This window comes from Mastigoproctus giganteus, chromosome 10 (assembly GCF_048544385.1).
Source record: "Mastigoproctus giganteus isolate SK-2022 chromosome 10, ASM4854438v1, whole genome shotgun sequence".
NCBI lineage: Eukaryota > Metazoa > Arthropoda > Arachnida > Uropygi > Thelyphonidae > Mastigoproctus > Mastigoproctus giganteus.
In genome coordinates this window covers 200,138,994-200,283,172 of record NC_143584.1, presented here as the reverse complement: position 1 = coordinate 200,283,172, position 144,179 = coordinate 200,138,994, and the positions used below count along the sequence as shown (strand labels likewise).

General features: G+C 37.3%; 3 protein-coding genes across 4 annotated transcripts in view; 1 reads left to right on the top strand and 2 right to left on the bottom strand.

The window, feature by feature from the left end:
- Positions 1-33,414: 33,414 nt before the first annotated feature.
- Positions 33,415-75,540, bottom strand: eIF2Bepsilon (eukaryotic translation initiation factor 2B subunit epsilon). The gene is made up of 15 exons (XM_090384169.1): positions 75,349-75,540; positions 71,355-71,479; positions 65,228-65,413; positions 62,669-62,843; positions 60,057-60,212; positions 57,436-57,521; positions 54,913-55,032; positions 53,153-53,253; positions 48,024-48,169; positions 46,790-46,907; positions 42,840-43,049; positions 40,137-40,227; positions 38,552-38,753; positions 37,006-37,167; positions 33,415-33,513 (listed from the first exon to the last, which is right to left on the bottom strand). The coding sequence occupies exons 1-15, from the start codon at positions 75,457-75,459 to the stop codon at positions 33,463-33,465; spliced, it is 2,040 nt and encodes a 679-aa protein (XP_090240295.1). The 5' UTR covers positions 75,460-75,540; the 3' UTR covers positions 33,415-33,462.
- Positions 75,541-86,277: 10,737 nt separating this feature from the next.
- On the bottom strand, positions 86,278-128,226 carry LOC150079771 (thiol S-methyltransferase TMT1A-like). Of its 2 annotated transcripts, none has more exons than XM_090383774.1 (2): positions 127,557-128,226; positions 86,278-86,619 (listed from the first exon to the last, which is right to left on the bottom strand). In XM_090383774.1, exons 1-2 carry the CDS (start codon positions 127,584-127,586, stop codon positions 86,386-86,388), a joined length of 264 nt encoding a protein of 87 aa, XP_090239900.1. In that variant the 5' UTR covers positions 127,587-128,226; the 3' UTR covers positions 86,278-86,385. The 2 variants fall into 2 exon arrangements, with proteins under 2 accessions (XP_090239900.1, XP_090239899.1); XM_090383773.1 differs by lacking the exon at positions 127,557-128,226 and adding an exon at positions 108,164-108,964.
- A 4,697-nt stretch (positions 128,227-132,923) lies between these two features.
- LOC150079770 (thiol S-methyltransferase TMT1B-like) overlaps positions 132,924-144,179 on the top strand; it is a 16,629-nt gene continuing 5,373 nt past the window's right edge. The window contains exon 1 of the mRNA XM_090383230.1: positions 132,924-133,442. Within this exon, the coding sequence (XP_090239356.1) occupies positions 132,924-133,442 (519 nt within the window). The remainder of the gene's footprint in view (positions 133,443-144,179) is intronic.

Genomic DNA, 144,179 nt, shown 5'->3' with positions numbered 1-144,179 from the left:
TTTAGGGCGATAGCTACTATATGGGGTAGTGGAACTGTGCTCGTATTGCATCGGGGTGCTTCAAGCGCCTGATCTGCTCTCTGTACTTTCGTATGAAGTATTTTAATAATATTTATGTTATAATAACAGTATTTCATCTCGATTATAACTCTATCTTTTTAAGTTTAAATAAAAATTTATAAAGTTTATTTATAAATGAAATCGGATGTTTGATTTATCGTCTATTCTGACACTTGGGGTACATTAGAATAGTTTACATTTGTTCGCCGGTTTCAGTAATTAATTGTGAACGGGGGTGCCAACTTCCTCCAAACCCTGCTAATTATTTCTGCCATTATCTCCATTCCAGGAATTTCATTTGTTATTATCACCTTCATCTTCTCTCTCTTTCTCTCTCGGAAAGTACTTGGACTTCATTAATCTTGGGTAATAAATCTTTCCGGCCACACACATCTCCAGAAAGAGTTTTCGAGTGACGTCTCAGATCATTTCTTAAGCTTTGTTAGCTCGAACAAAAATAGCGAGTCAACGTTCCCTCATTTATAATTCAGCTCTTTGTTACAGGTCATTAGCCTAGAAGGAGCCCCTGAACTTATGGCACGTGACACCGACCACATGAGTCCGTTTAGTGTACAGAGAATAGCGTTTAAGAGATGACAAAAATCAAGTATTGTCACAAAGTAACGAATTACAGGGTGTTTGGAGAAAACTCTTCTTGCGGAAGCAGCGTTCTTAGAAATACAGTCGAGAACTGCTATCAATAATCCGAGTGCACGTGCTCGCAACTATCTCCACCGAACAACTATCCAGCTATTTACCAAAGCTTACAGCGCGACGAATAACTATTATCAATTTTTGTATTAACTTGTATGTGGATATGTATAAATGTAGGTATGTTGTGGTTAAACTCCATGTATATGGACACGTTTCCTTTTTCGAGAATACACAGCGTGAGGTATGTTGAGCTCTAGATTCATTATCCTTCATAGAAAATGTTTTCTTCTGTGGGTGTGTTAAATTCAAATATTTCTTAACCTGAAGAATACCCAAGATGAACATCGCAGTTCGAAATCGGGGGGGAAGTTCTTTCAGGATTAGATAACATCGAACACATTACGTCTGCACGCAGATAATTGCGCTCCTTATTTCTAATTACCAGACGCTTCAAACTGTCCCGAGTCACACAAAACCACCCTCCTTGTCCTCCTCCTCCTCCTCCTCCCCACCCGAAATTAATTGACCTTGGAGCAGTATGTTTGATAAGGTTAACGAGAAAACTCATTAAGGGACTGATATAATTCTCGACAAAAACGATCCCGGCTAATCAGATAGCACCAATCGGAATGGCACAGAAAGACAATTAAAATAATTACACTCGTTCAGAGGTAACGTTTCCTTTTTTAAAAGAAAAAAAGTGTTCTTAATTATGCACATTATAAATTGCCTCATTTAGGACACTTCCGAGTTCGGAGGTCATTCTGATGATCGCGTAATACCGGGTATTAAAGGATTAATCAAATGGAAACTGGCAATAAGATCAATTTGACTTTCTTTCTGACATCAACACTGTTTTGAAAAGGCATGGAAATTTCATCGCTCATAATCTTGTGAACCATCTCTAAGCCTAATTGATATAATGTCATCTGGTCACCTAAACCAGAGTTTTCCAACCTTTTTTCTATTGATGGGCTGTTGGCAATTATCCTAAACTCGCTGCGAAAACTTACTCAAGTTCTATATAAACAGCGTGGAAACAAAATTCTCTTTACAGGATAATGAAATCAGCTTGGGACCTACATTTGTTTAATTTCTTTTGGGTGTCCATATACTTTTGAAAGGTTATATATTTTATTTAAAAAGCGAGAAACAAAGTATGCAAAAAAATTAATTGTAACAATGTGTCATTGGTTACTGGAATGGTAAATGACAGAAGGCAGCGAAGGGGCTACATGGTGCCTGTTATATGTTAATGATGCTGATGTAGGAATAACGGGTTTGATGTCCAAGCTGATGATACAAAGATGGGATGGATGGTAGGTCATAATAATCAAGGTACGTTGGTTCAACAAGACAATAAATTATCCAGTTATCCTGTCCACGTCACTCCAGGAATTGAGAAGAATACATTCAACTCCCTATTAGTTCTTGGTGTCCTAATAAAGTGGCCAGGCGGTGTATAAAGAATTATTCCTACATAGAACGTTTCAGATTTATGTGGTCCAATCGCGAGTACATTTGTGAGTGTGGAAGTTTTGATTGACGTTTTTAAGTCATTTAAGTAATGGGATACATTTTAGGTGCGTTAGAGTATATGCATAATGCGGCTGTTTTCTTCATTATGTACGTCTGTCCGTCCACATGTAACAACTCAATTCCCAGTGAACGGATTTTCATGAAATTTTATATATGGACTTTTTAAAAGGATCTGTACGGCCATTCCAAATTTCATTAATCTTAGATCAATAGAAATCCGAAAATTATTATTTAATATTATTATTTTCATACATATCAAGTACATGTTACGATGCGTTGATTGGAGGAATGGATGGGCAGTTTGCTAACGCGCCTGAAATATAACTGCTTATATTAATTTACTTGTTTTCCTTGTGCTGGATAAACTGTAGGGCATGCGTTTAGGTGGAACAGATACCCGCATGAAAACACCTGACCTTTTGTTGTTTTTTTAAGGCTGATAGTGAACAAACACGTTTTTATTACTACCATGTTTATCTACTGGGGTCTTCAGAGGTGGCTGGATTTTCACGGATCATTTATCAACTAACAATAAACGTCTTTTGATTAAATATTCTCTAGGTGCAGTTCAGGCACGTGCGTAGGAAGAAGGCGAGGGGTTACAATATACTCCTGCATAACACCTTCCTTGGTGGTGGCAAACTTCGATCCATAGAGGTATTATGAACGAGACAAAACCAGGATAAACTCTGCTTTACTGCAGACCATTTTTTTCAAGCAGAACCCAAAGGGGAGTAATTCCTAGGATTAAAGCTCCCTCTTTTCATAAAGAGTTTAATGTCTGCTTGGCAACTAAGTGTCTAACGCGTTTTCTTTAAGAAAAATCTTTAAACGTCTTTTCTTTCATGGAAATGGCAACCTCGTAAGTTTCATCTATGGTTGCCATGGTGAACACATTCTTTTTGGAAGTGAGTATAATTAAATCATCCCTATTATACCTCTCAAGTAGTCTTGTTCGCTCCGAAACGTTGCTTAACTAGTAATTAAGCAAAATATTTTCTTTGAGTATCCCTAGAAGAAAGCTTCACTCTATTCTGATAACTTTCTGAAAAGTTTTAAACTGGAGCGAAATAGACAGAAGAAACGAAGAACTTCTCGTGTAAACAAGGAAGTATTACAGAGAAGCTTGTTTTACATGGGCTGCATAATCCAAAAATCTACTATAATTTTTTTTTTTTAAATATTCTTTTCATTTTATATAAATAAATTAAATCCTAAAAATGTACCTCCTAAAATATAAATAGAATAAAAAATATTTTATTCATTCTTCTCAACCTATTAATAGTATTAAAAGCGGATATCCAACTTCCTATAGAAACTAAGATGTTATTAGAGGAGTGATGACGCCATCGGTAGTTATTTGAATTTCTCCAGTCTGTTCAAAAAGCAAGAAGTGTTGCCTATCACGGGTTTTAATTAACCAGCTGTTTGCATAATAACTGTCCTAATTAATTAATGGAAGCCAGTGTTGATCTTTTGCACGTGGTATTGGCCACGAAACTAATTGTTATTTTTCCCCACACGAAGAAACCAAAACAATATGGCAGCCAAGTAACTAATTACGTTTTTTCCTGTGTTTATATTGAGAGCTATGCTTTATTAACACACGGGAGGGTTGCTCCGCTTTCGCCACGCTAACGAACGGAAGAGCTGCGTCTCGTGTTTGTTGTTGAAATAGCGAACAGTAAAGTGACTACGAGAGCACCCCAGATGTTCGACAGTGTCCTTTATTGTTTCTCATCTTATTTATTGGTAATATTCACCATAAATTCTACACGATGCTCATTCCTATATATGGAACTTTGCATGGTTTATCGGATTATTGGAAACTCCTTTTTCTAACATAATTATAAATCTTTTCATGATTTTTTCTTGTTTTATTAAACTCAAGAGTGAGTGTACATCCTAAAAGTTTCGAATATCATCTGTAGATCTTTTGAAGCAGCTTTAGGGAAAAAAAATCACTAACAGAATTTGCTGTAGGCACTTATGGTGAGAGAGAGAAACGGTTTCTCGAGTCAATGAATAGCTGTGTTCGAGATTATTCCTCTTCTGTTTCACACGGTGACTGATATCGACGCGACAATCCAGAGAACCCAGTTCCTCTCTATTGAGTATTTTCCCCCCGAAGCATTGCTGATTAACACTCCACTGAACGTGTTTTTTTATTCAATATCAGAGTAAATATTAGTGTAAAGTAGATTTAGTTTCTTGGAGCAACTTACGGTAAACGCAGTTGCGAGATCTAATAATAGCAATCCGTGCCTTGTTATTGCCGTGAACACAGTTAAGTGGTTTTTTTTTCTCTCTCTGAATCCGAGAAATCCAATCTTATTTCACCCTGCAGGAGAACAGAACAATTTCAGTCTCTTTATTTTACAGACCCAAATATTCAATGGTTTCTTTGTGCCAAGTTTGTAGAAGGTGATCTCTGAGTTCTTTTGAGATACTTATGACACCACATGCGAGCTGTCCAGCCTTTTCATCCTGAAACACATAAATCAGCCTTTGAACACATAGTTTGCAGAGGACATTTGATGTCTTTTATAGCTTGAACTGCCTTGTTGCTCTTTCAAGGAAACTACTTGAAAGAGCAAACTTCTACTCATCTGAAAGCCATAATATATTAAAAATATTCTATTTTCCCACAGGAATATGAGATCTTAAATTTCAATCTAATTCGCAAAATCAATCGCCATAATTGTAATTACTTGGATAAAAAACAAGTTTTATTATACTCTAGATGAGTATTCTAAAGAAGTCCTGGAATTTTGTAAAGGCTCGGAGCTCATGCACCAAATTTATTACAATGTGTTTGTGTCGGGAGAGAGCTACATATTGGGGGAATTGGCCATAAAACCTCCCCAAGGACCAACAAGAAATACGTTGAAAATTTGGTGTCGATCCGACTTTTGCAATGCTCAATGTCCCACACCAGTGTAGGTTTTTGTGGGAAGGGGAACTTGGAGGAAGTGATACTGAAACATTTCTGTAGGCTAATAGAGCATATCCTGAAAATCGGGTATCTATGTGACTTTTCCATGCCCAAACATCCGAAAGATACTTCCATTTTTGAACATTCTACACAGATAACACGAAATTTTATGAAAAAAACTGTCGATTTTTTCTAGGTTATTCTGAACTACAAAATATATGCATTGGCCAAAAAATTAGAAACCTTTATTCAAAATCTAGTGGGCCCACCTTTGCTTTACAGCCCATACATGTCGTGGCATGGATTCCACTAAGTGTCTGAGGGAATTTATTTCAGATTTCACCATTCTTTCACCAGGATATTTTTCATCTGCTGTGTTCTGGTCGGTAGAGAACTACGAAGCCGAACTGCCCTTTCCAACATGTCGCAGACATTCTCATTTTCACTCAGATCTGGAAAATTAGGCGACCAAAGTAGATGTTGGAAACCTTGGAATGCTGCTCGAACCATTCAGATACAATTTTTGAATAATTTAATTGTCATCTTGAAAGAATCCAATACAATCTCGGTGAAATTTAAGGCATTACGGATCATTGTGGTGCGTCTAAAGCATGGTACAATGTGTCAACGTGTGTCTAAAGCATTCAGATACAATTTTTGAATAGTTGCATTGTCATCTTGAAAGAATCCAATGCAATCCGGGTGAAATTGAAGGCATTACAGATCATTGTGGTGTGTCTAAAGCATGGTTGCTTTTGACACACCACTGATTTCCTTTGTTTTCTCAATTGTGGGTCCTACTAGGCTTACTCCAACAATAATACCTTTCCGAAAATCCGAAAGATCACCTGTTTTCCCAATGGCTAGATTGAGTCAGAAGCCCCAGGAAGGCGTACAGTATTTCTGACGCTAATTTCAAAAGGTTTCTAATTTTTTGGCCCATGAGCGTAGGTTATATTTTACTTTAGAATAAACGTCCAACATTCGCTTCTGATCGCTCCTTTTTGGCCTCATGTGAATGCATAAAGGGTGCTGTTAAGAGAAGGGTTGCAACTGGATATCTCTTTGTTATCAGCTGTTAGTTTTCAAAGAGGGGAGTCACGTGACACGAGCACTAATTATGGTAATAACGAATACGTAAGCATCGAGCAATTTCTACTAATAACACGTAGCTGACCGTTGTAAATAATCTATTAGAGAGAGAGACTTCGTGGAACTTGCAATGCCATCCTTATTAGAGTTCGCGTTTAGTTTTGCGTGTTTAATGAGACGTATTAACTTCGAGGCACTCGCTAAAAGCAGAGAAAAACGCAAAAAATAATGTTTGTCATTTTATTCTTTTTGCTTCTCCATTAAGAATTTTTTTTTAAATGGAAAAACGGAGGAAAATACAATTACTAGCAAGTTGTAAACAGATTATCTTCGAAAATGCGACTCAGATGTCGATTATAAGAGAAAATCATTTTAGTTTCAAGTCCTTGAAATTCCATTACACACTGCACTTAGTTCTAAGAATTATGTAAATTGGTTTGCATTGTCGGTAAAGAATTTCTTTATCAATGAGAGGGAGAGAAAAGCATTTTCCTAATGTGCCCGTTCCATTTTTTTTCATATTCCCATAAATTGTAGCAGATAAAAGCTTTTTTTTTATATATCTCTTCCACCATAAATGCCTTTTTTAAACTTCAGATAATGTCTGTTAATTTCAGACTAAGTATTATACGTTGTGCTTCTAATAATTTTGCAATCCAATATACATTTGTAATTCTATTACATTAAATGTTAACAGGTGATTTTACATATCCTAAAATTTACAAATGACCTTCACGATTAATTCTGATATTTATTGTTTTTTTATATATATAAAAAACAAACAAACAATAAATCTTGATTATTGCATGTATTTGGTGTTAATCGATGTTGCTGCCATCTATTAATCACAACAAGAAGTACATTTTAATTAAATCGCATTTTTCACATTGAATATTTATGAAGTTAAGTTTGTTTATGTGTAATTAAACACTGAACAAAGATTAACGAAGAAAGTGTTTTTAATTAGTTAATTGGCTGCATATTAATGAATGGCAGGGGAAAACTCCCCCTAAGAATATCGGACAAGCAACGTAATTAAATCTGTCACTCATATATACATGTACAATTATATGTTTCTGTAGTAGTGTGTCCATCACGGTCCCTTGATATTAATGGGAAGAGAGTCATCCTCATCGGATGAAGTCTTCATCAATGAATAACAGCGTTACAATTGTTAATTAAAGCGTTAATTTAAAACATTACATGATTAAGTTTACATAAAATCGAACTAAATCCCGATAATTCGAACGAATCGTTGTTCGAATTATCGGGATTCGTGAATTATCGGAGTTATCTTGAATGGGATTCTTCGACATGGCTGTCTTACTTCAAATAAGTTCCTGAATGTATTGGACGACCATCCCCAAAATAGTACATTGATGTTCCTTAATTTATGTGCTGTTTCATTATTCTGTGATTAAATATTCACGATAATGTCCATCACCTTACTTTTCAAACAGACCTCCCAGAAATGTTCTATGTGATTGTAAAGGTATGTGTTCCCCCTTGATAGGAATGTTGGATTTAATTAAGAATATAATTAGTAAATAAAACGCACAGGCAGTAGCAATATTGAATGTTAATAAAGCTATGTATTTGGCAATCATGAAGGTACAAATTTTAAGAGCTAGGTGGTTGACGTGGAAACGACGTGTCAGGAGGGCAGAATTTAGGATCGCTACTCGACCGTAGTGGCATTTTATGATACCTCTTGCTCAGGGCACAATTCAGATTCACTTCTAGCGCCGGCATTGCATACACTGACATAGGCAGAGAAAACTTCCCTTCTGCGAGCTGTCACTGCTTGCATCACATCCACGATCTAGTGGTATTCACAATTGATTAGAACACGGAATGCTCTCATTATGAAAAGGATGCCAATCCCTTCAAACTGCTCGTTTACTTCGTTTCGCTATTAATCACAGCCTACAGATATGCTACAGGTGACTAATGAGATAAGCAGACTCAAAAATGCGAACCTCCTTCGAAAATAATCACCTCTTCATCGTTTCTACTGCATTAAAGGACTGTAGTTTTGAACTATATAACTAATTAATTCACCGACGTTATCTTAATTGATACGGTTTGTTATTTATCGCTTTCTAGGTGTTCATTAAATGCATGCAAAAGAACTACAGATCAATTTATGGGTAGAAATCGAATAAGCCGGTGTCCATGGCCAAAACAGTAGTATTTTCTTTTTAATCTTCAATGTTCCAGGCCAGAACTACGTTAAATTCAGTATTTTTTTTTCTTTATTCTATAAAATAAATTACATTATTATTTCTATTCATTTACATCGCTTACAACTTCGAGTGTGATATTTGAAAATATAAATTTAAAAAACAACAAAATACAGTCCATATTTCAAACATTGAATGATTAGTTTCCAATTTTAAATTGTTTTTAGCTGCTAATGACAAGAAGCTGTTGCCTTAGTAACAGTGAAATACCACATACGTGAAGCGCAAGTTGCGCCACCTAAGCAGTTTAAATAAAATTTTAAATAATATTCGTTGTAACAGCAACTAATAAGGAATGGAAGTGCCATCGTAAAAATTTATTCTAAAACTATTTTTTAAAATATAAAAAAAAAGTTACAAAAATTCTGAAGTACTGATTTTACATCGAAATAACCTGCGTGCTGATATTTTGATATGTAACAATTGTTCAATAAATAAAATTACACGTTCTGATTAGATTGATTCACTTTGGTATTCAGTTGGATTTCAGAGCATTGAATGTTAAAAACATCGAGACAATGCAAGAAGTCCGTTGGAAATCGAAGATTCCCTACAGGGAACAGAGAGAATTTAGCGATCAAGAATAAAGTTTAAGGAGCGAGATTCTGGTTGCCGACTGTACACTGAGATCTTGACGATACATCAAACAGATTACATTCCACTGCTGTCTTTGAAAATCTTTTGATCTAGCCAACAGCAAGCTACCGCCGGAAGCTGTCCGAGAGAAGCCGCAGCTGGTGGAACAGTTTGTTCGCCAGATAGATGTATCAATATATTATCGATAGAGACTCGGCAGGCCTAATAAAAGTATAGAAGTTGTTCTGACGAAAGATGTCACTGTAGACAGAAATATTTGCCGATTACACGACTTTATGGTATTTTTCGTTTTATAGTGACAGAAACGAAGAATTACCGAAATACCAAAGCGAAACAACGTCCTAGGCATTGCTTATGTATAAGTTTTGGTTATTTTGTATTGTTTCATGTTTTATAAATAAATAAATACTTGTTTTGCTTATTTATTTAAACCCAGTGAATGAATGTATGTTTGTATACATATATACGTGAATCATTCCTCTGTGTACCGTCTGGTGGTTCTGCGAGAAATATTTCTTATTTAGAATAAATATAAACGTAAGAAAAAAAAATTAAAGCAAAATAGGTTTATTTTGTTTATTTAAAGAATGTGCTTAAAACTTGCAGACACTTTATCATTGTCATAATCAGTAATGGGGAAAAGAAACACCTTCGTGGGTAGAACATTTGTATCATCACAGTCCTCCCGACACTGGATGGAAAAGACCTGAGTTTGAATCCCGTCAAGGAAGCGGGGAATTTTTATTGGCCTTTTTCACAACGTTGCTGGGTTAGGTTAGTCCTCAGGAGAGGGTAGCATGGTTTTTCCTCCCGGAAACTCGAGTTTTTCGTCCAGCAACAGCAAATCGACCACAGACCACACGCAATTTACAGAAATATTATATACAGTACGGCGAATTATGGTGTAAGTTGCTGATGCGCTTAAAACCCTTCAACAACCAACCAAGGAAAAGAAACTGTTCGGTACTGTTCCTATGTTGTTGTTGTTCTACATAGTATGGTTTTTAGGAGCATCAGCGACTAAGGCCATGTCACTCCGTATGTATTGTCTGTAAATTGCATGTGTTCTGAGGTAAATTTTCTGTTTGCTGGTCGAAAAACCCGCGTTTCCGGGAGAAAAACCCATTGTATCCTTGCCTGAGACCAACTAACTCAGCTACGTTGTCAGAAGGCTTATAAAAATTCCTCCCGTCATCGACGGGATTCGAACTCAGGTCTTTTTCACCCGGTGTGAGGAGGACGACGGTCCTACTAAACTGTTCCCATGGGGGAAATGTGAGAGTTCAATATTTAGTATTTGGCTAAGTGTCACTTTGGCTAGTATAATGTCCTTGCTGTGTTTAGGCATTAAAGGACGAGGTTTTGAACATACCGAAAATTCAAGTTTCTTACCTCAATTCAGTGCCCATATTCAATGCTCTTATTCAGTTTCCGTTTTAGTGGTGTCTGTTGATAACAAGATTTTTTGCAACCTGTTAATTTTCAACCGAATTAAGACTAAACGAGCTACTCACTAACATTTATGTACTGATACTTCCTCAGTAAACTTTGGTTTTTTAATGTTTGGTTATTGACAAAAACCCCGAGTTTTCGGGAGAAAAACCATGCTTCCTCTCCTGAGACCAACTAACTCAACCACGTTGCGAAAAAAGACCCATAAAAATTCCTCGCGTCATTGGCTGGCTTCTAAATCGGGTCTTTTGCACTCGGTGTGGGGAGGATAGTGATTCTACTAACTGTGCTACATGCAAGGGCTTGTGAGTGGAAACGTTTCTAGAACTTGTTTGCTGATATCGATTTTAATGCCATCGGCGTGCGCTGCTGGAATTTAAAGGCTCAAATCATGTTCTCTCAGCTATTTTCTTTGATACTTAGGAAGAAAAAGAAATCAAATGGAGCCAAGTTGGAGAAACAGGAAAGATACAGTTAAAAAACAGGAAATCTGAACAATCCATTTTTCTGTCAAATGGAGCATCCTCCCTACTCTTCAAATATAGCTCCATCTGACTTAAGTCTATTCCAAAGTACTGAAACTTCTGAAAGGGGCACATTTTGGGTCTTTGGTGAGAGTCCAGTACATCGAGATAATTGATTAAGTTCAATTTTTACTGATAAAGTTATATCTGGAATATTCGAGTCACATCTTGCATTTCTTGTTAAACTCGATACAACTAAGTCTCTTATTGACTCGTAAGCATACTCTTCCTTAAGAAAATTGATAGAATTCCATCAAGTACACATTTTTCTTGTATTTTAGCTTTTATGATTTTAACTCAAGTTCTGTTTGGTATTGAATAGTTGTCTATCTGAAGAGTATGTTCTAGATAGCTGAAATTTTGCAATTAAGTGTACGTATGTATAATAGAATTATTCCGTTTCGAATGATCCACCCTTAAACTACAAAACTGCACTTCTCAGATTATGATTCGGTCGGTAAGGAAGTCCCCATTGTGTTGAAAGTGGAATTGATGCTGGTACCTTGATTTGGCACCTGTTAATGACAACGCGAGCACACACATACACATGCAAAGGTGATAGATGACGCTTATCAACCGGTGTAATACCATCACTTTCTTATTGGAGGCTTGAAGTGGTGAAACTCATGTTTAGTCGATAGAGCAGAGTTTCTAGAATCCCCTCCTCCCAATCTCCTTTAACTCATGCACCGTACTAAGTACTATAGGTTTTGATACCTTTCGTGTTTGGGGTTTTTATGATTTCCAAGGAAACATTTTAAAATATCGAAATACAAAGAAGTCGAATTGAGATGTTTGTTCTGTTTTCATTGATCTTACGCAAAAGCAGTAAAGAACTTAAAAAAAATAATAAGAAATCGATAACAAGAAAAATCGCGTTCAAAGAAAAAAATAAATAATTCACAGACAAATTGCAGAATTGTCCCGGAGAAGATGATTTAAACGCAACTTTAAACAATTGATTCGTAATTAAAGTCCCGCCTGTTTCTGATTGTTCATGGAGTATCAACCAATAGAATAAATAATAATCAGCATCTCGATTGCTTTTCTTAAAAAGTAATGGCTGTTGTCTTACTATTTTCTAAATCATGGACCAAATTCTAAATAAATAATGAGTATCTCAGAACTTATTTAAACAGAAAGACTCCGGCATATAAAAATAGAATTGGGGGGACTTGAAATCAGGAGGGATTATTCATTCTTTTAAATATATTCTAGATGGTGGAAGTGAAAAGCATCTTGCAAACGAAGGAAGGGAGGAAGGAAATGAATAATACACACTAAAAACAACAACTCCACTTTTTCAAAGTATCTGATGGATGGTGAAGCATGAAGCTTAAAATAGGCCTTTGACTATGCACTGTGCATGAAGTGCGACGGCGTATCAAAGGGATTACAACCTTCGCGGTGTCTACAAAAATCTTTTGATCTAACGAACACGGAGCCAGTGATCTTCTATAGTATCGTGTATTCTAAAGTATCTGTTCGCTGGAGCACAACGTCAATACATTATACTCAGGCAGGCACTGTAAGGAAATGCAAAATAATAGCCTCGGCATCCCTGAGGAATACCACACAAATAAATTTGAAAGAAAGGAGGACTTTGAAGTTGCCTACTTTTCTCAGTTTCGTAATACTGCTGCGTCTTTACACCACGTGATTCCTTGTTACCTATTATAGAAAGATGTAAATGGAGCCTAGCAGGCTTGTGAAAGCATAGTGCTTACAAAAGCGATTTGTGACTATTTGGAAAAGTTACTAGATGGCTGATTACCTCGAACTAAGCCACGTCAAACCAGTGATTAGTGTTCTTGTGAAACTATTACGTTTCAAAAGAATACTAATCATTCGAGCGTTAATAATTGTTAAAAGGACAAAATACACTCATTTGCCAGAACATTGTGACCACCTACCTAATAAGGTGCTGGGCCGCCTTTCGCCATGATAACTGCTTGAACCCGGCATGGCATCCACTCCAATAGACCGCGGAAGATGTCCTCAAGTATCCTTGATCGGTTGAACAGAACTAGGTCTCGGAGTTCGGCAACGGAGTGAGCCACTGTCATGGACTGGCGAATGCTGCGTCCTACCTCGTCCCACAAATGTTCGAAAGGATTGGTGTCGGAGGGTTCAGAATTTGGCGGCCAGGTGAGCACACGAATTGCTTTGACATGATTCTAGAACCATTCCTGCACAAATCGGGCCTTGTAGCACGGGGAGTCATCTTGCTGAAACAGTCCAGATCCATCTGGATAGACAGCTATCACAATTTAGGGCAAAACTTGGTCCGAAAAAATTCCAAAGTAGGATGTCGCAGTTAGGGTGTGTTCAATGGGGATGAGGGGACCCAGTGATGTCCATGAAAACATCCTTCAAACCATGATATCATCGTCCCCTGCCTGTTTTCGTCCAACCGTGCAGCCTGGTTGGAGCTGTTCGCCGCCGAATACGCACCTGTTCATCAGCATAATATAACTGGAACCTTGACTAATGAGACTAGGCATCTCCTTTTCAATCGTCCAGTGTGAGGTGTCGATGAGGTCAATCGCTGGCACATGAACAGGTCACCTATTCCGTAGGCCTGTCCACAAGAGCGTCTGCTGGATGCAGCGTTTCTCTGTTCGCCCTGGTTGTAGTCTGCCGTTAATTGATGGATCGTGAGCTGTCTGTTGGCCTTGGACAGTATGTGCCAACATCCATTCCCCTCTACTGTCAACGGGTGGTGGTCACTCTGTCCCGGCACCTTGGATGGTTGTATGTCCCGCTTCGAATCATTTCTCCACATCTTCACTATGGAATTCTCAAATAGCCGGCAATGCCTGCGGTTTCTTAGATCCTTCCTAGCGCCGCAGATCTGTTCCCGTTAAAACTCCATCAGGTCCTTTCCTTTTCCCATTTCACAGACTTCGTACTGACGAATTGACAGGCACTACCCATACCGTCACTATATATGCTGCGCCGGTCGGTGGCTTCACCCCCGTGTGTTGTGGGATGCGTCCACTCGTGGAGACAGGGCCGGTCATAATTTTTGGTAATGAGTGTATGTTTAAGTGCATCGTGGTTTGAATTTCTTTATCCTAAATGTACCACCAAAGGATCGGAAGTTTATTTGACAAACGAAGCGTTACTGAATCAAATAAACTACTTCAGTAGGCAATACAAAATATTTTTATTTAAGTTTTCTTAACGAATTGGACTTTTAGATTTATAAAGATGTTGTCACCATTGAAATTGCTAATTGAAGACGGAAAGAAGGATCATTTGACCAGAGAGGCGGGTCAAAAATGATTGTTCTGACACACGCGTTGTATGGATAAATCAGATAGCTACTTGTCCTGCGGTTTTCCTCACTTTTAGAGATTGCGTGTGCTAAAAATTTTGATTTCAAACCTAATTGTTCGTTAAAAGTATGTCCGAACAGAACTTCATATTTGATCCCACGACAGTGTAATTTTAAACCGACATTTTGATATATAACACTTTCTGTTCTTTTTTTTGTATTTCTGAGTGTTGAATATTCGTGTTATAGATTTAAACATCATTTTACCTGATAAAAATTGAGAACTGTGTTGATGACAGCATCATCCTGGGATAGGGCTTAATTTATGGTTCCCGTTCTTACTTTTTTTAAGACTACGAGACCTTGTATGATTTTCCAAAAGGTAATTTTGATCTTCCGTCTCGACATACAGTTGCATTCAGGGTGGCGGTCGACTCACCCATTTCCCTCATCCCTATGTCCTCTTCATAATTTAAATCAAAATAGTGTATGTGTTAAGCGATAAAGCAACTAAAACCATCAGGTGTCAGTATATTGTGTTAATGTGAATTGTGTGATCGATTTGCCTGTTTAGTGGACGAAGAACTCGAGTTTCAGGAAGTAAAAACCATGCCTGAGACCGACTAACTCAGTCACGTTGCGTAAAATAGTCCATGAAAATTCCTCACGTCGCTGACAGAATTCGAATTCGGGTATTTTCCATTCTGTGTGTGGGAGGACGGTGATTATATCTACTCTGCTACCCGCAAGACCAAACTGATGTAATTTTTTTTTTAATCTCGAAAAGTATTTATGTGGAATTTCAACCATTTCTCAAATGAGGAAACACTGGTCTTTCGTTTCTAGCAGATACTCTTCCCTCTTCCCGCTGGAGTTTTTGTCCTACATCACCACTTTAAACATGCTTTTTCAAACATTTTCTTTTAAGTAATCCATCATGTTTTACTAATTATCAAGTTTAGAAATAATTATAGACCGTGATCATGATTACGATACTTTCAAGGATACTGCCATGGTAGTATAATCCATTCTGTTTGCCTCCTTGCATATTTTTCAAAATTCTTACTATCATTTCCAAATTGCCTCAAAATTGGCAGCTCCTAATTCTCTTGCAAATTCTCCCGGGAATATTTCCCAGCTCAAGAATTCTTTTCCAAATTACTTTTTCTTTCCAATCCAGACGTAGATTTCATTCTTGTTTAGACCAATCACATTTGCTTTAATTTTATTCTGATAATATGATTGGATTAATTATTGCATTTTGTTAAATTCCAATTTACTTTCGCTGTTCTTAAATTATGTCCTTTTTTGTTATACCAAGTTTACAAAATAAAGTTCATATTAAGAAAAGCATTTTTTTTTCACTGCATTACTGATCTCTATGCATATTATTCCCAGCGAATTGTCTTGTTTATTTTATTAATTCAAATAAACAGCACTTTCCTATTAAATATCAGTATTATTGTCATCATTTGTAATGCTGGCACTAGAGCGATGCTTTGACATTATTACTACTTCTCATCAAAGGGTGCAAAGCTACAAGCGTGGCCTAACAAATGTGGTATAAAGCTGTATTATACGATATTCGAGATTATAATAACCATACATTTGTAAAGTTTTCACAGATGGAGGTGGATGCTGGTTAGGGTTCCTTGGCACACTGACGACTTTGGTGATAGTGTGCCAGTTCATGTGATTCGTGTTATTCTGAATAATTTACGGGAAAAGCCCTACTTCCTTTGCATAGGATTACCTAACTAGAGCCTTGGAGACCTTAAATGGGACCTCCAGTCTCCAATGACATTTGAACCATAGACTGTTGTTGTTTTAAGGTTTTAGGAGCACCAGCGAATAAGGTCATGTTGCTCCGTGCATATTGTCTGTAAATTGCTGTTGTTGTTTGGTTTTTAGGAGCATTAGCAACTAAGGCCATATTGCTCCGAGATATGCGGTGGTCATTCCCTGACCTTTCCGCATCCTCCGTATTTGGTGGTGACGGGCTCGAACCCCGGTCTAATCAAGAAGCGTGTGCTACGCACTGCTGCTCCTTCCCACCTGGCTACGGAGGCGCCTCTGTAAATTGCGTGTTCTGAGGTAGATTTTCTGTTTTCCCGACGAAAAACACGTGTTTCCGCGATAAAAAAACCATGCTACCCTTGACTGAGATCGAATAACTCGGCCAAGTTAAGAAAAGGTCCATAAAAATTCCTCGCGTCATTGATGGGATTCGAATTCTGGTCTCCTCCACTCGGAGAGTAGCGCTCCTACCAATTATACCCATGAGGGCAACCCTAGACTCCACAAATAGTAACACGTGATAAATCCATTTTACTGTAGCGGAAGGCTTTCAACGATAATAATAACACTAACCAACACGATTTTTACCTCCAAGAACTAAAATGCTGTTTTTAACCAATTTTTATGCGTAGATTTCGAAAATCACCATGATAGTTTCACATCAAGTCACAGTTATTAAATATAGATGGAGTTACATTTTACCAAAATATGCCAATTTCGCATAATCTAGCCAGTAATGTATGACCATCTGATTTATTTTAACAATATAAGCCAATTTTATTAATTTTAGCAATCGATTCTGGCGTTGGTTTTTTTGTGATAAACATAATCAGACTTCTACCTATGGTTCTTAGGTTCAAATTCCGATGCAACAATTTACAAATTGAAGAGAGCACACAGCGTTTTTTATGAGGATTTTTGTAGGCTGTGCCATGGTTTTTTCCAAATATTAACTCGTGGATAAGTCAGATGGATGCCGTTCATTCAGATGCCTCAAAATTAAGTTTCAAAGCAGTTTTGCTTCATAATGGCAACGAATTTCGATCAGTTCTTGTGTTTCATTTAGTTGGTCTTAAAGAAAGTTATGAAAGCATGTCTAAGGTTCTACATGCTATAAAATACCAGGATTATGGTTGGAACATATGAAGTGATCTTAAGGGTATTGGTTTGCAGGAGGGTTTCACAAAATGTTGTTTTTTGTGTTTGTGGGACAGCCGCGCGACTGAAGAACATTATGTTGTGGAACATTGAGACAAGCAGGACGAGTTCATACTAGGACAATGTAATGCAAAATACATTCCTTTGGTGCAGTCAAATTAGGTTCTTCTTCCACCCCTGCACATGATTGATGAAAATTTCTTAAAGGGACTAAATAAAGAAGTTAACGGATTTGCATACTTGAGAAGTGTGTTTCCTAATTTAACATATACCAAATTTAAGGAAGGAATTTTTGTAGGACCCCAAATTAGGAAACTCCTGAAAGACGATGTGTTTGAAAGGAGGTTGAATTGGCAGCTTGACGATCATTTAAGGTGGTAGTACATGGTTTTTTGAAGAAAACTATGAAATGTTGGTGACTAATTTATTCGAGTGCTCCAAAAACATGGGCTGTCGAATGTCGTTGAAAATTCATTTTCTTCATTCCCAGCTTGAATTTACCCCCGAAAATCTGGGAGATGTGAGTGATGAACAAGGGGAGAGGTTTCATCAAGATATTTCCACGATGAAAAAGCGGTACCAAGGTCGCTGGGATCCTGTAATGATGGGGGGATTACTGCTGGTTCCTTGTGAGGGAGAGTAAGCAGGAATGCAAGAAAAAAATCCTTTAATAGCAAACATTATATAATAATTTTAAGAAAGTGAGTGGCTGAATTTCATAGTGCAATATGAGAGAAAGTTATAGAAAAGGTGTAGCCTAACTTGTATTGGAAAGTCAGCTAAGATTCATAAATGTTTTAACATTTATGCTCAGAAGAATCTGAGGATAAATGTTAAAACATCTTTGTGAATGGCCAAGTACATGTGCTTATTTTTTTACAGATATTCTTATATATCGGCAACAGTGCATTAAAATATTGCATCGGATGATCCTCATATAAATCCACTGAAGTTTCTACAATCTATAAAAACGATGTTTATTATACGATATTCAATTTTTTTCCTTTGACGATAGATGGCTGGTTTACATCATTGCACCATTATTACAGGTAAGTGCCATTGGATAAAAATACACTTATTAAAAAATATTATCTCGTTATTTCTAGTATTTGATTCCAGAAGATGGCAGCACTGTACATGTAGCAAAACGTCCTGGCCTGATTCTTGAAATTTCTCAAATGATACTACACTTGCTGATCAAAAAATTAAAACCTTTTGCGTTTCGTATCAACGGATGATTAAATTTACCATTTGAAAATAAAAGTTGATCCAAAATTTCCTTGGTATCAACTAAATAATGTACAATTTCCTGGTGCTTCTTGGTCGATCCGCGCAAGGAGAAGATAGGTGATCTTTTTTATATTCGGAAAGGTTATTGCTTATTGTTAAAGCACGTTTAGCAAGACCTACAATTTCGAAAACCAACACAAAAAGCATTTATTTCTGTAAAAAAAAAATCGAAAGATTCGACTGGAGTGGTGTCACCAACGCTTGGACTGGACTGTGGAAAAAGACCATGTAGTCTGGTGAGTCTCGATTTGCACCAATGGTATGGTGAAAGAGTGGCGTTAACCTCTTAAAGCCATGCATTCAGACTTGCTCCTGTCACCACTTAAGCGGATGGAGGTGGTAGCATGGCATGGGGTACGTTCTATTGGTGCGGACTGGGTCCGCTCATATCGTTAGCAGGTCGTGTTACCTCCAATTCATATCTTTCTGTCGTATCGGACCAACTTCACACTGCACTGCTTCATTTTTACTCGGACTCTGATAGATTCTTTCAAGGCGACGACGCAACTATCCACCGTGCAAAAATGATATCTAAATAAATAAATTTTCTGTTTATACTCCAGGACGACCACTTGGTCAGACTTCACAAGATAGCGAGATTACAAGAAACAGCACGATATTTAGCAGGCATCGGCTTGAACCCCGGTCACTCAATGGAAGTGTATTTATATAAACACGTGCCTGACTACGCGGCTGCGATGGTCCGAGAAACATCTACCCTGACCGCCCAATTTTCTAGATCTGAATCCAATTGAGAATGTATGGGATATGTTAGAAATTGCAATTAGGCTTCGCAGTTCTCTACCGACTACAATATAGCATCTGACAAGTATCCCGATGGAAGAATCGTCAAATCCGGAATCCCGATGGAAGAATGGTCACTTCCTCAGACACTCAGTGGAATCCATGGCACGGTGTATTCAGCTGTTATTCGGACAACCCTACTAGATACTGAAATAAAGGTTTCTAATTTTTTTGACTGATGGGTATAGATCTTCTTTTAACAGGAATATTTGATATGGACTATTTCTTTGTTTCGTTTACTTTCAGTATGCCGGCATCTTTGCCTATCACTTGGTCATCAAAAGGACAAATCTTGTTGATGATTACAAATTGCAAAACCATCTCCAAACAAACTAGTAATACTTTTAAGCTACAGTTCCTACCTTTTCAAAATCTCTGAACTAGAGGCGATTGGGATGAAAGTTATGCTGGAAGTTTTTAGTATAATACATTTTTAGATTACTTTTTAACCCAAGTAAATTTAGGACAACGCCTCATTCTGTACATAGTGGTGAGAATTAGGTCTGCTACTTAGTGCATCAATCTCATATTGCGGAGGCACATCATCATCATGACAATTTGCCTTGATACTGCATTACTTTAAATAAAAGGCACTTCTCAAATGGAGAAATATATTACTGTTGATTTAATGTGTATACCCAGATTTCCGGTTTCAACTCTGCTCGAGTCTCATTGGTACGCAGATAGGCCCTGTGGATGATGTGCAACCCAGTGATGATATAGCCACAATTAGAGTAATAGTAATAGTAGAGGCATGTGATGCAAGGAAGCAAGCTTATGTAGCATCGGCAAAAAAAAAATTTCACGCATCCAGTCCCTCTAAACGTTTGTCCAGTTCTAACTTGAATATATTTGAGCTATCAATTTCCACAATGACAGATGGAAGTTTGTTCCAGCAATCAACTACCTGCTGGCTAAAGACAAATTTCTGCACACCTATCCTACATCTGTCTTTCTTCAATTTGAATTTATGCCCCTTCAGGTTCATAATCTGAGCAAGAGGAAGAATCCCATCGGAATTGGATCTGCTCAACCCATTCAAGGCTTTATACACCTCAATCAGATCACCTCGCAGGTGGCATCTCCAGACACTGCAATTTGCAGAACTTAAGCCTTTCTTAAGAGAATCGCTTCGTTCCCCTCACCAATCAGTAGTCCAATACAAAGGCAACTCGTAGCATAGTGCCTCCACAATATGAAATCGACATGCTAAATAGTAAATGTATTTTACTCATTTCTACATACAGAATGAGGCTATGTTCTACTAGTACAACTGAAATGACGAGTTAACTTCATAGTATTATGTACTGTAAATCAGAAAAAACATGCCCTTAATATTTTGTTGTTCCTCCTCGATCTGCAATTACAGCCTTGCAACGATCTGGCTTAGAGTTAATCAACTTCTGGCTATACGGTTGCCCAGTTTCGTGATATCACACCCTTACAATGCTTTCCTGCAGCTGAATCTTGCATGTTGGCTTTTCTGAGAAATTTTAGACGACATTATGTACCAGCAATTTTCAATAGGGTTCAAATCTGATTGTTGCTGGGCCAGTCTAACACTGTAATGCATTTCTGAGGTATGACTGCACCTTAAGGGAGAAAAACGAGGGAAAATATTGATGTATGTTTTAAGCCTTGACACAAGAAGACAAACTCGTCATTAAATCTAAATAGCATAAAACTTTCCAGTTTTGCTGTGTGGAAAGGTGCTGAGTCCTGTTAAAAATGCAGTTTTGGACGTCTGTGTGATGATTCCTAACAACGGGTTTCGGGCACTCCTCCACGGTAGCAGTGTAGGTTTCTGCATTCGCCGTTTCATTAATAAATTTAAATCGCTCCACCCTTTGCTTGTTATGCGTCCCCAGACCATCTGACAGGCTGGCGGGGAACTTTACAGTCGGCGTTATGCAGTCAGGATGGTATGCCTCTGATTTTCGTCTTCTGACATATCGCTTCCTCTCCGTGCCATGTAGGTTGAATTCCCCCTCTTCTGTACACCCTGTACTACCTCACTCTATCTAATCGCTGTGTTTTTTTTTTTTTTTTTTAATTAATTAATTATTTATTATTATTTTTTCTTTTAATTATTTTTTTTTTTTTTATTTATTTATTTTTTTTTTTATTTATTTATTTATTTTTTTTTTTTATTTATTTATTTATTTTTTTTTTTATTTTTTATTTTTTTTTTATTTTATTTATTTTTTTTTTATTTATTTATTTATTTTTATTTTTATTTTTATTTATTTTTTTTTTTTAACTTGGTCTCCGCTCAGGAAGCTGAGGCGACCCTGACGGAGACTAGCCAGAGAACTATGGGCAGCCTGGCTACCTCCTAGTGGTGTGTGCGGGCAACGTGGGGTTCCATCAGGGGCCCTGCGGCCAAATGCCAGGACATACAACAGAACCCAACACAAAACCACACATTCAACACACAACACTTTTTCTGGCATTTACAGTGTTCTGTATTTCTTCACAGTGTACATATGGCGCAGATGTGGGAAACCACAGGTGGCGCCCGACCCTAACACTATGCACACTATGCACACTATGTAGGTTGAATTTCGATTCGTCAGAAAAGATGACGGTGTCCCATTGCTCTTTTGTACATGAAACATGCGTTTTAGCCCAAGCAAGTCGCTTCTTCCTCATTTTTTGGGTCAACAAAAGCGTCTTCTTGGGCCGATAGGCATGCAGACCACATTCCGAAAGCCATCTTTGGATAGTTCGTGCACTTGTTTCAGCACCAGAGGCCATCTCAAAGTCGTTTTAGATCAGGAGCACTAGCATGGCGATTACGAAGGCATAGCCGTTTCAAATATCGATTTTGGGAAGGCGTAGTCACTCTCTTACGGCTTGATCCAGGTCTTCTTTCACATCACCGGTTTCACGCTTTAATTTCAGCACCCGAGACACTGTTGCTTGGTGGCAGCCTATTTTATCAGGCGCCTCCGTAGCCAGGTGGGAAGGGGCAGCAGTGCGTAGCACACGCTTCTTGATTAGACCGAGGTTCGAGCCCGTCACCACCAAATACGGAGGATGCGGAAAGGTCAGGAAATGACCACCGCATATCCCGGAGCAATATGGCCTTAGTTGCTAATGCTCCTAAAAAAAAAAAAAAAAAAACCAAAAAAAAAAAAAAGCCTATTTTATCAGTGATAGCATGTGTAGAAAGCCTTTCTTGGCACAGAGCAAAACAGCAATACTTTTTTTCTTGGTGTCAATTGACCATTTGGAGCCATGCTTACACCTCTGCAGAACAGGATATTAATGAGCGTGTATCACTCTTCCAATGCCATATTTATTGAAATAGCTGATGCAATACTTTGCAATTACTGCTTGGTGCAATAGAAGTGTTATCTGATGCAATACCTTTGCTTTGCAACAAACAAAATGACTGTAATCAAACAATAGGGGCTCACATCTGGTGAGTATGGGCTTGACACACCCAGGGTCCTGAGCTGGAAATCATCATTCTCTTTCTTAAGTGATTCTACTAAGTGATTCCTTTCTACTTCTCTCTCTCAGGGTGACTCGGAAATTTTTTTTGGCTGGCGCAGCATAAGCCTCAGACTTCCTTGCACCATATGGCTAATAATAATAACAATATCTTATATACGTTTTTCTACAAATGTTACTTTTTTTAAGGTGATGCAGTTTTTTGTCCACCACTATATGAGTGCACGAGTTTGTTCTCTCAGATAACCTAATATGACATAACCTTCAGTCATTGTCACTTCACTGCAGGATGAGGGCATCTTCAACAAGTTTTCCAGCAACTGGTCTTGTACTTTGTTGCCATTGTACACCAGCAAATATCACAAATTTATCGATCCAGGTCTTTTTCTTGGACGTTTAGCATCAAGCGGTATCCATTCCAAAATTCATTTGGGCCATCTATCATCAGTTCTTGATATGTAACTTGTCCATTTTTAATTTAGGTGCTTCGTTCTTTCAGTGTTATGAACTTTGGTTTGTTTCAAATCCTTCACGTTTTTCGGTCTCTTTTGGCTATGTTCAAAATTCAGTGCTCCATATTTCTCTGTGTGGCCTGTCTTTGTAAAGCTTTGACATTAAATGTCCATGTTTCACAAGCATGTTAGGACAGGGAGGATACATTGATCAAAAACTTTTTGTTTGTGACAAAGTGGAAAGTTTGTCTTGAAGACTAAATTAAGCAATCCAAATGCTTGCCATGTCAATTTTATACACCATTCAATTTCCATCATGATATTTTCATCTACTGAAATTTCTTGTCCAAGGCAAACATACCTTTCACCCCTTCTAGTTTTTGTCCATTGGCAATGATTTTCTTTGGTCTGGTAAATTTGTTGAATGTAACCTGTGTTTTCTTGATATTCATCTTTAAATCGAACATCTTGCTTTCATGCTGCAGTTCAGTGTTTTACTGCAGTTCTTTTGAATCATTGGCAGAGAATAAAATCATCTACAAATTGTGATTCAGGTAATCTCAATTTATCTTAAGTCCTTTATTATCACAATGTAGCTTGAAAAAAAATTTTTTAAGCAGGCAGAAAATAGTATTGAGAAGATTGTCTCCTTGTCAAATGTCTTTTTCTACATTGATCTCAGCTTCGTGTTGACTCATATTGATGCAGTCGCCTTTTCATATACTGATGTAAGCTGTCTACACTTTGACTGATAAGATAAGGGCGTTGATTATTTCTTGCTTTATTAATACATAGTGCCTTCTTACCGATTAGACTCCAGGATCAAAACTGGCAGTCTGGATAGAGGCATGTACTTCTCCATCAGAGAAATGCTTTTATAGTGGTACAATATCGAGCCAAATTGTACTATAGTAGTAGTGTAATATTCAGGTTTAGTGCTTTAGGGCCAATTCGTTATTTTTGAACTGGAAAAGATGCCTTGGCTTGGGTAGGGGGGAAATTGCTAAAGACAAATTTAGCATTTTGTTAGATGAATTTGAGTACTTGAAGAAAAGGGTCATTGCCTCAAAGGAATTAAATCAGGAGACTTGTCAAGCAATCAGCTTTTCTAATGTCACTTAACAATAAATTTTGGCTGTATAGTGTAATTCCATTAGCAGGATGGGCTTGTCCCATGGAGATAGTTATTCTTTGTGCTATTGTCAAGGAAGTAGGGAATATTTTATGCAATAAGGATAGGTGGGATAGGACCTGAATATGTCGGCCAGGGGCAAAAGTTGGTAATACCTTGTAGAACAATTATCTTTTAAGGGCACAAAAGGTGATATTGTTGTACATGTTGGTACTAATGATGCTAAGCTTAGGCCTTACTTAACAAGTATAAGGTGATGTTGAGAAAGACTCATGAGTTAGGGCTAAATTTGAAGTGTCTGGAATTTTGCCAAGAAATCTAGAAAGGTAAACTTTCCATAAAAAACTTAAGAGAGACAATTTCCATGAATGTTCTCAAAAAACAAAGAGTGTTGGCAAGTATGATTATATGAATTAGGCCTTGAATGGGTTGAGCACGCTGAATTCTGATGGGATCCTTCCACTTGTTCGTTTTACGAACCTAAGGGGGCATAAATTCAAATTAAGAAAAGACAGATGTAGTATAAATGTGCGGGAATTTTCCTTTAGCCAGCGGGTGGTTAATTGCTGGAACAAGCTTTCATCTGTCGTTGTGGAAGTTGATAGGTTGAATAAATTTAAGGAGGAACTGGACAGGTATTTGGAGGGAATGGTGTGATTTTTTTTTTTTTTGGCTGATGCTGCATGAGCTCATACACTTGCTTTCTTGCATCACATGCCACTACTACTACTACTACTATATAGCTATATCTCCTTGGCCAATTTTACAGCCTAAATAAATGAAGTTAGCATTATAGGTTGCAAGGAGGTAATTCAAGGTAGAAATTGAAATCAGATAAAATGTTTTAATATTTTATTTAAAGTTAATTTCTTCCAAAATTTTATTTCAAACTTCAAAATTTCTCCTTAACTTTTTTCTTCCAACAAGTGATTGTATATTACTTACTATTTTGTAGATCTTGTATAAATATATCTTATGTATAATGATTTTGTATAAGTTTGTAAAACTAGTGTGAATATCTTGAATAACAGAGTTTCCACATGGTAGAGTGAAACTTTGAACTCAACTGCTGCTGAAGAATTGATACCTGTATGTCTTGTCTGAACATTGAAGGAATATGTTGTTGTTATTGAGTTTTAAGAGCATTAGCAACTAAGGCTATATTGCTCCATGTATACTATCTGTAAATTGTGTATGTTCGATTTTCTGTTTTCTGGATGAAAAACCCGAATTTCCGAGAGAAAAACCATGCTACCCTCACCTGAGACTGACTAACTCAGCTGCATTGTGAAAAAGGCCTATAAAAATTCCTCTTGTCATCCATGTGACTAGAACCCAGGTCTTTTCCACCAGGTGTGGGGGAGGATGATGATCCTACCAACTGTGCAGGCAAAGAAGGGATAAATGCACATACATAGTGAATGACTGGTTTGGGTATGTTTGTTTACTAATTTTGTAGGACAAGCAAATATACATGTATGTTATCTTTGTTAAAGAAAGTTTTTTTGTACTGTATGTGCCAGATTGATGTAACAATTTGAACAATGTTCAATAATCATGTTATGTGGTGAGTTTGAAAAAAAATATATAAGTTTCTTACAAACTTTGACATTTCAGAACAATTGGATTCAACTACATAAAAATATTTTCGATTCAACTAATATTTGAGTTTTTAAAATTACGATTGGCTCTAATTTTTGATTTCCATAATATAATTACTCTGAATAAATACTATTTGTTTTTTTTTTTAATCTATTTACAAGGAACTTGATATTTGATTAAAAGTTTGAAATGTAAGTGTCTAAGTAGGCATACCAGGTGTTAATTACATCAGTACCCTATTTAATGGAGATTTCTTGAATTTTTAATATAGACATCATCATAAACCTTAGAAACTATTAGTATTGGATGCATACAGAAGCAATAGTTTTGTGAAACATAGTAAACTAGCACAACGTTGAAACTGTCCGCTATTTTTACATACTGTTTACACTGGTCAACAACTTACTGAGAAATTTTCTCCAATATAGAAGATTGAATAGCTTCACGTGCTTGTTTAATTATTTAATTTCATCCTTTAATTGTTGAAGTGTGGCTAGTTTTCTACTGTACACCACATCCTTCAGGTAGCCACACAAGCAGAGTTGAGTGGGGTTAAATTAGGTGAATGGGGGATACTAGACACTTCCTTACTGGCCTACTCATCCATCTACAAAATGATTATCAAAGCCCTGGCATCACAATGATACTGTGGGAATGGCGGTACATATCACCAGTAACTGTCCCTTCAAAAATACAATCCAACAGTTCCCCTGGATAACACAACACACCAAATTAACTGCTGGTAAATCCACTGCCTCAAATAACAATACACACAGTGTAGGGTTAACTGTACTAAGCTTGAATGTTTCCTGATCCAATCAAACAATCTTGTCCAAAAATCTTGCATCCTCATCCACTTTCACTTTAAATAATTCACAAAATTCACTTCAGTGACCAGGGTTGTCTTCCTTCATATCATATAACAATCTTGGCACATAAGATTTCTTTGTAGCCCTTTAGAGAATGTGGTGTATATTAGCTCTTCTGATTCCAGTCTAACAAGCATCTCGATTTACAGATATTTGCTATCTTGCAAATCACTGCAACACATCATAATTTTCTTTTCCTGTTGATGAGTAGGGTCTTCCAGGATTTTTTGCTTGCACAAGTTTTGACCTCAAGGGTAGTATAGTTGTTATAATCCCTGTCTTCCCCACACTAGGTGAAAAAGACATGTGTTTGAATCCCGTCAATGACATGAAGAATTTTTATAGATCTTTTTCATAATGTGGCTGATTTAGTCAGTTTCATGCGAGTGTAAAATGTTTTTTTTCCTTCTGGAAACTTGGGGTTTTTTTCAGAAAACAGAAAATCGACCACAGAATACATGCAATTTACAGAGATATTATATATGGCACATTACTGCCTAAGTCGCTGATGTGCCTAAAACCCTACAATTAACAACCACAACAGCACAAATCTTGTACAGTACTGTAAATCTAAAATGTATCACAAATTCTTGAAACTGTTCTTAGTAATGAAAAGAAACTGTTCTATAGTAACAAATTTACATCTCAACAGTTTATATTTTCATTAAGTTCTGGTACCAGTTTAAAATTGCTTTGTATTGTTCAAATATCAACTGTTAAACATGCCATGTTGTCTATGCTTTGCATTATGAGTATCATTTCGCTTCTGTAATAATAACTAACACAGTTTTTCAGCAAAACATACTAATCAAAAACAAAAAAAATCAATCAGAGTTCTACTAAAAATAAGTTATTAAACATTTAATAATATTTAATAGCATATTTTATAATAAATATTCTGCATTTTCTTTAATTTATCAATCTCAACAGTATTTTTTAATCTTTGCATGTTGTTCTTTCTACTTTTTAACACAATGTTTTAGTTTTATTTTGCACGTTTCATTCTGCAAGTGGGCCAGTTATAAAACTGGATTTCCTTTTTATACTACTAAAAGAATGATATATAACTAAATTATATTTCTTCTTCGCTAAGAATTTTTTCCCCTAAAGAATTTCACAAAAATTCGAAAGCTTAGAGCTTAGAATGAAAACTATTAATGGATTTCTCTATACACAGAGCTATACTCATAAAAGGATCTTGCTTGGATTCATGCCTCTTTTTATCATTCCTGACCATTGTTAATGAATATTTTCATAATTGCTTGGCATTAAAATAATTACCCCCTGAAATGATTTATAAATACTATGCATATTTTATTTGTTATTATACATTCTAATACATTTACTTCTTAATAAATCTTTACATTTTCTTGCATATTTTTCTGTTCTTTTCTCTCCAGCAGTTTGTGCTTTAGTTAATCTGTTGATTGTACTATACTACATGTATATGTTAATAATAATTAACAGCTGTCTTGATATTAGACAGCTGTTCAATGTACTCGCAGCTTGCCTGATCCTTCCCTGCATTCATTTTAAGCTAATAAACTGATGCTATTCAAGTTACTCCTTAAGAGTTTATCAGGAACTGATTGGCTCGCCTCCTCCAAAAAATGTAGAAAATTTTCTAGTTACATTTCAAGCCAAATCCACACTGAAACTACTTCTGCTTTGTAAACGATATTCAAATGAAAGAGAAACACCCACACATCTTTTTTTAAATGATAGCTAAATTTTAGGAGATCGTTAATTAGCTAAATTGGCTAATTTTGAATCAAAAATGCTATATGAACATGTATCCCATTCTCAAGCATTACAGAATTGTAAGCAATTAAAGTTACATGCATGGTCATTGCTGAGAGGTGGGAAAATGAAAAAGAAATCATAAGCATTTCCCAATTTTTTTGTTTAATGTTTTTTGGTAATAACAGGTCTCAGTAATATTTATTACACTGCATAATTAGAGTAATTTTAGATAAATAACAGTACCACAGTGATATCACATTTTAATAACATTATGTTAGATCAGTGTTTCCCAACCTTTTCGTTGTTGTGGCACATTTTTAAAGACACTTAAAATTTTGTAGCACACTTTAAAGACTCTAAAATTTTGAGGTACACTACAATACTTGTATATTCACAAACGGGAAGTTATTTCTGTTGGGTGTATTTAATAATACATTTATTACTTGTGAACAGATATAGTACTAGGAATCAAAATGTGACTGCCACATTGACCGCCGGAAGGCACTCAGATCAGTGCACTGTAAATGAATGAATTTTTTGTTTGAATTAATTTTTATTATAAAACTTGGATTTATTATTTATTTTTTTATTTGCATTTACTGCAGCATACAGGCTGAGAAACAATGTGTTAGATACTGTTCAAAATGGCTGTCACCTGTCCCTATGTATAACCTTGCATTTTTCCGAATAGACTTATTATTAATAGTATTAGTAGTAGCAAATAATGCAAGAAAGCAAGCTTAAACAGCATCAAACAAAAAAAAAAAAAAAAAAACTATCACCTCTCCACCCCTCCAATAGTTTGTCTAATTCTTACTACCCACTGGCTGAAAACAAATTTCTGTGCATCTAATATCCTCTCACGTGCATAATCTCAGCAAGAGAAATCCATCAGCATTGAGCTTACTCAATCAATTCAGTGCCCTTAAACACCTCAATCAGATCTCTTTGCAGGTGTCTAGTCTCCAGATGCTGCAATTTACAGAACTGAAGCCTTTCTTGGTAAGAGCACCCTTCTGTTCTCCTCACTAATCGTTTCTTTTCTCTGCACCTGCTCCAACAGATCCACATCCTTCTGCAAAGACTCCTAGACCTGCATGCAGTACTCAAGATGTGGCCTAACCATTGCCTTCTACAATGGGATAATCACCTCATTATCCCTCCTGGCAAAATTCTTGTATACCATTGACAACAACCCATGGGCAGCCTGTTTGCACTTATCAAAGAACTTCATATCTGCTGCACAATTATCCCTAAATATTTTTCATTCTCCACTAGCCTGAGTGTGCACATTTGGTATATTAATCTGGGATTACTACTAGCCATATGAAGTACCTTGCATTTGTCAATGTTAAACTTCAACTGCCACTTCTCAGTCCATCTGCATAATTGATCTATATGTTGTTGTTGCAGTAGAATACTCCTGATTACTGTTGTTAACCACCCTGCCAATCCTCGTATCATCTGCAAACTTAGATATCAGGCCTGATATGCTTTCATCAGTATCATTAATAAATACTGAAAACAGCAAGTCCGGTGCTGAACCCAGCACCTGTGATTCAGTGCAAAACATTTCCCTTGTCTGGAATTTTCATTTGTACATCAAGCCATGTGTACCCACAGGGAGGAATCAAGGGTATGAGATCCACTAACCTCAGCGGCTAAGCTAGTGGACCACCACTACCAGTCCAGTGATTACAGTAATGCTTATTCAGGTGTAGCTGTTTGTTAAACAAATTAGTTGGTGTCATCATGTTACAGCTACATTTTTAATATTTTTTGGAGTGGGATATCAGGTGGCAGTTCATTCTGTAAGAAACTGTTACAATGAATACAGATGTTTGTCATTGCCAATGTGTGATTTCCAACAAGGCTGCACTAAATGAATTTTACCAATAGTGTGGTATGGCAAAAATTGTACTGAACCTAGAAGAAGGAATTAAGCTTTTATCCATTCCAACTATATTAAACTGCACTTCAGAAAATAAAATGTACTCGCAAAGCAGATGAAAAAATTATCATGTTGAAGTGATATGGGATTGCATATGCCAAACCTATGTTGAGGTGGACCAATTTCATGGAAAATTGTTTAGATACCCAACCTTGGATTAGGTTCTATAATGCACAGCATGTTTTCTTATTCTCTTACATCTTACTGTAATGGACATTCTCTGGTAGATGTGTAGAAAGACCCCAATTTTTCATTTAGTGCAGTGGTCCCCAATCTTTTGTCACTCAAATCACGTTTGAAGTTAAAAGATGCATACTCATGGCACACCTAAATAGTGATTATCATTAAATTCAATGGAGTTTTCCCTCATCTCGTGCCATACTTGAAAAGGGTTTTGGCATACCAATGTGCCAGGTCATGCCAGCTGGTAACCACTGAGTTAGTACACTCTGCTAATGCACGCTTATTTAGCATCCTTTAGTTAGGAAACTACTGCTAATATTCTAAAAGTGGAGCCTTCATGTTTCCATTGCACAATTCATGAATGAAATCAATATCTGTTCATTTTGTTCTTGAAAGAGAAGTTGTTCCGCAGGAGGATTCCTGCGGAACAACTTCTGATACACTACACTCAAATACACTACACTCGTGTATTTGAGAGCCATGACTGTCCACTTGTATCACACAACTGATGCAAGACATGTTGCAGCATCATTACAAACATGGCTGTATGTCTTCAGGAACTTATTCATCAAATGGAAGACATTAATAACTGTGTAATAAAATAAGAATGTTTACCAAGAATCTGAGCAAGAAAATTCGTAACATCTGTAACAATGAGTACTTGAGTTTCTTAAGAAACATTTAAATACAGTCAGTCCTTGTATAACACGTGTTTACACTACACAAATTCGATCATACACGATTTATAAATAGGGGAACGATATCTTATATAACATGAACCAAATTCGCTTATGCATGATTCACCTTTGTGTTTACAAGAAATGGCAGTCGAATGCGGAATCACCCCGACTGAACGCAACACGATGGGAATGAAGAGAAGATTCTGAAAATGTATTTATGTTTTTTTTATATCAGTGAAGGGGAAACACATTTCACCATAATAAGGTAAAAACCCATAATTCCATCTATCGGTATTATCGCAAATGCAATTAGATCGAGTTTACTACCCATTTATAGCAGATTCCACTAGCAGAAATGCAACTGGAAATTGTTTGATGGTAGTAACCCCCAGAAATGTTCTTTCCCAGGAAAATTTGTAGTGGCCTCGTACTAGCGTTTATGGCCAAAATCACACCTCCGGCCCACCGGAGTTTCCCCGGTAAGATTTATGGCCAGTCCGCCTCTGTCGATAGAGAAAAAATATGAAATTGTGAAATGCTTTGAGTGAAATGAAAGACCATGTGATATTGCACGTGGTACAGGCCTAAATGAGGCAACGCCAAGAATTAGAAAGATGCATAAAAACAACTTTCATAGCAGGAACAATTCAAAGTGTAATTAAAATTCATTAGATCAAGACACAAAGAATTGGAAGAGATGGAACGGCTGTCATCTGTTTCGATAGAAAATCAAACAAAAAACAAGTTTGCTTACGATAGAAGCAAAGGCATTAGCAATATTTTATTACGTAATAATCGTAATAAAATACGGTAGTATTTTATTACGATTATTTATTGTGTTTGGTAATGTTTTGGTAACAAATGTGTGTTCAATCTTGGGTGGTCCGCACCTAACCCTATTTTTCCCATAGGGCCTGTTGTTTATATTGCACAATTTTGCATTGCACGAGAGTTTCTAGGAACACAACTATTGTGCTATACGAGGACTGACTGTATATCAAAATTTTGTGTGCCATCCTGCAATTTCATGTAGGTACAGATCCAGAAAGCCTTTAAATTTCCCCAACCATCAGCCCCAACTACCCAAGAAGGCAAATTGTTCTAATTATTAAAAACTTGCTAATTAAAGGAAAATTCTTACAGTCCAGCTGATAAATTCCCCTTGATTTGAAGTTATGACCCTGGTTCTAGCATCATTTAATACTGTGAACATTTCCTCATCAGTCATTTTACTATCCGCTCTCAGAGTCGTATAAACTTCAATCAGATCCTCGTTACTAAGGTACCTAGTTACTAAGCTTTGTAGTCCTGATATTTAAAATATCTCCTCTTATAGGCCCTTTGGCCAATTTCACCAAGCATGTTGTTCATCTTTGGATCTTTTGGAGAACCTCAGTGTCTTTTTTTTTTTTTAGGTTAGGCCTCCATACTTGGATATAGTATTCCAAGTGGAGTCTCAATGAACATATAGTGAGAAAGAAGGTTGCTGACAGAGTTTTTTGTAGTCACTCAGTAAACCTTTACTATCAAACCATTTAAAATTTATAACTGATTGTGTTACAGATAATGTGAAGACTATTTAAAAACAAAAATATTGAAGAACTGGCAATTCCATCACATTTAAGTATATCATTATAGAGAGGTCATTAATAAATAGAGGTCATAAAGGGGAAATAATTTTGAAACTTTCAAAAATAGTCAGTTTTCTGCAGTTGTGTATATTAAAAAGAATGGTAATATGCATATATATATATATATATATATAAAAAAAAAAATCTCATTTCACTCTAAATTTCGAATTCTGCATTCAGATATACCCCTACAACCCTATAGTAGTGTACCCTGAATGTGACCCAACTATAATGAGAATACAAAGTAATAGAAAGAAATTCTATGAAAAAAGATTATTCTTATTATTCCACATTTATACAAGTTCAGTTCTATGAAATAATTCTTAAAGTAAGGTTTAGGATGACTCTTCTTCTGCTTCTTGAAGCCAGCTGATGAAAGGTGACACCTAGATGTAAAAATAAAGTAGCTAAGTTAAAATAAGTTAAATTTTCATCTGTTTAAATGATACACAAGGCAAATGAACAAATTTATAAAGCAACTAAATGAAGAGCATTCAAAAGAAAATCTACAATGAAAAAAAAATCTAGTTGTTACAGTAGTGATTTTAATCAAAAAAAGTGTGAAACTTGGGGGTAATTCAGTGAAATTACCATTTTAACTTTGGCACTGTGCTGCAAGTCAAATACCAATTGATGCTCAGCCTTTGAGCTTTGTAGTATTATTTGTAGTATTATTCCTTGATTCAGATTATTTATTGCTCAAAATGGTGAACGATAGTCCTTACTGATTTTCCACAATCAGTAACGAGTATTATAATGGTATCACTTTTGATGTGAAAATATCTTTGGCAGCAACTACTAAATTTCGGACTGAAGTAAAACCAATTTGTTTGAAAAATGATTTTAATGCAGTCACTAATATTGATTCTTGATGTGAAAACATCTTTGGTGGCGCCTACTAAATTTCGGTTTGACAGTCAGTTTGTTTTTGTTATTTGGTTTTTAGGAGCATTGGCAACTAAGGCCATATTGCTCCGGGATATGTGGTCATTCCCTGACCTTTCCGCATCCTCCGTATTTGGTGGTGACGGGCTTGAACCCCGGTCTAATCAAGAAGCGTGTGCTACGCACTGCTGCTCCTTCCCACCTGGCTACGGAGGCGCCCTCGACAGTCAGTGTTCAGCCTGTTGGCAAAAATGTGAAAAAGAAATGATGCAAATTACATCACTTCCTAAATGATGCTAATGCAGTCGCTAATGCTGATTCGGTAGAATAAGTGGGCGTGAGCACAAAACATTACACTGTTCATAATCTCAGTTCTAGCTGTTCGATTTTAAAATGGTTCTGATTTTCATCAAAGATGTTTACACATAAAACATCTTTCGTGTGTGCAGGGTACACACTGTTTTTTTTGTTCTTGAGACATGGATTTCAGCTTCTGCTATACACAGTATTTAAAAACCACATGGAATAAATGCAGGAGCATATATTTTAAGTTGCTATAAACATGTCTCAAAAGTCCTTATTTCTGAAAATTAAATAATCATAAATTACAAGGGAAAAAAAAAAAAAAAAAAAAAAAAGGGAGAAAGAAACAAATTTCTAAAATATCTGTTCAAAGTGACCTCCAGTTTGTTCAATGGGGTATTAAGCATGACAAATTCACAATTCTCTGGAATGCCTTATCATTTCAGGAATATTTGTAATGGTTTTAGTAGCTTCAAAATGCAATTCCTCAGTTCATTTTCAGTGATAATAAACATAGAATAAACCATGGATTCTATTTGACCTCACAAAATGTGATCTAAGGGTGTGAGGTCAGGTGATCATGGCAGCTATTCTGACCAATCCATAGATTATTGTATTCTGTATTTTAAAAAAATCAGAAACATCAAGGGAAAAGTGGGCTGGCACACCATCACAAATAAACCATGTCCACTGCAAATTTTCAATGGGTATGTCTTCCAGTGGTTCTCGCAAACTGTTCCACAGAAAACAGAGGTATGCCTCAAACCCTTTATGGTAATAAAAAGGACCAATAAAATTGTTTCTAAGAACACCACACCAAACATTAAAGGAAAAAGGTATGCCGATAATGAGTACTGGCTATGTTGATAATGAGTACTGAATACATAGGTTTTCTTTGGTCCAGGCACAAGAGTTGAGAATTCTAATTCTTACAAAACATGATTTGTCTGTACAAGATAGCTAAGAAATTGAGGATCATGTTTATGTTGCAAAATGAGCCACTGACAAAAGACTGTGATAAAATGAAATTCCTCGGTTCATCTTCAGTGGTAATAAAAGTGGAATAAACCATAGATTTCATATCTTGTAGCAACAATCCTTGTACAGGTGTGCTGTAAAGTGAATACAACTGCTGTTTACTTAACATCCTCTATATGCTTGAAAATGAAACATTTACACAACCTGACAACTTTCTGGTATTTGTGATAGGAGATATTTTTACAGCACAAAATATTTGCTCTTCAACATTCAGCTCACTGAAATCTCTTCATTTACCCATAATGGTTTCAGCATACCTATCTTTCTAAGTCACCTGTCCACAACATCAAATTTTCACAATTTGGTACACATTGAGTTGGAATGTATCTGCAAACAACAGCTACAATTTAATTTATATGAACTTCACCATAAATTAAAATCATATCAGTTAACAAATTTGTAGTGTCTCTCATAACATAGTTTAACAAATGCTGTACTGTAAACAATAAGACAGCCATTGCAGAGCCTGAAACTCAAGTAACACACACATTGACATTGATAATATCTATTCCGCAACACTGATTACTCATAAATGTGTAATCAGTGTTGCAGAACAACACTATTCGTATTTAAAACCTGTTTTACACAGTCTTGAAATTTATGATTGATGTTTAATTTCTTGGAAATGAAGACTTTTGAGGATGTTTACAGAAACATTTTTCTTATTTTTAGCTATAGAAAAATGAGCTAACATTTGTTCCATCTACGAGGTGGTGATCATTTAATTCATGGACTGATGCAAGATTTTACGTTTACCACAAAAACTTTCCATAACGCTGCTGGAGGTGTTATCCCTGATCATTACTGAGCAAGCTCTGTTTGTGCATGCCAGTACTTATCAAGCTAGTGTTGAGTGAAGACAGTTTTTTTTAGCTGTGTGTCACTGACGATTGTTTTGAAGCAAGTTTCATGTCAGACATACAGATTTAACAGTGATATGTGATTTATTATTGTGTCAGACAGGGCTTAAATGCATTAGAAACAGTTAAAGAGATGAATGAAGCATATGGTAATGAGTGTCTTGGTAGGATGGCCATATTCCAGTGTGAGGTGGTTTCTCCATCAATACAATCCCAGGCCCCATTTGCTAATATTGTGCAGGCAGTGATCACTACCATAGGTGCAGAGGTTCTGCCACATCCTCCTTATTCATTGGACTTAATCCCATGTGATTTCTTCCTGTTTCTATATCTGAAAGACAAGCATTTCACATCCGGCACAATGATGCTCGCAGAGCCACAATGGAAGAACTTTGCAGTCTTTTGAAAAATGGCTTGCAAGAAGCATTTAATATGTGTCGGTACAACAGCGGAAAAAGTGTGTAAATTCCAAGGGAGAGTATTTTGAGAAGGAAAAATCCACAGAAGATTCAGATGATTACAATTAAGATAAGATCTTGCAACAGTCTGTAAATTAAATGATCACCTCTTGTAATTTTGAAACACCCTGTAGATAAGGATAATTTAGAAAGAGTGATTTTTATTTTATGAATGAAGAGGCAATTGAAATTAGTACAACAATTAAATTAAATAAAAAATATCAAATTTAGCAAACGTGTTTGTTAACACAATTAATTTAAGCCTTGAAAGTAATGTAATACACTTGTACATGTACACTCAATTTAAATCTTTGCAAATGCTTCATTATTTTACCTTCTTTCGTATAGCATTTTGCTGTAGAGGATCATTTTCACTGGGGAGAGGTGATTCATACCACTTTAATATAATTTCTTCTGCTAATATATCAGCTTCATAAAGATAGTGCAAGATTTTCAGAAGGGCTGGAGTGAGATGGGTATGATCAATAGTGAACTCCTGAAAAATGGAAACTATACTGATCATCAACTGGCAACATACAAGTAAATCTGCTATTTTAATATGTTTTATTTTTTATGTGATTTATTAAAAATGATAGCTAACAATTAATTGAAGGAATGCTGTAAGGAAAAATATTACGGAATAAATATTGTGAAATACAAGGATGGTTCAACAGAAACTGCCTGGCTGATTACATAATATCTATTGAACTCATCTGAAGCCACTGTTCACATTCACACATGCTACTGCATCACCAAGTGCAGATTACCTTTCTTGAAGAATTCTGAAGGCTGTTAATTTCACTTGAGCATGTGATTGAGTGTCCCTTGAATGGTACAAAGATGTGGAAGTTTCAGAGGGAAGACAAATCTGGACTGTACACTGGATGTGCTGCTCCCTCCCAATGCACAAGTTACAACTTAGTCTTGATGGTGTTTGCTATGTCAAGACATGCATTTTCATGCAGGAGGATGATTCTATGATTTAGATTCCTTAGATGTTTATTTTTAGTGGCTATACACTGGTATTCTTTGAAGTTCAATTTCAGTAGTAGAGGTTCTTGGTAATTAGACAAAAATGTCAGTATAACCCTGCCAGTAGATGCTTTATCTGTGAAATTTTTGCACATGGGTGCACAAAAAACAAGGATCAAGTATCTGCTAATATTTCCACTGCATGTGTGTGGTTCTTGGTTTGGTTTATAATGGCGATACCAGGTTTCATCATCAGCAGGAATCATGAAAAACACATGGACACAAATATAAATACCTACTATAACACCTTCAGTGAGGATCAAATATATAATAATTCCACTTCAAATTCTACATTATGCACTGCAGCTTCTGATAAAAGAGACACTCAAACAGGCATTTTTAAAGTTTTTCCACTTCTGAAATTTAATTTATTCTAGTCAGTCTTCTGTACTTTCTTCACATTTTTAATTTTTTATTTCCCAAATTTAGCATTTCTGTTGTTGATAAATTTTGTGCTGGCTGACAGAGGCAAACCATTTCAGTTATCTTCTTAAATTCCCATTTCTATGTATGGTTGGCATTTGCAAGAATTTACCATGCATAGAGATAGTGGCCCAACATTGTGTATGTTATTCGTAATAAATGGCTCAAGGAGAAATTCAAGATATAATCCTTAAAACAGGAGGAAAAATAGTAAAAAAAAAAAATAATGTTTAGTATCTTAAAGAGAGAAACAGTACCTAAATTAGAATAAATTCATGAAAAATGGAAATAAAGAGTTTCAGTGATTGGTATAAAATTACAGATTTGAGAATACTGATAAAAATTCCAGTAATTATAAATTTAGTTGTGTAAAGTCATATAATAATAATAAAACATTTTGCGAAAACTAATGCTATTTTCCTTACCTCTAATGCCACTAAACAGTCCATTTGTGACTCGTGACTTTTAATGTAATTTCTTATTAAAGGTGATAGGTGCTTTAAAATAGCTTTCAAGTTTGCAAAGTATTCTTGAGGTAATGTCTTTTGAGATTTATGATGAGGTAGCTCCATAATAGCCTTTATCACCAACATGTTTACTTCCTTCATGGTGACATTATATGCATATCTATAAAAATAAAATAATAATTATTTTCTACATGGTCATGATGTATGAAGAAGAGCAGTTACATCCACTGTATGCTGACTGGGAGGGCAAAACTGAGAAGGATGTAACAAACAAATTTAGATCTGGTTGAATGAAGTGGACACAAAGTAATGGAATGTTGTGTGACAGATGATTGCTGGTGAAACTTAAAGGCAGGTTTTATTGATTGATGGCAAGGTCAGCATATGATGCAGAGTAGGCATCAGCAACCCCAGGTGGCATGTGGGAAAATTTTCTGCAGCATCCTGGTGGTATGATACTTATTCGAAATTCTTATTTCTATGATCTTCATTTCTTTAATCTTCATATATGCTGCTTCAACAGATGTATGTTCATATTCTTGTCCAGTGGCATGCATGAAAATTTTTATAGTTGTAATTAACAAAAATAACATTCATACGAAAAAAGGTGACTTCTAATGTAGAGTACAGAGCAAAAAAAGACAGGACCAAAGGATATATATATATATATATATATATATATATATATATATATATAAAAAAAAGAAAAAAAAAAGAAAAAAAAAGAACAGAATATGAAATGAATATAATACTTTGAACAATGCAGGTAGAAAAACACCTGCAACGAAAATTACTGCAGCGGATGTGGAGATCAGAAAATTTTTGGTGTAGTGTTACAGAGATAATGGCAAGAATAAGGTTTCTTATTCTTGCCATTAACCATCATGTGTAATGATTAAGTTGCTTTAATGAAAATGTTACAAGTTAACTGAGTAAATCTCAACAGAAACACTTAAATGTTTAGAAATGTTTTGAGATTTCACTGTTTCTCATCAGCTGGCCCATTATAATTAGCCATTCTCAGCTATTTAATAACAAGAAATAAGGTTGCTTATTTCCAAATAGCTGAGAAGGTTTCGAGGATATAATTATTTAGAAATGTAAAATTTCAACAAATATCTTCAATATGAAACTAGGCCTGCAGCAAAATAACCATAATGGCAAGAACAAAATAAAACATAACAGAACAGAACAGAACTGAAGCGAAAAGAGTAACAGCAAAAGAGTAGAAAAAAGTAACAGCAAAATAACTATAATTTCAAGAACAGAACAGCAAATTAAAATGTAAATAATTAATTTTATTTTTGACTGTTGCAACTCCATAAACTAGAAAGAAGACAATCTTTTTTCAGCACACAAATGCAAACTTCTCTTCTTGGGATGACAATTTAAAGTAATTATGTACTCATCATTTTAAAAATACTGCATTAAATTTCCATAAAACTAATAAATGCTGGGAATTTTAAATGCGATAAAAGGTCTATTTGCGCAATAAATCCTTAGAATAAGATAACTGCTAATATCTAAGACATTTATAACTTACTTTGAGGAATTGATTTCCAAAATAAGATTTTCACATTTAACCTTTTCTTCTACGCCTCTTAGTAAGCTGTCCAACACTTCACTGTGAAACACTGTAAATTAAATGTTTTGCATTTAATAAGTAAAATAAATAAGAAACTTATGCATGAATAATATTTTCAATGTTGCCATGAGAAAATTAACAGTAACGTTATTTTACTCACATGACTGTTATTACTCACATAAAAAGTGTCAGAAACTGTATGAGAATAACATCATAAAAATACTGTATTTAATTCTAACGTTTCTCAATAAAAATAATTAACAACAACCGGGAAAATATTTATATATATAAAAAAACTAGTTTTTGATATTAATTAATTAATAATTAATTAAAATCAGTTTTTATTTATTTTATTTTATTTTTTTGTATGGGAATTTCAGATAAATACAGTTAACTGAATTTACTAAATTTTTTGTTATTTTTCAAAGCTACAAATACCCAATTGATGTTGGAAAGATCGATTACTTTCTCTCATGTCTAACTTAAAATCATATATGAAGTCAGTTGTCTTCAAGGATCATCACATGGTGCAACTGTAGTCATATGTTAAACAATGACAAAATCCAGAACATAAAGGACTGTCTTTGCACAAAAAAAAAAAAAAAAAGACAAAGATTTATTGCACACAGTGCTGGTATTATAATCTTCAGCTTAACAGGAAAAATTTTATTGCTTCCAGTTGTCTACCTCTTTAAAATCCAACATCCATTTTGAAAGAAACAGTTCTATATTAATTGATTTGTGTGTGCATTTTTCTGATGAAATGTAAGGTAACTGTTACACTCACACCTTTGAGTCCCACTTGTAGGTCAAGTGCATTGACTTTCAACAAAGTTTGGTTGTTCTGTGACAACCAAATCCTCTGCTTTCATGCTGGTGTGACTGTTAGTAACTCTAAGTACACCCAATCCCACGTTAGAGTTGCCACTTTTTTCAAAATTTCTAATCTGGAGATGATGAAGAAGATGGGGCAGGTATTGAAAGCAGCGAAATTTTTCACATAAAATACTCATTTTTTTAAAATTACTTTATGACCAAAAATTTAACTAAAAGGACCTAAACTATAACTACTTGTATAGGTTTTCTGATTTCCAGTTTAGGACATCATCAGCACCATGGTTTAAAATTGGGTTGTCGAATGGGTAATCACGGCACACAGAAATAAAAACACATATAATACAATTTTCTAAGAACACCCAATACCAGAAGTTTCATTAAATTTATTTATTTTTACTATTTAAAGCTAAATTCAAATTTTAACTTGTACCTTCTTACCCAATGTGTTTTTTATAATAAAAAAATATATAATTCTACAACTTAGTGTATTTTTTAAAAATTATTTCTGAAAATATACTTGTAAAAAATTGTGATGGTTGATCTCACACTCCTGTTTATTTTTAAAGTAGCTGCTACAGTGGGGAAAGGTTGTCAGCTCTTGACATCTAATTGCCCCTGGTTTAAAACATCATAACTATTAAATAGCTTTGCAAGATAAAGACATTCTAAAAAGGCACATAATAACATACATTAATATCATATTTGCCTCAAAATGCAATAGAAGGTTTATTTATTTTTTCCCTACCATTCTATGACTCGGAGAAATTATGGCAAAATCCAGAGCCTAAACATGCTTAAATCTGAAGCCTGCAGATTCGACCTGAAGAGATGGCAATTCTATCCAAGTGAAAGGTCTTAAAAATACCAGAATGATGGTGGTTGTCCAATGTAAGTGTGAAACAGGTTGGTGTCCATTCCATACAAAGAAATAGGTGACACTATGTCATACAGTGCTAGAAAGGCAGGCTTTTGCTGCACTAGTAGGTAAAAAAAAAGTTACAAAAATATTATACTATGTGGTTTCTTCCATTCCCATAACTACTGATCTAGCTGGCCTTTGAATTTCCTCAAACCATTAGCCTCAGCTAGCTACCAAGGTAACTTATTCCAATTATTAGCAACTCACTAGCAAAAGGAAAACTTCCTATAATCGTCAATAACTCTTCCACCTTAGTTTAAATATATATCTCCTAGTTCTTCTCAACTCCTTCATTTATTTTACTATCCCCTCTCACAGCCTCATATGAAATATGTCTCCGGATACTAAAATATAATGAATATATTTTAAAATATATTCATTATATTATATTAAATATAAACATTATATTTATTAAATTATTCTGCATTTCACTACTAACCAATATGTTGAACTGCCAGAAAATAAAAATAAAATAAATAAATAATCTCAGAACTTCAAACATGAACTGTAAGCATAAATTCTATCAAACATTATACCTCACAGCTGGTGGTAAAGCCTACAAAAACAAAATCACAGGGACAAAAGATGGCACTACTTACCTTCTTTAAGAAAAATTATCCTTCGTTATAGTATCATAATCACTGCATAGAAAATATTACACTCTGATAATAAATAACAGAAATATTAAACCTAGACTGAACACTATTATTCTATGAGACTATGCACTTTGGGTGCAAATGCCCTTTATGTTCTTTTGTTGACATGAAATCTAGGGTTCATTCTAAAAATTTGTCTAATTTTGATTTTCCAAAGACCTACTACAAAATTATTACTAAAAAAAGGCAAAACTACAATTTAAATTATATACAAAGTATAAATTTATCATCAACGCATTATAAATTTACATTTGGTGTCATCAACTGCAGGAGAGAGCCGTTCTTCAAGTTCTTCACTTGCCAGAGAACCGATACTGCTAAGTTCATCATCCTCTTCTTCGGATACTACTGAATGTCCCCAGATATCTTGTTGAATATCATCATCTTCTTCATCACTACCAGACTGAGTGGCACACAAATACCCATGACCTTCAGTACCAATTACCTGATGATCGCATGCTAATAATGTAAAAAAAAATTATGATTAATATCTATCAATAACAATTACAGCAAATTCCATATTTGCATTTTTCTGGTGACCACTGAAAAAATTCTTGGAAATTAAAACAAAGTTGATCTTTCACTGTAATACACTGAAAATAATCAGAGCTTAAAAACCTTTTTTAAAAAAGTTAAATCACTTATAACTGTGCATTACAACTGTACATTTTCAGATTTTAAAGTAAAATACAGAAAACAAAACTGCATGCAAAGTGTAATTAGTCTGCGAAAAAAAAAAAAAAAAATGCCGAGCACACACAGCTGAAGTTAAGTGAAACTTCTTTAGAATCTTTTGAAACATTTATTACTCGACTGCACACTGTAATTTCTTCCTGCTGTCGAAATAGCTTAGCTCTTTCCTTTGTACTCAATGGTTGCATTGCACATATACATACTCTATACACTTACAATGCTCACAATTAGTTATTGGCATGTTGAATTATACATTTTTTATGAAATATTCTAGAGAATAAAAGAAATATTTTGGTTTTTAAATTTTTAAAATTGGACTGCTAGAAGTTGAGATATAGTGATTTAAAATGTAAAACGTGACATGTGTGCGAGTTACACCGTGCCTGTGTGCTGTAAGAGTACTGATTGTGTCATGCATTGCTGCTATGTATAGTGCTCATGCCTGGTATGGAGTGGTACAATGGTGGGGGAGGTGATGAATCATTTTGTGTCGCATTTTCTTGATGATTTTTGTCAATCCATGAATGCAAGTTACTCCCATGTGAAAACTGCCTGGGGCATGCCTAAAGAAGTTTTACTTCTAAAAGGAAAATGTACACTTACTATACAAAGTTAGGAGGCCTAATATATCCTTTTTAAGTGTGGCCTGCACAGTTAATGCAATGGTCTTATCACTCACAAAAGAACAAAATTTGCCTTCACGAATTGCCCTGTATTGCACTAGCTGCAACAGATGACAATACAAAAAGATTACTCTGCTATTTACTTAAAACATTTGCTTGAAAGTAGTGCATTACCAGGACAACTCATTGTGAAGGCAGAGGTTGTCTGCCTATGTATGACTATTTTAGACAGTTAAATCCTGCTGGTCGCAAACACACACGAAAGGAGAAGTCAGTCTTTTTAGCTTCACGTAATAATAAGGTAAGAGATGTTTACAAGATGTAAGGTCAAAAAGTCCAAAGACAGACAGATAACAACCATATTTAGCAGTCTTGTGGCTTCAATCACAGTGAACTCAAATGCATGTACTAATGTACCCTCACATTTGTCCACTTGGGTTTAGCAGCCTTCGGCTATTTTATAATTTTGAAAAGCTTTAAAACACTTAATTTTCAATTGCGTTTTGCAAAGCAATAAAAGTACAGTAACACAAAACAACAGGTTCAACCTCCATACAGTTCAACTAACTTTTATTATACATGGATTATGGACAGTGGTTCCAAGATGATGAAACAAATATGCATGTGTACAAGGTTGCGAGAATGTCACTAGCTATTTCAGTTAACAAACGCAAGTATTACCCACTAGCAGAAATTTTAATACACACAAAATAAGCATAAACAGTGGGGAAACTTGATTTTTCAAAGGTTCATCTAAAAGGAAAATTACACAAAAACAAATAGGACCAAAATAAGTTTCCCAATCGTAAATATCGGTAAAATGTATATAGGGGGTTTCACTGTATTTCAAAATATGAATTATTAAATTTTTGTATAATCTGTAATATTTTGTAGTATTTAGCAAATACTGTAAATATTTAACAGTTATAATTTTACCTTCTGATTTAATGTGTCCATGAAATAACCATTATCAGAAAGGAGTTTATAAGCGCCAAAAAATGTCTATATATCAAGTAAGAGTGAGTGGATTTAAAGTGGCTTTACTACAGTTATTCTCCAAGAATGTGTTTCTATATGTTCTTGATCTTTTTTGAAATTTCCTTTTTCAAAATGGAAACACTGTTTTCTTCCTCAACTCTCCTTTTTTTTTTGTCTACAACGTATACTGTTTACTACTTGCAATACATCATTAATCCAAACATCTCATCCATATGGATAAAAACAAATTAATTAATTCATTCATATTCAGTAATTCAGTATTCAATAATATAATAGCGTAGCTTAATTTAATTTATTATAAATTAAATTAAGCTATGCTATTATATTGTGTCAGTTATAAATGGTACTTTAAGAGATCTACAATTTTCGAATTGTATTCAATAATTAATTTCATATTCATTTAGCTTTCAAATTAATAAGGCTAGTGAGAACCTCATGGTAACTGACAGTTGAATTATTAATTATATTGGAAATTGAAGTTTCTAACCTTAGCTACTTGCACATCAAGCAATAAATGCAAAACAAAATAACCATTCAATATATCTTAAGTTTCAGGAATGAGAGGCTGGGTTACTTACTCTACTACTCTACACTTCTGGAAACTACTCCCTTTCGAGTGAGCTAAAATTAGTAATTGGTCTATAATTCCTTTGCTGGTCTTAATAAGCTTAGTTTCCCTCTTCATTTGAGAATATGTTTTGTGTTTTTAATTTATGGTAACTATGACCTTTTATGCTATCCATGAGAGTCCTACATGAGGATTTGCAACCTTTCTCAGTTGTAAATCACTGCCCTATGTTTTAAGCATGCCCTGAAGGAGTTTTTCCCAACCCATTCCATGACAATTAAAATATTTCATTGTATCTGTTTTGTTTTGATTTTAACCAAACATACTGATCTCTGCCTGTTGGTCCAAATCAAGCTGAGTCCTGTTTTGGATGGAGGTCTTTGGTGTCGGGCAATGTCATGAGAGCAGAGTGCTGATCTATTATAACTGGTTGTTTGAGAGCAGTCTATTGGCACACCTCACCAGCCTTCCTGGATATATTCTGGGAAGTGTTGGGCTGATTAATGGGGAGGCTTGATTTCTAGCGAGCCCAGTTTTTGGATCCTTATTGAGATACCATAGACAGGTCATTCAGGGAAGAGAACTAATTCAGGGGTGAACTAAAACGCTGGAAAATTCCCACATAAACTAAATATACACATGCACAAATTTTAAATTTTGTATCTTTTACCATTATTATTACATTAGTGAAAAAATGCTGGTGAAAAAAGATATAAATTTATTATGTTTGTTCTTGATTTGGGAATTTTTTAACACATTGACTGTTTTGGTCATAGTGCTCTTTCATGTGGTTATCATGTATTATGTCTGTACAAATGGGTGTCACAGGCCAATTTACATGTTGTAGGAGGTTGAAAATTCCAAAGTTACTGTATTTGAACCTCATAAAGAACTCTACAAAGAAACTGGAAACATAGATAGTACCTTTGAGTCAAAGTTCTTGAAATTGATTTCTGCCTCCACTGCATCAAGCTCCTAGAGTCTATTTCCTCTGCATCTAGTCATCATCGGCAAATCATACCCTATCTTCCCTAGCATGTCACACCTCAAATATTGTCTTTTTTAGATTACTATTACATTAAGTTAATTACATTAGGAAATAGTTTGACACTGGAACACCACATCTTTCAGCAATTATGCACTTTATTTTTAGGAGTTCTCCACAATGTTATCTTTCAAAAATCCAGAAAGGGCTATATTCCAATTCTGCCAAATTTTTGAGGATCAATTATAATTTAATTTCTACTGCAGTTTTTAATATTACATAAAATTAGTATAAAATCTTTTAATATATAGTATAACATGTAATATTATACCTTTAACTTCTTTATTTTCAGTTACATCATCTTCAAAGCCATCATCATCATCCTCGCTTGGTGGGTCGGCTTGCAACCTTGTGTGCTCTTTAAGAGTGACATGTGGACCAACTATTACCTGTGATGAAATATAAATAAACATTTACTTTGCATGAGGTTTTAAAAATATAATATAGTGATTACAGTTTATTTAAACAAAAGTTATGTAATTAAATAAAAGTAACTTTTCTCAAAACATGTCATCTGCCTTTGTTCTTTTAAAATTTATTAGTTTGTATCTTGTTGCAGTATCGTGGCTTTACTTTATTTTTAATGGCAAGCAACATTTTTATTTTGAAATTAAGCATAAAATATGTTCCTTAAACATTGTGAGAAATATTGTCAGAATATACAAATTAATTCTATATAATATCGGTGTAGATACACCATGGTTTACCCATAAATTTAACTGATACATAGTGTAAAGCATCATTTAATTTTATCTCATATTGTGGCTGCCTTCACAATGAGATACTAGGTATTGCACTACTTCAAATAAATAATGCTCCTCTAGTAGAGGAGACTACTGTTATTTATTCTCAGTGGGCACCACTTTGACCTACTTGATTTTATTATTACTCCTTTGGCTAACAGGCACATTTTCAGTTCACAGGCATCTTCAATGATGACATTATCCTAAAGTAGTCTCCTCTACTAGAGGAGGATTATTTATTCAAAGTAGTGCAATACCTGGTATCTCATTGTGAAGGTAGCCACAATATGAGATAAAATTAAATGATGCTTTTACACTACGTATGTAGTTAAATTTATGGACAAACTATGGTGCATCTACACCAATATTATATAATTAATTTAAACTCATATCATATTATGCCTTGTGCATTTAATCTTCAAATTAATTCTATACATAGGAAGTAGAAATTACTGAGTAAAAGACATTTAACTCTATATAAGTTGTGAGCTTAAATTGTTAGTTCACATACTGAATAAACTAGCAATTTTAGTTCACAACTTAAGTGGAGTTCAGCATCTTTTACTAAGTAACTTTACTGAATTATAAAACATGTTTTGGTTATTAAAGCTGAGTTCTGGGCTTCAGTTGCTAAACAGCACAGTGAGCTGTAATCATTAATAGCAAGCCCCATTAATATAAATTACAAGGGAGAAAACATTTTAAAAATATTTATAAGAATAATAAAATTAAAAAAAAAAAGGATTTAAAGTAAGTTCTTACTCCAGAACCAAGCACACAACCTTGGCCCACTTTAACACCTGATTTTATTATTACTCCTTCAGCTAACAGGCACATTTTCAGTTCACAGGCATCTTCAATGATGACATTATCCCAAAGATAGGCTCCTTCAATATGAATATTACTACCTGAAAAGTAAAATAAACATTATTTACATAAAATAAATTTATCATGCATTAAAGTATATATTAACATTAATAATACAGTAGAATCTCATTAATACAAACTTCTTGCTTATACAAAGCACATAACGTTCCCCTGCTAAAGGATAGGCTTTTCTATACATATGTTCATTTGTTACAAAATTCATAAATGTGAGAAATAAATTACAATATTTTGTTTGGTTAATACAAAGTTGTATATCCTAAAAAGTTAGTTTAATTAATTGATATATCCTAAATAATTAGTTTAATTCATTGATTTGTTTGTTATTTGGTTTTTAGGAGCATTAGCAACTAAGGCCATATTGCTCCAGGGATATGCGGTGGTCATTCCCTGACCTTTCCCCATCCTCCATATATGGTGGTGATGGGCTCGAACCCCGGTCTAATCAAGAAGCGTGTGCTACGCACTGCTGCTCCTGCTCACCTGGCTATGGAGGCACTTAATTCATTGGTATATCCTAAATAATTAGTTTAATTCATTTACATATAAAATGCCTGATGTTTAAGGAGAGCCTTGCAATCATGGAAAATTAAGTAAACAATGAATCACCATTCAGATATACTGTAAAGCAGACAGCAGTACAAAGGTACATCCACTTGTGACTGGGAAATAAATTTTTTTAAAGCCAAGATATCTAAAAATAAATAACCAACTTCTGTATGATCAAAGGCAATGGAGGCACTTGATTATGGTCAAAATTTTTCAGTCTTGATTAATAAGAGGAAAAGGAACATTTTGATGATTTCAGATTGCTGCACAGCACATTCTGCTGAGAGATAAAGAGACACTTAAGATGAAGAACATACCTCTTGATATCACAGGTTTTAATTGGATAAGACATTATTTATAACCAAGAGCATATAAATCCTGCCTGATGAAATACTTGATTCATAACATATCTGATCAGGGAACAACTTGAAACTAAAATGGAATGTCTTGCATGCTATTCATAATGTTTTTACTGCTTGGGAGAGCATTTCATTAAGTGTAGTGCTCAACTGCTTCACAAATAGTGGTTTTGGCAAGAATATCATTGAAAATAAACATGGTTAAGCAAATAAATGTGAAAGCAAAATTGCAGAATGAGAGACTTTGAGAGAGCATATGGATTTTTATTTTATTAAAAAATTTGAAGAGTTTGAAGAGGATGATGATGTTGCTACTACAGCAATGCCAACACCAGAAAAGCTGTTGACCACCAAGCAAAATAAAGTTTCTACTTTCTGAGAAAGATCCCCAAAATGCATTGAGCATACCAGAGAATGAATATTGCAGTAATGTTGATAAAGAAACATCTGTTACATTAGATAATGTCTGTACTGTAGTTGCACAAAAGACAAACTATGCAAATGAAATTGGAACCTTTCTTTAAATCTGATTAATTTATTAAAGAGTTAAGTAGTTTCGTGTTTCCTTTAATATTAATACTGTGAATCTGCTTTTACTAGTTTGTGATACCGATTATATTTTTAATATCAATTATGTTGTTTATTTCCTCGTAGTTTATCATAGGTTTATGAATAAAAGAAAATCTAAACAAAATATTCTTATTATTCGTTAAACAAAGCTTAAGTTAAGTTATGTGTACCAAAGAAGACCGGCAAGTTTTTGGATCTTATTACAAAATTCAAAAATAAGTTCCCTGAACTTTGCATTAGCAAGGTTCTACTATAGTTTTAATTAATCTCTGAATAGTGTATGCAGAGTCATTGGAAAGTCCGTCTTTTATGGTTGCATATTTTTTCCTGTGCAAAAGATATGTGCACAGGATGGCAAGAAACTAAAACTTAACAGTTCAACATTTTACAAATTCTCTTTCATCATTATACAAATTTGTATGGATAATTTCATAAGATATAATAAACACTACTTATTGCGATCACTTCAGGGCACAGCTTAACTGATAATAATAACCGATGAAATAAGAATACAGCTGTTCAGCATTGTTTATTGATGCAGAGCTGAAATGTGCACAATAAAAGGTGGAATGGACAGAAAGTAAACATTACAATCAAGCAATATAAAATACTTTCATTTTACTCTCCACTGTTTCTTCAAGAAAGTCATAAATAAAAATTAAGCTGTTATAATGTTTCTGGAAATCCATACAAACCTTTGAAGTAAATAAAGAAAATATTAAAATTATGAATTAGAAAAGGTTAATGCTCTACTGTAAAAGAGTCAGATAGGAGTAGAGATACAGTCCCTTTTTTTAAATGGAGTAGCAACACTGACAACCATATGAACTGTACAAGGCAACAGCACTAAGATATGCGATCTATCAGAGTTTGAAAACAAATCGTGATGTTACATAATCACTTCTATTGCACATGCATAAACTACAGTAAGGCAAAAAAAAGTGATTACAATAAATGTCATTTTATCTATGTATCAGTACACATCTGATCAGGCTGGTTGGTTATTAGAAGTTTTATGGCAAATCAGCATCTTCATAAAAGTGATAACATTATGTGAATGATAGCATTATCCATGATCACAATGAGTGGCATACACTATATTAAATTTTAAGACACTTAAGTTCATTTTCAAAAAAAGTATGTCAATCACTTTAAAATGTTAAAATTTTAAATTTCTAAAACAAAATTATTGAAAAATTCAAAATATATTTAATCTGCAGCGTTCATTTTGTAAGAGCTGGAGTGGTAGAGCCATAAAAAATAAGTCAGCAACACTAGTCTCATGTTTGGCTTCAATTTTTTAGGGGTGCATCAAGCATGTTGCTCTTTTAGAATTGTTTATGTACTGCTTGTTTATATCACTAGACCTTGTCAACAGTTGCCAAATGAACAGTTTTTGGCTATATACAGAAGCACACCAAAGGAAAAACTAAAATATCTACTCCACTGACATCCACTTCTTGTTATGCTCTAACAAAGACAGGATGTGTTATTAACAATGGTTAATTTTTTGAAAACCACACTGGTGAAAAACCTTTTGGAATGTGCATTTGACCAGGTAGCAAAATTTCAAATGGAAGTTGCTTTGTTTCTAGTAACAAAGCAACCATATTAGTGCTAAATATTGTGGAATGTGTAAATAAAATTTGCATAACCATTTATATTAATGTTGCAATTTATGAGGGGAGTGCAACTGACCTTGTTATTGATCTTGGTGCACCCGCTTAAAGATTAATTAGGAATTAAAACAGATATCTATAGGATAGACTAAACATTGTCTATTTTTATACTTCACCTATCCAAAGGTTGCTATAGCTTGGAAACTAAAATACAACCACACTAATAATTTTGTATATCCTAAAATGGTCAGTGCATTTTCATATATTTAAAAATATTCCTTCAAGTTACTTTTTATGTTTAAATTGTTATTTTATCAGAATGACAATATACATGATTGTCTTCAAATAAAATTTGTACACTTCACCACATTATATTTTCAATCAAGGGATCATTCTGCTCTCATAAAGACCGAGACTAAATACTTAATGTTAAGGCTTTAGCTAAAAGACAAATACTGCTATCCACAGTTCCACCTAAGTTATTAACATCTTTTTAAGTTTTTATTTCATTTTCTTTTTTTTTGTTTTTTATTAAAGATGTTTTATTTGATTTCATCTACTGCTTTCATCTGATTTCAACCCCAGCAATCCTATAGTATTATATTTATATAAGAATAAGAGAAATTTAACTCAATATTGTCTGTAGAAACACTCTCCAAAATTTAAATGAATATAAAACTATATCAAATGAATTCTCACACCCAAAGAAACAATGATTCGACGCACTTGAAATTGATGATCAAGGCGCCCCAACCCGACCCCAAAATACATCAAACCACCAACAAGCAACTATGAGTGAAAGAAGACGTTATGTCCACTAATAAAATCAAGCAAAAAATTATTACAGCAATGATATAAAATAATTTAAAGTTTACTTTCCTTCCTTTTATTTCCTATTATTTTATATCATCACCATAATCATTTTTGCTTGATTTTATTAATGGACATAATGTCTTCTTTCACACACAGTTGCTTGTTGGTGGGTTGATGTATTTTGGGTGCCTTGGTCATCGATTCCAGGTGTGTCAAATCATTAATGTTTCTTTGGGTGTGAGAATTCGTTTGATATAGTTTTATATTCATTTAAATTTTGTAGAGTTGTATAGAAGTGTTCTACAGACAATACTGAGGTGAATTTTTCTTATTCTTATATAAATTGATATATAACATAGAACTTATTGAGCCCCATAGCTCTGCTTTTTACTAATTATAGTATTATACATAATTTATTTTAGCATCAGCATGGACATATTAAATGCTGTTTATGGCATATGTTATACAGGCAACTGCACTTGTAATTTTATTATAATCTAGAATGCTGCACATTCAGTGTATGCCACGAAGAGCTGAGAGATTCGGGTAATACTTTAAATGTATTTTAAAAATTTCAGTAATGTGAGAATAATCTATTGAGAGCATCACTGTTTGTTTGGTCACATTGTTTTAGTTCCTATACATCAATTCACATGGTCTTTATCATGTGTTATACCAATAACAGTATGTTCATGAGCCAACTGAGTCCAGAATAACCCAGAGAAAACCCAACTCCCTCTGCCTGAGATAGCTAATTTCAGCTCTGATTGTAAAGGTATTTAAGATTACCCAAAGTCTGTGATGGGAAATTATGCTCCGAACAGTTAGTGACCCCATTATACTGTCACAGCGGATATGTGCACTGCAATGAAAAAGAAGAGGTTGAGAGCCACTGGTCCAGAATAATAATTTAAACTTTTTTTTTTTGATTCATACATTGGAAAAAAAAAATTAGAACAGTTACTGTGGATTACAATCATATATAAAACATTCTTGTCCCATTAACAGAGCATTTAGGAAATACTCAAGAAAAACAGTTTAAATATGGGGGACTTCTACTAGAATACTGTATTTGAAGAGCAATATACGAACTTACCTATGCTACAGTTATTTCCTATAACAGAATTCTTAATATGAGTATCAGAGCCTATTTTTGTCCCCTCTCCAACAATAACGTTTTCTTCAAGAATACATCGACTGCAAAGAGATCATAAATTCTGAATATTAATCTCACAGTGTTCCAATAAAATGGAAAAGCATAAATGATATAAGTTAAATCATATTGGATAATGAAGCTACATACGATTAAAATAATTTGTTTTGGAAAATACTGGATTTTTTCTTGTGAAAAAACACTTCCTTTTTTGGAGGGAAGGATCACAGTTTATTGGGCAAGTTGTCATTATTTAAAATTTAACACAAACACTGAGATGGTTTGATAATATAAAAAATGTATAGAAAATAAGAGTCACAAGTTTGACTACTTATTGGCAGCTTTCATGTTTTTAGCTTTATAACGACAGTTTAAACATTAACATTAAAATTTTTAATTTTGTTTTGCAATAATAAAGCATGTTTACATTTTTTGTGCATTGCATTAAATAACGTGCAACCATATTTCATATTTTCTTCTTATAAAAGAATTTTTTTTTATCGTTCAGTAATGCTACTTAAAAGCATAATGCTGATCTCATTAGCTTAAGGAAGTAAAATAACAAAATTCACATGAATATTTTCATTCTATTAGAAAATCAAGCCTTTAGTCATGCTTTTTTATGATAATCCAAAGCATGAAAGATTAATGGCCTCTAGAGTAGTCTTAATATTAATGGAGCTGTTGTTGTTGTTGATATGGAAGTTTGATGGCGCATAAGCTACTTTGGCTATAATGCGCCTATTCATTTATAATAAAAAGAAATGATAAAGTTTCATAAATTCAGAATTGATTAAAAAGTCCAGTTTGCTTTAAGAAGTTGAAAAATTGGGAAATATCTGCGTCATCTCCAATGAGATTCTCTAAAGTTATTGGTCTCCGAAGATTAATCAGTGATAGTAGGGTTGAAGTTCTGTCTTGTTCATAGTAAGGGCAGTCAATGAGAATGTGTTTAATACTCAGATTTATATTACAAAGTGGACACTGTGGCGGGTTATTATTATTAATGGAGCATGCAAAATTTTAAAAAAAGAACTTAACATTAGGTTTAAATGGATGAAGAGGAAGAAAAGTTAGTAAACTGATTTGAAAGTTTGATGTGCTATATGTTGCAATTGTTTGGTAGGTCTATGTTTGTTTCAATGAGATAATGCCCATGCCATACTACCAATGTTGTTTGAGAATGGCTCGTGAACATGAATGTACAAATAAGAGCCTTTATTTGTACACTAGGGAACACCAAAGGATGAACTGGAATGTCAGGGGAGGACCAACCCAACATATGCCACACTAGTCATTGTTCTGCAGGAGGACTATACCCACTGCAGTCCACTGTTCGTTGGTTGAAAGGCTACTATGGAGGGTAGTGTGTTGCAGTAGCCGGGGGGGGAAACACTACTGAAGTGAGTGGCAATGATGTCAATTTAAAATTTTCATGTGTCTGGATACCTCTGGGAGAGTAGTGTGGATTCTGAGATAATCCTTTTGGACTGGAGAAATGCTAATGTCCTCCCAATCCATAAAGGAAACTAAGCAGGTGAGGAGCAACTACAGACTGGTAAGTTTGTGTTTTGTGGTATGCTAAATCATGGAGCCTGTGATTAAGTAACATGATCACTCTGGTTCATTACTATGAAGAGGTCTTAAAATATAATTTAAGTTAAATATAATTTATAATTTTTAATAATGATTATGAAACATACCCAGCAAGTACAACATCTTTGTGCTTGTAGATGTTATGCCTGTGATAAGTGTATTTTACTCCATTTGTTGGTAATATGTCTGGAACAATTGGATAAGTCCACCTTCTAATAATGTCTTGGCTAAAAATAAACAAACAGACAAATAAATAAATATTTATTTATGAACAAAAATGAACAGAAATTGTGAGATGTTCAATTGTTATTTGTTTCTTCCTGTAACAGCCACATCAATGTGTTTCACTTAAAAATATAACTCCTCCACCTTCCCCCAATTCTCTACAACTGTTTTCAGGAATGGTGGCAGTGGTAATTTTCACACCAGGTCATTTCTGCTACACAAAGGTTACTGGTTTTCAACAAAAATTTGAGATCAAATCACTGTAAAGAAAACATGATACTAGAGTTGGGTAATAGTAATAGTACGAGTATTTGCTGTATAGTGCAAAGGAAGCCACAGGGGCTTTTGCTCCACTAGCAAAAAAAAAAAAAAAAACTGCTTCCAAGTAGATAATAAAGCTTTCCCCCTGATACAGATAACTATCCAGGTAACCTTTGAATTTATTCAAACTGTCAGCCTCAACTACTTGCAAGGGCAATTTGTTCAAGCCATCAACAACTCGCTGGCTAAAAGAAAACTTTCTACAATCTAATCTAAACCTCATCCCCTGTAATTTGAATTTTTGGCCTCTAATTCTGGAATTCCTTATGACAGTGAAAATTCCAGCTTCACTCGTTTTACTAATCCTTCTCAGAGTCTTATAAACCTCAATCAGGTCATCTCTGAAGTGCCTGGTTGCCAAGCTCTGCAGCCCATATAATTGGACTTTCCTCGTATGGTCATCCTTTTGCCAATCTCACCATTCCAGTTGCCTGTCTTTGGACCCTTTCAAGAAGCTCAATGTCTTTTATCAGATGAGGTCTCCATACTTTAACACAGTATTCCAAATGTGGTCTTACAATTGCCTTATACAGTGGGATTATAACCTCCCTATCTCTACTGGATAATGTTCGATAAATCATTGATAGGATACCATGGGTTTTCCTGACTGCATGTTTACGCTGTTCAGAAAACTTCATATCAGCCTATATTGTAACTCCCAGATCCCTTTCCCCCACTTTTTTTTAATTCAACTCCACAAAGTGTGTAATTTATTTGGGGGTTGCCATTCTCCAAGTATAAGATCTTGCATTTAATTGCATTAAACCATAGCTACCACTTCTCTGTCCATCTCTGTAGATATTGTTGAGCATACAACATACCTGAAAATTTCATCAGTTCATACATGTTCTATCCCAAAAACCTTTTCCACTTCTATATCAATGCATCACAAATAATGAAATTAATGAATAAGCACATCTGAAAAAATAACTACACCACCTCACAAAATCTTCTTAATTCGTATCACAAATATATGTGGTTTTATTTCTCAATTATGTCCATTTCCAACTGCCAAGTCCCACTTTCTGACAGGATTTCAATTATGCCTTGCTTAAAACCACCACTTAATTTTATTTATCCTGATTATTTACTCTAAGACTTGCCATTTTAAAGGCGGTACTTATGTATATGTCTGCTGTGATATTTTTGCATCTTTTTGATCTCCTTTATCTTAAAATATTTTTACTCCAGTCTGTCAATTCATTAATTCATTTGTTGCCTCTACAACGTACTGCAATTGGCTTACATCTAAATCTCCATCTTCATTTTCTGCCCTAGATTAAAGTTTATGGCATTTGTAAATAAACAAACTTGAGTCTGAAATGGTTAACACTAGAAAATTTGCTTCAGATCCAAATGGTAGTTGAAACCCTTTGGTTTTCTGGAAAAGCTAGTGGCTATAATTCCTCTCTTACACCCTGACCGTTCTACTGAATTTTTATCTACACACAGAGCTGATTTATTAGCACAGAGTCTCTCAAAATTTTGGTTCCATGGAGAGTGCACTTGGTTTTTTGGAGGAATGTACTTTTTTATTTCATCATTTTATTCCATTCATTTCATCAATCTTATTTCAATCTTTGAGATTAAATGTACTAAAATATATATTAATTTACCAACATATGTACACTCAAAGCTAAATTTTATGCTAAATATGTTTATTTGCACGTGTTCTTGAAAGGGGACATTAAAGTATAAAAGTTTGGATATCTCTATATTAGTATCTTAACTTTACTTTGAACTCAAGCATTGGTAATCTTGGTAAATCTCTAACCAGACCAAATACATTTCACTTAACCTAATATTAATCTTTCTCTTATTATTCACAAACAATTTATATTTTTCCTTAGCAATTTACATTCTTTAGATTTAATAGTGGTTAAATAAAAATTATTTGTAATGATTTTCATCATACATGCAAGCCAATAATGGTTTGCATGTATGATGGAAGCATTATTTGAAATACCAATAGTTTGAATATTAGTAGCAATATTTCAACTATTGAATTATTTTATAAAATAAAATTTTTAGAATAAATTACAACAGCATTTAAATACTAGTAATGATTAAACTAAAATATTTACCTAATTACATCATACATATACAAATTGGAAACTCTAGCTGAATAGCCACTTTCTTCGACATGTAAATAAATAGTATTTCCCAGTATCTGAAGAATAAAAAAATACGTTAAAATTATTAGAATAATGTAACAATTTTAAATAATGAACATACAGCTACAAATACATATACAAATTGGAAACTCTAGCTGAATAGCCACTTTCTTCGACATGTAAATAAATAGTATTTCGCAGTATCTGAAGAATAAAAAAATACGTTAAAATTATTAGAATAATGTAACAATTTTAAATAATGAACATACTCATAAAGTTTTACAAATAAGTATGATGATCATCATTATGACTTCATAAAACTCTGCTACTTGCTGCTTTACAGTATAAAACAATGAGGATGCTTAAATGATTTTAAGAATCCTCATTGAAGAAGATATATGTCTATAATATACTGGGTTTCTCAATAAATATTTAAAAAATAATAATAAGCTGCCGTTCTCTTATTAGAGAAGAATCCTTGAGTGGTAGGTATAGTCATAATGAAATAAATATTGCTTCTACTGACAAAAAAAGGCAAAATAAGTTAAGTTTAGTAAAAATACAGTACACAGATGCTGATAGATAAAATAAAATATAAAATAAATATACTGTGTATAAATTAAAACCGAAATTATATACAGCCAATAAATAATAAAAAAAATATTGATATAATGAGAATAAAAGAGATAAAACGCGCATGAAAATAAAAGTAATAAAATTAGCACAAAGAAGCTTTCAAGGCAACAAGCATCTTTATCAACTTAAACAAGATACATGATAACAAGTCCTTATGTTATGCAGAGGTATAGCCTTGCGCATGCATTAACAACAATGGGTGTGGGTTACAAGTGGCAAAAAGAAGGAAAAGAGGAAAGGGAAGGGGAACAACGAAATACCCAACTGTCAGACTGTGGGAATGGTGTGGTATATGTCGGCCATGTTGTTAGCCTGCCATCTCTCATCATGATGTAAAATAACTGCTTCCATAATAGGATTTATGCATATTTGTGGTTATTTCTCCAAGGTCAGAGATGCTTCTCCTCAAATATCTTAACTCCTTCCTCATACATTTCATTTACCATGGAATGGAGGTAAATAATGCTCTTCCATTCTTGTATATGTTTGTCCATCTGGTCATTGATTAGTTTCTTCAGTTTACAGAAAACCAATGTGTTAGGGACAGTTTACTAACTATAAATCTGCACATGCCCCAGAGCACTGTTCAATCATGAATGGTCGCATTGTGACTATGGAAATCCCACCATTAATCGTAATGCTGAGACCCACATACATCTTATTATGGAGGCTGTTATTTTACATCATGATGAAAGATGGCAGGTTACCAACAGGGCCAGCATACGCTGCACCATTCCCATGGTGTCTGAAAGTTGAGTATTTTTTTGTTCCCTTTCCCTTTATTCCTTCTTTTCGCCACACACAATCCACATCATTTGTTGTTAATTCATGTGCAAAACTATAAATCTGCATAATATAAGGACTTGTTATCATGTATCTTGTTTAAGTTGATAAAGAGGCTCATCACCATGAAAGCTTCTTTGTGCTTATTTTATTTTCATGCACATTTTATTGCTTTTATTCTCTTTATATTAATAGTTTTTCTTTTATTATTTATTAGCTGTATGTAATTTTGGTTTTAATTTGTGCATAGTGCATTTATTTTATATTTTATTTTATCTATCAGTGTCCTTGTACTATTTATTTTTACTAAACTTAACTTATTTTGACTATGTTTCATTGGAAGAAGCAATATTTATTTCATTATGACATTCTCTTGTTCTCCCAGGTAATGCTTGCAAAATATGGGTTCCATTACTAACTATGCATACAGCCTAACACTTTTTTTAGCGGTAATTCTTATTTAAACCATAAAGGATTATCTGAAAAATAAAATATTTTAGTAACTCACTGTCATTTTCCAACACTTTTAATCACTTTCCAAAAACAGTAACTTTCAACTAAAATGAGCAACACACAAACAATTTTCTCTAACAGTAATGAAAATTATACTTTTAAAGTTAAAAAGTATAGAATTCTATTGCCAAAAGTGGTCTGTTATCCTGTGGAAGGTGGTATGCCTTGCTGCAGGCAGAGCTATTAAGTAACAGTTTGGGGTATATAGCCACACCAGACTAGCCAGCCTTTCCCCACAGGAAGCCTGGACTCCAATTCCAGATCAGTGTTATCTGAATAGAATGTAATTCCTACATATCTGTTAAGGCTTCTCTTTCATTCATGTCTGAATAACAAACCACCAAAACCTTGAAGATATAAAAATGCAAATACTTATGAAAAAAAAAAGAGAGAGAGTTGCCTGCCATATGTATTGTGCATTACAGTACAAGATAATTACCAATAAAAGGTTAAGAAGCAACAAAATTTTTGCATTGGCAGAATGCACTACACTGTGAAGAAGCGTTGAGTCTGAGGCAGCAACCAAACAACTGAAAGGGTTTAAGATTGTAGAGAAAGTTAGCAGTGTATTAAATCCGTAATGATTTTCATGAAGACCAGCGTCAGTTTTTTTTTTTTTTAAGTTTTAAAAATAAGGAGCTACACTGTTAAAAACTTACCTCCTCATTCACAAGTAGTCCTCTTACCAAGTCATCTTGTGTTTGATAATCAAAATTATCAGAATACAATGGAGGAACCTGAAGAGAGCACACACTAATATGTGACTGAAGCAAATCATACCTAACAGAAACTTCAGTGTTTTCCTGAAAGATGCTCTGCAAAAAAAAATTTAAATAAAGAAAATTTAAATGTGTATTTCAAGTAAAAAAAAAAAATAAATAAATAAAACTACTGATGATAATGATGCACAAAAGCCACATGTAAAAATTTAACAATAGCATTTGCTATGAGAATTATGCAATTTAATTTTCATAAGTTCTCTTCTATGATTTAGGATGTCCCACTTCAGAAAGATATTATTTTTATTATTCCAGAACCCTCATCTAATACAATACCTCCATGGTTATCGGATCATCACAGCCTTTCAGCCTCCTGGCAAACCAGGCGCCTCCGTAGCCAGGTGGGAAGGAGCAGCAGTGCGTAGCACACGCTTCTTGATTAGACCGGGGTTCGAGCCCGTCACCACCAAATACGGAGGATGCGGAAAGGTCACGAAATGACCACCGCATATCCCGGAGCAATATGGCCTTAGTTGCTAATGCTCCTAAAAACCAAAATAACAAATAACTCCTGGCAAACCGTGCCATCTTAGGATGAAGTACAGGCAACCCCCATATAATATGGTACTTCTACAACATGGTTTCACTCTAACGTGATTGATAAATTGCGGCAATCCTCACACAACATGGTACTTCTACAACAAAGTTTTGCTCTAACATGGTTTGAGAATTGCTGGACATCTCGCATAACATGGCATTTTTGAGCTTTTATATCTAACATAATAGCTGGGAAAACCCTGCTATTATGTTAGATATAATTTTCAATGTTTCCATTCCTTTTTGTGAATCCCTGCTGTTGACTCGCTAATCGTTATCGCCTTGTGCGATTTTTCTAAAACACATTTCTGGAGGTCACTACCATAAAACAATAAAAACAGTTTGCACTTTCTGGTTTATTGGTCTTTTCTGTTAGTGTAATCAATTATAAATGGGTAGTAAACTTGATCTTGCATTTGCTATAGTACCGATACCTGGGGTTTCATGTTATTATGGTGAAATGTGTTTCCCCTTCCATGAAATATTCAATCATATAAAACCATAAATAAATTTTCAGTAACCTCATTACTCCGTATCATGTTTGTTGCAACTTGTGTGTGCCGTGTTCTTTATTATAAATTGCTTATCATTTTTACTGTTTTAAATTTTACAAATAAAAAAAAAAAAAAAAGAAATCAGTGAACGGAAATATCAATTAGTATGTACATATTACAATATGTATTAATTAAGCTATGTATGTAAGCGTAAATTTATTTTTATTTTGCTAACTGGAAACTATTCTTCCAATTTTCACACATCATTTAAAGTGAGGGTCCACTGTATTTTGTTGGGAGATCCCTGGGTTAGATTCTGTGCTATTGAACTTGTGCTTGTTTGAGACCATAAAAAACTGTCACTTCGAAGCATGCAGATTGTAACTTTTAAAGAGAGCAGAAGGTACACGAAATCTAGATGCTGCAGAAGAGATTGTGCTTAGCAGCGATGAAGAGGAAGAAAATTAAATGAATGTACATAATCTGGTTTATAAGTATCACAGTTTGTAAGATAAGACGTTTGTTCAGTTATTACTATTTAAGTTACTACTATTATAAAAATAAAGTTAAAATATTAAATTATTATCACTATAAAAATTAAGTTTCTGATAGTTATAAAAAAATGGTGTATTTTTGTTAGCTTTTGGAATGTAACTCGCCTTTTTGTACTGGTTCCTAGTCCCGTATAACAGGTTTCGCATTACACAAGATTTTTGTAGGAACCAAACTACCGTGTTATATGAGGGTTACCTGTATATATTTTATTTTGATATAAATAAATAAAAAAAATAATAATAATAAGATAAAATGTATATACAAGGTGTGATCAAAAAGTTTGGGCTAATATTTAGAACACAAAGAAGTTTATTGAAGAGACTATTTGGATGGACACTGCATACACTAATCGAATACTTCCACAATTTCTGGAAGCATTCCTGATATACTTCTTTTGGAATTGCTAATAGTTCCTGTGTCATGTTCTGATTTCTTAGTGAATACAAATCTGTAACCTTTCATGGGTGCTTTAAACTTGGGGAAACAAAAAAAAAAAAAAAAATCGCAGAGTTAAATCTGGTGATTATGGTAGATGGGAGACCACAGTGATAAAGTGCTTCACAAGAAATTCTTGAATGAAAAGTTCCAGGTGTGCAGGCTGTTGTCATGGCACAAATTCCAATTCCCTGAAGCCCACTTTTCAGGCTATTTTCTCTCCAAACAGCATTCACACAATCAGCATTGAACTGTTTTTGTAGTATTCATGGTTCACTATTATGTTTATAATAAAAAATAAAAAAAATAATGCCAATTATGTAACTCTGGTTGCAAATGTCCTGAAACTTTCATTTTTGGTTAATAATATTTTAAAGAATTTTTGTACAAATATTAGTGATAAGACTACAGCAAATGTTTTACAAAGCACATTATATAATCATAATTTATAGAGTAAGAAAACTACTTTACCAAAGGTAACTGAGCATTTTTTCCATTGGCAATTTTCTGGTAATATAAAATTTGATTAGTAGAGCTGTCAACAACAAAAACTGCTTCATCTTCTATAGATCTTGCTTTATGTTTAGGTAGCACTTTCCTACACACTATAGTCATTACAGACCCTTTGTCTCTCTGTTTTCGCTTCCTAATGACATATAAAGAAATAACAGATAAGTAAAATTTCTTAAATAATAATATATAAAGCATAACATATTTTTAAGAAGTATTTGCAAGTCACAAATCACCAGTAAGTTATGGTTTAAAAAAAAAAAAACAAAGAAAACAAAATAAAAGTAACTGCACACAAATATATTGTCCAATACAATCAATCCATCAGTTACAACTTTATTTACATGATATAACAACCACACAACTGCATTGTGGGTATAGAAGCGATTCTGCTTCCTTTCATGGCCACCTAATCTAATCAACTAATCTTAATACAGGTGATGTATCTTCCATCTGTACACAGGTTGATTTGCACACTGTCTAGGCAGAAAAACCCAGAATAACAGATGGGTGGGCTAACTACAGCCCAGACTGCAGATGTCTAAAGAATTCCTCCAATCACAGAAAGGAATCGAACCCAGACCTCTCCAGACAAGTGGCAGGTGGAAATGTATTATGCTGACTAAGTTATCATGGAGAATATTAGTGAAAAGATTATTTCACTATTTTAAAATGGGAAATTTCTCTCTGTATGATAGAATTATCACAATATTGATCTCCACAAGGCAGGACAGTCTCCTATGGAAACTATTCAAAATGTAACATTGTCATCCTACAGTGGTTAGATACATTTAATGTTACTAAAAATTCTTCTTCTTCCTGTCCAGTCACAAAGGAACTGGATGCAGGGAATAACTTCGATGTCATATATTTGGATTTTAGAAAAACTTGTGATACCGTTTCACATGGAAGACTGCTGCACAAATTGGAGCAGTGTAGCATTGGATGCAAATTGCTGCTATGGATAAAGGGATGGCTGAGTGGGAGAAGACAGAGAGTGATAATCAATGGACACTGTTCTTCATGGACTAATGTCATTAGTGGAGTCCCTCAGGGTTCAGTGTTGGGTCCACTGTTGTTTTCTGTATTTATAAATGATATTGATGATGGTATATTAGGCTTAATGTCCAAGTTTGCAGACAATATGAAGGTTGGCAGGGTTGTTAATGACACTAATGACAGTATGCTGCTGCAACAGGATCTAAAAAAGTTGAGCAGATGGGCTGAGAGGTTGCAACTGACGTTTAACATTGACAAATGCAAAGTACTGCATATGGGAAGCAGTAACCCCAGAGTAACATATCAACTGTGTGGTACTACACTGACAGTGGTAGAGAATGAAAAGGACCTGAGAGTAATTGTGCAGGCAGGTATGAAGTTTTCTGAGCAGTGCAGATAGTCTGCAAGAGTAGTTCATGGTGTCTTGTCAATGATATACAGGAATTTTTCTAGCAGGGAAAAGGAGGTGATTATCCCCTTGTATAAGGCAATGGTCAGGCGACACCTTGAGTACTATATACAGGTCTGGAGGCCTCATTTTACGAAGATGTAGAGCTGTTGGGGATGAGTGCAGGGAAGGACAACAAGATTAGTGAATGGAACAAAGGGTTGCTCTTACAAAGAAAGGCTTAAGTTTTGCAAATTACAGTGTCTGGAGACTAGGCACCTGCGAGGTGATCTGATTGAGGTGCATAAAGCCTTGAATGGTTTGAGCATGCTCAATGCTGATGGGATTCTTCCTCTTGCTCAGAATAATTGCCTGAGAGGGCATAAATTCAAATTGAGGAAAGACAGTTGTAGGATAGATGTGCAAAGCGAAAGTTTGCCTTTAGCCAGCATGTGGTTGATTGCTGGAACAAACTTCCATCTGTCGTTAAAGTTGATAGCTTAAAGCTGTGTAATATCACAATGCAGGGAATCTCTCAGGTATAAATAAAACTCTCTACTTACATTAATCAAATAGAATGGTTGATGTGTAATCTACACCAGAGGTGCACAACTTATGGTTAAAATAATATAAAATAATCATAACGCTGAAATAAAATATGACATTACGAAGTGCACACTTTTAAACTATTCGCAGTCTTCTTTAAATTTCAATGGAATACAAAGTATGCTGCAGGTCTGCTTGTGTAAATTTTTTTGTCTCAATTGCCAGAGGGGTAAATAACTACAATAAGCATATTTTTCATTATTATTAAACACGTGAGATCTACAATCACAGGAAAAAAAGAGTAGGTTAGCTTTTAGTCAATGCTAAGTTCAAGAAGGGGAAGGAGTGGAATATAGATAGGGCGAGTCCATGTGATTTTCACATGATCCTGTCCTCTCCCTCATAAATATTATATTTTTGTTAAAAGAAGACAATTTTTAAAATATGCATTAAAAAAAACCAGTGAGATAAATAAAGATAAATTTATAAAACAAAATTAAAATAGAATCTATGATCTAATAAAAATATTGGTTTAGCATTTCAAAGAAAAAAAAAATGCCGTTAAGCAGCATATATCAAACACTTACTTGTGTTCATCAAGAATGTCTAGCAAAGGCAAACGAGACACAACATCTCCATTAATTAATATAAAATCAGAGCGAATAAGAGCCTTAGCATCAAGTTCCCTGAGGACATCTCCCATGGACAGAAAGGTTTCAGAGCAAATTATTTGTATATTCATAGAACATGTTGAAGGGGACCATTTTGAATTTCTGTAATGAAGAGGCATTGAAAATTGTCCAATATAATTTAAAAGAATTTTAGTCTATTATAATGAATAAAAGAATTAAATATATTATATATATATATAAAAAATTTAAATAAAAATGAATAGAAGTACTTAATGAAAAGGATAAAAAAATATACCTGTTATACTAAATAAAGTATAAATAAATAAATAAAGTAATGGATAATTATATGTATTATAATATATAACAGAGATGTTTAGTATTAATCAAGGGCGTTCTGGTCGCGGAAGAGAACAGTCGGTGGATTTTTGGCTGCTGTAAAGGGATAAGTATTTTGATAATTTTACCATATTCTTCGTTAATTAACATACTACATTGTGTTTCACAAAGATATTAAATAGGTTTACTAGCATTCATTAGCTTCTTATTTTGAATTTAACTAGTGATTTTTGGAAGTTACGACTTCTGGTGTTGTGCCAATATTGTTGAACTAGCCACCATATTGTAATTGATAAGAAATAGTGCAATGTATATATCTCGAACTGATAGCGTAAGGTATAATGTTAAACTAGATAACGTAATACGAAGCACTGTATTAGGAATCTGTTAGCTTAGTATAGTATTATCAATTAATCAAAAATATTTATTAATCTTATTAAATTCCATTGTTAATTAAACTGCATTTAAACTGATCACAAACTAGCGAGAGTGCTGTTTTTCGGGGGAGAAACAAAGGGGATGATTCTCCAATGCATCACAGTTTCAAAAAATGTGCGAAATGTGAAATGTTTACTGAACTTTCTAAAACAGGACATGATCTAGCCAAGGAGGATGTCTTTGTGTGTGCTAGATGCCTAGAGTGTCAAGAAATTAGATGTCAACTCAATGTTCTGATGGGCATTTATGAGAGCTTGAGGTGTAGGGTAAATGCCCTCGAAGAAATTAATATGGGTAGCCCATCAAGCTCTCAGCTGCCCAGCTCAATGGCAGAGCTGACTCCTGTGCATCAGGCAACATAGAGGCAATCTCCAAGGCAGAATGTGCTGGTCCCAAAGGAAGACCAGCACATTCTGTTGTCAGAGAGACAGGGAATATACTATGCAAGAAGGATAGGTAGAACGGGACAAGGGTATGTCTTGCAGGGGCAAAAGTTGATGGCGTTGTAGAGCAGATATAATCTTTTAAGGGCACAAAAGGTGATATTGTTGTACACGTTGGAACTAATGACATTAAGAGTAAAAGATCTGCAGATTTACTCAACAAGTACAGGTCAATGTTGAAAATAAAGCTGCGAGTTAGGGTTGAATGTTAAAGTGTCTGCAATTCTGCCCAGACATGATAGGAGGGAATATATGATGAGAGCTTGTCGATCAATTCGGCCCTGAAGAGATTGTGGAAGGCTCAAGGGGTAGAATTTTTTTCAGCCTTGTCTGTGCTTGTTGACAGGAGAGACTGCTTCTACAGGGGTGGAGTACACTTAAATAGAAAGTGTGCCAGAATATTTGCTGATGCTATTGTGGCAGTGTTAGGTGGGTCGGAAAACTGCTAGCTTTGGGGGATACACAGACTGAAAGGTTAACAGTGGCCACAGGCAGAGGCAAAAGGGATTCTTGCACTGCTTCTATTGGAATGAGCAACAGTATAGAAAGCAAGGCAGTGGAGATTTCTAGGACTGTTGGGAATCATCGTGGAACAAATAAATACATGGGCTGTGTTAGAGTAATTAAAAGAGTAGAAACAGATGCATGTATACTTGCATGTACACCAATGATAGGAGTATAGTTCATAAATTTGATGAGCTTGAAGTGCTAGTCAACACATCAAAGGTAGATATTGTTCGGATATCAGAGACGTGGTGTCACACATATAAAAAGTGCAGAATTGGAATTTGGGGAGTACAATGTGTACAAAAAGGATAGACAGGACAGGAAGTGAGGATGGGTTATGCTGTTAGGTAAGAAACACAAAATATCTAAGGAAATGCATCCAATTGATGTTGGTGGACAATGTCGAGTCTGTTTGGTGTGAAATAAGCACTGGGAAAGGAAAAATGAGAGTAGGTGTGTGTTATAGGCCTAATGAATCTGATGAGTATAATGAGCAACTGTGCAGAGAAATAGAGTGGGCCAGTAAATCAGAGCATCTTATAATGGGGGATTTTAACTTTCCAGATATTGACTGAAACTTGTGGGTTGGTCTCGCGCACTAGCAAGACTTTTTTGCATTTATCGGATGACTGTTTTCTACAGCAGCATGTTCAAGAGGCAACTAGAGGGAGTAATACTCTTGATATGATTATCAGCAATGGTTATTCATTCATTAAGAATTTGCAGATAAAGGAACCACTGGGCGACAGTGATCACAATGTACTGATATGGGAATTACATAAAGATGTAACTACCATCAAGGCTAAAGGGAAGGGCTTTTGATTTCGTAAAGGTGACTACAGGGGTCTCAGACAGTTTTTAAATTCTGTACAGTGGGACTGATGATGTTACCAACATTGAATTCTAAATGGGAAGCTTTCAGGGACTTAATCTTGGAGGCTACTAGGCTTTTCATTCCAACTAAGAAATATTGTTCTGTTCAAGGTTCAGGCCTAAATGGATGTCAGGTAAATTAATGAGGCTTGTGGCAGAGAAGAAAAATGTATGGGGTGCATATAAATTATCAGGTGACACAGAAGCCTATGGCAGATATAAGCTTGTCTGTAATCAAGTCACAAAGGGGGTTAGGCAGGCGAAGGCAGATTACGAGAAATCTTTGGCAAAGGATGCAAAGAGAAACAGGAAAGAGTTCTTTACTTGTGTAAACTCTAAAAAGAAAGGGATGAATCAGATTGGACTACTTAACATAGATGGGTTGACTATTGATGATCATGCTCAGGTAGCTGATAAACTGAATGAGTATTTTGCATCCACATTCACACACGAAGAGTTATTCAATGAGGGGAATGCCAGAAGTTTATCAAACTCTAACAGGGAGCTAACTGATTTTGTAATAACTGAGAGCAAAGTGGAGGAAAAATTGTTGAAGTTAAACATAAGGAAAGCACCTGGGATGGACAGGATCTATCCAGTTATATTAAAGGAGGCAGCAAAGGAAGTAAGCAAACCCTTAGCAATAATTATGAGAGCTTCCGTGGACTCAGGGGAGGTCCCCATGGACTGGAGGTGTGCAAATGTATCACCAATTCACAAAGGGGGTTCAAAAGGTGACACAAGTAACTATAGACCTGTTAGTTTAACTTGTGTTCCGGGGAAAATAATGGAATTACTGGTTAAAGAAGCATTGCAGGATCATCTAGACAAGACTGCAGTAATAGTTAAGACACAGCATGGGTTTGTTAAAGGGAGATCCTGTGTGACCAATTTGATTGGATACTATGATGTGGTCACAAAGGAACTGAATGTCAAAAATAATTTTGATATCATATACTTGGATTTCAGGAAAGCTTTTGATACTGTTGCACATGGAAGACTGCTGTACAAATTGGAGAGGTATGGCATTAAGGGTAAGTTCTACATTGAATAAAGGGATGGTTGATTGGGAGACAACAGAGACTGGTAATCAATGGACACTGCTCTTCATGGACAAATGTTATTAGTGGAGTTCCCCAGGGTTCGGTGCTGGGTCCATTGTTGTTTTGGGCATTCATCAACGATATTGATGAAAGTACATCAGGATTAATGTCCAAGTTTGTGGATGATACACAAAGGTTGGCAGGGTTGTTAACAACAGTAAAGACAGTATGTTATTCCAACCGGATCTAGATAAGTTGGGCAAATGGGCCAAGAAGTGGCAACTGAAGTTTAACATTAACAAATGCAAAGTACTGCATATGGGTAGCAATAACCCAAGACAAACATACCAACTGTGTTGTACTACACTCAGGGAAGTGGAAAGTTTTTTTTTTTTTTTTTTGATTTGGTAGTTGTTGGCGCATCGGCTTCTGTGGCCATATTGCACCTCCCAAGGTTTTTGCAGTACTTTGATCCAAGCCCAAGGCGGGAATCGAACCCGCGACCTTTGGGTTGCCGGGCAGGTACTTTACCCACTCGGCTAGCCCGGTCGGCGGAAGTGGAAAGTGACAAAGACCTGGGGGTAATTGTGCAGTCAAATATGAAGCTTGCTGAGCTGTGCAGATGGGATGCCAGGGCAGGTCATGGAGTCTTGTCAATGATATATAGGAATTTTGCTAGCGGAGACAGGGAGGTGATTATCCTGTTGTACAAGGCAATGGTCAAGCCACACCTAGAGTACTGAGTGCAGGTCTGGAGGCCTCATTTTAGGAAGGATGTAGAGTTGCTAGAATGAGTACAAAGAAGGGCAAGATTGGTGAGGGGAAATAAAGGGATGCTCTTACTAAGAAAGGCTTAAGTTCTGTGCAAATTGCAGTGCCTGGAGAGTAGGCATCTGCAAGGTGATCTGATTGAGGTGTATAAGGCCTTGAATGGGTTGGGCAAGTTGAATGCTGATAGGATTCTTTCTCCTGAAGAACTTGAGGGGGCATAGATTCAAATTGAGGAAAGACAGTTGTAGAATAGATGTGTGGAAATTTGCCTTTAGCCAGCAGGTGGTTGATTGGTGGAACAGACTTCCATCTTTTGTTGTGGAAGTTGATAGCCTAAATAAATTTAACGCTGAGCTGGACAGGCATTTGGAAAGAATAGAGGTTTTTTTTTTTGTTTTTTTTTTGGCTGATGCTGCATAAGTTTGCTTTCTTGCATTGTATGCCTCTACTAATGTTAATGCTAATTAGCATTAGTATTAGCAATGGCCACATGATTGCAGGGAGCCTATGCTTCTGCTGCTCCAGCCAAAAAAAAAAAAAAAAAGAATAAAATAATAATAAGAAAATTTTTAAAAAATAAATTAATAAAAGAAAAGGAAATAGACAACCTATATGTTTCCCTCCTCCCACAGGTAATTATCCAACTGACCTTTGAATTTCCCCAAACTGTCAGCCTCTATCACCTATATTGGTAACTTATAACTCATTGTTACCAATGTACTCAGAGTAATTTATAACTCATTGGCTAAAATAAAACTTTCTGCAATTCAGTCTAAACAAAAGCCTTATATAATGGGATTATGATGTCCTTATCTCTACTAGCAAATATTCAATAAATCATCAATAGGACACCATGAGTCTTCCTTGTAACCTGTCTACAATGCTCAGAGAACTTCATGTCTGACTGTATTGTAACTCCCAAGACCCTTTTTTCCACTACTGACTTTAGTTCAACTCCACCACGTGTAAAAAGCCACTTCATTAAAGAAAATGTTGCAAAGTGGCCATTCTAGCTACTTATCAAATGCAGGCATTTGACTAAAAGATGCAAGAAGTGAATTACACATGAAGGCCTCATCTAAAAGTATTTTCTACACTGCAGACAATTTCAGAAAAGGGTACAGATGTGAGAACTTTTCCCGACATTCCTCACATGTCACTCTGGAACTTAAGTTAACTTCAGTATCTAAATATATGTGAAAAAGGAAAGAAAAAGAAAATTTGATGGAACTTTTAAAGCCACTTAAAATTATCTGGAGTGCCACTACTTGGACATTCTTATCCGATGAATGTGTCAATAGTGATGTGACAGGGGCCTGAACAAACTTAAGGGTTTACCTAAGAGTGCAGAATAGCAAAATCTGCCAAACAGATAATTTATTATAGAGCTAAATCTTATACAGCTTGAGCATACAAAGTAGGACACTTTCATTTCTTTACACCAAAACAAAATGGTACAAACTAAAAGCAAATATTCAAATTAGTTAGCTAGCCACCTTCTCAATTTTTTCTCGATTTCAGGTTTTACTGTCCACATTCTAAAAATGGTTGGGCTGTTTTGGATAAGCAATGAGGTAACTTAGGCTATAGGGCATCAGTATATTATGTCTATAAATTAACAAATTACAGTAAGCTATTCAGTTTTGTGATTAAAACAAAAAAAATACTTACGTAATATATTCCTTTATTTGCTGAGCATGTGAACAACAAAAGACAAAGACTTCATGGACTCCACAAAGATTTAAACATTCCAGTGTATAATCTATAAGTGGCCTATTAGCTACAGGGAGTAATACCTAGAAAAAAATATTTAATTAAATGGAAATATTACATATTAAAAACAATGTGTTATTATCACTACTAGCTTACTGAAGTGAATAATGTAAAAAAAATGAAATTACTGTATTATATACTTTGACAAAATTGACTTGAACAATGTGGGCTTCTGCTGCCTCTAAAATCCTACGATTTCTTTTTTGCAGATGAGCATTAGCTTCTGAAATGATTGAACTTCATGTACCAGTTGAAACCTAAAGTTAAAACCACATGGTTGGCACATAGAATCTCTCCTAAGTACCAGGGGTACTGAAAGAGAGGTCCTTCAGGCATCACATATGAAGAAAAGTTACATGAAAAGGCTGTATACCACTGTGAAGATGATGATGGGCCATATCTACTCAAACAACTGAGAATTATGTTATTAGAAAATCATTCTTTGTGCCCTCAGTGTCTCACCATCTCTTAGGTCAAACATGGATGACCTCCATATTGCAGACAGATTCCTGCCTGCTCAAATGCTTCAAGTAACACAAGGCCTGAAACACTTGAAGAATAGCAAATATAAGAGGGCCAGAAATTGTGTTTTGCCCCTAACTGTTAGCCATATTAAAACTACTGTTAAATCTAAACAAGTTAGTGTTCTAATTAGTGCTTCATCAGCAAATTTAATGGGCACTTACCAGGACCGTTGCTGCTGGTAAAGCAGATTGATGTTGCATTCATGTTTTAAGATATTCCTGAGGAACTAACATGCATTGACGACAAGAGCCTTATTGGGATTGACTCAGAAATCAGTGAACTAATTTAAACCTACTGTTGTGCAATAGTCTGTCTCTCTTGTTTATTTTGCTTGGCTTGCATATATATTGTGAATACCATACTTTTCATATTAGCATTAGTAGTGGAAAGTGATGCAAGAAAGCGTATATAGCATCGGCCAAAAAAAAATTAATAGATATCCTTATATGCTTTACTTTAAATGAGGTCTAAAACCCTAGATGCACAGTTGTGATTGTACAGTATAATAATTGCACAATAAAGATTCCTATTTCTGGAAAAAATGTCTTGGAAAGACTTCTAGTAATACACAATACTTGGCCATAAGTTGGCCTTCTGGGGCCAATGTTAAATTGTACTCTAGAAACAATGGCGGTTTTTTTTTTTTTTTATTACAGCTGCACCTGAGGAAATGTGATCATGTCATGCAGGACAGTCCTCCATGGAAGCTTGGTTGGCACAATACCTGCTGCCACTTGTTTGGAGAGGTTTGGGTTTGATTTCCATCAAAGACTGGGTGAAGTCCTCTTCAGTCATGGCTATAGTTAGCAGATCTCAAGAAGAGGAAGTAAGGTTTCTACTCATCAGTTATTCCAGGTTTTTCAGCCCACATAACATGCAAATTGGTCCATGAATACAAATTTATAAAGATAACTGATATATGGATATAAGCATACACTTAGGTGTCATTAAAATAATAATTTGACTTGGCTTTATGCAAGGGAACATTAAAAACTTAATATACCTAGAGTACATTATGTGGCAATTCTAACTTTCACAAGTTGAAAACATTTTCCATGCAATAAAAATTAAATTAGTTTATTGGTCAGTCAGGATAAAAAAATTTTATCCTGACTGATAAAAAAAAAAAAAAATTAAAAATATTTTTCATATCATCTCATAATTTTTTTTTATCCTGACTGGCCAGCCAATGTTGACCTAAGTAAAAGATCTCCAACATGGAGATCTTTTACCCAATGCACCATCACAGAAGATCTTATTTCAGATCAAGAACACCAACAAGAAAAAAAAACATCAACTGCAAGCAATAGAAAACCTCATACAGCTATGATCTTAGAAGCAGATCCAGATAATATCTGACCTAGGTGTGCCTCCGTAGCCAGGTGGGAAGGAGCAGCAGTGCATAGCACACGCTTCTTGATTAGACCGGGGTTCGAGCCCGTCACCACCAAATATGGAGGATGCGGAAAGGTCAGGGAATGGCTACTGCATATCCTGGAGCAATATGGCTTTAGTTGCTAATGCTCCTAAAACCAAATAACAAATAAACATCTGACCTAGGCACCTAAAATCTGTTGTATTAATTTTTTGGTTAAAATTAATTTTGTAAATTTTACTAATGTGTAACTATCAGAAAAATGACGTGCAGAGAGTCTAATTATTGCAGGTTATGTAAATATCCAAAGTCACATAGGAATTTTTTTTTATTTTTGGAAAACACCTTAATTATGTGTTTGCATTAATGCTTAGTTCCTACAATTAGTTCCACAAATGATTCCTACAAATAGTCCTTCATGTAGGATTTCCAAATGCCTGAAGGCCACCTAGTCATACCATGCAATATCTAAAATACCATAAATATCATAATAATGGTGCACTTCCTTATTTGTGTAACCCAAGAAAATATGAGTTACACAAATAAGAAGTTACATATCCTAATATCTTCACACAAGAAACTTAGTTTAAATAAAAAATAAATTAAATCCAACACCTATTTGACAACTTATTTGGAGAAAGTATCTTAACACTATGCACCTTGTTGCTATCTAGGTTTAATTATCTATTAAGAAGAGAAGCACATATCATCACAAGAAAATTTTCTAGATGTGAGAAAAGATAACGAAGTTAGTGAATTACGAAAGCTGGTATTCATTCCTTCAACAACCTACTAAATGTATATACAAGTGACGCAAAAAAATGCCTAAGATGTAACTTGAGAATAATGATATGGTGATTATCCACAGATTATGTAATGAATCACTCATACTACATGAACTGGGGATCACATCTGGTGAGTATGGGCCTGGCACACCCAGGATCCTGAGCTGGATATCATCATTCTTCTCTTTGTTTGTGATTCCCTTCTCTCTCTCTCTCTCTCGCAGAGTAATTCAGTATTTTTTTTTGGCTGGTGCAGCATAAGCCTCAGGCTTTCTTGCACCATATAGCTAATAATAATAACCAATTTTGAATTAGTCACATGATATATGTGTTTCATTATGTTAAGTAATGAACGTTGAAAATCCAGGTAGTTTCTTTCCTGTCTGCTTCTAATGCCTATTAGAGAGGTACAGAAGGCAACATTTTGTCATAATAAACAAACCAATGAGTAGAGTTTATTTAAAATTCTATTGCAATTTACATTATACTTATTATTATTATTATTAACCACATGGTGCAAGGAAGCCTGAGGCCTATGCTGCACCAGCCAAAAAAAATTCCTGCATTACCCTGAGAGAGAGAGAGAGAGAGAGAGAAGTAGAAAGGAATCACCAATAAAGCAGGAAAGAGAAGAATGATGATATCCAGCTCAGGACCCTGGGTTTGCCAAGCCCATACTCACCAGATGTGAGCCCCTGGGGTAGCAAGAGAAGCTTGTAAAAGATTATTTCACGAAAGAATTTAAATAAATGAATAAACAGAAGAATATGGGCTGATTTTTAGAATAGGGCCCCCCCCCCAGACTTCCTCAGTCATGGGGTGTTTATCCCCCCCCCTCCTGCTGTTTTAAAATAGGAAAACGAGTTGCCGATTTAAAAACAGTGGCGAGGGGATAAACACTCTAACTAACGCTAACCATAGCGCATTAAGCATGTCAATCACTGCCTTCTTTCTCTTCTTCTCGCCGCTATTTTGGAAGGGGGAGCCTGTTCTAAATTTTACCAGAATCTGAGTACTGGACGGCAAATAGTAAACAGTAAGAGAATAAAGAGTATACTTAAAATACTAACACCTAGAAGCATTCACGAAAAATCACTAATAGCTACGAGTTTATGTACTCAGTATAATAAAATTTTCAATACATAAAAACATTATCAGAGAAATTACAATTCATATAAGATGGGAACGAAACCTAAAACATACTTACACGTGGTTTCTTATGTGTAAGTGGAGAAAATCGAACGTTGAAACTATCAGCAATAACAACGGCTTGAACAACATCTTCTTGTAGAATTTCCTTAGCATCTCCTTTACCCATCTTGAAACATGTGTTACAAAGTATCAATCACTACGATAATTTTAAAGTCCAGTTACGATGTTTTCCATAATGTTTACATCAGACGAACGAACTTGAAATTGTGAAGCTGTCGCTAGATGGCGAAAGAAACATGTTGATGGGAATCATTACACTGAACAAATTTTTATTTATTTATTTATTTTTGTTTCTGCAGTATCCTCGCAGCATTCACCGTGGTTTCGATCCCCATGTTAAAGGTAGTGTCAGAATTTCTTCGAGCAGGAGCATAACAAACTTTTATGTTATTTTTACAATCGGTCTCGGAAGATGGCTCTATGGTTTTTCATCCCTTAAAGTCGGGAGACATATCATACTAACGTCTCATAAAAAATCTCTTGCAGGAAGGTCTGATTGAGAGTGGTTGGATACAGAAACCGGAACTGAAATTCTTCAAGGGGCTTGGTCAAGATGGACGGCAAATAGTAATAAATAGGGAATAAGCAGGATGCGGGAATATTTTAGGCTTATTTAAATGATTAATTTTAATAACAACCACAAGTGAAATTCATGACGCACTTTGCACTGGGCTGTAGGCCTCCAGAAACGTTAATGCTCTAGAATACTGTGATGAGTCCCACCAAGTAATCATCCAGTTCTATAAATTTAGCCATAATCACTGCCTCCGCCATGTCATGTGGCAATTTATTCCAATATTCAACAGCCTGCTGCCTATAGGTGAACTTCGCAGGATTCAAAATTCTGTTATTCCCTGAGATTTTATATTTGTGTCGCCTTGGTAGTGTCTCATCCACGAGGGAGAAGAGATCTCCTCTCTTTCATTTTATTCATACCCCTTATACGAGGGAGGATCAAAAAATATTTGTATTCACCCAGAAGTAATTATGATAGAAGTTGAAGCAAACATCATGCATTACACTTTTTCAATGACACATTTTTGCCACCTCTCAACACATCTGGGTGAGAAGTCATCTGGCTGTCCTTAAAACTATAACTCGGCAGCATAAATCATTTCATTATCATCAGAAAAACGTTTTCCACGAACAAAGACCTTCAGGGCAAGAAGAGAAAGAAATCCGAGGGTGCAACATCCGGGGAATAAGCAGGATGCGGGAATATTTCAGTTTTTCCTGGCAAATCGACAACGTTTCATGTGCACATTGTGCCCTTCCATCTTTTGGTAAGGGGTTAGAGGTGTGGAATTCATCAAGCAGATACTTTACTCATATTAAATGTTGAGGCATAACGTTCACCACAGACCCTAGACTAATTTTGAGTTCTACAGTTGGTTCTTTGACGCTAATACTACTTCCAGGATTAATGCCTCAATTTTTGCAACACACTCTTCTGTTACAGCAAATGCTGGGCGTCCTAGAATTTCTTCATCATACACCGAAGTTTGGTGTGACATGTGTAGTAACAGTAATTCTAGGTTCGTCCACATTTGAATTGTTTATACAATGTGCAACGCCACTGTAACCTGGGCAGTCTTAATAGCGACCATTTTTCGTAAATTATTTTGGGTGTTTTTTCCTTGCACAAAGAGGAACCGGATCACTGGACTGAATTGCACTCTATTCATTGTGACGCTTCACTTCATTCAGCGCTGCAAAGAAAAAATAAATAAATCGAAATCAAAATTTGTGTGGTTGCTATAGAGATTTCAAGATATAAAAAAATTTCATCTTTTTATCACGAAGGGACGAGTTCGAGTCCCTTCGATGATGTGAGGAATTTTTATGGGCCTTTTTCACAACTTGGCAGAGTTAGTCGGTCTCAGGCGAGAGTAGCGCCCTCGTGTGTAGCACAGTTGCAAGGATCGCTGTTCTCCCTACACCGGGCGGAAAATATCTGAGTTCGAATCTCATCGATGATGAGAGGAATTTTTTGGGTACTTTTCACAACATAGCTGAGTTGGTCTGTCTCAGGCGAGGGTAGCCTGGTTTTTTCTCCCGGAAACTGGGGTTTTTCGTCCAGCAAACAGAAAGATCTATTTCGAACAGCACTATGCAGCGGGAATTGAAGAAGCGGAGATTTGGTGTTGTGCGCCTATATGAAAACCGCTTTCTGTAAAAAAATCGAAAGAGTCGACTGGATTGGTACCACCAAGAGGAGAGAGTGTGGCCCAAACATAATGAATCCATGCATGCCGAGTGTCGCATGTCCAACACTCAACATCTCCTCTACAGTCACCCCACAGGGCACCACAACCCTCACATGGGAAGAGTCAGTAAACAACATCTTGGACACCCTGTTCCCACTAAACACAGATCCTCAATCCAGCCAGCAACAAGAAATCTGTGCTGAAACCGCATCCTACAGCACCACTTCTATAGAACAGCCTTTCAACTTAGATGAATTAAAACTTGCTATTAGCAAAACAAAAAACAAAAAAAGCCCAGAGTTAGACTTCATTGAAGCAGAAGTAATTAAGAACCTTGCAGAGACGCAATCAAACCTCCTTCTCAGACTGTACAACCATTGTATAGAAGTTGGACTCTTCCCTGATGACTGGAAAGAGGTCAATCTATGCCTCATTTTGAAGAACCCAAATAAGTCACCAGAGCAGCCAAGATCATACAGACCCATAGCACTCCTTCCCGTTTTAAGCAAAATATTTGAACGTCTTCTCTTATCCAGATTGGAAGAACACTATAAAAATGCAAATCTCCAGTCCCCAAACCAGTTCGGCTTTCGGGCAGGCCGTTCAGCAGAAGATGCTCTTTGACAGCTTATGGATTCTGTCAAAAATTCAGCCACCAAATACTCCTTAGTAATATCAGAGGATTTCGCCAGGTCCTTTGACTTGCTCCGGTGGCCAAGTATACTACGAAGACTTAGAGAAGCTAGCGTTCCAGCAAAGCTTTACAGCTGCATACAGAACTATCTGCACAACAGAAGTGTTACAGTCAGAAATACCTATCGACAAGTCTCCAGAAATGTCTACAGAGGCTGCTCCCAGGGCTCTGTTCTTGGCTTTTTTCTACGGAATGTGGTCATGGACGAGTTCCTGAACCTAGACCTAGGGGATGTTTCCACCCAAGCCTTTGCAGACGACTTGATACTGACAGTCACTTCAGAGCTTCCCTGGAAACAACGCCATATAAGAATGGGCCATAAACTCCGCATATCCCCTGAGAAAACTACTTCAATTCAACTCAGAGAAACCCTTCAAATAAGCAGTCCTCCGCAAATTAAAATTGCTGGTAGAACCATCAAACTGGCAACTGAGATGAAGTACCTTGGGGTAATTCTCGACCCCAAGCTCACGTTATACCCGCATCTAGACCACCTTCATCGCAAAGTCAGGAACTACACCACAACGGTAGTGAGGATCAAGGTCTGACTGGGGCCTAAATCGCCGCTCACTGCAAATGCTATACAAAGCTGTATTTATTCCCACTATAACCTACTGTGCAGGTGTCTTGTATCATCGTGCACTCATTGTTTGTAACCAAAGGAAGCTCACCTCCATTCAACGCAATATCCTTCTTACTATCATCTGTGCCTGCTGCACAGTAAGCAACCCACCGCTCCAAGTCTTGGCAGGAGTTCTCCCTCTGGATCTGCAGATAATTCGCAAAGGCGTGCACTACTGGCTCGCAAGGGACTCCCTACCACCAGCCTGGATTTCACTACAAACCCCGCAAACTCCATCAAAGAAGAAAAAAAGCACCTTGCGGTCTACCTTCTTAATGCCTGGCAAAGCAGATGGAATACCATCCCCAAAGGCTCCATCACTAAAAACTTCTTACCTCAAATAGCCCAGATCTACCCTAAAGCTCCAGCATGGTACAGCCCAAGTTTATATATCGCTTTCCTGATTACAGTCCATGGATCCATAAATCACAAACTTGCCTCTATGAACATCGTGGGTGACTCTCGCTGTCTTTGTGGTGAAAACGAAGACTGGGATCACCTATTCTATGTTTGCCCGCTCTACGAGGACCTGCAAACGTTGCTTATATCAAAAATACATGGCTTGGCTCGAGGAAATTAACATTTTCTGATCAATGAGGAAGACCAGTACCACACTTTCTCTGCCTTCACCCATGATCTCTTCACCAGCAGAAGATCACTGGTGCAACGTCCTGGAGCTAATGCACATTGATCAACACCCTTTTCTCATATACTAAACATCCCCACCGCAGATTCGTCCAGATTCGACTGTGAACATCTTCACATAGATTGTGACCACTTCTAACCACTGAACTTGACACTCAGGTAGCTTGAATTGTTTCATCCGTGTCTCTCTTGATACGTGACTCTCTTCCCAACCTCTCGATGGCCCTCTTCTTCCACGTTCCGCTTAGGTGGGAGAATTCCCACCCAACCTGTGGAGGATGCCTTCCCTTACATCCTCCGTCGCTCTGTCTATACCTCCTTTCCTTTACCCTCTCCGGTACATCCTGTACTCCCTGCACCCTATATCTTTTTTTTTTTTTCCAGGAAGCTCAGGCAACCTGGAGGAGACTACCCAGAGAATTATGGGCAGTCTGGCTACCTCCTAGTGGTGTGTGTAGGCAACGTGGAGTCCCACCAGGGGCCTAGCGGCCAGAAGCCAGGACACCCAACAAAACCCAGCACAATACTTACTTCATTTACAACACAAAAAGTTTTTCTGGCTTTCACAGTGATACTGTTTGTCTCCACAGAGTTTATATGGCGCAGATGTGAAAAACCACCGGAGGCGCCTTTCTCTCAACACTATGCACACTATGTCCAACACTCAAGTGACTGGAATTGGCATCGTAGTATGGAGTGTGATCTGCTGGCACGGACTGGGTCAGCTAATATCGATACGAGGTCGTGTTGCCATTTGTTCTATTGAAAAATTCAGCAACCTGAAAAGCTAAGTGTTTGAGATTACGTGGCCTGCTGCGGTCATCGCGGGGTAAGGAGCTATACATACTGGCTGCGTTAGAGTTAAAAAACAAAAGCAGGTGCATATGTACTTGGGTGCATAAAAATACTAGGAGCAGAGGGGAAAAATTTTATGAATTTGAAACACTGGTTAAGTCATCAAAGGCGGACATTGTAGGGTTATCAGAGACATGGTGTCACTCAGATATAAGAGAAGCAGAATTCGAACATGGAGAGTACATAAAGGATAAAAACTGTCTTGTTAGGGCCACCCAAGTCCGAACCTAAGCCCATGTGTATTATGTCCATAAATTTGTTGTGTTCTATGGTGATTTTTCCTGTTTTTCTGGAGGGAAGACCGGAGTCAACAACTTAGGCTATGTTACACCTTAAACACGTATCTCTAAATTGCTTGTCTGTTGTGGTCGATTTGCTGTTTGCTGGAGCAGTGCAGATAGGCTGCCAGGACGTTAACGAGGTTTTGTTAATGATATACAGGAATTTGGCGAACAAGGATAAGGAAATGATTGTCTCATTGTATAACGCGATGGTTAGGCCAATATATTGTATTAAATATGAATTCAAGTCTGGAAGCCTCTTTAGAGGAAGGATACGGATCTGTTGGAACGTGTTCAGAAAAGAGCAATTAGATTGGCGAGGGCACAAAAGGGCTTTTTACCAGGAGAGGCTTCAGTTCTGCAAATTGCCTCATGTGGAGACTAGGCACCTGTAAGCTGATCTGATAGAGTTTTAAATCTTTGAATGGATTAAGCCAGCTCAATGCTGATGCCATCCTTACTCTTGCTCAAACTACACACCTGAGGGCATAAATTCAAATTTGAGATCATCAACCAGAGGGTATATAACCGTTGGAGTAAATTTCACTTTGAAGTAGAAGTTGTAAATTTAAATTACAAAGAAAGAGATTTAAAATGGATTATAGGAAGTTTTATTTTCGCCACCAGTTATTAATTACATGAATTAGTTACCTCCGTGCAGTGGCAATCCCAGGATTTTCTGGAAGGGAGGTGATGCTAAAGCAGCGTTACGGGAAATCATCATGTAGAAATAAAAACAATCCCTATTGCTCTTATCATAGGGGCTAAGCTGCATTAACCCCTATCAGCGGTCGCAACTACCTCTGTGGGTAGCTGAAACAGGCAGATTGGGGAACTGAAAGATGGCGAAAGAACTGGGTATTTTTAATTTTCTACTATCCTAGATGGGTATCCAGAGTAACTAACCACACAGTTGGTACGTTACTCTGGGGTTACTGCTGCCCATATGCAGTACTTTGCATTTATAAATTTTATGCTTCAGTTGCCATTTCTCAGCCTATCTGTCTAACTTTTTTACATTATGTTGCAGTAGCATACTGTCCTTAACCACCTACCCACATTTCTATAGGGTTTTATCAATGATATACTGGAATTTTGCTATCCGGGATAAGGAGATGATTATCCAATTGTACAGGGCAATGGTCAGGCTACATCTTCAGTACTGCATGCAGGTCTGGAAGCCTCATTTTAGGAAAGATGTGGGAGCAGCTGGAACGAGTACAGACAAGGGCAACGAGATTGATGAGGGAGACATAGGGGTCCTCTTACCAAGAAAGGTTTCAGTTCTGCAAATTGCAGAAACTAGGCACTTCCTAGAATCATCCTACTAGGTGCTCTGATTGAGGTGTTTAAGGCTTTGTAACGATTGAGCAAACTGAATGTTGATAGGATTCGTCCTCTTGCTCAGAGAGGCCCCAAATTCTAATTGAGGAAAGTCAGTTGCAGAATAGATGTGTGGAAGTTTGCCTTTATCTAGATTGTGGTGATCTGTTGTTGGGGAAGTTGATAACTTAAATATATTCAAGGAAGAACTAGACTAACCATTAGAGGGAATGAATAGGTAAAATAGAAAGTGGCGCTTTTTTTTTTTTTTTTTTTTTGGCTAGTGCTATATAAGCTCACTTTCTTGCATCATCTGCCACTGTTAACGCTAAACTACTACTACAGCAGACTACAGATGCATGCTGGGATATTTATAGTAATGATGAGTCAGACTTCAACCAGAGAGCACACACACAAATAGTTATCACGAGACTGTTAATTGCGTCATCCTCTTCGTGCCTCGAATTTCCTGCAAGTAACTGTGAGGATACATAACAGTGATACAATATGGGACATCATTGTGAAGAGAAATGTTAAACGATCTTTCATTGCCTTTGGAGTCATTATTTTGCCAGCAGAATGAAGTTAAGTTTTTGTAGCTGGTGTCCCATTACTTTGTTTAAAGTTTATGTGATATTACTTCACAGTGAGTTTCTCTGCAAATGATTTTCACTTACTAGAGATGTCAGAGCAAATATATTATTTCAAAACACATTTTCTCTGCATCTGTTAATCATTTAAGGACTGTGAAAAGAAAATTTTCTTTTAGGTTTGTTTCTTTCTACTAGCGGTATAGTCACCAGCTGCTAAAGGATCTATTGTTTTATCAAATTTCACATGTGCCATCTAATTTTTTCTTATCTTTCATTAAGAATTAAGATTCTTTTAAATCAATTAACTTACACTATTTTTCTATAAATCCTAAGTTCCATGCATACTGTTATGTATAGCCATGTTGAGCTGATTTTGCATTTGCAACACAATTGGTATAATCACTGTCCTCCCCACAACGGGCGAATTCGAATCCCGTCAATGACGTAAGGAATTTTTATGTTTTTTTTTTTTTTTTTTCACACCGTGTTAAAGTAACTCGGTCTCATGGGAGGGTAGCATGGTTTTTCCTCCCGGAAATTGGCGGTTTTCGTTCAGGAAACAAGTACTCGCTCAGAGGCCACACGTAATTTACAGACAGGGTAATACTGCCTAAGTTTCCAATGCACCTAAAACAATGCAACAATAATAACCCCTCTTGTGTAGGAATGGACTGGTCTGTGATGCAGGTGAAGGCTCAACGTCAGGAACGGCTGATATAAGTTTGTAAACGTGCCTATCAGTTTTTGAGTGTGCGAATAAGAATGGTTCTGCGTCGAGATCCTTCCGATTTCGAACGTGGAATGATTGTAGGGGCAAGAAGTGTAGGTGCCAGTATCTTAACAACAGCAAACATGGCAAAGTGCTCCCGTTCTGTGGCGTTACGGGTCTACCGTGATTGAATCAACGGCGAGCAACCAACCAAAGGTCACACAAGTAAAGTATACTAAGCTAAACAGTTTAGTATAGTTTAGTTTTTTTAGTTCCTGGAGTTGATTATCTGGTCTTGGATGGCGAGCATGAATCCTTCGGTCCCAGTTGTTGTTGTTGTAGTAGGGCTTTAGAAGTATGAACGACTAAACTCAAATCGCTCCGTGTGTACTGTCTGTAAATTGCATGGGTTCTGCAGTCGATTTTCTGGTTTCTGGAGGAAGAACCCGAGTTTTCCGTAGAAAAAAACCTGCTACCCTCACCTGAGACTGACTAACTCTGCCGTTTTGTAAAAAAAGGCCGATAAAATTTCTTCATGTCATCGACGGAACTCGAACTCAGGTCTTTTCCACCAGGTTTTGGAAGAACAGAGATTCTATCAATTGTGCTACGCGCGAGGGCATTTCGGTCTCGGGGAATATCGTTCCGTTCGTGGGCCAAGCATTGGAAGCCATCTTATCATCAATGTATTCTTAATGGAGGTCTTTGGAGTGTCTTCTTCGCCCATCTTTTTGTCTTTGTTTTTCCTGTCTGTGTGAGTGCCGTCCCCTCGTTGAGGTTGAGTGCCACTTGTCTCTCTTTCTTATGGCTTGGTAGGTTGGCGCAATGTTTTCCTGGACGTAATCCCGCAGGTTCTTAATTTCCTTCTTCTCTTGTTCAATGACGTAGCTCAATCTCCTCTCTCCTTGTTTGCGGTCTACTGTCAGTCTGTCTATGGCTAACTTCGGGTGGTGTCAGTATTGGTTATCATTATCCTGTCGATCACATAATCTTCTCCAGCTTGGTGTTAGTACAATCTGTGATCCTGAAAGAGTATGTTAGTGCTGGGCCTGCTTAAGCGTTTATGGCTGCGACCATGTTCTTGCCCTTCAGCTTTGATTTTAGCAGGCTTCTCAGTCTGTGATGGTATTTCTCAGGCGGGTCTTGATCTTCTTGTGTTCCCAGATATTTGTATGTGTCTCCCTCTGTCTCTTCACCCATCTTCGTTTTCGCGAGCAGTACAGTGTTATTGTCACCGTCTGCCCCATGCCGGGTTGGTTCAAATCACATCGATGACACGAGGAACTTTTATGGGCTTTTTCACTCAGTGGCTGAGTTAATCGATCTTAGGCGTGAATAACAAGATTTTCCCCTCCGGAAACTCAGGTTTTTCGTCCAGCAAAAACAAATAAACCAGAGAACATACGCAATTTATAGACATAGTACACATGTGTAGATGAAATAACTTTTCGGGTAACCGCAATGAGATAGTTGTTTTTTTTTTTTTTATTCACCGGTCTTCAGCTGGTAGTTTCGTCAGACTGGACATCCTTTATGCAATCAATGAATCTTGCATTTGTCAAAGCCAAATTGTGCTGAACTCCGGAGTAGCTGTTGGAGTTGATTTTCGGTTGCGGCTTAGTTTGATGTCATCCACGTACATCACGTGAGAGTGGGCGTACAGGTTCTTCCTCCATTCTTTTAGGGTATATCTGTAGTTGCTGTTATTGAGCATGGTGGAAAGTGGTTTGAGTGCTAGACAGAACTATAGTGAGCTCAGAGCATCTCCCTGGAAGATTCCTCTTCTGATTGGTATCGGTCTGGTCGTGATGTTCTCTACCTTGATGGTGGTCCTCCATTTTGCCATGGTTGCTTCTAGGAAGTGTCAGTGCAGGGTTGATTTTGTATATCTTCAGTGTCTCTATCAGCCAGCTATGAAGCACGGAATCGAACGTCTCGCGGTAGTCAATGTAGGCCGGGTACAAATTGCAATGCTTCTTGTAAGCTTGCTCCATAACTGCAGCGTCGATTGTCAATTGCTTCTTGCACCCTTTCTCGTCTACTTACATCCCTTCTTCTGCTCAGCCATGATATTCTGGCTTTTCAAGTGGTCTGATATCTTCTTAGTTATGCAGCTGGTTAGGATCTTGTACATTGTTGGCAGACAGGTGATTGGGCGGTACTTTTCCGGGTTTGTGGTGTCTTTGTCTTTAACCTTCAGGTAGGCGATTCCTCCAGTCAGAGGGATTTTGTCATTGTGCTTAATTATCTGAATGGACTGCTCTGCTCTGTGCCAGTGTGTGCAACTGAATATCTTTTACAAGTAGTTGTGGATGTTATCTATTCCTGGGGTTCAGTTGTGGGACTTACTGACCGACTGTTGTACTTCTTCTTCCCGAATCTCCCATTCTGTCTCCTCTTGGACGGTCTTGATTTTCTTTTTTTTTTTTTCCAGGGGGCACGGCCGTTATGGCTAACCTCACTGCTCCACAGATTGTACCAGAATTCCTCGAGTCCCTTCTGGTTGGGGAAAGGTCCGTTGCCTTTCTTCTCCTTCTTATTATTATGACGAGTTACTATTTATTATACTTGTACAAGTTGATCAAAGCAAGTGGTCTGATCGTGGTGTTTTGGATCTTGATTGCAGTCCTCCATTTTGCCATGGTTGCTTCTAGGAAGAATTATTGTTATTATTATTGGTAAGAGGGTGTACGACTACAATAAATATGACTTATTTATTGGAATAACTTTATTGATTCTTTGCAGTTTTACAGGGCATTGAATTAGATGGCACTGCTATTGGTAGTAGTTACAAGACCTTCACAGAATATAATAAAATCACAATTTAACATAATTTATTAAGGATAGGTACATTAAAAGCGTTTACTGTTTCACAAAAAAAATAAAAAATCCTAATTTCGTTAGGAAATTTTTCCCAATTCTGTAAATAAAAGTTCAGAATATTTAACAAAGTTAGATGTATCAACAAAAGCTTTAAAAGTCTTTTGCCCACTGTTATTTCAAATTTCTATTGGTATTATTTTCCCCTCAGAATATTTCACCTTTATTCTTAAATTGGTATTTTATACATATTGATTACAACACTAATTTTGTTTACGGTGGTTTATTTGGTTGCAACTCCCAAAAGATGAGTTCTTATGTACATCATCATATCTTCTTTATACACAGGATGCAGGTCGACATCGGAAAATCCGGCCCTCTCGATGTATTTTCTAATATTGCGAAACCGACAGCCCCCGAAATATGTCACCCACATCGGCTCAACTATCTTCTGCAATTTGAAATACCAAGTATCTTCTGGGTAACTGACGTGATCCATAAACACAAATTTTCCACCCTAGAACAAGAAAGGGATTATTTTTAAAAAATAAATTATTTTAATAGACAAGTTAATAAACATTTTATGTTGTATTGTATAATGAGTCTGTCGCCTCCATCTGTCATCTGCTGAGAGAAATAGTTTTGAAATTGCTGTCAAGACAGTGCTTTAGACTTCAAATAACAGTGGTCTAATGTGGTTATAAGTGCAACCCTTGACGTCAACTATCGCTTGAGGGACAATGTCCTCAGAGATGGAAACTGAATGCAGAGATGCGTAGGATTTTCAAATTATTTCAATGGCTGCGTTGAAGTATAATACCATAACTTTTATCATTCAACCAGAATAACTCTTTTATACCAATTCGATGATAAATCAGAAAAGAGAGTTATAATTTAGACTTCCAGGAGAAACTAAATTCTCTCCACCTGAGATCGTTAAACTATAGTCATGACTGAAGAGACTTTTATAAATTTCTACGGGATATGAACCCAGAGCTCTCTAAATGCGTGACATGTTGTTTGTTTGGAAGTTACGTGGTTTATGGATTATTGTGTTAGAGTATATCGAATTCATATGGTCTTACACGTAATCTTTACCGTTTGGATTGCGTCCGTACATAGCGTGTGAGTGTTCAAGGACTGAAAATCCTTGAATAACACACAAGGAAATCCCTGTTCCTTCCCTTCATATCGGCTAATTATGGCCTGAAGTGAAGTACCTTTAAAAATTTCTACTTTTCGATGGGATGTGAACCCAATGAGTCACAAGTTGCGCAAGGACTTATATTGTTACGAAGGACTGAATGTCAAGTAAAGAATCCATTGAACTGACACTTTGATCTTAGCGAAAAGGCTGAGAAACGATATCCATGAACTGACAGGAAGGACCAAGGTTTTCAAACAAATCAAATTGCTGATTTCGGGCCATAGTAAATCTACGAATAAAACATAACAGAAGACTTCGCCTACAGTGTGTTTCCGTGTGGTGTCCAGTTATCGCATGCAACATATTTGGTCTATATTTTTTTTCTTATGGACCAAAAATCTATTTGTTGTTGTGGTTACTTGAAGGGGACAATATACATTTGCAAATTATGAGTCATTAAATAATTTTAAAGAAACAAAATGACAAAAAGCAATGCCACTAAAATAAGAACAGTCCATGGTGGAAGTGTTATTTGGAAGAAACACCATTGTCCAGTAAATCAAAGTACATATTTAATAAAACATCTTTTGCAGACTATTTTCCCAACAAAAATACTACCACAATTTAATTAACACAATTTAAGTGGTTCATTAAGGTAAATATAAATCTTTATTGACGTAAATAATGGGGGATTTAAGAAAATTAATTTACAAGAAACATATATACTATATCTGATTGATACTGTAAGATTTAGAGCTAAAAGAAATGCCGCTAATGCACTGCCCTCATGGGTAGCACAGTTGGTAGGAACGCTGTCCTCCACACACTGGATGGAAAAGACCAGAGCTTGACTCCTGTCAATGGCGTGAGCAATTTTAATGGGCCTTTTTAGCAAGGTGGCTGAATTAGATGGTCTCAGGCGAGGGTAGTATGGTTCTCCCCTGGGAACTCGGGTTTTTCGTGCAGCAAACAGAAAATCGACCTCAGAACACGCAATGTACAGACAGTATACACGGAGTAATGTGGCCTTAGTCGTTGTTGCTCCTCCATCCTGCAGTGGATTGACAATTGATCAAATAAGGATGTTGGCACACAACTTACAAAATCGGCTGCTCATCAGGTGTCAACTGCCAGGATTTCAAGCAAAATTGCAACATGTGTCTTCATTTGTGATGTAAACCACAAGCCAAAGGGTAAAAAGCAAAATTCTTCATAAATAAAAATAACAATAAAATTTTGTTACCAAAATAAACGAAAATGAAAATAAAGTATTTTGTGAACAAAATCAAAAATACGAGGAAATTTACAAAAAGAAAAAATTAAAATTAAGGTTTCTAAATTTGTAAAATAAAAAAAATTATTTTCATTTTCAATTATTTTGTTAACAAAATTTTATTGTCATTTTTATTTATGTTTCTGCTTTTTACCATTTGGCTTGTGGTTTACATCAGAAACGAAGACAAATGTTTCTATTTTGCTCGCAATCCTGGCCGTTGACACCTAATGAGAAGTTTGTACGTTTTAGCATTTAGCATTAGTAGAGGCATTTGATGCAAGAAAGCAAGCTTATGCAGCATCAGCCAAAAAAATTAAAGTAAAATAAATAAATAAAAAATAACCACTTCCACTTCACCCCTTTGTTCGTTCGAAATACCTGTCCAGCCGAGCCTTAAACTTATTTAGGCTATCAACTTCCACGACAAGGGATGGAAGTCTGTTCCACCTACCAACCACCCGCTGGCTAAAGGCAAATTTCCGCACATCTATGCTACATTTGTCTTTCCTCAATTTGAATTTATGCCCTCTCAGGTGATTATTCTGAGCAAGAGGAAGAATCCCATCAGCACTGAGCATGCTCAAACCATTCAAGGCTTTGTACACCTCTATCAGATTACCTCGCTGGTGCCTAGTCTCCAGACACTGTAATTCTCAAAACTTAAGCCTTTCTTCGTAAGAGCACCCCTTTGTTCCATTCACTAATCTTGTTGCCCTTCTCTGTACTCGTTCCAGCAGCTCTACATCCTTCTTGAAATGAGGCCTCCAGACCTGTATACAGTACTCTAGGGGTGGCCTGACCATTATCTTATACAAGGGAATAATCACCTCCTTATCCCTGCTAGAAAAATTCCTATATATCATTGACAATACACCATGAGCTACTCTTGCAGCCCGTCTGCACTGCTCAGAGAACTTCATATCTGCCTCCACAACCACCCCCAGGTCCCTTTCATTCTCTACCACTGTCAGTGTGGTACCACAGAGTTGATACATTGCTCTGGGGTTGCTGTTTCCCATATGTAGGACTTTACATTTGTCAATGTTAAACTTCATTTGCCACCTCTCAGCCCATCTGCTCAACCTTTCCAGATCCTGTTGCAGCAGCATAGTGTCAGTAGTGTCCTTGACAACCCTGCCAACCCTGCCAACCTTCGTATCGTCTGCAAACTTTGGACATTAAGCTTGATATACCATCATCAATATCATTTATAAATACAGAAAACAATAAAGGACCCAATACTGAACCCCGAGGAACTCCACTAATAACATTAGTCCACGATGAGCAGTGTCCATTGATTATGACTCTCTATCTTCTCCCCCTCTACCACCCCTTTATCCATAGCAGCAATTTGCCTCCAATGCCACACTGCTCCAATTTGTGCAGCAGTCTTCCATGTGCAACAGTATCAAAAGCCTTTCTAAGATCCAAGTATATAATATCAAAGTTATTCCCTGCATCCAGTTCTTTTGTGACTGAATCATAGTATCCAATCAAATTGGTCAGGCAAGACTTCCCCTTAACAAAACCATGCTGTGTCTGAGCTATAACTGAAGTCTTGTCTAGATGATCCTGCAGTGCTTCTTTAACCAGTGCCTCCATTAATTTTCCGGGAACAGAAGTTAAACTCACAGGTCTATAATTACTTGTGTCAGCCTTTGATCCTCCTTTGTGAATTGGGGTCACATTTGCACATCTCCAGTCCATGGGTACCTCCCCTGAGTCCAAGGAAGCTCTCATAATTATGGCTAAGGGTTTGCTTACTTCCTTTGCTGCCTCCTTTAATATAACTGGATAGATTCCATCCACCCCAGGTGCCTTTCTTGTGTTTATGAATTTCTCACAATTTCTCCTCCAATTTACTCCTACAATTTCTCCTCCAATTCAACAATTTCTCCTCCAATTTACTCTCAGTTATTACAAGATTCTCTAGCTTACTGCCAGAGTTGAATACACCTCTGGCATTAACCTCGCGGAATAACTCCTCATGTGTGAATGTCGATGCAAAATATTCATTTAGTTTGTTAGCTACCTGGGCAGGATCATCAACAGTTGACCCATCGATATCAAGTGGACCAATCTGATTCATCCCCTTCCTTCTAGAGTTTACATAAGTAAAGAACTCTTTGCTGTTTTTCTTCGCATCCCTTGCCAAGGATTTCTCGTAATCTGCCTTCGCCTGCCTAACCTCCTTTGTAACTTGGTTACAGATCAACTTGTATCTATCATAGGCTTCTGTGTCACGTGTTAATTTGTATGTATCCTATGCATTTTTCTTCTCTGCCATAAGCCTCATTAGTTCATCTGACATCCATTTAGGCCTAAATTTTGAACAATATTTCTTAGTTGGTATGCAAAGCCTAGTAGCTTCCAAGACAAGTTCTTTGAATGCTTCCCATTTTGAATTTGCTGTTGGTAACATCATCAGTTGGTCCCACTGTATAGAATTTAAATGCTGTCTCAGTCCATCCATCGTGGTCGCCTTTACGAAAGCAATACCCCTTCCCTTTATCCCTAATGGTAGTTACCTCTTTGAGTAAATCCCACTTCAGCACACTGTGATCACTGCCACCTAGTGGTTCATTTATCTGCAGATTCTTAATGCATGAAGAATCACTACTGATAATCAAATCAAGAGTATTACTCCCTCTAGTTGCCTCCCGAACATGCTGATGTAGAAAACAATCATCCAATAAATCCACAAAAGCCCTGCTAGTGTGTGAGTGACCAGCCCCCAAATTCCAGTCAATATCTGGGAAATTAAAATCCCCCATAATAAGACTCTCTGATTTACTGGCCCACTCTATTTCTCTGTACAGTTTCTTATTATACTTATCAGAGTCATTAGGCCTATAGCACACTCCTTCTCTCAATTTTGATCTCCCAATGCTTATGTCACACCATACTGACTCGACACTGCACTGTCCAGCGATGTCGACTGGCTTCACTTCCTTGGATTTTATGTGTTTCTTAACTAATAGCATAACCCCTCCTCCCTTCCTATCCTGTCTATCCTTTCTGTAGACATTGTACTCCCCAAATTCCAGTTCTGCATTCCTTATATCTGTGTGACACCACGTCTCTTAAATCCCAACAATATCTGCCTTTGATGTTTTGAGCAATACCTCAAATTCATCAAATTTATTTACTAAACTCCTAGCATTGGTGTACACGCAAGTATACATGCACCTATTTCTATTCTTAGCTACCCTAACACCATGTGTTTACTTGTACCTCAATGATTCCCAGCAGTCTCTGAAATATCCTGCATCTTATTTTCCAGGCTGCTGCTCATTCCAATAGAAGCAGTGCAAGAATCACTTTCTCCTCTGTCAGTGGCTACTGTTAATCTATTAGTCGTTGTATCCCCCCAATCTAGCAGTTTTCCGACCCTCCTAACACTGCCTCGATAGCATCAGCAAACATTCTTGCACCCTTTCTATTTAAGTGTATCCCATCCCTGTAGAAGCAGTCTCTCCTGTTAACAAGTACAGACCAGGCTGAAAAAAATTCTACCCCTTGAGCCCTGCACAATCTTTCCAGGGCCGAATTGATCGACAGGGCTCTCATCATATACTCCCTCCTATCGTGTCTGGGCAGAATTGCAGACACTTTCAAATTCAACCCTAATTCACGGCTTTTTTTCATCAGTGACCTGTACTTGTTAAGTAATTCCGCCTGTCTCCTACTCTTAATATCATTAGTGCCAACGTGTACAACTATATCACCTTTTGTGCCCTTAAAAGATGATATCCGCTCTACAACGTCATCAACCTTTGCCCCTGCCAGACATACCCTGGTCCTGTTCCACCTATCCTTTTTACAAAGCATGTTGCCCGTTTCTCTGACAATAGAGTCGCCAACAACTACTAGTTCCTTTGGGACTAGCGCATTCTGCCTTGGGGGCTGCCGCTGTGTTGCGCGATGACCAAGTGCAAGCTCTGGCATTGGTGTGGGCAGCTGAGAGCTTGATGGGCCCCTCACTTGTAATCCTTCGAGGGCATCCACCCTGTCCTTCAAGCTCTCATATAGGCCCATAACAATGCTGAGTTGACACCTGATTTCCTTACACTCCTTGCATCATGCACATACAAAGACATCCCCCATGGCAGTATCATGTCCCATACCTGACTGCTCCGCAAACATCAAGCAAATAGTGCATCTTAAAAGGCTGTGATTCAGAGGGCAACTGCCCCCCTCAGTTCTCCTCTGAGCCACAGCATTCCCATTAGCTGGAGCCTTTTGCTTTGCTGCTCTGGTTTGAGTCATGATTTCGATTTACTTTCAATAAAATTTCAATTTCAGTACAAAATTAAATCCTAAACTTGTATCCCAACAGAGTTATAACGCTATATTTATGTTTCAGTAACGAGTGTTATCTACGAAATCTACGAGTGTTATTTACGAAATATTTGTTTCAGTAACGAGTATTATCTACGAAATATTTATGTTTCAGTAACGAGTGTTATCTACGAAATATTTGTTTCAGTAACGAGTGTTATCTACGAGTGTTATCTACGAAATCCCTTTATATAACTTCCGCATCAAGTTATGTATTAATTATTTAATACATAACCATATAACACATACAATTTGCGGACATAATACACAATGCATGTCAGATGAATAAAAATATTCGGGTGGCCTAATATGATAATTTAATTTAAAATTGTACGTGATCCTGGAACTATTTCTGTACAATGCGGGCATTGTGATATTGGACATTGTTTTGTTGAAAGAGCCCTATGCCATGTGGATAGACGGTTATCATATAAGGCAGAACTGGGTCCGAAACAATGCCGTGATAGGATCTGCAGGTCAGGGTGTGTTTAATGAGGACGAGAGCACTCAGCGAAGTTCATAAAAACACCCTTGTTTATTGTACATTGTGTTCCTCGCACCTTAGTCTGTAAATATTCACACCCTTCTGGCACAGAGCCGTCCCGGGGTGACCCAAGGTTTCTTGGGAAATAAACTGATTTTAATAATAATAATAATAATTCCTGAAACCATGACACCCGCCACTTGCCTGTGTAGTCTGGATGCAGTTTTCACCTACTCGCCGTCGAATATGCACCAGTCTATTAGCATGATGGAGCTAGAACCTTGATTCATCAGACAGGCCAGGAGCTTCTTGTTAAGTGTCCAATATCCAGGAATGATGCTCCCGTGCCCACTGCCAGCGGAGGTATCAATGTAGGTCGCTCAAGGTAGGCACGTGAACAGGTTGCTTACTCTTGTTTCACAAGAGCGTTTGCTGGATGGTGTGCTCGAAAAAGTTTCTCTGTCCACCCTAGTTGTAACCTGATAATTGAAGGATCGTCAACTGTCTGTTGTTCCGGACAGCAAGTACCAACTGAAGTTCATCTCGGCTATCAACGAGGTGTGCTCACCCACTCCCGCACGTTGGGTGGTTGTGTGTCCTCTTCGGACCATTCCTACCACACCTTCACTATGGCCACTCTAGAACAGCCGATAATGCCTGAGGTTGCTGAGATGCTGGGTGTCGTCTTCCTAGCACGGCAAATCATTCCCGTTGCAACTCACGTAGGGTCCTTCCCTTTCTTCATTGCACGGGCTCCGTACTGGCGAACTGACAGGCACTACGCATCCCACAGCTAAGTGCTGTGGGATGCGTACACGAGTGGAGACAAGGTTTGTTATAAATTGGCTTCGTGTGTGTGTGTTTCTGTGTGTGCCACGTGTGCATCAAGGCAACTAATCCATCGACAATTAATTCATAAACAAATAGAGTGGGCTTTGATAACGTGATCAGAGTGCAGATACAAAGTGTCACACGTCTCGTGTTCCAATTTACACGATGTCAAAATAGATTTGTTGACAGTAAGCTGCCCAATCTGGCTGTTGTAAACAATTTTACACACCTTTGACCATCTAGGAATAAAGTATAAATAGACCTATCTACGCGCCATGTTTCTATTGTAAAGGATAATTTAACCTTTCATGTACAGTCAGTGAATAAATAATATTCACTTTGTAAGTCACGCTGGAGAAAAAAATAATAAAATAAAATTTATTTTATTATTTTTTGTTGCTGGGGGTTAGCTGTTTGAGTCAACCACTGCGATATTATTGCAATTTTTCATGTAGTGGGTCAAGGGAGCAGGGGCGGCTTTTCCTTGTATGCATCACAGCCTTTATAAGTATTGAACACGACTCTAGTGGAAGTTTCCACCGAATTTTTTTTAAAAAAATTGAAAAATGAAATTTAAATCTAAATCTTACCGGAACAAGAACTCTTTTCACCTCTTCCATCACATTACTGACATCAGTAACGGAGCAGAGGACGTGGGTGGACACCACTACCTCAACGCTGGCACTTGGAACTTCGGACATGTCTTCTGCCATGCCAATCACTACCTTTTCCAAGTTGACATCTGTAAACTTGTCCAAATCCTTACGAAAATAATCTTCGAAAGATGGATTGCAGTCGAGAGCAATGAGACAGGTGTTCGTTGGATAGTACTCCAAATTACTGCCGTTACCTACACCAATTTCCAAAATAGTAGGAGCCTTCTTTGTATGTACGAGTTGTTTGAGGTTGGCAATTCTAAAGAGCTCTTTCCTTAAAGGTGCTACAGAATTTTTAAAACCTGGTCCGAATAAATTGGAATACGAAAAGGCAAACCATTTTTCGCTAATACTTTTGTTCCATTTAAGCAATAAAAAGAAAGGGAGTAAGATGGTGACATTACAAAACCACAGAAAGCCCGATAGAACCGCGTACACGATGACATCCATCATCACAGACGTCTGCTAACTAACCATCAGAATACATATTCAGTTTCAAGACTTGACGCTTGACGTCACAATAAAGCAGAAAGGCAAAATGTAGGTCACTGTGCCTTGAATTCTACTTTCGGGTCATCAGTAGAGTCAATGAACTTGGAACCGCGTCTCCACGGTATACGCCCTCGCTGTACACCGTCATAGCGTAATGATCGACATAAATGCGAAGTCGGACACGATGCAAAGGCACCATTTCGAAGCCACAGTTTCTTTTTATTTATTTTAAGCAATCCTTGTACAGAAACAATGGCTAAATTTAGTTCAGAGTATACCAAACTAGATGTGGTCAAGTGCGAGAGGGCGCTATCCCACTCCTTTCAATAGACCATAGCATTAAAACGCGTAAAGTAAAAATAAAATGCAATGTGAATCTACAATATGTAAGTAAAGATCTCTTTAAGTATTACAGATCTATATTTAGCATCCAATTAGAATCGTTTGGGGTTGAGGAGGAATTTTCTTTTGAATTCATTATGGATTCTCCTAAGAGGGGAAGAGAGATTATATATCTAAAGTCCGATGCATCAATTGTCTTTTTGATTAGTTCTTGGGTTTTAATATTCCTAGAGGTGATCAGCAAGTTCCATGGTTTGGCATCGATAATAATAGAAATACTGTAACTGATTTTAAGATAGTTGTTGGTTCTGGACTTGACGGTTTAAGGTTTAACCAGCCCAACAACCAATATTCAATTGAAACAAGTTGGTTGATATACGCACTGCGTGACATTTCGAATGAGTTAGTAAATAACAGTAATTCATGAAAGCTAATTAAGAATAAGAAAGAACAGCAAAAAGCAATGACTTTTATGCGCGAACAGAGAACATGTCGTTTCTGCGCATCCGCCATATTATCATTCATTCCTTCAACACGCGCATGGCAACAAACATAATTTTCTGTTGATTTGATTTTGACGTAAGTTAGAATGATTCAAGAAATCTTTCTGAAAGTCAAAAATATATGATTTTGGGAAATTCCATCTACTGGAAGTTGAATTATTACATGGCGACGGACGGACGGGCAGAAAGAAGGAATAATAATTGATAGATTTCAATTGGTACGATTTAATGATGTTTGGGAATGACGTCACTTTTTAAAAGACCGCAATATAAAATACCATGAAAATTCATCTATCGGGAAGTGGGATTATTACATGAGGAGGAGAGGGAAGGAACAGAAAAAAAAAAAAATAAATAATAATAATAAATAAAATAATAAAATAAATAAATAATAATAATTGCCGGATTTATATTGGTATGATTTTACAGAAATTTGGAATGGCTCGATATTTTTTTTTTTTTAAAGGCCCAAACATTTTATGAAAATCCGCCTACTGCGAGTCGGATTGTTATGTGCAGACGGACGGACGGACGGACAGACGGGCATAACCAAGACAAGCGTATTATGCATATATGCTATGTGCATAACGTGCCTATAAAACCGTTCGAGATATGCATATAGGATAGGGGGATCTAGGAACAAACCATAAGTTATAATCACCGGCCTCCCTACACTGAGTGGGGAAAGAACCGGGTTCGAATCCCGTCAATGATACCAGCAACTTTAATGGGCTTTTTCCACTCCACGGCTGAGTCAGTCGGTCTCACGTGTAGTTAGCAAGGTTTTTCACTCTCTTCTACCCAGGAAACTCAGGTTTTTCGTCCAGCAAAACTGATTTTTTTTTTTTTAAATAATTGTTGATACCTGAATTCAGTAAGCTTTAAGGACCAATTACAGAATAATACTATGTCATTAAAATGATCTTGGAAAGATAAGTTGCAGTTTTAAACCATCCTTAAACCTTAAGTGTTGCAGGTAAGGAGGCGCCTCCGCAGCCAGGTGGGAAGGAGCAGCAGTGCGTAGCACACGCTTCTTGATTAGACCGGGGTTCGAGCCCGTCACCACCAAATACGGAGGATGCGGAAAGGTCAGGGATTGACCACCGCATATCCCGGAGCAATATGGCCTTAGTTGCTAATGCTCCTAAAAAAAAAAAAAAAAAACAGGTAAGGAAAATCAGAAAGTAAAATTTCATTGCTAAGAGTGAATGAAGAAAGTAATTCAGTAGAACAGGTTGAACCCAATGATGGATTCGTTCTTATGAATGATAAGTATTGTGAATGACAAATTTATGAATTATAGGTAATGTGAATTGCTGTTTTCGAATAACACGAGGGGTGTTTGAAAAGTTCGTGGTCTCAGTATGAAAGGTTTATTGACGAGTCTGGTAACAAGTTACTTTTCAACATAGTTTCCTTCAGAGTCAATACACTTTTGCCACCGATGATGCAATGCGCTGATTCCAGCTGCGAAGAAAGTTTTCTCTTGGGCCTCCAGGAATGCATCCGCTGCAATAATAACGTCACTGTCGGTGGGAAAATGTATGGTAGCCAGGTATTTTTTCAAAGTAGAAAATAGGTGGAAGTCCGATGGTGCTAGGTCTGATAAATATGGGCGATTGTCCAAGATTTAAAAGCCGCACGTATGCTTTGTTTGTTTGTTTGTTTGTTTCGGAATTTATTGGGCGCATCGGCAACTATGGCCATAGTGCGCCATCCGCACGTATGCAGTGCAGCCATGGCAATGACAGGCTGCCTGGTGGAACAAACCTCCTTTGCTGAGCTTCCTCTCCGTTTGTCTTTGATGTTTTTACGCAGCCGCCTCACAAGGTCTGTGTAATATGCCCCTGTGACTGTCAGCCTTTCTGAAGGTAACCCGTCAGCAACGCTCCATCGGCATCCCAAAAAAATCGATGCCATCACCTCTCAGGAAAAAGGAATCGACCTGGTTTTTTTGGCGTGTTCCATTATCCATGGATGAAAATGACAGAATCACGTCTCATCTATGGTCACAAGTCTTGTACGAAAAGTTGCTGGATCTGCTTGAAAACGATGCAATCGTTTACTTGACTTGGTAACTCTCGTGGTTTCGATCTGTTGTCTACAACTTTGGGACTCATCGTGCTGACACTTTTTTCATAGTAAAGATTTCTGTTATGTGATACACACGTTCAGATGAGATTCCCAAACGATGGCAATGTAATGAACTGTCACTCGTCGATTACTCACCACCAGATCATGCACTCTGTCAACAACCTCTGGAGTGATGGACTTTGCAGTTTTCTCCAGCGTGGTCCATCTACCAGGCTCTCCTTCCCTCGTTTAAATTCTGCCATCCACTCCTTAACCACGGAATAGGAGGGTCATCCTCCCCCAATCTTGTAATCATATCCTCATGAATTGCCTTTGGCGTTAGTCCTTTTTTTTTTGCCTAAATATTGGATAACTGCAAGGTGATTGAATTTGTCCATCCTTCCTCATTAAGACAACTTTTTTGACTTCAGGACCTTCAATTTAAAAAGAGACGCTATTGAAACTGCATGAAACTTAGTGGGTTCCTATTTGAAGAGTTATACATTTAGTACAGAAAATTTAGCACTGTACCACTAACTTTTCAAACCTCCCTCGTAGGTACGATTTTGTGTACGATTATAAGAACTAAAAGAAAGAATTAATTGTGTGCAAGGTTAATATGAATTGAGTCACGTTTCTTTAGAAGACATACAACTTAATTTGTATATTGAGTTTTTAAGGTACGACTGAAGCGAAATTTGACAACACAAATTATTCTTTCATTAGGTTAATGATTTTATGTTTGCTGGAGGAATAACGGGATTTTCCCGGCAGAAAATACCATACTGTCCTCGCCTGAGACCAACTAATAGTCATTTTGTGAAAAAAGCCCATAAAAATTCTTCACATCATCGATGGGACTCGAACTCAACTTCTTAAAAGAATATCTCTGGTTATTAAAGGATTTAATGTGGTGTTGGTGTGGTTTTGGTTGGAAACATCTTCGAGTTGCTAATATTGTTAAAAAGAAAGAGGAGGTGTGAGTTAGATCGTGATCTTCCTCTTATTCAGGGAATTGCAGGAAGATACTAATGATCTTCGTCCTTTTTGGAACCACGTTCGCTCGATTAAAGATAACAGATCCTACACCACAAGCTCTCTTTATTTCAATAACATAAAATCATCAGCTGCTATCGAAATCGTCCAATTATTTGCAGATTATTTTGAATCAGTTTTCTCTGCAGTCTCTAAAGACCCGCCGAATTACCCAATTGAGCTGAGCACAACGACTTCATGGCAAATATTAATGTTCATCTTATGGGTATAGAGTCAGCTTTCAATCATTTAAAAAAAATGATTATGGCAAGGGACCTGATGGTGTTCCAGAAATATTTTGGAAACTATGTTACAATAATTTAACGGTTCCATTTTTAGGTATCTTTAATAAATCTTTAAAAGGAGGTGTTTATCCTAGCTGCTTCAAAAAATCTCACATAATGCCAATATATAAAAGAGGGTTTAAACTCTTAACCAATAAATATTGTCCAATAATGCTCATTAACAGCGTAGCAAAAATAGTAGATACAATTGTTCAAAGTAAACTTTCTGCATACTTCAATCCAATATTGACTCAAGATCAACATGGCTTTCTTCGCGAAGGATCCGTGGCCATCAACTTGGCTGCTTTTGGCAACTTACTTCCATGGAACATCTTGGCAAGTGGGTCGATGTGATTTATACAGACCTGTCTAGGTACTTAATCAGGTTCCAGATCTAGCTGAGGACAACGTGAAAATACTAGTTGAGAACAAAACAAACTTTGAGACTTTCCAGACCTTTGCAGAATCGGTCTTTAAGAAAAGACTTCAACTAAGAACTCAAATCCAAAATCGAGTATAAATCTGACAGCTGAGCAGTTAATATAAATGTTGGTATCCCATTAAATATAAATAGGATGACTTGTCAGATATGTAAAATTGAATTGTATTACTAGGATTTAGAGTCAAAATTCTAATATCTTTTGTACATATGTAAATATTTACTTTTTTTTTTTTTTTTTTTTTTTTTTTTTGCTGGTTTCCAGGTTTGGGCAACCTGGGGACGGGATTGCTGGCACCCACCGGTATTGCACTATCTCCGATGGGTGTGGGATTTGTGCCCATGGCACTTAAGGTAATAGTAGACCCAGGCTTGGCTGCTTGTGACTGGGGGCAGGCAGCGGCTGCCTGGGTGTTGGCTGCTCCCTGGTGGCAGGGTGGACATACACAAGCGATAAAAAGCTTGCTGAGTTTCTGCACCACCACAGACGTGCAAGGTGGAGATGGGCTAAGGCCTAGGAGCCACCCTTGATACAGGTAAAACACACACACACACACACACACGTGTTCATATATAATATAGTATATATATAGGTATAATGAGAATGATAATGCTAATGTATATAAAATTGTATATATATCTTCTCTGTAAGTTCTTGTATATAAAATGTAAAGAATTGTGTGTACAAATAAATGGAAAAAAATGGAAAAAAGACCTGGCTAGAGCGTTTGACACAGTTTATAATGATCTGTTAAAACTCAAACTGTCCAGCTTATAATGGAAATACATAGCACGTATTATCCTTCTGTACAGGCTTTCCCCAGGGATCATTTTTAGGTCCCTCTTCTTTTCAACGATCTGACAAATATCCCTAGACCAGAAGGTGTAAATCTTTTATTATATGCTGATGACATTAAACTTTATAAATCCTGTAACGCACTTAATTACTGCATTACACTTCAGCCATCGTGTTGGTAGAAATGGTTGGTAGAATTGTTGTTATAATTGCCGTCCTCCCCACACCGTTTGAAAAGACTTACGTTCGAGTCCCGTCGATGACGCGAGGAATTTTTATGGGCTTTTTCGCAACGTGGCTGAGTTAATCGGTCTCAGGCGAGGGTAGTATGGGACGAATTTTTCGTCCAGCAAACAGAAAATCGACCACAGAACACGAGCAAGCAATTTACAGCCAGTAAACACGGAGCAACATGGCCTTATTCGCCTGATGCTCCTAAAACCCTACTACACTGGTGTGCAAAACTTAAGGACCAGCACTATTTCTAAAGGTTACAAACACAAAATCTTTAATTAAGGTACACTTTACTGATGAGGGTAGATTCTGGACGTCAGCTAATCTGGCGAGAGGTTGGCACACGGTATCACAACGCAAACATCACTGAAAGGGATCAATGTGGCGGTCGAGGTGTTCTCGTCTGGGGAGGCGTTAATTTGGATGGACGTACACAACTCCAGATAATGGAAGACGGGGGCGCCTCCGTAGCCAGGTGGGAAGGAGCAGCAGTGCGTAGCACATGCTTCTTGATTAGACCGGGGTTCGAGCCCGTCACCACCAAATACGGAGTATGCGGAAAGGTCAAGGAATGACCACCGCATATCCCGGAGCAATATGGCCTTAGTTGCTAATGCTCCTAAAAACCAAATAACAACAACAATGGAAGACGGTACTGTAACCGGTGCACGCTACTGTACTAAGGTAATCCTTCCCCATGTGCGTCTGTTCCGAGGTGCCATTGGCCCCGAGTTCGTGTTTATGGATGATAATGCCACACTTCATCGTACTACAGCTGCGATATGCTTTTGGAAAGTGAGTGCATTGTGCGTATGGATTGGCCTGCCCGTTCCTCTGACCGATCTAAATCCCATCGAACACATATGGACGATCTGGGGAGACGTCTAGCGGCACGTCCACACCCACCAGAAAATATTCACCAGCTGAAGATGGCGCTGACAGAGGAATGGACGATGTTACAGAAAGAACTTATCAACAACATTGTTCTAAGTATGGACAGGCGGTGCAAAGACTGTATCGATATTAGGGGTGGCCATATCTCCTACTGAGGACCACCTCTTCCCTTTGTTCCATCTTTGGCAGTGATGCATCTGTATCATGGCAGCCAGTGCTAAGTTGCCATTTTTGAATAAAGTCCCTCTGTACCGTTTTGTTTCCGTTGTTGTGTCGGTGTCGTTTCCTTCATCATTTCTGTACCTGACTAGGTTCCTTTGGTATGCTTTTTCCATATCCAAGCCACTCCTATGAGAAGCTACAGGTGAGAACCTGACTGGTCCTTAAAATTTTAAACTCCAGTGTTTAAAATTTTAAAGACCAGTCAGGTTCTCACCAACAACAACGTATAGGTATTTAAACATTATAATCCCCTGTGTTTTATAATTGTAATATTATGTAGTTTTCTTTTTTAAATCAAATATTTCATAAATTTATGTATCTTTCATAGTTATGTGTAAATATGTTACTATTGTGATTTTTTTCTCCCTTTTTAATTGCTGTACTGTTGTATCTTACACTGTGCTGCCACTTTATTAGGTACACCTACCTAATAGCGTGTTGAGCCTCCTTTAGCTTTCAAAACAGCCTGAATTCGTCTAGGCATGGATTGAACAAGATGCTGAAAACGTTGTGCAGGAACGGAGTACCATGCAGACATGAGTGCGTCACGCAGTTCTTTGAGATTGGACGGAGGTGTAGGCCTGCAGCGAACAGTTCTTTCCAGCTCATCCCAAAGATGTTCAATAGGAGTGAGATCCAGGGACTGAGCGGGCCACTGCAGAATACGAAAACTCATTGTCATGTTCCTGGAACCATTCCATAGTGATTCGGGCTTTGTGCACCGGCGCATTATCCTGCTGGAAGTAACCATCTGACTGAGGATAAACTGTCGACATGAACGGATGCACCTGGTCAGAAACGATGTTAAGGTACGATGTGGCATTCAGACGTGAATCTATGGGTATCAATGGACCCAACGTGTGCCAAGAAAACATTCCCCACACCATAACACTGCCCCCTCCACCTTGCACAGCAGTCGCCAGACATGACGGATCCACGGATTCATGTTGTTTTCTCCAAATTCTGAGCCTTCCGTCAACATGATGCACCAGGAATTCGAGTCGTCAGACCAAGCAACTGTTTTCCAATCTTCGATAGTCCAGTGCTGGTGTTGCTGTGCCCACAGGAAGCGTGCTCTCTTGTTCTTCATTGATAACAAAGGTACGCGATAGGTACGCATTGGCTGTTGTAGTCCATTCGCGACAAAGTGCGACTAGTGGTCCGTTGCGATATTTTTTTCTGCGCATTTGTATTCTGACGTGATGTGCGACATTGTGGCCCGTCTGTTTGCTTGCACAATTCTAGCCATCCTCCTCTGACCTCTCTCATCAACAAGCGATTTTCTTCACATGACTGCCGTTGAGAGGATGTTTGTTTTCTGTTCGTTGCACCATTCTCGATACACCCTTGAAACTGTGGTGCGTGAAAAGTTCAGGAGAACTGCCCTTTCAGAGATGCTTTGTCCAGCATGTCTTGCACCTACTACTATGCCACGTTCGAAGTCCTTTATATCGCTCCTTTTCCCCATTCTTGCTACAGTTTATTCGCTTAACTGATAAAAAGGTTGTTCTGCTACAATTATATCCACAACTCTGGTCATGTGACTTGCAATGTTGTGGGACAAACCATTTGTGTGCACAGCAGGGGTGTACCTATTAAAATGTACCTATGGCAGCACAGTGTATATTTATGTTCACTATTGTATGATATGTACAATATGATAGTTTTTGAACACATTGTAAGAGAGTAAAACTGTATTGTGTGATCTTAAATAAATAAATAAATACGATCCAACCAGTTACGTTGTCCTCTAGGAAAAAAGAAAAAAAAATGATGTTAGAGCCACCATTGAACTACTTCCTTCACACGTATTTCCTGAAAATTACAATCTACAGAAATTCAAGTCTAATGTCAACAAGTATCTTCATTCATTTTCCCAACTTCCTTCCCCCACTCTTTTCCTCTTGTATATTAATCACCTTCTTCCATTGGCCGAAAATCCTATCGAAAGATGATAGCGCATTACATTCCACTTTTTTTGAGAAACCTTGTCCTGCTCAATCAGCTTCAACTTCTCGAATATCCACTGCCAATTCCTTAAATGCTGACCTTCAGGTATTTCTCCAGTGGGGCAAAAACAACTTAGTTGATTTCAATCCTTCTAAAACTCAGTCCTGTCTTACATCTCACAAAAACGAGTCCTCTGCTCCTATTCTTATCTTCGACGACACTCAGATTTCTAGACAAGATGACATATCTCTATTAGGGATTAACTTGCTTGCTTCTAATCTCTCTTGGCACAAACACATCACAAATATTGCTCCCTCTGCATTTAAAAATCTGGGTTTTCTCTTTCATCTCGATGTTACTTTTCTTCTAAACAACTACACACCCTCTACAAACCTCAAATCCGCTCTACCATGGAACATTGTTCCCACATCTGGAGCGGTTCTCCCATAACCTCCCTCAGGCTTCTAGACTCCATTCAAAAGAGGACAGTTAAGTTAATTAATAGCCCATCTCTTACAAAGTCTCTCCACCCTGTCGCATACATGTTGTTTCTGCTACATACCTTTTCTATTGATACTTCCATGGGCATTGTTCTTCTGTATTGGCTTCTATAATTCCCGCTCTCTCTTCCATCTAGGCTGAACACGTGCCGCAGCCAGTCAGTTCCTTTTACTGTCCAACTTCAAACTCACAGAACCAACTTTTCTGCGTCTTCATTTAATCCTTCAACTTGTTTTCTGAAACAACCTCTCGTAACACGTATTTCCCAACAATTACAATCTACAGAAATCCAAGTCTAACGTCAACAAGTATCTTCTATCATATTCTCAACCTTCAACCCATGCGGAGTGCAAAGCACTATAGGTTCTAAGACTTTCGTGTTTGGGAGTTTCATTAAAATAAAAACAAAACATATGGCCGTGCGTGTTATGTCCATAAGCACATAACATGCACGGTCTCTGGTCGATCTGCGTTTCGTTGTAAGAAAACACGAATCTCTGGAAAGAAACCGTGCTGCACACTCCGAGACCAACGAACTCATCCACGGAGTGAAAAACCACATAAAATTTCCTCGCATCATTGAAGACATGATGCGAGAACAGTGGGGAGAACAGTGATTGTAACTACTTTGCTACCGGGTAGATCTGTCCTCTAGGAACAGGTGATCCATTCTTCCTGCGTAAAGTTGGACTAGGATGTTTATATAGTTAAAGCTCCCAAATTCTGGAACTTTTAGCTTAAATCCAACACTACATCCCAAGGAAGTGAAGATGCATGATGCAAGGCGAGTCTACGTCTTACCTATACAGATATTGCGAAGACCATCTAACGTTCGTGAAGGTCAGCTAGCTCCAGTGACTCATAGCGTCACAGGGAATACTGAGAAGAGAAACTTGAACCAACGTACAGTATTGTAAGCAGAAACCAGTTTCTGACAGTTCTTTTGAAGGATGTTAAACGAACTCGCTCTGTCTTAGATTTTGGTTTGGTTTGGTTTGGTTTTTAATGGCGCATTGGCAGCTAAGGCCATAATGCGCCAAGACAATCTGTCTTAGAACAGATTATATATGTTTATTAAGGATGCAATTCGAAGCAGGCAGAACATACCCATTTCTTTAGCATTAAGAAACTAATGAGAAGTTCAAGATATTCAAATACATTTCGATGTGTATTAAAGATACTAAGAATAGAACATTCCTTTAAACGGGTCACTTATTCATAAGTCTCAGGTGTAGTAACACAGCCTTGGATTATTGGAGTAACTAGGATGAGGCAGGTGAGGCAGGTGCCCTGGGCGCCAAATTTGTAGGGTGCCATTGTGCAGCCTATCGTGGTTAAAAAAAAAAATGCAAAAATTGGAATTTTTGCATTTTCCAAAACAATTTTGCATTTCTTTATTTGCCCTGGGCGCCATCAACCCTAGTTACGCCACTACGGCTTGGATACATTCAGGAAGTTATATTTTAGTGCTGCTTCTGAAGGATTAAAAGTAGAATCGTGATTGAAACCTTATCAGAGGCCGACTTTTCTCCAGGAAAATGACATCTAATTGGCTTTCTTGCGTTCACCGTCTGCTGAAACTTGAATAATCTCCAATTAATGACTTTATAATGTGTTGGCCGATGCCCAAACAATAATTTGCTTGTGGATTAGTTTTTCAAATATTTTTAAGGTGGCACATCCTACTGATATTGGGAAAAAAAATCTTTACAGTCTTTGGCGTTGGTGTCCTTGGGAATTGGTTTCACTAATACCTGTTTCGGATTGTTCAGGAACAGGTGTTATGGCCTGACATAATTATAGCTTGGATAAGAATCTTGTTTTTCATCCAGTTAAACTACTTTGCCTCATTGTCGTTGGGTTTTTAGGACATCGGCAACTAAGGCCATGTTGCTCCGTGTATATTTTCTATAAATTGAGTGTATTCTGTGGTTGATTTTCTGTTTGCTGGGCGAAAAACTCCAGTTTCCGGGAGAAAAAACCAGTCTATCCTCCTCACCTGAGACCTCACCAAATTCCTCTCGTCATCGATGGGATTGAAACTTAGATATATTCCACCCAGATATATGGTGAGAATCGCGATTCTACCAACTGTGCTACCCACGAGAGCTTAGCTTTATTGAAGTTTAAAGTTATTTAAGTACTAATTTGTGCCTATGATGATTTTCTGGTTTCTCTCCTTTCTTTTCATAAGTTAGTTATGAAGATTTACTGAAGGAGGGGAATTTGAAGTAACGTTGCAGCCTGTTTCGTGTACACGGAAGTATGTGGGTGATCATGGTGGGTTGAAAGGTTTTGAAAAGTCATGGTAGCTGCGTGTACTTGTACTCCTTACAATAAAGATCATATCTATTTCTTTATTATCCAAAGTCCATAATGTTATCTCAAACTATTAAATAACAGAGAATAGTCCTAACCGATCTGCGATTTTGAACTTTGCCCCGGGGCCCACTTTCATTATGACAGTCAAGACACAGATCTTTAATGGGACATGCTACCGAAATAAAATATTTAATACTAATATGATGGGTGCGCAGTCCAAAATTCATTTGAATTCCACAAATGCAAACTCTAAAAATTAAAAAATAAAAAAACTTCTATTAATAACCAGCGTTCTTTATAGGAATTCATTTTTGATGTAGAGGGTCACTATCCACAGAAATATTTACAATAGAGACATACACAGCGAAAATGAACAAATTCAAGAATAAAAAAAAAAAAAATCCAAAAAATATTCAGAAAAAACTATTATTTAAAATTATTTTTATAAAATGATTTGAAAATTAAAATTTAAGTTAATTTTATTTAATTCATTAGATAATTTATTAAAAGCGCTACTTATTAAATGGAAATTTATTTTGGAACCTTATTTTAAAGGATAGCTTTTAAGGCCTCATTTTAGGACAGATACAGAAAAGGGCAACAAGATTGGTGAGGGGAACGAAGGGATGGGCTTACCAAGAAAGGCTTAAGTTCTGAAAATTGCAGCATCTGGAGACTAGGCACCTGCGAGGTGATCTGATTGAGGTGTATTGAATGGGTTGAGCAGGCTCAATGTTGATGGGATTCTTCTTCTTGCTCAGATTACGAACCTGGGGAGGGGGCATAAATTCAAATTGAGGAAAGACAGTTGTAAAATAGATGTGTGGAAATTTGCCTTTAGCCAGCGGGTAGTTGATTGCCGGAACAAACTTCCATCTGTCATTGTGGAAGTTGACAGCTTAAATAAATCCACAGAGGAACTGGATAGACGTTTAGAGGGAATGGATGTGTGAAATGATTTTTTTTTTTTTTGGCTGATGCTACATAAGCTTGCATTACGTGCTTCTACTACTATATCTTGTTTTCCTCAACTTTAACAAGTGTTAAATCTTTTATGGTTAGTGGAAGCGGCCAATTTATTTATTATTATTAATTTTTATTATTATTTTGTTTTTAATTTTAATTGCGACTTAGCTGACATCTATGTAATGGTATAATACATATCCACTACGAAATTATTTTTATTACTTTTAAGCTCTTTTAGGTAACATTGAGGTAAAAGAACTGGATTCAACTTACCGGTGCTAGAACCCGTTTCACCTCCCCAATCACATTGGTAACGTCCTTAACTGAGCAGAGGACGTGGGTCGAAACAACAACCTCTACACTGCCGCTAGAAATCTCCGACATATCCTCCGCCATGCCGATCACCACCTTCTCCAGGTTGACATTAGTATATTTCTTCAATTCCGTACGGAAATAATCCTCAAAAGAGGGGTTACAATCGAGGGCAATCAGACGTGTGTTCTCCGGATAGTACTCTAGATTACCACCGGTACCTATACCGATTTCCAATACAGTCGGTGACCTGCCCTTGGTACTTAAGAGCGTATCGAGGCCTGCGATTCGAAACAGTTCTTTTCTTAAAGGCTTTATCAAACTTTTAAAGCGAGGCCCGCATAGTTTGGAAAATATAAAAGCAAACCATTTTTCGTTAATACTTTTGCTGTAATTAAGCAATAAGAAGAACGGAAGTAAGATGGTCACGTTACAAAACCACAAGAAGCAAGACAGAGCTGTGTACAGTACGGCTTCCATTATTACAGCGATGCGAGCGCCTCTAAGCAAACATCACAATATCAAAAGCCAAAAGAGAGAAATTTTGTTACAGATGACGTCACTCGGAGAGGAAGGGAAGGAGGGTGAGATATAGGTGACGTTTCTATAAATCTTGATTAAATGTCATCCATGGAATCACTGACCTTGAAAATGTTATTTCCGTATCGTAAGCCCTCGCCGATTATGTCATCCAGTGATTGGTTCGGGATCTCGAATGCTCTGTTTCGCTAATATGCTTTCAGCGCATCACAAAAGACAACTGGCCTGGCTTCCTGCATGCATTTATTTATAGATGGCGCATAATAGGATGGCATATATGAAGGTAAATATTTAATAATAATATAAATATTAAATATTTATTTATTATATAAATAAATATTATAAATATTATGTAATGATATTCATTATAATAATGAATATCATTACATAATATATTTAGAATATATATCATAATATAATGATATCATAACATAATATTATCATAATACAATATAATAATATTATATCATAATATCGGTACAGAAATCCGTCTATGTTAACAAGTATCTTCTTTCATCTTCTCAACCTTCAACTATAGTACTTAGTATAATACCTCTTCTGTTTGGGGTTTTCACAAAAAAAAAAAAATAATAATAATAATATATATACACTGAGTGGACAGAAATCATGGGATACCTACGGGTAGGCCCACCTTTCGCCCAGATAAGGTCAGTCAGACGGAGAAGCATTGAGTCCACTAGTTCACGAAAGTGTCCCACAGGTATTTCCATCCATGCTTGCTGCACCACTGTCCATAATTCCATCGCATTCCTGGTGGGAGGATAAAAAGCTGGAATTGACCTTTCCACAGCATCCCAAAGATGCTCCACAGGGATTTTGTTCGGTGAACCGGAAGGCCATTTCATGGTGTTAAAATCTGGGGAATGATCTTCGAACCATGTTCTAGTCACCATTGAACTGTGTAGCGGCGCATTGTCCTGCTGGAAGAGGCTATTGCTCTGTGGGTGCACGATGACCATGAACGGATGTGAATGGTCTACAAGGATGGACACGTAACCTGGACCGTTCAGAGATGCGTCTAGACGTACCAGAGGTCCGAACGTGTGCCAGCTGAATGCGCCCAAGACCATTACTGACCTTCCTCAACAGTTCCTTGTTGACATAGCGGGTGCACATCTTCGAGCGGTTTCCGCCAGATACGCACCCTCCTGTCAGCTCGAAATAACTAAAAACGCATCCTCTTTCGTTGAAGTCGGCGGTGATTTGTGTCATCGTCGCTCTCCGGTTGGACGAAACAATGCGAGACATACGTCGACGGCCACGTTCATCCACCACCTTTCTCCGCGCACAGCGCTGTCCACGATGAGACGTTATTCAGGAAATGGCGTGTTCCTGATACACTCTTGATACTGTCGAACGGGGACACTGCAATTTCTGCACCACCTGTGAAATGCAATAGAGTAACCCTAACCCATGCGTCGGGCACCCACTATCATCCCTCTTTCAAAGTCAGTTAGCTCACGACGTTTACCATACTGACATCGAATTACGTCTACGTGAATGCAGTGTACCTATATACTTGCCAAGAGGTGGGTTCGTCCACTAGACAGGGGCGAAAGCGTCGCGTTGCCCAGGAACCAGGTACCTCACTAATTCTGTCCTTTGAGTATATATACATAAGACATGCAAGTTAGTGCATTGCATCAAGTCTGTACATAGTAAGCCAACCGAAGTTAACTACATGGCATCGTTTTTATTTTTTAAATCACATATTGTAAATATTGTACTACTTCGAATAAGTAACGCTTATCTATCGGAGAAGACTATTGTTACTTATTCTCAGTGGATACCACCACCCAGACGGCAGTTTCAGGGCTATTTAGCCCTTCATCAGTGGAGCGGTAGATATCCGGTGGTATAACGACTGACAACCCAGTTGTGTAATTAACTCCGAGAGTGTGCGTGCGCGCGTGCGCGTAGCTATGAAGATTGTCTAATCTTGTGCTCCTCAAGTTCATGTATTTATTTCGCGAGTTACAATAGTTTTTTTTTGCATAGTGACCTGCCTAGTGGTAATACTGTGCATCCTGTAGAAGATTATTACCCTAACATTTTAGGTAATTATGATTTTTGCATGGTCTGTTTCTATCCATATATTCACATTTGCCAGCGTTGCTTGTCTCCGAGGCCTGAATTCAAACTTCACTTCTGTTGGCCTACTCTGCTGGCTAACCACTGTCCGCTTCCGACTATATCACAAGGTCAAGCAGTACCTCTGCGGTGGACGTTTTCCGGCAGTTGACTGCTTGTAAGGTACGACTTTTATAACTCTGACCTACTTATGCATCTGTTTAGCTTAAGAGATTGCATGTTGACAGCGAGTTAGAAGGAACTTAGCAAACTAATTCTGACTATTTTTGTCTACTTCTGTCTGGCAATCAAGTATTCGATAAGATGACCGCTTTTGCTGGACCCACTCATCAACAGGTCTCAGATGGCCCAGGTGCTCTTTCAAAACTTACTTAATTTGTGCCTCTCCGGAATTTAGCATACACTTCAAGTTAGTAAGCTGCCCAATTGCAGCAAGACTTTGTTGCTCCCTGCCTTTTCACCTACCCGATTACTGCCTTTCTCGACGTGCCATCCGCCCCCTTTTCCAACTCAGATCCTTCGCTTATAATTCAGCTGTATGCAATGAAGGATAGAACGGGCGTTCAGCAAAAGTCCTGTGCCGAATGTGGGTTCAAACCCGAGGCTCCGGCATTACTTTGTGCTACGTGTCGTAGAATCTTCTGTCGTGATTGCCAGCCACCTAAAGTTAAAAGGTTGAACAAACAACGGAGAAGAAAATGGACCTGCCACCTTTGCGCAAGTAACCCAAAAAGGATGACTTGCTACCAGGTTCACACGAAGGAGAGATTCTTTGGTTTATGCAGAATGTACTCAGCCTAAAAAACAAGCTTCATTGTCTCCAGACTCTTCTATTGCTTAATGAGTTTGATGTCATCTGCCTTACAGAAACATGGTTAACGGCGGATAGACAGCTTGATCTTACCCATTTTAACACCCCTTACAAACACGTTGGGAATCACAGGATTAACAGGCGCGGCGGAGGTGTTGAAATCCTGTTCAACAATCGATTCCAGCTAATAAGGACACAAGTGAGCCAGTCAAACAACTTTGAGGCAATCTCCCTGACGCTGAGGAGTCCTCTTCTTCAAATCCAATGCTGCCTGGTTTACCTTCTTGCAGACCACAATGAAGACTCTAGAGCTGAGCTGCTTACGTGATTAGCAACCAACTTAGTGCCTAAAATTCCAACTGTTGTAGCAGGTGATTTTAACTTGCCACTGCCCAGGCATGGGAATGCCCTTGAGGCCACTCTTCGGGCCTTTAACCTTACACGGTTAGTGACGCAACCAATTAGAGCGTGTCAAGCGCTGGACCTAATCTTCCACAACTTGCAAGATATCAAACTCCTACCTAGCAACTTTCGATTCCAATCTGATCACTTGCCAATTGCATGTAAACTATCCTTACAGAGCAATTTTGTAGAGAAGGCCTAGGATAGCCTTCTCTACCAAATATCTGATCTGAAGCCAGAGATCATTCTCCAATGCTTGATTGGGTTTGACTGGGGACGTCTCTATTCTGAGCCATTGGAGGATGCCGTTATGCTCTTGTCCGAACAATTGAAGTTAATTGCACTATACGGTGCAGCCAGAATCACTAGGATTGGTAACAAGTCGAATCGGGGTTTTAATAAGAAAAATAAGATGGCTTTCATCAAGAAGCAGAAGGCCTACCGGAAATGGCAGAAAACTAAACTTCCCTCAGACCGTTCCATCTTTAAGAAAGAAAGAGCTTGCTTCTTGAAAAAGAAAAGGCAGGTCCTTAACCAAGCTGTTCTCAATAAGTTGAAGAGTGGTAGAAGGATCCTTTCGCATCATCATCATCTAGCCATTGACAAAAAGCTTGTCCAGGAATGGGCACAGTTCAGCTTACTGCAGGCAGATTTTCTTGACTCTGATTCCTCTCTCTCGCAGGAGGACTGGTTACCTAGGGCACACTTGTCTGAAATAGAAGTAACTAGAGAGACCCTAATTGATGTCATGAATAAACTACCCAACAAGGCCACTGTAGGTCCGAATGGTTTCCCACTCTTTATTATCAAAATTTGCAGCCCATATATAGTCGACCTTCTCCTTCACCTTTTCAGACAAATTCTGCAATCTGGAATAGTTCCTTCAATTTGGAAAACTTACCATGTTAAGCCCGTTCCAAAGATCAAGTAACCCAAATCTCCTAAAGACCTGCGACCAATCTCCATCAGTTGCTCTTAACTCAAAATTTTTGAAAAAATAATTCAGCCAACAATTACCCAGCATTGCTTTGCACACCGAGTACCGAGTACCTCTGCATACCGTTCTACAAAGGAGATCCACAACTACCAATCTTCTTGATACCCTCTTCAGAACTCAGCGCACCCTTAACAACAAATCACAGATTGATATCATATTCCTCGACATAAAATTGGCTTATGACAAAATACACCTCCCAGCTCTTTTTACCATTCTGAAACACTACTTCGGTCTGGCAGATACCTTACTTCAAATTTTGAAGTCTACTTTACTTCCTAGACACATGTCTGTGATCCATAATGACTTTCAAGTAACTATTGACATCTCAAGAGGCATCCCGCAAGGAAGAGTACTGTCAGTTATCCTGTTTGCAGCAGTTTTGAAGCCTTTCCTTGCTCAGAATCCGAACTTTGTCTCTTATGCTGACCATCTGAAGTTCTACGTGAGCTCAGATCATAATCATCAGATTCATGATATCAACCAACAAACTTCTAGGCAGATATTGAGCTTGGAAAGTTATCTTGCCGCAATTGGGCTGCATCTGAGCCCTTCCAAATCAGCGCAACTGACGATAACCAAGAAGAAAGTCAAAAATGATATCAAAATCTTTGTTAGTGGGGAACCGGTGCAAAAGGTGACCTCTCATACTGATCTTGGCCTCACCTGGGATGCTGGGCTCACATTTCAGCCTCACAAAGTGAGGCTGAAATGTGAGGCTGAACCAGCGCTGCTTGTTTGTTTTATCCTGAGGTGTATTACGCCGATTCCTCTCTATGCTTCAGAAATTTGGTCATCTGCCTTGCCTCATACCTTCAGAAGTATCTCAGTTTAGAGTGCTGGTTGCTTAGATGGATGAACAGGGTGGTAGGCCACCCCTTACTATCTCCCGATCTATCCTACAAGCAAATCTGGGCACCACTCCCTGGAGACATGTCATCACGACAAAAAATGTCCTCAAGCTGGCACGGCTTATAACGAGGCGAATTGATGTTCATCTGTATCCACATTAATCCCTGGCCCGAGGAGGGCAAGAGGGGAGTACCCCGACTCCTGTCTCCCTCTGCGTCTTACGCTGTCAAGCATTGATTCCCTGAGGAACATGTTTCCAGCCAATTGTCTTCGGATCTTCAATAAATTTAGGACCCACCCTGATAGGTTCTGTGAAGACAAGCCCTACAGGAAGGAAATCTTCAAGAACTGCTACCAGATAATGAATCTATAATACTCACCTGCTCCTGGACATGACTGACTTGTGTTTTTTTTTTTAATTTGCCTATTTGTATATGACAAAGACTTTTTGTCTCCATGCAATCATATATTTTGTATATTATTGTATATTTAATCCTGTAAAAGTCTCGGGTCGAGCACGCATGTTCTCTTGTTTATTGTACCTTGTGTTCCTCGCACCTTAGTCTGTAAATATTCACACCCTTCTGGCACAGAGCCGTCCCGGGGTGATCCAAGGTTTCTTGGGAAATAAACTGATTTTAATAATAATAATAATAATAACTCCACAATACCAGTTGTTATATTATACACATGAATTAGACAACAAACTCAAGTAAAAGACGTTGTTATCAAAACTAAAGAACTGAAATGGACTTGGGCAGGACACATAGCTCGAGGACATGATGACAGATGGAATAAGAAAATAACAGAATGGTACCCAAGAGGAACTCCGCCATTGCCGGTCCCAAGCTCGGATGAGAAAGGAGGAGGGGGGGGGGAGGAGCATACCTCATATAAAAAAAAACCCGGGCTCCGCTGGCTCCGGCCGACAGTACCTGGGATGGGCCCCTGCCTGGGTTACAGGTGAAGATGGAGGATCTATCTTCAGCAACAGTGGAAGTCTGTCACTCTTCCAAGATACTGGATCCATCTAAATTGTGGACTATGCAGCAGAGGAATAGCAAATTGGCTGAATTATCTGCCTTAAACCCTATGGATCTCAGTCATTGTAAGATAAACATTCATGTTACTGCGCCCCGGGTAACCGACGCGGATTCTCTTATACCAAGGAGAACAGCTGTGAAGAAAGCAATATGGTCAGCCAAAACTAAAATGTATCTCTCAACGTTGAATGTAAGATCGCTTTACAAGCCAGGGAAAATAAAATTGGTAGAAGAAGAATTGAAAAGGATCAAATGGGATATCGTAGGAACGTCAGAGACACATTGGACAGAAGAAGGAACACTTGATATGACAGAAGGAAGAAAATTTTACTCAGGGAGAGAAGGCAACATACATAGAGAAGGAGTCGCTTTCATAGTAAAGAAATATTTGTTAAATTCAATAATAGAAATTCACCCACACAGCTCAAGAATGATAAGTTTAAGAATAAAAGGAAAAGAAAAAGGAATCATCATAAAATAATCTAGGTATATGCTCCAAACCCCTCACATGATGATACAGAAACAGCTGCCTTCTATTCAGACCTACAAGAAACCATAGATAACACAAACAAAAAATATATTTTAATAATAATGGGAGACTTTAACTCAAAAGTTGAAGGCTTTTCGACAGACTTCAACGACATATTAGGGACAGGAAATAGAAATGAGGGAGGAGAAGAACTCTTGAATTTCTGCAAAGAAAATAAACTATTCATCACCAACACACAGTTCTACCACAGATCTCAACATAAGTATACATGGACATCACCAGATGGAAATACAAAAAAACTGCATTGACTACATTTTAATAAATAACAACTGGAAATCATCCATTCAAAATGTTAAAACTCTTAGAAGTACAGATTTTGACACCGATCATGAACTGCTAACAGAAACAATTAAATGGAAATTTAAAATACAAAGCCAAAGAACAATAGAGCAACATTAAATATATCACGATTTGAAGAAGAAAAAATAAAGGAAATTTATGGGAAAACACTACACTCATCATCTGTAGAAAATATATGGGAGAAAACTAAACAAATGACTAAAGATGCAGCCTTAGAAACCTTGGGCACAAAACCAAAACCAAATAATCCTTGGATTACAGCAGAAATTTTAGATGTATGAACGGAAAAAAGACAAATGAAAAACCTCCTAAACAAAGAAAATAGTCAAGAAAAAAGGAAAAAATATAAAACCCTAAAAAAAAAAAAAAAACAGACAACCTATGTAAAACTGCTAAAAGAAAATGGTTGGAAGACAAAGCAAAGCAATGCGTTTATTTGCCTCTTCGCGACTAAAAATGTGGAAAGAATATTTACCAAACCCTGTTCAAAGGGGAAGGAAAAAACGCTGTTGCCTTAGATAATAGAAGAGATAAAGCACCCTCGATAACAAAAGAAGAAGTTCAGAAAGCAATTAGCCAAATGAAGAATGACAAGGCACCCAAAATGATGGTATCCAAGCAGAACTATGGAAATTCGGAGGCAATGCAATGTTTAAACACCTCGCACAATCGTTTAATCTAATTTTATTTGCAGGTGATATACCAGAAGACTGGAAAAGTGGAATAATAGTACCTATACACAAAAAAGGAGATAAAGAAAATTGTCAGAATTATAGACCCATTACCCTTTTAAACCATATATATAAAATATTCATCAGGATCTTAAAAATAGGATACTTAAAACATATGAAGAAACAATAGGGGAAGAACAAGCACGATTTAGAAAAGGCAGATCAACAATAGACCAAATATTCGCACTAAACATCATTGCAAAAAAATATTGGAATAAGAAGAAACCTCTTTATCTGAGCTTCATCGATTTCAAGCAGGCAATTGACTCTGTAAACAGAGAAAATTTAATGAAGCAACTACAAAAAACCCCACTTGATCAAGAAATAATGTTTGTAAACAATTTTTACAAAAATACAAGAACAATAGTAAAATTCAACAACCTTAAAACAGATAAATTTGAAATAGAGAAAAGAGCCATGCAGGGATGCCAATTATCTCCATATCTATTTAATATCAACCTAGAAGAACTAATGAAATCAACTGAAGAAAAAAGAGGCACAATAATAAATGGAAAAAATATATACCACATAAAATATGCAGATGATTTTGTGATTTTAACAGAAACCAAAGAACAACTAAAAGAAATATTAACAAACATCGATAAAGCAAGCAACAATTATGGAAATCATATTAATATAAATAAAACCAAAGTAATGCAAATAGGAAAAAACATAGAAGACATAAACATAAACATCCAAAATCAACAAATAGAACAAATGCAAAAATTTGTATACCTGGGCTCTCTAATAACCGGAAACCTAAGTAATGTTGACCAAATGAATCACAGACTGAACATCGGATGGACAAACATGAACAAACTCAAAAACATGGAAGAGCAATAAAATCTCAAATAGTCTAAAAATTAAACTATATGAAACTGTCATCACCCACGGTAACTTATGGATCAGAGAGAAATGGAGAATAAATAAGAAAGAAAGGCAAAAAATAATGTCATTTGAAATGAGGTGTCTAAGGAAAATCAATAAAACAAATTGGAGAGAACATAAAACTAATGAACAAGTAAGGAGAGATCTGAATTTTGAACGCAGAATAATAGAGCAGATCTTCAAAAAAACAACTTCAGTGGTTTGGACATGTGAACCGGATGAAACAACACAGGCTGCCAAATGCAGTACTGACAGGAAGAATTGGAGATAAGAGACCACCAGGAAGACCCAAAAGAGAATGGCTCCAATGCCTAAAGGAAAACACAGGCTTTCAGAGTTATCAACAAATGATGCAAGATTCAAGAGATCGACAACAGTGGAGGACGAGATCTAAATAGGAACTGAACTCGTGTCAAACGGAAGAGTAGAATGATGACCCAAGAGGAGCTAAAAGAAAACCTGGAAGACAATAATGGAGATGGACAGATGAAATTCAAGAGTTTGTGGGCAGTAAATGTATGGCCATTGCAAAAAATAGCTGATGATGATGATCAGTCGTTATACTACCATCCCACCCACCGAAGAAAGGCCAGATAGCTTTGAGACGGCCGTCTGGGATGGTAGTATCCGCTGAGAATAAGTAACAATAGTCTTCTATATTGCGGAAGTGTTACTTATTCAAGTATAACGAACAGGCAACTCGTTGTGATGGAATTAGCAATATGAGATGTAAATAAAACATGCCGTGTAATCAACTTCGGTTGACTTGATTCCATCCACTAACTTGCATGTCTAGTAAGCTTTCATTAGTGCGAGGCATAATTTTTTAATGAATTATAATTATATATACACGTGTGTACAAATGCAAACTCGTAGTACTAACTCTGAACATTTATAACACGCTTTCTCAAACATCTTTGAATATAGTTGATTTTTCAAAAACATTTATAGTATTACCAAATTAAATCATCATTGCTAAGCAATGCTCAAAACAATACATACCGGTACGCCCAGTTTGGTCAACTTGTATCATTATATTTTACCTTTAGTGTTATTATTTTCCCAGGATGGCCTTTATTTTATCTCATTTTTAGAATAAATTTCGGGGTTTTTAAAGCACTGCAGGATAACATTTCGTTTTATTGTTGTTTACATTAAAGATTATAAGATGACTCTAGTGGTCTCAGACAGTTTTTAAAAGTCTATATAGTGGGAACAACTGTTGATGTTACCATCAGCAAATTCTAAATGGGAAGCATTCAAGGAATTAATCTGGGAAGCTACTAGGTTTTTCATACCAACTAAGAAATACTCTTCAAGGTATAGGTCTAAATGGATGGCATATGAACTGATGAAACTCGTGGCAGAAAAGAAAGTGCGTGGGACGCATATAAATTATCGGGCGACACAGAAACCTATGGCAGATATAAACTATTTTGTAATCAGTCAAAAAGGAGGTTAGGCAAGCGAAGGCAGACTACGAAAAGTCTTTAGAGAAGGATGCAAAGAAAAACAACAAAGTCTTTTTCATTTATGCAAACACTAGAAGGAAGGGGATGAATGAAATCGGTCCGCTCAATATTGATGGTTTGACTGTTGATGATTCTGCTCAAGTTGCTGACAAACTGAATGAATATTTTGCATCTACATTTACACATGAGGAATTATTTAGGGAAGGGGTGCCGGACGTTTAGCATTTTTTGATAAATTAAATGATTTTGTAATAACTGAGAGGAAAGTAGAATAGAAATTGTCGAAGTTAACATAACAAAGGCACCTGGGGTGAATGGGATCTATCCAGTTTTATTAAGGGAGGCAGCGAGGGAAGTAGGCAAACCCTTAGCCACAATTATGAGATCATCCTTGGATTCAGGGGAGGTCTCCGCGGACCGGAGATGCCTAATTCAAAAAGGTGGATCAAATGGTGACACGAGTAATAACAGACCTGCTAGTTTAATTTCTGTTCCAGGGAAAATATTGGAGTCACTGGTGAAATAAGTAATGGAGGATCATCTAGACCAGCCGCAATTATACTTCAGACACATGGGTTTGTTAAGGGTTAATTTTATTTGACCAATCTTATTGAATACTACGATGTGGTCACAAGCGAACTGGATGCAAAAAAATAATTTTGTTATCATAGTACTTGGATTTCATGGAAGCTTTTGATGCTGTTCACTTAAAGGACTGTTGTACAAATTTGAGCAGTGTGGCATTAAGGGGGAGTTGCTGCTATGGTTAAGGGGATGGTTGAGTAGGAGAAGACCAAAGACAGTGGATGATAATCAATGGTTGCCCTTCGTTGACTAATGTTATTAATGGAGTCTCCCGGTGTTCGGCCAATTGTTGTTGTCTATATTTATCAATAATATTGATGAAGATATGTCAGGCTTAATGTCCAGGTTTGCAGATGATACAAAGGTTGGAAAGGGGTTAATGACAGTAATGACAGCATCCTACTGCAACATGATCTAGAAAAGTTAGGCAGATGGTCTGAGAAACGCCAATTGAAGTTTAACATTGATGAATGAAAAGTACTGCATATGGGTAGCAATAACTCCAGAGTAACGTACCAACTGTGTGGTACTACACTCAGGGTAGTGGAAAATGAAAAAGACCTGGGGTATTGCTATATTTAATACCACTCATATACCACGCTAAATTAATAATATAGTTTATTACGCTATTCGTCTAAAACCATACGCATACCCTTACTGACGCCATCTTTTTTTTTTTTTTTTTTTGCTGATGCTGTTTGCTTTCTTGCATGCTTTGCCACTTCTAATGCTAATGCCAAACTCTTATGAGTCTTGGCATTGATTAAAAAAGTTGTCTAATATCCTTTTAAGGAAATGCCTCTTTCTACCTTAGTTAACCCTTCCCCTAAAACCATTGTGATTTGAGCTAGTTGAAATATGACTGTAATTTTTCGTCCCATCATGTTCCAGACATGATCAATAGGAGACGAATCAGAAGATCTAGTCGGTGTGGGAAACATATCGACATTGTAGAGAAAATACCTTTCATCTATAATTCGTATATATTGGTTACTTATAAATTACGATGTTATCACTTTAGGGGTTTCTGACAATAATAGCGATATGTGATCGATCAGTGTCCTCTTAGAGAAATTGCAAAAAGACAAGTCTAAGTACAGTTTCAAAGCAATGTCTGTCTGTGAGATTATCGTCAATAAAAATCAGGGATTTACCCGCTGTCATAAGAGATATCACTTCATATCATGATTCCCCGTATTCAATTTGCATGACTTTCTTGATTTCAGACAGGAACACTCTTTCACCAGCAGTTAACCAAACAGAAGCATGATTCATCACCGAAGACGACTCATCAGCGTTCTTAATTCCTACTACCTCTACCTCTTTTACAGAGGCACGAGATGTGAGATGTGGTGAATGGAAGACGTTAGAATCCACATGACTGCAATCCCGCCTCTGCCTGTTGGTTACTAATCGAGATTCTTGACACTTGATGACTTAAAGTTGATTTAACGTCATCTCTAATCCTTTCCAAAGAGTAAATCTGTCAGCAGCAACCTGCAAGTGAATTATTCGAAACTCACGCTATGTTGGCGCTTCAGAACCTAGACAACATCTGTGGTGTATTTTGCTGTGGCCAACATCAATCAATTGTCCTATGATCTCGTCCACCATGAACAGAATTTTTCTTATGTTGACTGTCAGCTCCACGAAACCTCACCACGAGACCGTTTAAAGTCATTCAGGTCAGTATACGTTGCTCGTATACATAGACCGAACAACTGAAAAGCCTTTCTGAAAAACTGATTTACCGATATTCAGTTTTATTTCTTAACTAATAACAACATATATCACACTAACCACTGTCCCTCTTTCGTTTTATTCTGGTAATAAAGAAACATGAAATCGATTGTAAATTTAGCCCTATGTGTATTTACGAAATTACTTTTTTACTCTCTTTCATTAAGCGTGTCACATTTTGTATAAATTTTCACTCTATCTTCTAGATACAGTGATATTTATACTAGTTGGTAACTACATACCGATTATTTACTGATAAGATTGTAAGATGGATTGCTGGGTGACTGCAGAGCACAAGGTGATTAATGAATATTCTTCAGATTGGTGTAACGTCAGGAGTAGTGTCCCTCAAGGATCGGTTCTTGGACCACAGTTCTTTCTCATTTTCATAAATGATATCGACGAAGGGATAGAAGGCGTGATGTGAAATTTGCAGATCACATAAACAATGGCAAGGTCGATATTGATCAGTGCCAAGCAGCGCTCCTTCAAGATGACTTGAAGAGACTTCAAAGATGGTCAGAGCAGTGGCAGCTCTGTTTTAATGCTGCTAAATGCAAGGTCTTACACTTGGGGAACAGTAACCCCCAGATAAATTATACACTTGGTGGGGTTGAATTAAAAACAGTGGAGGAGGAAAGGGATCTGGGAGTTGCAATACGGGCAGATATGAAGTTTTCTGAACAGTATAAACAGGCAGCCAGGAAAGTCCGTGGTGCCCTGTCGATGATTTATTGAATGCTATCCTGTGGAGATAGGGAGGTCATAATCCTACTGTATAAATCAATTGAAAGACCATATTTGAAATACTGTATTCAAGTATCGAGACCTCATCTGAAAAAAAAGACATCGAGCTTCTTGAAAAGGTCCAAAGAGACAACTCGAATGGTGAGATCAGCAGAAGGATGACCATATGAAGGAAGACTTCGATTATGTGAGCTATAGAGTTTGGCAACCAGGGATCTCAGAGTTGGCCTGCTTGAGGTGTACAAGGCTCTGAGAGGGACCAGTAAAATGAATGAAGGTGGAATTCTCACTGTTATAAAGAATTCCAGAACTAGGAGTCATAAATTCAAATTACAGGGGTTGAGGTTTAGAGTAGATTGTAGGAAGTTTTCTTTCAGCCACCAAGTCGTTGATAGCTGGAACAAGGTTCTCTCGCAGGTAGTTGAGGCTGACAGGTTGAATAAATTGAAAGTTAACTGGATACTTACCTGTGCAAGGAGGGAACCATATAATTTGAATTTTTTTTTTTTTTTTTTTTTTTGCCAGTGTAGCATCAACAACATCTATCTGCTCCTGCCTCCCACCTAAACAAGTACCTAGGTCTGGAATATTGGTTGCTCAGATGGATGAAAAGGTGGTGGGACACTCTTTTACTATCTCCAGATAAATCCACGAAACTCATCTAGGCACCACTCCCTGGAGACTTCTCATCACAACAAGGAATGCCCTCACGCTAGCACGACTTATCACGTGCCGAATTGATAATCCAGCTATATCCCCATTAAGCTCTGGCCCAAAGAAGGCAAGAGGAGAACATCCCGACTCCTGCCTCCCTCTGCAGCTTACGCTTGCAAACATCGATTCTCTGAGGGAGTTGTTTCGGGCCAATTGCCTCCAGATCTTTAATAAATTGGGTACCAACCCAGATAAGTTGTGTGAGGACAAGCTCTACAAAAAGGAAATCCTTAAGAACGGCTACCAGCTATTCAGGATCAACTACATCTGGATTTTTATACTGACAGTGAATTTAACTATTAGAAATGAGCAGATTTATGAGACACTTTTTACTTTCTGTTTTATCAGTTTTATCAAAGAAAATGGCGGATATAATAGGTAATAACAAGTGCTCTTTCAAATGATAAGATAAGCCTATCGGCCTTCTTCTTTTTTCAAGTGGTATCTGGCGAGATATTTGCTAAGGAATGGGATTCTTCCTCTTGATCAGGCTACACACATGACGAGGCGCAAATTCAAATTGAGGAAGGAGTTGTGAAATCGATGTGTGGAAGGTTGATGGCATGAAGAGAGAAAATTCAAAAGCGAGAGAGAAAGAGAGAAGATTAACCGAGAGGAACTCTGTACTGTACTTTGACCACTCGGCTGTGGTGCATAAAAATTCAAGAGTCATACTAAGCTGTTGGGAAATGCTCAAATTGGTGGATCTCAAATGATCGTGGAGTTTCATCTCTGAGATATTGTTGGACGAATTTGTAAATTATTTAGAACACTTTTCCCAAAGTCCAGTCCGCGACCCGGTAAGGTCCATGAAAAAAATGAATAAATAAATAAATAAAATAGAGGGAAGTTCTTAGAAAATATAAAGATAATCGCGTGATCCTTTTTAAAGCCCGACAGTCATGAATATCGACAAAGTTACCACTTGTAAGTGTCAGAACTAGGAGTCATAAATTCAAATTACAGGGGTTGAGGTTTAGAGTAGATTGTAGGAAGTTTTCTTTCAGCCACCAAGTCGTTGATAGCTGGAACAAGGTTCTCTCGCAGGTTTTTCGTATTTGAATTTATTCAAAACCGGTTATAGAAATATATTGAATGTTAAACCAGATTTCAGGATAACGTGTCATTCAAGTTTTTTGAATTCCCAGCTATACTCGTACAGTTTGAGACATTGCATTAAAATATTAATTTTACTGTAAAATACCTAAGTAAATAAATTTACCCTCAAGTACAGTAATGCAGTGTTTATCAAATTGTTCTGTCTTGAATTTATTTAAGCTGTGAACTTCCACAACAACAGATGGAAGTTTGTTACAGCAACCCACTGGCTAAAGGAAAATTTCTGCTCATCTATTCTACAATTGTCTTTCCTCAATTCGAATTTATGTCACCTAAGGCGATTAATCTGGGCAAGAGAAAGATTCCCATTGGCATTGAGCATGCTCAAACCATTTAAGGCCTTATACACCTCAATCAGATCACCTTCCGGGTGCCTAGTCTCCAGACACTGCAATTTGCAGAACTTAAGCTTACCTTGGTAGGAGCAGCCCCTTGTTCCTTTTACCAATCTCGTTGCCCTTATCTGTTCTCGTTCCAGCAGTTCTACACCCTTCCTAAAATGAGGCCTGTATACAGTACTCAAGGTGTAGCCTGACCATTGCCTTATACAAGGGGATAACCACCTCCTTATCCTTGCTCGCAAAATTCCTGTATATCATTGACAAGACCTCATGACTTACTCTGGCAGCCTGTCTGCATTGCTCAGAAAACTTCCTATCTGACTGCACAATTACCCCCAGGTCCTTTCCGTTCTCTACCACTGTCAGTGTAGTACCACAGAGTTGATACGTCACTCTGGGCAGTAGAGTATTGTCATTAGTGTCATTAACAACTCTACCAACCTTCGTATCGTCTGCAAACTTGAACATTAAACCTGATATACCTTCATCAATATCATTAATAAATATAGAAAACAACAATGGGCCCATCACCGAACCCTGTGAGACTCCACTAATAACATTAGTCCACGAAGAGCAGTGTCCATTGATTACTACTCTCTGTTGTCTCCCACTCAATCATCCCTTTATCCATTGTAGTAACTTACCCTTAATGCCACACCTCTCCAATTTGTACAGAAGTCTTCCATGTGCAATAAAATCCAAGTACTGTATATGATATCAAAATAATTTTTTTGCATCCAGTTCCCTTGTAAGCACATCATAGTACCCAATCAGATTGGTCAGACAAGACTTAACAGGTCTGTAATTATTTGTGTCACCCTTTGATCCCCCCTTGTGAATTGGGGACACATTTACACATCTACATTTCCAATCCATGGGGACATCCCTTGAGTTCAAAGAAGCTCTCATAATTATGGCTAAGGGTTTCAAAGGGTCTAAGGCAGATTTTTTTATTTTACTTTATCGTAGCTTTTTTAGCTGCACAAAACAGTTGATTAAAATTGATACGTTTTAATAGCAATTTCAATTTCAAAACGAAAATTGTGTTAAAAATGTTTTCTTCACCAGCTGACACGCCTACTTTATTTCGGATGAACCATTTTTATGTACGCTGTCCTGTCAGAATGTTTGTTGCGTTGATTTTTATTATTACTTCCATCTTTTAATTATAACTTTTATTATTATTAATAAATGCGTATCATATATTGTACCGCATTTGAGAGAGAGAGACAGAATAGTATTATTAAAATCAACCCGAAATTATCTTTTCCGCGAAGTGGTACTCCGCTAAACTCTGAAAAGGGATGACAGCAGTCAGTGGCGTAGCCAGGGTGGGCTCAGCAGGAACAGTGTACCTCCTCACGCACAAATCTGTTTTTTTTTTTTTTTTGTGATTGTACTTGGTGACGAAAAATCCTGGCTACGCCACTGGATAACACGATTATTGTAACTTTGAGAAACACTGTAGTAAATGGATGCACATGAACAGAGAAAGATATTAAAAAGATATGGAAAGATATATGAGAGAGAGAGAGAGAGAGGAGAGAGGGAGACAGAAACAGAGAAAATCAAGAGAGAGAGAGATAGAAACAGAGAGAATCAAGAGAGAGAGAGAGAGAGAGAGAGAGAGAGAGAGAGAGAGAGAGAGACAGACAGAGATAATTAAGAGAGAGAGAGAGGGAAACAGAGAAAATCAAGAGAAGGAGAGAGAGAAATGAGAAATCAAGAGAATCAAATGGGAGAGAGAGAAAGAGAGAGAGAGAGAGAGAGAGAGAGAGAGAGAAAAGCAAGAGAAAGAGAGAGAGAGAAAAAAAACAGAGAATATCAAGAGAGAGAGAGAGAAACAGAATATCAAGAGAGAGAGAGAAAATCAAGAGAAAGAGAGAGAGAGAAAAAAAACAGAGAATATCAAGAGAGAGAGAGAAAATCAAGAGAAAGAGAGACAGAGAAAATCAAGAGAAAGAGAGAGAGAGAGAGAAACAGAATATCAAGAGAGAGAGAGAGAAACAGAATATCAAGAGAGAGAGAGAAAATCAAGAGAAAGAGAGAGAGAGAAAAAAAAACAGAGAATATCAAGAGAGAGAGAGAAAATCAAGAGAAAGAGAGACAGAGAAAATCAAGAGAAAGAGAGAGAGAGAAAAAAAACAGAGAATATCAAGAGAGAGAGAGAAAATCAAGAGAAAGAGAGAGAGAGAAAAAAACAGAGAATATCAAGAGAGAGAGAGAAACAGAATATCAAGAGAGAGAGAGAAAATCAAGAGAAAGAGAGAGAGGAGAGGGAAACAGAGAAAATCAAGAGAAGGAGAGAGGGAAATGAGAAATCAAGAGAATCAAATGAGAGAGAGGGAAACAGAGAAAATCAAGAGAAAGAGAGAGAGAAATGAGAAATCAAGAGAATCAAATGAGAGAGAGAGAGAGAGAGAGAGAGAGAGAGAATATCAAGAGAGAGAGAGAGAAAATCAAGAGAAAGAGAGAGAGAAAAAACCCGGAGAATATCAAAAGAGACAGAAAATCAAGAGAAAGAGAGACAGAAAAAATCAAGAGAAAGAGAGACAGAGAAAATCAAGAGAAAGAGAGAGAGAAAAAAAACAGAGAATATCAAGAGAGAGAGAGAAACAGAGAATATCAAGAGAAAGGGAGAGAGAGAAACAGAGAAAATCACGAGAGAGAGAGAGAGAGAGAGAGAGAGAAAATCAAAAGACAGATATATATATATATATATATATAGAGAGAGAGAGAGAGAGAGAGAGAGAGAGAGAGAGAGAGAGAGAATCAAAAGACAGATAGATACAGAGAGAGAATGAGAAATCAAATACGAAAAATAAAAATAAAAAAAGAAATCAAGAGAAAATAAAAATAAAAAAGCAATCAAGAGAAAATAAAAATAAATAAAGAAAAATCAAAAGTGAAGACAGAAAAAATTAAAGAGAGAAATAGAGAGATCAAGGGAAAGACAGGGAGAGAGAAAGATAAACTGAAGAGAGGGAGAGAAGAGAATTCGAAAATGAAAAATCAATAGAAAGAAAAGAGAAAGAATAGAGAATAGAAATCTCGAAAGATAAAATCAAGAGAGAGAGAAACAGTGAAAGAGAAATCAAGAAAAATCAACAGGGCAAAAACAGAAACTATGAGAGAACGAAAATCTCGAAAGATAAAAATCGAGAGAGAGAGAGAGAGAGAGAGGGAAAGAAAAAGGAAATCAAGAAAGGTGGGAAGAGAGAAAAAGCGAGAGAGAGAGCAAAAGAGCAAATCAAGAGAGAAAGACAACAGTCAATAGAGAGATAGATTGAATAAATTTAGAGAGAGAGATAGAAAGAGAAAGCAAATCAGGAAAGATAGAAAGAGAATAAATGGAGGGAGCGACAGCGATAGAGATTAAACTAGAGAGAGAGAGAGAGAGAGAGAAAACTCACCGTGATCAAAACCCTTTTGATTTCTGCCATCACCTTGGCAACGTCTGTGACTGAGCAGGAGCACGTGGGTGGATAGAACTACGTCCCACTGTCGTCCTTCACCTCACTCATCTTCTCCGCCATCCCAATGACCACTTGGTCCACCACGATCTTCGGGTACCGCTTCACATTCGCGCGAAAGTGCTTTTCGAACAGGCGGTTCGAGTCGACGGCGATGAAGTACGTGTTTTCCGGCATGAACTTCATATTCCCGCCATCGCCGACACGATCTCCAGCACCCTGAGGGGTGCTCCTTTAGCGCGGGCATACTCCTCAAAGTCAAAAAGACGAAACAGCTCCTTCTTCTGAGCCGTGATCAGACTTCGGCACTGGGTCAGAACCTTGCAGTAGATGAAGGCGAACCAGCGCTCGTTCAGGGTCTCGCTGCAGTTCAACACCACGAACAAGGGCAGGAGAAGGGTCAGGTTCAAGAGCCACAACGCGCAACTAAAAGCGGTGTAGAAGACGGCCTCTATCACCATGATGCTCGCGCGGCCGACCAAAAGAGATTTCGCATTGCGTTGTGACGTCACAGAACGCGTGAACCGCGCTCGTAGGCGCGCCACGTAAAAAATATAAACAACCCGAAATAAAAGAACGCCCCGACAGTTACGAGTCATCGACCGATAAATACTTACGGCAATGATACGCCATTGTCGACGAGTACCGAAAATAATTTATCACGAGCTGCGCAAAATCTCCACTTTTGAGCATGCGCAGTTTCATCACTGATGCGCACACGGGTTAAATGGGTTCAAATACGATGGAAATACTTTCACAATGAAAAAAAAAAAAAAAAAAAATCTCTCTTCTGGGGAATTGATGTGCAGACTCTCAATCAAAATCCTCCTTGGGATGGCATTTTGTATGGATACCATCGATTGATTCATAACCTGGGAAGAATAATAACCAAGCACTAGAAGTTTAGATTGTTACTATACTGTATGTTTTTATTTCATATTTATACTAGCTCCAGGCCTGCAATTCATAAATTACACTGATGTGCAAAAGTTGGGAAGCTAGACCATCGTTAGAAATATCTCATCAACATCTGTTGAGATTTAAGTAAGTTTTTGAGTAGACAGATTCGTATTATGAGTGAATGATTATACGATGATTTGTGGTGGGGAGTGTTATAATCCCTTTGTTGAAAACATGCCATTTAAGCGTATTTTAGAAAGGGTGCGAAGTTTGCATTTTTGTAAATTTTCAGTTAATACTCTATCCCATTCGTTAGCTTGAATCACTTCGCGAATTCTTATTGGCTAGAATTCAACTAGACCCCTTAAACAATTTATATCAATATTAAGCCATTTTCAGAACAATTGAGCCCGTAATCATTCAGGCTTCGTGTATGCTGTTGTGTTTTCACTTTCTTTGCAAGATAAATTTTGTGGTCCATTTAAAGGAGTACAAACTCCTTGGAAGGTTCAACGAGACCGATAGTTCAAAGGAGAAACCACGATAAGACGACCGCGCAGAAGCACAACCGAAGTAAGAACGAAAACACAAGATAAGACCATATCGCTGATTTCTAAACGCAATCGACGACTTACTGCACCTGAAATCCGAGTTGAGTTCAATAGGAACTCAATTCGGATTTCAGTATAAGAAACTGTGCTGTCTACATCCGCTGTAAAACTTTGTCTTAAACAAGCAGGACTTCATGGTTCTTAAAATCAGAAAATCGAAAGGGTCGGCTTGGGATGAGAACCACCAATATTGGACAATTGAAGAGTGGCAAAATGTACAGTGGACGGATGAATCCAAATTTGAAGTTTTGGAATCAAGCGTAGAATTTATGTGAGACGATCAAATGAAGGAATAATGGTACCATATTGTTTAGTGCCTACAGTCAAGCATGGTGGTGGTTCCATCATGATCTGGGGTTGCTTCTGTTTTTCTGGAGTGGATGGCATGGTCAGAATTGAAAAAAAAAAAAATGGAATTTAAAAACCATTGTCAAACGCTGTGATTCCAAACTTTTCGGTGGGAGTGTATGAGTAGATTCATCGATAGCGTATGTGTTTACATTTCAAAGGAAATTATTTCGAAAAGGAGAGGGAACTGGCAGACCTTGGCAATATAAAAATTAAGGTAGGTCCATTCAGCAAATGACCCATCTGTGTAAATTAGTCTCTTAAACAAACCCAATCTTCAGTAAAAGGAAGTATCGGTGGATATTGCTGACAGGGAAGCTATTTTCACTCTTGTTTTCTCTTGTTTAAGCAATGAGGAAACTGTGAAGAAAATTCAAAGTGTACAATACAAACAATCAAAATGATGGATGTTATTATATTATGCATTCCCCTGGAGCGTCAACCGACGCACATAACGATCATCAATGCTGTAGGCAGTCTTCCTCCTACTGAGATTACACATACATGATGGAGCATAAATTCAAATTGAGGCAGGGTGGTTGCAAAAGAGATGTTTGGATGTTTGCCCTCAGCCAGGGGATGGTTGATCGTTGGAACAAACTTCCATATTGTTGTTGTGGAAGTGGTAGTTTGAATAAATTAAAGGAAGAACTATAAAAATTACTGGAGGAGGTGGACTGGTAATGGGGGAGTTTTTTTTTTGGGTTGATATGCTTTATAATCTTGCTTTCGTGTGTCATATGCCACTACTGTAATAACAATAATACAATACATATGCCATCTGTTACTCAATACCTGACATATCGACGATGCCACTTGGCTCCAGAAACAATCCAGTAGATCACTGTAGGATGCAGGGTGATCACCCGGACTGACTACACTTACAGACACTACAAGGTGGCCATCAGAAGCTAGCGCAAAAATACCAGCTGATCAAAGGACGTTTACCGTATTTCAAGTACGAGCTTCAGGCCGTACTAGACACCTCTACTCACACTATTCTGGGACCATGCCATCATAACGGACATCAACACCATCTTGCTGTCGCGAGTACTCATGCCACTGAGCGACACAAGAAACTGCACTTTTCAAGGGCACGCCAGTACCAACGCTGAACCACCGACATGCGGAAAATCTGTCGTCTGTTCTGACGAATCCCGTTTCTAACTCTATCATGATGGACGTATCAGCATTTGGAGAAAGCAACGTGAAGCTATGGCATCTGGATATACTGTTCCTGTTCGGCAGGCTGGAGGCAGTGGTGTTGTGTTTCGGGGACTGTTTTCGTGGCATGCCTTGGGTACTTTAATTACTGTTAATCAATGGTCCGATGGGAAAGCCAATTTTTCTATTGTCCCTGACCAAATACTGTCATCATGAAGGGGTGTACTTGATGGCATCATCATGACTGTGATTCTCGTTAACAGTACAAGGAAATGTGTTATACTACAAGGCCCTTTAGTTTGCTAATTGTTGTTTTGTGATCATGAGAATGATTTGTCTGTCCTTCCATGGTCGTCTAACTCGTATGACCTCAGCCCAATTGAGTATGTTTGGAACCGTCTGGAAAAGGACATTCAATGTCATGAAAATCCATCTGGCACTATGCGGACATTACTGGACACATTGTAAAATAATGTGTCCAGTAATGTCCACATAGCACTACCACAGAACACACTGCAATACTTTGTGAAGGCCATTCCAAGACATGCACGGGGTGTATTAAAGCCAAAGACAGCCCGACAAGATAATAGGGAGGTGTTGTTAATGCAAAGTTAAAGCTGTGTACAATGTCCTTTAACTTTGATCTTAAACAAACCCTTCAACGTTGACGACCTTAGAAACATTCATTGAAGTTATTGTTCCCGAGCTTGGAGACCAGAGTCTCAACTTTTCTACTCACCCAAAATGAATTTGACATAGTTTCTTTTCAGTGTTGCAAGTTCAGGGCGTCAACCTTAACCGTAGGCCGGCTAGATCGTCCAGTGTTGGTAGTGAATACTTGTCAGAGAAGCCAGAAAGGCTACAGCTGTCAAAGAGATCCCAATGGCCAAAAAAAAAAAAAAAAAAAAAAAAAATCGAGATCCTGGGAGTATCACTGTTTTTTTTTTCGTTGTGGTGGGTCTGGCATCGCATCCAGTAATGAAACCATTCATAATGAAACGATTCATAACTGATTTTGTTTTTAATGTTTTTTACTGCTCTTATATTCCAGATAAGTGAAGTGGACAAGAACAGCCCAAGAAGATTTTGTTCTGTGTCATAAGCAACTTTTATATCCTGGGTGAAGTCTGAAGAAACCAAATGGTTTTCGACCACGCGCATGCCATTATGGCTGCAGTGTATCCTTCTGGAACTAGGTTCTTGCAACAGGATAATGCGCATGCCAAGACCAGAATTGTATAGAAATGATTCCAGCAGCATGGGAATAAATTCAGTCTACTACATTGGCTTCCTCAGTCACAATTTGTCAATCCAATTAAGCACCTGTACCATGAGTTGGAATGCGCTTTTCGGTGGAGAGGATTTGAGTCAACGCCAGCATTTCTCTGGCACGCTTTCAATGCTTATCTCATTGAGTCCATGCCACAACGAATACAGGCTGTTTTGAGGATTAGAATGTGGGGGACTTGGATTTTCAAAAGCGCTCGCATATCTGAATGTCCAAGTCTCTAACATTTTGACAGGATAGAATGTTCACCTTTAATATTTTGACAGGATAGAATGTCCAACTCTAATATTTTGACAGGTCAGTGTATTTTTAATTTCTGATGATAAAAATAATGATTTAGAACCTTGTGATTCAAAAGCAATACAGAACAACATACTGTAATACACTCAAAGGGTGAAATAAAATCAATTACTCAGTTATTTTCAGGATATTGTATATCTGTACACGGTAAAGGAGAGAAAACAAGAAAAAAAAAAGGAAACAGCGATTTTCCAAGTAACCTTTTAAAGTATTTAAATTGCTGAGGAAACTATTAAGAAATTTACTTTGACAACCAGAAAAATATCTAAAAATATTAAATAAACTTAGTTTAACTGTTTAAAGAAACGGAACATAAAATATTTACCATCCTCCACAAAAACGTTTTCAAAGTAGGACAGACTGGATTACAACCACTATTTGAATCGCATATTGCTACAGTAAAGAGGAAAGACAAAAAGTAAAGAAGAATGTCTAATGTTGTTATAGTAAACAGAACGTTTTCAATAAGACTAGAACTTCCTTATTCAATAAGAATTAGTTTTTTTTATTATTATCTCAGTAAACTGTGACTTCTCCATGTGTGTTTGGTGAATAAATTCCGGCACCACCCATGTTTAATATTTAAATGTCATTATGTTCATATATAAAGGAAGAGTGGAATGAGCGATAGGCAGAACTACGTGTTATTTTTATTCAACCGTGTCCTCTGATTCATTGACAGTCCTGCAGGAAAGTATGGAATTTTTGGTGTTTCTAATTTTCAATCTTTTCTTGTGGGTGGCAGCACTTACTGTTTTGTTGCCTTTGGTCCTTATTTTACAGTTCTGTGAACCTGCTAAACGATTCTGGTTTGCTGCAACTTTTTCTCTCATCGTTGTACCTATGCTGGAGAAGAAAGTGGTGCCGGTCCGCAAGAAGCTCTTTGATATGTTTGATTTGGAATCTCTAACTCGTCAGAAGAGTCGTCCTCTGAAAATAGTCGAAATTGGCATTGGTAATGGACCCAATTTGCAATTTTACCCTCATAATTCCCAACTGACTGCAGTGGACGTGAATCCTTACTTTGAAACATTTTTCCGAAAAACTTTGAAAAACTTTCCTCATCTTCAACTCGATAAAGTGGTGATCTCTGGAGCGGAAAACATGACCGAAATTCCAGATGACAGCGTTGATGTATTAGTGGCCACTCATGTCATGTGTTCTGTAAACGACATTAATGAATGCATGAAAGAAATCAAGAGGGTTTTAGTACCGGTAAGAAAATTTTCCTTAGCGATATTATCAGATGCATTTATTTGTTTTAGTATGTTTGGAAGCAAAGTAAGTTCATCTAATGTCGGTTATCACGACATTAGATTTGTATAACTGGATGATTTAAGTATTCTGTGGTTTGAGAGACATAATTGGTTGGTTGGTTGCTGTAGGGTTTTTAGGAGTATCAGTATCAAGTCATGTTGTGCCATATATATATATATATATATATATTTTTTTTTATTTTTATGTAAACCCCAAACACTAGAGGTATTAGAACCTATAATACTTAGTACCGTGCTTGGGTTGCAGGTTGAGAAGACGAAAGAAGATATTTGTTGACATTGGACTTGGACTTCTGTGGACTGTAATTTTCAGGAAATACGTATGAAGGAAGGTTGTTCCAGAAAACGGCAGTTGAATGAATAAACGAGGAAGATGAAAAGTTGGTTCTGTGAGTTTGAAGTTGGACAGTAAATGGATCTTGGCTGCACGCGTTTGGATGGTTTTGAAAGAGAGAGCGGGAATTATGAAATCCAATTCAGAAGAACAGTGCCCATGGAAGTATCTGTAGAAGAGCATGCAGCAGAAAAAGTACGTCTATGAGACATATGAGACAGTGAGTGGAGAGACTCTGTTAGAGATGTGTCATTAATTGCCCTCTTCTGAATGGAATCTAGAAGCCTGAGAGAGGTTTTGGAGACACCACCCCAGATGTGGGAACAATATTCCATGGTAGAGCGGATTTGCGATTTATACAGAGTGAGCAGATGCTTGGAAGAAAAGTAGCGCCGAGAGCGAAAGAGAAAACCAAGTTGTTTAGATGCAGAGGAGGCACAGGTTTTGAGAACAAGTGGAGAAATACCATCGGGATCTGGAGCTTTCTTAGCATCAAGATTCGTCAAAATCCTTCTGACATTCTTTTGACGGAAGGTCACAGGAGGCATTGAACGGAGCGTGTTGGGAATGGTGGGAGGTGTTTTACCAAGATCATTAATACTTGAGTTGGAAATAAAATGGGATGCTAGCAGGTCAGTTTTATCCTTGGCTGAAGTGACAACAGAACCAACTGGTTTGGACAGAGGTGGGAGCAGAGATGGGCAAAAGTTGCGGCAAATAGCTTTGGCAAGAGACCAGAATGCTCGGCTACCATTAGGGCAAGAAGTAAGTTTTCTACTCTTAGCCTGTTCAAACTCTAGTTTGGACTGATTAATAACTGCTTTACAATTGTTGCGAGCTTTGGTGTAGGCAGAAAATGACACTGAAGAATTAGAAACAAGCCAATTACGATATGCAACATTTTTCTCTTGAACAGCCTTCGCACATTTATTGGAAAACCAAGGTTTAGATAAAGGACGAGATTTTAAAGTGGAGTGTGGGATAAAGGATTCTATTCCTGCCAGAATAATTTCACTGACACGATCTGAGCAAACGTCGACATCAGAAGTTTTGAAACACTAATCCGACCAAGGAAAAGAAGAAAAGAAATCTCGCAGGTCATCCCATTTTGCATTCTTGTAATGCCAAACAACACAAGGTTGGGAATAGCCATGAGATAAAGGCTCCATTAGAGAAGAGGCAATCACCAAGTTGTGATCTGAAGTGCCTAAAGACCTCTCACTTCGACCGTGTATAGAAGGGTTGTTTGTGAGAAAACGATCAAGCGTGTTGGCTGTATGATTAGGATTTTCCGGTATTCTTGTAGGTAAATGAAAAATCTGTGCAAGGTCATTAGTAATTGCAAAAGCCTCAGCATCTTTTTTTTTCTTTCCTTTTTTTTAATTAATTATTATTATTTATTTTATTTTATTTTTTTTTGGTTTTTATCATTGTTTTATTCGGATTTTTTTTTTTTTTTTGGCTGGTGCAGCATAAGCCATAGGCTTTCTTGCACCATGCGGCCATTACTAATACTAATCTCGACCAGCTGGGTCGGTGTGACTAGAAAACGGAAGCCAGCTGGAGTTGTGAACATTAAAACCACCAAGAAAAATTACCTCACTGTTAGGGAAGTTGGACTGGAGAAAGTCAAGTTGCAAAGAGAGGAAGTCAAAGAGCTCCAAGTGATTAGTGGAGTTGGGAGAACGGTAGAGACAACAGATGAATTTGACACAATGAGGTAGATTGATTTTAAACCAGAGAAGATCAAAGAGGGGAGATTCCAAATTGCCAAGTCTCTGGCAGGGAATATCAGAACGGACATATGCACAAGTACCACGTTTGAGGCGAAAGGAATGATACAGCGAATAATTTGGGCATCTGAGATGAGCAGTAGTTAAATCAACCGATAACTGGGATTCTGTCAGAAAAAGTACATGGGGTTTGGCAGACTGCAAGTGGAAATGGACATCGTTGAGATTAGAATTGAGACCACGTATATTTGTGAAATGAATTAGGAAGTGTTAAATATAATATGTCGAGGCCTCTGTAGTTGAGGGGTCAGGAGCGGGAGTGCAATAACACACGCTCTTTGAGTAGACTGGGGTTCAAGCTCCTGACTGCTAAATACAGTCGATCTACCAATCCGCACTGGACCAACGTGACAGATTACGGTCCCTTTCCTTCAACATGACTTGTTGAACAGGCAGCCATCCTGTAGTGGGCTGACAATGGCTGCAGATTTAATTTTTTTTATAATATGTCTGTAAACTGCTTGTGTTCTGTGGTCGATTGGCTGTTTGCTGGACGAAAAATCTGAGTTTCAGGGAGAAAAAAAAAATGCACCCTCGCCTAAAACCGACTAACTAAGCCATATTATGAAAAATCCCATAAAAATTCCTCGCGCCATTGATGGAATTAGAACTCCGGTCTTTTCCATCCAGTGTCGGGAGAGAGATATAATGATTCAAACCTAAGAAGTTATTTTATAAACACCCTGTATTGTGCTTTTAATAAGGGTGAACAAAAGTCTTTTAGTCCCAAAGTGAGTGATAGTTATTAATTGTTCAGATATTGATATTGGTACAAATCCTGACCTTTCTTTCAGATCCCAACCACAGTTATGATGCATTCCTTCTCCACTTTCATGTTTTAAGCGGCTACCACATTGCTTGCAAAGAGCCATAAACACGTATCAACGTCAGTGAGAAACTAATCGTATAAACCAGATCTGAAAACATTTTACATAGCCAATTCTTTTGCTTTTGAAAAAAAAAAAAAAAATTGTTATAAGCAGTGTGGGTTAATCTTCTGCGCGATACTTCACTTTCCTTATGGTGACCACTCGATAAATAGTGCCATCATTAAAATGCTGCCAAACACGCTATTGGAATTTGATCATATGAAATTTGATCCATATGTCGAAAAGGAATCTCATTTCCATTTCAACACTGTGCACAGACCAGGATTCAATATCTTCAGATTTCGCTTCCTTGTATTCCTTGTTTTGCTATTGATAGCTAATCTGTTTCTCAATATCTTGATGTTCTTTAAAGAAAAATGACAACATTTCTGAAACTGGTATATGAGCTACTTGTTATGGCAAGCCGAAATCGAAAATTTTATTCAGACTTTCTTGTTTATTCTTAATTAAGATTATCTATATAAACGGATGTAGCTCGACATTTCTAAAAATGAATGTATGGCTTAATGCCAGAGCTGACTTACCTCGATGACATTCACTGTTGATACCAGAATTCTAAGAGTAGATCTGGTTTACCACACTAAGTGGCTAATTAATTAGGGACACTACCTAATAGCCAGCAGGTTCCCTTTGGCTTTCAGAATTGCCTAGATTCTTCTTGATGTGCACTCAACGAGATGTAGAAAGCGTTCCACAGGTATGCTCGTCCATGATGTTGATTGAACAGATATTGATTCAACAGCTTTCTACAATCGTTGCAAATTGGATGATTGCTGATCTTTACTCCGAGGATCTCGTTCCGCCTCATACGACAGATATTCAATTAATTGAGATCTGGTGATTAGGATGGCTACCGCAGTAGTCTGAATTTGCTCTCATGTTCCTGGTACTAGTTCTGTACAGTCCTTGCCTTGTGATATTATCCTGTTGGAGAACCCATTCGCAGATACACTACACCCATGAAGGGATGCGCCTAGTCGGAAACAATTTAGAGATAACTTGTGGCATCTTAGTGTTGCTCCACTGCTATCAAGGGGCCCGACGCATATTGCAAAACAATTCCCCATACTGCAAGGTGAGGCTAAAAAGAAACAAGAAATATTTTTTAAAACCATTTATTTTAAATACAACAATTTCAATGTTTATCTTCTTCAAAGTACTCTCCAGCCGGGACTATGCAGCGCTCCACTCACGATTTCCAGGATCTACAACAGTAGCGGAAGCCCTCGGAAGATACTGCCATTAATTGCTCCGTTGTGTGCTTCTAAATGTCTGCTAAGTTCTCAAATCGTTTGCCTTTGAGCTGTATTTTAATTATCGGGAACTGAAAAAAGTCACAGGGCGCCAGATCAGATGAATAAGACGGTTGCACCAATGTTGTTATCTTGTTTTTCGTTAAAAACTCTGACGTCCCTCGTGGGTAGGTAGCACAGTTGGTAAGATCGCCGTCCTCCGCCTACTGGGTGGAAAAGACTTGAGTTCGAGTCCCGTCCTTGACTGGAGGAATTTTTATGGGCCTTTTTCATAACGTGGCTGAGGTAATCGGTCTCAGGCGAGTGTAGCATGGTTTTTTCTCCCAGAAACTCGGGCATCTTGTATTACACTGTCACCACTAGTCTGTTTTGGAGAAGGATATTCCATGAACTCGTGTTTTCGCCGTATTTTGGTCCTCCGATCAACGCGAAACAACAGGAACTGGGATTCATCACATCAGGCAACATTTTTGTAGTCCTCCGTTGTTCAGTGTTGGTGTTCCTGCACCAATGGTAACTGTACTTTCTTGTTCTTTTCTGACAGGAGTAGAACCCAGTTCTGCTGTCTCTTTGGTTACCATATATTACTGGGTTGCTATTTGACTTAACTGTAGCTTTTCTTTTACTAGTTAAATCTTGTCAGCTACTGTTGCCTCTCGGATTGCAGAGCTCTTTCCAATCACGTTATTTGATTATTGGATCAATCTCAATACACTTGTGACACAGGCACTCACGAAAACTCCATCAAGGTTGCAGTTCCCTAGATATTCATACCGGTAAGCCAGACGCCGTCTACCAAGCCGCATTCAATGCCACCACTTAAATCTTTTGTTTTATCCATTCTTGCACTGAATTGCACACAAACAATAGATCTACATATCTGCCCACCTTCTTTGGACTGTATGATACGAACAAGTGATGCTGTTACTGAAGGAGAGTACCATTCATGAAAACGGTGAGTGTACCCAATAAAATGTCCACTCATTGCATGAAGAATGGTTTCAGTCAAGAATGAAACCATTCTTCTGGTAATTACTTATTATTATTTCATTTATCCAACATAAATTGATTGGGTTATAAACGAATGATAAATATTGGTAAATTTGATACCAATCCTTTTTTTTTTTTCTATCTCTTTCTTTCTCTTAGGGAGGAAAGTATATTTTCATGGACCACGTCACTTGGCCAGAGAAGAGCTGGGGGCTATTTATACAAAGGATGGTGGAACCACTTTGGACTGTCTGCTTTGGAGGATGTCACTTTCGAAACGTCAAACCTCTGGTGGAAAAAGCTGGTTTTTCTCAAGTATCGTGTCAAACTGTGCCAATACAAAACCTGATTATATACATCAGGTATCACACCATGGGAGTCGCAACCAAATAATTCCACTTTGTAAGAAATATGAATACTAAAATACAGTATATATCACTATTGTACATTCACTTAATAGTACTGAGGAACAAAGAATGAAAAATAAAAAGATATTTTAATGGACAGTTTACAAACGAACCCAACAATATTCGGAATGTACCAAGCCTTTTCGTATAAAGAGATCTAAGGATCTAAGGATTGTTAAATTTTAACACCGTAATATCAGTGCATTATAATGTATCTTTCTGAGAGATAAAAAAAAAAAATTATTATAAAATGGAGTATTAAAAATTGTACCATAGTCTTCTGGTTCTGATTAATCTAATATCAACACAGAAAGGGTAGGATTTCATACGAGGGGTTTCCGAAAAGTAAGGGAACACGTTTTTTTTTCTTAAAATGGCGAAAAGGAATGGGATGAAACGCTGTGGACAGATAGACCTGTTAATAACGTTCAAAAATACCACCCGTATTGCGGTACTGTCGCCTCACAGCAGATTCCAGTTACAAAATGACACCTACTGTGGTCCAAAACAGGTGTTTATGAAGTTATTCGCTTTTTGCAAGCAAAAGGGTCTTCGCCAAGTGGCATTCACCGTGAATTGGTTGCCAATGAATTTAAAGCGAGCCGTGTTGACATTGAAGATCGACATCATGGCCACAGTGTTCTGAGATCACCAAGGCGTTCTGTTGGTGGATTTCTTGCCGAAGGGAGGAACAATCAGTGCACAGCTTTACTGTGCAACGTTGGAAAAACTGGAAGCTAACATTCGACGCGAAAGACCAGGACTCCTGACAAGCGGCGTGATTTTGTTGCACGACAACGAAACTCCACACACTGCCTACACCACTCGTGAGTGGTTGCGCCGTAATCGTTGGGAAACTCTGTCACATCTTCCCCCTACAGACTAGACTTAGTGCCTTTAGACACCCATTTGTTCGGTCCTCTGAAAAAACACTTTTCAGGAAAGCATTTCACCACGGATGAGGAAGTTCATCAGGAGGTCGATGTTGGTTACTGCATGTGGGCACAGACTTCTTCAGTACTGGTATTGATAAACTGATCCATCGTTGTGACAAGTGCATCAATAAAACTGAAGACTTTGTGGAGAAGTAGTGCATGTTCACTTATTTCTTGGTGTGTAATTTCAACTTCGTATTATTAAACATCATTGAGAGAAAAAATGTGTTACCATACTTTTTGGAAACCCCTCGTACTTCTGTTTGTAATATTTAAAACGAAATTCGCATCACACATGAAACAATTAGAATCCGACAGAATGTTTTTTCATATTCTTCGTTATAAGCCATGCTGAATGAAGTAGAAAGTATATTCCCTTGATTCTACATTGAAATTCTTACTAGGCTATTTTAACTTTTAACTGTGAAACTCCACAGGGAACTAGAAATTGCGTTGAGGTCCGAACCACTGCTAATTTACACTGAATTGGCTTTATATTAGCAACACCAACCTAATACCTTGTGGGGCTGCCTTTTGACTGTAATGGAGTCCGTACACATAGTAGCATAGATTCCACAAGGCGTTGCAGAATATCCTGTAGTTCTACCCATGCGTTGCACAATGTGTTCAGAAATGCCCGCACACGATTACTTTTCCAGCAGGTCCCAAACACTCAGTTGAGTTGAAATTAGGTGAGTTAGACGACAATGGAAAGACAGAGAATTCATCTCCTCTTCCTGCAACCAGTTAGCAACCTGCCAGACCTTATGGCCTGGCGCGTTGTTATATTGATAGACGCTGGAGTTGTCGGGACACGCTATCATCGTGAAGGAGTGGTGAGCGATGATAAAAAGGTTGGCGTTCCCATCGAGCCGTTGATTAATGGAGATCAGTGGATACAGGGAATTCCACGAAAACAGTCCCCAAACCATAACACTAGCGCCTCTAGCTTGCCGAACACCAACAGTGCATCTGGGTACCTTGGCTTCAAATTGCTTTTTCCAAATGCAGATACGCCCAACAGCGCGGTAAAGTTAGAAACGGGATTCCACAGTGGTGATCCTGTATTAGTGCTGATTTGCCGATGCAAGACACAGTTTATTGTGTCTCGCAGTGAGCTGAGGTATACGTGACTGCCGTCGACTGCCAGAATCTGTACGAGCTTATGTCTGGGGCACAGTCCATGTGGATACTGGTTTTGCTATTCCTATATTGTATTGGGCGATTAGCTAGGCCACTGTGTTGCATTGCTGCTGTGATACGAGACGCAGGACGACGCATACCACTGGCGTCGACTGCTGTTGAGCTAGTCACAGAACTGAAGCGGGAGCACTTAACCATGTTGGCTGTTGTCCAGATAATGGCACCTGCACATGTTTTCCCCACAAGCATTCAACGTTTGAAGTCGGAAATATCTCGCCGATTGATTCTTCATCAAAGACACTCAAAAACTGATTGCCACGTGTGTGAACTACAATTTTATGTCAGCTGTTCCCGACTGTGACCCTTCACCAGCATCACAGAACATTATAATTCTACACAGTCGAGTGTGTCTAATGAAAAGAGTCAACTCGGTGTATATTCGATAATAAGAAAACTTCTTTTACGACAAAAAAAAAAAAAAAAAAATCATAAAATATTCACTCTACTATGAAACTAGGAAATATAAATAAATTATATGTTTAGTAACGGTTTTGTGTATTTAAAAAAGGATTCGTAATAAAACAGAAAGAATAACAACGACAGATCTATTGACCCATTCGAATGGGCGTTATAAAACTAACATGCCAGAACTGTACTAAGAAGTTAATGACACAAAAGACTTCTATGGTTCGATCGAAAGTATTGTAGAGCAGGAAAACATTATAACGAAAAAATTAAACCAAACCTCCCCCCACACCCAAGCATAAATGGAACTTGAAATGGGCTAATTATCGAAGGGGCTGAAAATCGAAGTTCAATGTATAGGTAAAAGATAGATATTGGCAACAAACAAAAAACTCACCATCAAGTAAAATACACAAAAACTGATAACATCCCATAGATAATTTTGGATTTTTCTTGGCTTTCTTACAAGATGTAAGAAACTTGAAGAGTAGAACAGATCAATGAGAATTAACAACCCTGGACAAAGATGTCCAGGGTTATTAATTGTCATATAACCCTGGTCTACCGATCTTAACAGAAATATGTCACTTGTTAAGTTTATTCTATCAATTGAGTTGATTACAGAGCAATTAACTGGGATAGATCTATTCAAATAACGTTTACCAGCAGGATGATCAGGATACCTCAAGGTGTTTACGCTGGGAAACTGGGTAAAAAAGATTGGTCACAAAACTGATTTTATTCTCACTTAGGAGAGGACTTTACATTTGAGAAACATTTACTTAACACAAAGACCAAAACGCATGCGGCCAAGTGAGCAAACGGAGCTCACTGGAATTCGAAATACTAAGCTATCTGTCTCATACATCCTTCAATGTATGGTGCGGATGCCAGTTCCAATGTATGCTTCTGCGATCTGATCAACTGCATATCATTGGACGTTTTTAGGTTGGAATCTGACCTCTCAATGTCTAAATCAGCCTCCTACATAAATCTGAACTCACTCCGTGGAAGGAGTGAGTTCAGATTTATGCAGAGGGTGGATTTAGACGGTGTGAAAAAACAGTAGCAAAGAATCTCCATTCCTTAGCAAAACTGGTTCAGATCTTGGACCCCAGCTCAAAAATCCTAGCTACGCTATTGAGTTTATCGTATTCCAAATTCCATTTATGAAACAGCGAATGCTTGAATAATACAAATTACTCACATCATAATCTCCAAACTAACGGACAAGGGATTCTAATTTCCATTCCAATCTCATTCTTCAATAGACTAGATTTGTTTTCTATAAATGTTTTACATAATTAACAATTGATGTAATGCTTTCTCCACAAATAGTAGAACTCGCAAAATAGGGTTCGGAAGTTTGACTTGATTCTTTTAAATGATATAAACTTTAATACAGAATATTTGCTTTCATATTTATCAACTACGCAGAAAACATGTGAAAATACAAAACAATACGTTCAAAAATATCTATTTCCCGCTCCCCACAATCTGTTCACAGCTATTACTTTTGTTGGTCTTCGATTTATCGATTTCAGTTTCCTTCTTGGAACCGAAACCCTCTCCTTTTATCTTAATTAGAATCATTTCCTTGTACGCTACCCTTTTCAGCACACTATGATAATTTCCTGCTAACAGCAAATCATTTTCCGAAAATCATCACGTACTTGAAATTACTTTCCTTCCAGATCAGTATTCTGTGCATTACATCAAGAACGTTCTTCAAATGGTTAACATTTTCAGCCAATTGGATTTAAATTGCTTTATTATTGCAATGATTTGCACATCGTCAAAACTTTGATCTGCCAGTTTACACCACTTTCATACAAATGTGTTTGAAAGCAATATAAATTGACAGATTAATCTCCAATAATTTGGAGAACTTATTATAATGCCAGAAGGTTAATCTGTCATTTAGCAATGATTTCATATTTTTAATAAAGGGAAGATTAACCTTCCTTTTGGAGATGTCACTTGCTTCAAAGCAGTGTAACACTAAGTTAACTCATTGTGAAGAAAAAGTTTGTTCTGCTGCGTGCATTAAGTTCAGTGCACTAAGTAATATAAATTGTGATATGAAAATACTCTGTGAGGACTTTTATTCACTTTTATGGCTGCTAAAGTTACTTGTTGAAATACTGTGCGTAGGTTATGTATACAGTTCCTATTTTTTGAAGAAACTGTAAACAAAATCAAATTTATATGTTCTGAGCCATTAATAAGATCCACATCGTAAAGAGTGCAAGGGAGCCAAAACTTCCTCATCACTTTTCAGTAAGTGTCATTTTAACTTCCAGTGGGAGTGCTAGAAAACTCTTCAGAATCTGATTTGGTTTGGTTTCGGTTTTTATGGCCTTCCGCCATAAAAACCATGATGCGCCAACTCCAACAGAGTCTGAATAAGCTTCAGAATTTCCATTGCCACTATACGTCAAGCAAATTTTCAAGATCTTCTATTT

Excerpts from the sequence above, each read along its gene's own strand:
- eIF2Bepsilon (XM_090384169.1), bottom strand. The coding sequence starts at position 75,459 with ATGGGTAAAGGAGATGCTAAGGAAATTCTACAAGAAGATGTTGTTCAA. Across the intron at positions 57,522-60,056 it reads GACTACTTGTGAATGAGGAG|ATACTGGGAAATACTATTTA; the intron begins GTAAGTTTTTAA and ends TTTATTCTTCAG. Across the intron at positions 33,514-37,005 it reads AAAATGCTATACGAAAGAAG|GTGTCACCTTTCATCAGCTG; the intron begins GTAAAATAATGA and ends TTTTACATCTAG.
- LOC150079771 (XM_090383773.1), bottom strand. The coding sequence starts at position 108,682 with ATGGAAGCCGTACTGTACACAGCTCTGTCTTGCTTCTTGTGGTTTTGT. Across the intron at positions 86,620-108,163 it reads TGAAACGGGTTCTAGCACCG|GGTGGAAAATTTGTGTTTAT; the intron begins GTAAGTTGAATC and ends TTCTTGTTCTAG.